The sequence below is a fragment of the Trachypithecus francoisi genome, unplaced genomic scaffold, assembly GCF_009764315.1.
Source record: "Trachypithecus francoisi isolate TF-2019V2 unplaced genomic scaffold, Tfra_2.0 Lachesis_group1, whole genome shotgun sequence".
NCBI classification, from domain to species: Eukaryota; Metazoa; Chordata; class Mammalia; order Primates; family Cercopithecidae; genus Trachypithecus; species Trachypithecus francoisi.
The window spans coordinates 134,530,274-134,674,452 of record NW_022681454.1 but is presented as its reverse complement, the minus strand read 5'-3'; positions in this window follow the sequence as shown (position 1 = coordinate 134,674,452).

Here is a 144,179-nt window from a genome sequence, read left to right as displayed (position 1 = left end):
GCGTGAGCAACACAGAAGATGGGTGATTCCTGCATTTACAACTGAGGTACCGGGTTCATCTAACTGGGGCTTGTTAGATGGTGTAGCCAACGGAGCAGGGCGGGGCATCGTCTTACCTAGGAAGCACAAGGGGTCAGGGAATTCCCTTTCCTAGCAAAGGGAAGCCATGACAGATGGTACCTGGAAAGAAGGGACACTCCCACCCTAATACTGTGCTTTTCCAACAGCCTTAGCAAACGGCACACCAGGCTATTATATTCTGAGCCTGGCTGGGAGGGTCCCACGCCTGCAGAGCCTCACTCACTGGTAGCACAGCAGTCTGAGATTGAACTGCAAGGCAGCAGCAAGGCAGGGGGAGGGGCATCTACCATTGATGAGGCTTGAGTAGGTAAACAAAGTGGCCAGGAAGCTCGAACTGGGCAGAACCCACCACAGCTCAAGGAGGCCTGCCTGCCTCTGTAGACTCCACCTCTTGGGGCAGGGCATAGCTGGACAAAAGGCAGCAGAAACTTCTGCAGACTTTAACGTCCCTGTCTGACAGCTTTGAATAGAGTAGTGCTTCTCCCAGCATGGAGCTTGAGATCTGAGAACGGACAGACTGCCTCCTCAAGTGGATCCTGGACCCAAGAGTAGCCTAACTGGGAGACACATCCAAGTAGGGGCCAACTGACACCTCATACAGCTGGGTGCCCCTCGAGATAAGACTTCCAGAGGAAGGATCAGACAGCAACATTTGCCATTCTGCAATATTTGCTGTTCTCCAACCTCTGCTGGTGATACCCAGGCAAACAGAGCCTGGAGTGGACCTCTAGCAAACTCCAACAGACCTGCAGCTGAGGGTCCTGACTGTTAGAAGGAAAACTAACAAACAGAAAGGACATCCATATCAAAACCCCATGTGTACATCACCATCATCAAAAACCAAAGGTAGATAAAACCACAAAGATGGGGAGAAACCAGAGCAGAAAAGCTGAAAATTCTAAAAATCAGAGTGCCTCTTCTCCCCTAAAGGAACATAGCTCCTTCCCAGCAATGGAACAAAGCTGGATGGAGAATGACTTTGATGAGTTGAGAGAAGAAGTCTTCAGACAATTGGTAATAACAGACTTCTCCGAGTTAAATGACGATGTTTGAACCCGTCGCAAAGAAGCTAAAAACCTTGAAATAAGATTAGATGAAAGGCTAACCAGAATAAACAGTGTAGAGAAGTCCTTAAATGACCTGATGGAGCTGAAAACCATGGATGAGAACTACGTGACGCATTCACAAGCTTCAGTAGATGATATGATCAAGTGGAAGAAAGGGTATCAGTGATTGAAGATCAAATGAATGAAATGAAGTGAGAAGACAAGTTTAGAGAAAAAAGAGTAAAAAGAAATGAACAAAGCCGCCAAGAAATATGGGACTATGTGAAAAGATCAAATCTATGTCTGATTGGTGTACCTGAAAGTGACGGGGAGAATGAAACCAAGTTGGGAAACACTCTTCAGAATATTATCCAGGAGAATTTCCCCAACCTAGCGAGGCAGGCCAACATTCAAATTCAGGAAATACAGAGAACGCCACAAAGATAGCCCTCAAGAAGAGCAGCTCCAAGACACGTAATTGCCAAATTCACTAAAGTTGTAATGAAGAAAAAATGTTAAGGGCAGCCAGAGAGAAAGATTGGCTTACCCACAAAGGGAAGCCCATCAGATTCACAGCGGATCTCTCAGCAGAAACTCTACAAGCCAGAAGAGAGTGGGGCCAATATTCAACATTCTTAAAGAAAATAATTTTCAACCCAGAATTTCATACCCAGCCAAACTAAGCTTCATAAGTGAAGGAGAAATAAAATCTTTTACAGACAAACAAATGCTGAGAGATTTTGTCACCACCAGGCCTGCCCTACAAGAGCTCCTGAAGGAAGCACTAAACATGGAAAGGAACAACCAGTACCAGCCATTGCAAAAACATGCCAAAATGTAAAGACCATCAATGCTAGGGAGAAACTGCATCAACTAATGAGCAAAATAACCAGCTAACATCATAATGACAGGATAAAATTCACACATAACAATATTAACCTTAAATGTAAATGAGATAAATGTTCCAATTAAAAGACACAGACTGGCAAATTGGATAAAGAGTCAAGACCCCTCAGAGTGCTGTATTCAGGAGACCCATATCATGTGCAGAGACACACATACGCTCAAAATAAGGGGATGAAGGAAGATCTACTAAGCAAATGGAAAACAATAAAAAGTAGGGACTGCAATCCTAGTCTCTTTAAACCAACAAAGATCAAAAGAGACAAAGAAGGCCATTACACAGTGGTAAAGAGATCAATTCAACAAGAAGAGCTAACTATCCTAAATATATATGCACCCAATACAGGAGCACCCAGATTCATAAAGCAAGTCCTTAGAGACCTACAAAGAGACTTAGACTCCCATACAATATTAATGGGAGAATTTAACACCCCTCTATCAACATTAGACAGATCAATGAGACAGAAAGTTAAAAAGGATATCCAGGAATTGAACTCCACTCTGCACCAAGCTGATCTAATAGACATCTACAGAACTCTCCACCCCAGATCAACAGAATATACACTCATCTAACCACCTCATCACACTTATTCCAAAGTTGATCACATAGTTGGAAGTAAAGCACTCTTCAACAAATGTAAAAGAAGAGAAATTATAACAAACTGCCTCTCAGACCATAGTGCAATCAAACTAGAACTCAGGATTAAGGAACTCACTCAAAACTGCTCAACCACATGGAAAATGAACAACCTGCTCCTGAATGACTACTGGATACATAATGAAATGAAGGCAGAAATAAAGATGTTCTTTGAAACCAATGAGAAAAAAGACACAGTATATCAGAACCTCTGGGACATATTTAAAGCACTGTGTAGAGGGAAATTTATAGCACTAAATGCCCACAAGAGAAAGCAGGAAAGATCTGAAAATTGACACCCTAACATCACACTAAAAGAACTAGAGAAGCAAGAGCAAATACATTTGAAAGCTAGCAGAAGGCAAGAAATAACTGAGATCAGACCAGAACTGAAGGAGACAGAGACAAAAAAAAAAACCTTCAAAAAATGAATGAATCCAGGAGACGGTTTTTTGAAAAGATCAACAAAATTGATAGACCACTAGCAAGACTAATAAAGAAGAAAAGAGAGAAGAATCATATAGATGCAATAAAAAATGATAGAGGCGATATCACCATCGATCCCACAGAAATACAAACTATCATCAGAGAATACCATAAACACGTCTGTGCAAATAAACTAGAAAACCTAGAGGAAGTGGATAAACTCCTGGACACATAGACCCTCCCAAGACTAAACCAGGAAGAAGTTGAATCCCTGAACTGACCAATAATAGGTTCTGAAATTGAGGCAATAATTAATAGCCTACCAACCAAAAAAAGTCCAGGACCAGACAGATTCACAGCCAAATTCTCCCAGAGGTACAAAGAGGAGCTGGTACCATTCCTTCTTAAACTATTCTGATCAATAGAAAAAGAGGGAATCCTCCCTAATTCATTTTATTAGGCCAATATCCTTGTGATACCACAGCCTGGCAGAGACACAACAAAAAAAGGAATTTTAGACCAATATCCCTGATGAACATCGATGCAAAAATCCTCAATAAAATACTGGCAAAGCGAATCCAGCAGCACATCAAAAAGCTTATCCACCATGATCAAGTTGGCTTCATCCCTGGGATTCAAGGCAGGTTCAACATATGCATATCAATAAATGTAATCCATCATATAAACAGAACCAAAGATAAAAATCATATGATTATCTCAATAGATGCAGAAAAGGCCTTCAACAAAATTCAACAGCCCTTCATGCTAAAAACTCTCAATAAACTAGGTATTGTTGGGATGTATCTCAAAATATTAAGAGCTATTTATGACAAACCCACAGCCAATATTATACTGAATGGGCAAAAACTGGAAGCATTCCCTTTGAAAATTGGCACAAGACAGGGATGCCCTCTCTCACCACTCCTGTTTAACACAATATTGGAAGTTCTGGCAAGGGCAATCAGGCAAGAGGAAGAAATAAAGGGTATTCAATTAGGAAAAGAGGAAGTCAAATTTTCTGTTTGCAGATGACATGATTGTATACTTGGAAAACCAATATTTTAAATTGTCTCAAGTATGTGTACTTTGCTAAATATCAGTAACTATAACTTAACATAAGTTCTTTGTGGCTTGGAGTTCCTAATAGTTTTTAAGAGTATAAGTTGGTTTGAGATGAAAAATTTGAGAAGAACTGGTATAAGAAAAAATTAAGAACTATCTAGCATCACAGTAGACTTGGCATAAAACATAATAAATAACTTTCATTCAACTTTTTATAGGAATCTTAATGCCCATTCAGAAATTGAGATTCCATTAATCTGAAGACTGTTGTAGTGTATCTGAAATGAGTTTTCTGATGAATTTTTGATTCATCATCCTATTGAAAGTCCCTTGATTTCCATTAGGACTGGAAGAAACTGTATTTGTCTTGAATACAGTGTTACAAATACTCATAAAGAGAGCCTGAGTAATATAGGAAGCCTGTGTAATATAAGGAGCCTTAGGATCTATTTGCATTTTTAATACTTCTAATCATTGGTGGTGCTTATAAGAATACACTATTTGAAATAATGTTTCTTGAGATATGAGTCACACAGCAAGAAATTTATAAGGTTAAAATATTAATAGACTTTAAAATGATAATAAACCCATTTTACCTTAATATAAAAATTATATTTTTATGAAAGCAACTCTACTTTCCCCAACAAAAAAAAAAACAAAAATTTACTTTTAGTAAGTGAAATGTCATTGTATTATGTTTTTGCAAATTTCTTTAAAGGCTGACTTGAGCAAAGAAAGCTGGATTCCCAGAGCTGTTTGTGCATTCAACCTATTGGACTATGTTGCTTTGATTGAGGTATGTAAAAGGAAATCTAGTCTAACACAGGTAATATGTCATTGAAAAACAGAGGAAGGCCGGGCGCAGTGGCTCACGCCTGTAATCCCGGTACTTTGGGAGGCCGAGACAAGCAGATCACGAGGTCGGGAGATCGAGACCATCCCGGCTAACACGGTGGCCACCACACCTGGCTAATTTTTGTATTTTTAATAGAGACAGGGTTTCACCATGTTGGTCAGGCTGGTCTCTAACTCCTGACCTCAGGTGAACCACCCGCTTTGGCCTCCCAAAGTGCTGGGATTACAGGCATGAGCCACTGCGCCTGGCCTCAACAAGACTTTCTAGACGTAGGACACAAATATCAATAATACTTCAATGGTTCTAAAATTAATCCAATACACAATGCAGTCTTTTTGCATACAGAATCATGATACAGAATCATATGCTGATTCAGAATCATGCAGATACTACATCATATGCTGTTACAGAACTATATGTATCAATAGTACGTAAGAATGATAAGTTATTAGTTGTAATTGTCTTTGAGGGATAGAATTATTATATATTTTGTGTGTTTTTTCTTATATCTGCTTGTAATGTTAACATATGGATTATTTGAATGATGATAATATTATTGTGGATATTAGTATATGTAATGAGGAGTCTGCTTCCGTATCTTGGTATCTTATTACTGACAGCCATTAAGGCATGCTCCCTTTTCCCCCTGTTCCCCACATCTGGATAGGCTGATAACAAAGCTTGGATGCTCCCTTCTTTGGCACAGGTGGGAGATTCAAACCTTTAAGCCTCTTCCTGCATATGAGCCTTCACCTTGGCCCCACACCTAACCACAATAAAAATTCACACCAGTCTCCCTCCCTTGCCATTTTAGATAGTGAGAGAACTGCCAAACTCTCCCCCAAAGACCCCAAATATGAAGTAATAAACTTTTTCATACTTACGATATGCATTTTGTCATCAGTTTTAACATCTAACCAAACTTTGAGTCGGGGGTTCATCTGACTTTGCAGGAGACAATGACAGCATGGAAAACACCCGCCTTTGAAAATGGTCATTGTAATTTCTCACAAGGCCACATGCCTTCATGTACAACCAAATATCCTCTTTCCCTTATGGTACCAAGGCATTTGTTGTCATCAACTGCTAAAGACTCCTGCTCAGGCCTCTGAAAACAGGTGTGTTAATGTCTCTATTATACTATCAGAACAATTTCTGGGAGATTTAGAGTCTATTCCTTATTTCATCTGAATTTGCAGGGGATTTGGAGTAGAATCTTCCTATTGTGGCATGGCTTTGTTCTATTTTCATGTGACACATCAACATTATTCCTTGATTCAAATTCTTGGGTTGTGATGCCATGCCAGGAAATTGACTAAACATTCAACACTTCAGTTTTAGAGCCTCAAAGTTAATCTCTTAATTTTATTTTTTAAAGTTGACACATAATAATTGGGCATAGTTGTGGAGTAGAGAGTTTCCAAACACACAATGCATAGTGATCAAATAAAGATAATTAGCGTATCCATCACCTCAAACATTTATCTTTCGTTTGTGTTGAAAACATTTAAAAGTCTCTCCTCTAGCTATTTGAAAATATATAATAAATTGTTGTTGACTATAATCACACTACAATGCTATAGAACAATATAACTTATTTCTCCTATCTAGTTGTAATTTTTCCTCCTTTAACAAATCCCTTCCCATTTCTCCACTTCCTTACCCTTTCCAGCTTCTAGTAACCACTATTCTATTATTATATTCTATGAGATCATTTTTTTTAGTTTCCACATATGAGTGGAAATATGCAATATTTATTTTTCTTTTCCAGGGTTATTTCACTTAATGTCCTCCAGGCTCATCCATGTTGTCTCAAATAATTTTATTCTTTTTATAGTTGAATAGTATTCCATTGTGCATACATACCACATTTTCTTTATCCAGTCATCTACTGATGAACACATAGGTTGATTGAATCTCTTGTCTTTTGAGAAGGCTGCAATCAACGTGGGGTGTCAATACTTTTTGATATACTGATTTCCTTTCTTTGAGTATGTACTCTATAGTGAAATTGCTGAGTCATATGGTAATTAATTTTTAGTTTTTTGAGGAACCTCAATGCTGTTCTCCATGATGGTGGCACTAGTTTACATTCCCTATAACAATGTATAAGAGTTCCCTTTCCTTTATCTTCACTGGCAGGTTATTTTTGATTTTTTGATTATGGCCACTTTATCTGGGGTGAGGGAATATCTGATTGCGGTTTTGATTTACATTTCCTTCATTTTTCATGATGTTGAGGATTTTTTTCATACTCATAGGCTAATTGCATATTTTTTTGAGAAATGTATATTCAGATCAGTTACACATTTTTAAATTTGATATTTGTTAATTTTTTTTTTCTGTTAGGTTATTTGTGTTCCTTGTATGTTTTGGATATTACTCTCTTGTCAGATGAATAGTTTGAAAATGTTTTCTTCCATTCCTTAGGTTGTCCTTTCACTCCATTGATTGTTTCCTTTGCTGTGCAGAGATTTTTAGATTGATACAATTCCATTTTGTCAATTTTTGCTTTTGTTGCCTGTGCTTTTGAGGTCTCATTCATAAATTCTTTTCCCAGAACAATGTTCTGAAGCATTTCCCTTATATTTTCTTCTAGTAGTTTTACAGTTTCAGGTTTTACATTTAAGTTGCAAGGATTTTGAGTTGAATTTGTAATATGATGAGAGATAGGGGTCTAGTTTCATTCTTCTGCATATCCTTATTTAGTTTTTCCAGCATCACTTATTGAAGAGTCTATTCTTTCCTCAATGGACATTCTTTGTGCTTTTGTTGAAAATGAGCTGATTTTAAATAAATGGATTTATTTCTGATAGCTCTATTCTGTTCCATTGGTCTATGTGTCCATTTTCATGCCAGTACCATGTTGTTTTGGTTACTATACCTTTGTAGCATATTTCAAAATCTGTTAGTGTAATGACCTCAGTTTTGTTCCTTTTGCTCAGGATTGCTTTCAGTATTTGGGGTCTTTTGTGGTTTTATACATATTTTAGGATTTTAAAAATATTTTTGTGATGCGTGTCATTGATATTTTGGTAGAGTCTGCATTGAATCTGTAGATTACTTTGGATAGTATGGTCATTTACAAAATATAAATTCTTTTTGTCCATGAACCCAGGATATCTTTTAATTTTTTGCGTTTTCTTCAATTTCTTTCATCAATGTTCCACAGTTTTCCTTGTATATATCTTTCACCTCCTTGGTTAAATTTAATCCTATGTATTTTATTTTATTTTAGTTATTGTAGCTATTGTAAATGGAATTGATTTTCTGATTCTTTTTCAGCTAGTTCATTGTTGGAGAATATATTAATGCTACTAATTTTTATATGTTGATTTTATATTGTGCAAATTTACTGAATTTCTTTATTATTTCTACAAGGTTTTTGGTGGAATCTTCAGGTTTTGTCATATGTAAGATTATATCTTCTGCAGACAGGGATGTTTTCACTTTCTTGTTTCTAACACAGATGTCCTTTCTTACACTTGCCTAGTTGCACTGGCTAGGACTTAAAATACTTTGTTGAATATGAGTGGTGAAAGTAGTCATCTTTTTCTTTCATTTTGGGTGTGCACAGTAGTGTAATCCCTGTATGGCTTCTTTGGCTGCAAACAGGGTTAGTAATTAGGGAGTGAGGTGGTAGTTATTTGTGAAAGCTATAGTGAAGTTGTACGGGGGACTAAGAAGTCAGATGGGCCAGTCTTCACACCCAGTGGTGGCAGCAGTGGGCTGATGTGCCTGTCTTTTTGTTCCCGGGTGGTATACACTGGTACCTGTGTTGGCAGTTACCAGGGGCCAATTCTTGGGTCTCCAGGAGCCTTGCTTAGATGCCAGTAGTGGTAGTGGTGGGCTGAGTGGCTGAGTGGGTTCTCAGGTCCATGGCCAGCCGACACGGTGTGGTCAATGGCAGTAGTTGTGGTGGGACCACCTTCTGGGTCCAAAATGGTACAGGGTAGTGTTGGTAGAGCCTGTAGCCCCAGATAAGCTGCTCTCAGGCTCTTCTGCCACAGAGAATGTGGCAGGAATGCTATAATGCCACACAGAGGAGGAGAGGGTGCCCATTTTTATGTATAAGTTCAGATAAGGGGGCTATGCTGCCAGGAGGGTTGCAGATGGCACTCATCACCACAGACTGGTAGCCCTTCACTTTTGCAGCAGCAGGAGTCAACGTGCAGGAGGGTAGGAACGGTCCTATTATTTATGCAAGAGCTTGAGCCACAGATGCCTATCTGCTGGTGGGAGAGGAATTCACTCTTTGCTTGCAAAGCCAAGCACAGAGTTTGTTTCACTACTAGGGGCAAAGCCACTTCTCATAGCCACAGACAGAGAGCTCTCATGCTCTGGAAAGCATAAACTTTGGTTTCCTTTATCCTAAGGACTGCCTTTTGGTTTGCTGCACCACCCTGTGTGCTAAAGTACTGGGGATCTTGCGACACCTCTGGCTCCAGTCAGTGCTGTGTTGCTGCAGTTTGCTTAGCAGATGCTGGGGAATATCAGGGGGTGCTTCTGGGATGTGGAAATATGGGAGCTAATGTTTCCAGGGTCAAGTGCAATCCTGTGACAGCTGTGTTTCCAAAATGGTGCCCTCCTGCAGCCATTCAGTCTTATCAGGGAATTGAGTGACCCAACATGAGTTCCCTGTCTATTGCCACACCCTGTGGAGTCTTCACATCAGCACCCACCCTAGTGTCAGGGTTCATGTGGGTAGAGAAGTTCTTCCACAATTTGGAATATGGCAGTCTGGGTCAGAAATGTGGACGATTGAAGCTATTCCACTTAGATTTTCTCCACAGCTCTGAGTCCCTCTAGGCTCCTGGCTGATCTCATCTGGGCTGGCCATTTGCTTCCTTCACCTTCTGTGCCTCAGATGTTTCCTGTAAGTTCTCTGCCAGATTCTAGTGTTCTCTCTGAGATATTTTATTGGAGTATAATTGTTTATTTATCATTTTGGTTCTTTTTTCTGGAGTGAGTATCTGATGTCTCCAGTCAGCCATCTTGGTCCCTCTCTCCAATATGCTTTTTAAAATGTAAAATCGTGGTTCTCTAAGAAACATAAACACAAGTCAAATTTTTATTTAACTTGATTAATGAGGGAACTAGTAAGATGTTATTATTGATTGAGAGGAGCATTTAAATAGCCACACTTTTTGTGTAGTAATGAAATGCTAAAATGAACTTTATAAATAGAAACATAAAATTTGTCTAGTCACAGGTAATAATCAATTCCATTTACTGAATACAAAAATGTGTATTTTTAAGGACAGAAAGCTTTTCCATTATTATAAGCTTTCTACAACTTACAGTATTGTAATATAGGTCAAGGATAATGAAAAGCAGAGATAACTCTGATGGAGCGAGCTAGATGGGGGAATCAATCATAAATCCCAAAGGCACAATTTCAAATGTCAAAATCCCAAAAGTGAAAATCTTGAAAGATCAAAATCCCAACAATATAATTCTAGAAAAATAAATAAAACATAATGTATTAGTCAGGGTTCTCTAGAGGGACAGAAATAATAGGGTATATGTATATATTAAAGGGAGTTTATTAAGGAGAATTGACTCACAAGATCACATCCAGCACAGGAGAAAGATGAAGGCCAGAAGACTCAGCAAATCTAGCCCTTTCACGTTCTTCTGCCTGCTTTATCTTAGGTGCACTGGCGGCTGATTAGATGGTGCCCACCCAGATTGAGGGTGGGTCTGGTCTCTCCCAGTCCACTGACTTAAATGTTAATCTCCTTTAGTCCAGATGTCCATCCTTTGTCAATTTGCCACCCATATGCATCTCTTTAAACCATACTTAATTTCCATATAAAGATAATAACAAGGCAATAGCTCCATCCAACATGATGCCAGTATCCTGTCATTGTAATTTTGGGGATTTTGAACATTAATGATTTTGAACATTATGTCACTTTCTTTCTTTCTCATTCTGTTGCCCAGGCTGGAAAGCAGTTATGCGATCTCAGCTCACTGCAACCTCTGACTCCCAGATTCAAGTGATTCTCATGCCTCAGCCTCCCAAGTAGCTGGGATTACAGACACCTGCCACCACATTTGGCTAATTTTTGTATTTTTAGTAGAGACACGGTTTTGCCATGTTGGCCAGACTGGTCACAAACTGCTGACTTCAAGTGATCCCCTCACCTTGGCCTCCCAAAGGGCTGAAACTACAAGCATGAGCCACCATACCCGGCCTTCCATCTCTCTTTTCATAGACTAGGACATCCATCTTCTCCTGCTTTTGAACTTTGGTTCTTGAGACTTCAGGCTAGGACTGGTAGTTACACCACTGGCTCCCCGGGCTCTCAGGCCTTTAGACACAGACTGAATTACAGCACTGTTTTTAATAGTTCTTCAGCTTGTAGATGGCAAATGATGGAGCTTCTGAGCCTTCATAATGATGGAACTTCTCAGCCTTCATAATCATCTGAGCCAATCCCAGGATAATGTAAATTAATGTTTATATCAGTATATATAGCCTACTAATTCTGTTTCTCTGGAGAACCCTTGGTTCTGTTTCCCTGAAGAAACTTTGGTTTGTTTCTCTGGAGAATCATTGTAAAAACTTTAGCTGATTTTTAACTGAAATCAGGAGCCATTGTAGAATTTAGAGTAGAAGCATGACATGAATACATACACTTCAAAAGCAGAAATTAATAAATTAGAAAAATATTGGGAACATCTTCATACATATGAAAATCATCAACATGAATGTCAGGAGTGAGAGTTGCATTGAGCCAGATGTTTTAGTGATTTGGGGAATGAGCATACTTCAGTTACAGCAAGAAGCTGAAAAGAAAGTTACATTTTCTCAAGGTACTTGCTATACAGTACCTGGGATGTACACAGTAGGAGTAATGTCACAGGGCACAGGTACAGGAGCCAGATGGGCTTGAGATTGAATTTGATTACCAAATATGTGAAGATGCTTAAACTTTGTAAGCCTTGTTTCTTCTCTTCTGCAAAATGAGAGTAATATATTTACCTGATTTTTGTAAGAATGAGTGGGAATAGCAAGAATCAAGAATCTAGCATGGAATGTGACATATTATCAGTGTTAAATAATGGTAACCTGTAGCCGTGCTAAGGCAAGTAATTAACTGTATTACATTATTACTATTATCAAAAACATTACTGAGCACATTCTATACAGAGGCTGCAGAGATAAGTTGACTTATTCTTTAATTGTTTCCTTTTAAAATCAACATGTTTTCATGTCATTCCTTTGCTCAAAATTCTATAATACGTCTTGATTTCACTTAAAAGTTGAAGTTTTACAAAGCTGGTGTAAGTGATTTTTATGTGCAAATATATTAGGTTGGTGCTTGCTATCTTCAAATCAAGGCAAAACTGAGACTTCCACTTTGAGTCAAAATGAAGTAATATAGACCACATTTACCTGCTCCTTAAAACAGGAAACACAGAACAAACAAATTGGCAATGATTTTCAAGGTACTGAACATCAAATAGCAAAACCCCAATATTCTTTGAAAGAGGAGAACAACATGGTGTTTTGGGGGTTTTGGGAGGAGTCTTCCAATCAACCTAGTTTACTGCCTGGAGAGTGTTTCCAGACTCAGGGAGGAGAATACTGGTTGCAGCCTGGCAGACTCTGCCAGGAGGAAACAGAGCTGATAGTTCCGGAAGAATAAGGCCACTGGCATTCACAAGATAGTACAAGGGAGAAGAAAGAGAACCCCAAGATTTGCAGAGAGTTCCCCATGCTATATTCAGTTGAGTACTGATCAGCCAGAATGAAAGACACCTGAAGAAGAGAGCGAACCATTTTCACCAGCTGATTTTACACAGGTTGTTTCAGGGCTATCATACTGCTGTTTTCTACTAAAGGTCTTAGGAGGGTAGTGCCAAAATAAGATCTTAAAGAAGAAAAAAACAAATAGTGGTGTATTTAGAGAAACTGCTAAAACTGGAGATTCATGAAATGAGAATACTAATAAATGGTTTCCACAAGATGATGACTGGGGTCCAGAGAAAGCTGTTAATTCCAAGCAATATGACAAGGCATCAGGACCCCTCCCTACTTGGAGACCAATATTTTGTCGTGCCCAAAACACGTATTTTAGAGGAAGAAGGAATATGCCTGATTTCCTCTGGTGGAACAGGCTTTGATATAAAATGTCTAAAGCAGTGTTTCTCAAACGTGAATCTATTAAGTAACATTCATCTGAGAAATCTTGTTAAAATGCAAATATTTATCCTCAGTAGATTCGGGATGGGACCAAAGATTCTACCTTTCTAAGTTCCCATGTGGAGCCTCTGTTGCTGATATGTAGTTCACACTTCCACTAGCAAAGGTCTAAATTTTTCAAATGCTCTATGTGCTCTAAGTATATTAGGGGTCTTACAAATCAGTTAGTGAGGTTCACGTTTTCGTGGTATCTACGTATATACACTGTATCTATTATACTAATTAGTATGTATTCTCAAGGAAGGAAGTTCCCTAATGGAAACACTGTATGAAGGGTATCAGAGTAGTAAACCTTTTCCATAAAAATAAGTTATGTAGGTAGCTTTTTAAATTATCGTGATGCAACATATATATATAAACACATATATAATATATATTATATATATATATAGGCTTAATATTGGATATCCCTTGCCTTAGGTATGTAAATCAGTTTCATCTTGATTTACTGACAGAACTTCATAAGAAAAGAATCATAGTAAGATAATCAGCTGCTTACACTCTACTCAAAAATAGAAATGGTGTAATAGAAAAGTGAAAATTGTGAAAGTTAACCTTTTGACAATATAATGTCATTTATGTGCTTCTACATTGTATGCTAACTCAATTCTAAATAAAGCAATGGAAACTATAGATAAACATCAACCTCAACAATTTCTTCTATTGCACACCTTGACAATTGCCTACACAAAACTTTTCTGAAGGTGCTAAGACAATTTGAATCAATGTAGAAAAAAAGTATTTTTTAAAAAATCATCACGGATCAAAGTGTCCAGTAGGACACTGATCTTAGAAATCTACCAATATCAGTTGGTGTCCAAGCAATATGCTATGATACTGCCATTATCTTAGAAAACTGAAGGAAGCCAAGGAAGTGATGAAGTGTAGAATACTGTCATTTCTTCAAGGCACTCTTCAATAATAGAATGGGAGTTTTACAATCACTAAAACACAGAAAGGATGGAAACAGCTTATTGTTAAGGACGGCACTAAACCAGTAACAGGTGCTTTAAATCTTTCTGAGTCATTGGTACTCCTAGGATCCAGAAGGGTAAGGTATTGGAATTCTGTGACTTAAAAAAAAAAAAAAAAAAAAAAAAAAAACTATGCTATTTACAAGACTGGCCTGATTGAAGTAAAATTTATGTAGTTTATTTCATGATGGGATTTGTGGCATAGTGACGTACCTGTTGTCTGCATGTATTTGTATTCTGATTTGAGTTAAGCTCCTATTCCAGCAACTGTAGTAGGTACTAAAAGTGGTGACTTTTTCTCCCTATTCTGTCACTGCCTCCTACTTTGCACATCTCTGCCAGCTGTGCAATTTGCTGGGGATTTGGCATGGCCACTGGAGGTCATTATTCAGTACCACATCCTAGAAAGACCATTTTCCATTTATTTCCTATGGAATGAAATTAAAAGACCAGTGTTTTTTAAAATTTACTCAAGCAAATATTTGGTTTGCTTTAATTTCCAATGGGAAAAGGTCCCATTGACTTTGGAGGGCATTTTGTCTTTTTTAGTAGGTGCAGCTCATCTCACTGATAAGTAGAAAGAAAATGTGTCACATGGGAACCAAATTTCCCCATTTGATAGGGTTTGGCTATTCTGACTTTTTTTTTTTTTTTTTTGAGACGGAGTCTCGCTCTTTGCCCAGGTTGGAGTGCAGTGGCACGATCTCAGCTCACTGCAAGCTCTGCCTCCCAGGTTCACGCCATTCTCCTGCCTCAGCCTCCAGAGTAACTGGGACTACAGGCGCCCGCCACCATGCCCAGCTAATTTTTTGTGTTTTCAGTAGAGATGGGGTTTCACCGTGTTAGCCAGGATGGTCTCGATCTCCTGACCTGTTGATCCACTCGCCTCGGCCTCCCAAAGTGCTGTAATTACAGGAGAGCCACTATTCTGACTTTTTAAAGAAGCAAAAGAAAGAATTGTCTGTTGAGTTATTCAACTAAACTACTGCCTAATTTTCAGGTCATATGGGCAATATAACTTGAAGCACCATAAGAAGTAAAGTATATATATTGTGCATTCAGTGTCAGTAACAATCTATGGCAGACAATTATAAAAATATAATTTTAAGAAATTGATTTTGTTTATTACACTATGGGGGCAGTAAAAGCTTTTTAGCTTGAATTTTCCTTCCCCTCCCTTCCCCTCCCTTCCCCTCCCCTCCCCTCCCCTCCCCTTCCCTTCCCTTCCCTTCGCTTCCCTTCCCTTCCCTTCCCTTCCCTTCATCTACCTTTAGAGTTAACAGCACCACCCATAGCAACCAAGATGCCAGGATATTCCCTAGGTGAAGTTGATATTTGGATTTAATTGTATTATTTTAACGGTAGTATGTGGCCTTTCAGTAGTCAGCCTCTAAAATATGCCACTTATTAAGAAATTCCAGCCGGGCACGGTGACCCACGCCTATAATGCCAGCACTTTGGGAGGCCGAGGCGGGCAGATCACTTGAGGTCAGGAGTTCGAGACCAGCCTGGCCAATAGGGTGAAGCCCCATCTCTACTAAAAATACAAAGATTAGCTTGGCGTAGTGACAGGCATCTGTAATCCCAGCAACTCGGGAGGCTGAGGCAGGAGAAGCAGTTGAACCTGGGAGGCAGAGGTTGCAGTGAGCTGAGATCATGCCATTGCACTCCAGCCTGGGCAACAAGAGCGAAACTCCGTCTTAAAAAAAAGAAAGAAAGAAAGAAAGAAAGAAATTTCAAGCCCATCTTGTAATCTGGATGACTGGTAAATGTCTGTCTACATATTCTGTTGCCTCTTTTTTTTGTAATGTTACATTTTCTTCAATTCAATTGAGAAAATACTTATTGAGTGCCAAGAATTTTCACAGCATTTTGCAACGAATGATTGGTGATGCCAAAATAATGAAAGATGTTCTCTGCTAATTTATGGAGCAGATAATTATTTCCCCAAAACCCCAAAATTTATATGACAGATTCTGAAATGCACAGTAATTAATTGATTTATTTCTACATTTGCTAAATTTCTGCTGTATGAAAGACATTTTGAAAAGCAATGATTGTATTAGACGAAAAGACACAGGCCTTATCCTTAAAGGGCATATAATCAAAATTTAGACACACAAAGAAGCATGCAATTAGAGACTATAACAATTGCTATAAAGAACATGGGCACATATACAGTGTACCTCTAAGCCATATATATATATATGTATATCAAGATGATATGTATTGGGTCTACACATCTGTGGTACCATTTCCATAACAGACAAAAATATCAGATTATAACACTGCTAAGCCTGGACAGAACTCTTTCACCAGCAGTACTCCAAGCAATCACTACAGTTTGAGTGACATTGACAGAACAAAGCTATTATCTATTTTTACCTGTATCTATCTATATATCAATCTATCTAGATATGTATAATTCAATCATACAGTGAATAGATATTAAAGCATACCTATCTATTCTATTGCACACCTTGACAATTGTCTACACAAAACTTCTCTGAGGATACTAAGACAATTTGAATCAATGTGGAAAAAAGTAGTTTCTTTTAAATCATCTCAGATCACAAGTGTCCAGTAGGACACTGATCTTAGAAATCTACCAATATCAATTGGTATAATAAATATACATATTAATTAAACATGTATAGTACATATTTAAATATTAAATATGTATAATATATATCTAGATTAATTCATATGTATATTTAATGATAATTTAACTCTGGTTTTGTTAGCAATGGAACATCTTTACTATTTTTTATTCGTATTTTAAAGAAGTGTTTTATTTGTTCCTCTGCACAATCGTAGGGCTATATTTTTGCTCCTAGTCCCTGCCAAATCAATTACCAATTCTTTTTTTTTTTTTTTTTTTTGAGGCGGAGTCTCACTCTGTCGCCCAGACTGGAGTGCAGTGGCCAGATCTCAGCTCACTGCAAGCTCTGCCTCCCGAGTTTACGCCATTCTCCTGCCTCAGCCTCCCCAGTAGCTGGGACTACAGGCGCCCGCCACCTCGCCCGGCTAGTTTTTGTATTTTTAGTAGAGACGGGGTTTCACCGTGTTAGCCAGGATGGTCTTGATCTCCTGACCTCGTGATCCGCCCGTCTCGGCCTCCCAAAGTGCTGGGATTACAGGCTTGAGCCACCGCGCCCGGCCCAATTACCAATTCTTATGAATGCTTTTCTTTGTAATGCATTAGTTGCCATTCTGTCTGGGAAGTTCATGATTCCTCATCAATCTAGATCCTCTTATTTTCCCTACTTTATTTCTTTTTTTTTTTTTTTTTTTTTTTTGAGATGGAGTCTCCCTCTGTCACCCAGGCTGGAGTGCAGTGGCCGGATCTCAGCTCACTACAAGCTCCGCCTCCCGGGTTTATGCCATTCTCCTGCCTCAGCCTCCCGAGTAGCTGGGACTACGGGCGCCCACCACCTCGCCCAACTAGTTTTTTTGCATTTTTTAGTAGAGACGGGGTTTCACCATGTTAGCCAGGATGGTCTCGATCTCCTGACCTCGTGATCCGCCCGTCTCGGCCTCCCAAGTGCTGGGATTACAGGCTTGAGCCACCGCGCCCGGCCCAATTACCAATTCTTATGAATGCTTTTCTTTGTAATGCATTAGTTGCCATTCTGTCTGGGAAGTTCATGATTCCTCATCAATCTAGATCCTCTTATTTTCCCTACTTTATTTCTTTTTTTTTTTTTTTTTTTTTTGAGATGGAGTCTCCCTCTGTCACCCAGGCTGGAGTGCAGTGGCCGGATCTCAGCTCACTACAAGCTCCGCCTCCCGGGTTTATGCCATTCTCCTGCCTCAGCCTCCCGAGTAGCTGGGACTACGGGCGCCCACCACCTCGCCCAACTAGTTTTTTTGCATTTTTTAGTAGAGACGGGGTTTCACCATGTTAGCCAGGATGGTCTCGATCTCCTGACCTCGTGATCCGCCCGTCTCGGCCTCCCAAAGTGCTGGGATTACAGGCTTGAGCCACCGTGCCCGGCCCCTACTTTATTTCTATGGTGACCTTCAAATTTTACTCTTTGATTTAATTCCTTTAGTTCTATAATAAATGTGTATTCTACCTCATACATTACTTTCAAATTAAGAAACAAAAGTATCTTTCTATTCTCCATAAATTTTAATCTTAACTCGTTAATCTAGTTATTAAGGCCCACTCCAATCGCTATAATTTTAACTAACAGCACAACCAGCATGAATTGACTATAAAGTTTTCAAAGCACCTTCTTATTACAATCATGACGTCAATCTAGGTAACATGCATTACTTTTCTATGAAAGATAATGTCTTTCCCTAGGTAACTTTCCCTAGGTAATGATGACATCTCAAGATAAATTTACATCTTCTGTTTTCAAATGTAGATTTTATAAAACTAATGTAACATTTAATCAAAATATTAAGCGTGCTTTTATGGGAAATCTACTAAAATATTCCATTAAGTCAGGGGAAGATTATATTTCTATTCAGCGTAAATTTTCTGCAAAGGTTTTCATGTGTGTATGTGAACTGATTATTAAATAGCCTATAACTAAATGTCAGCTAAATGTAAACCACTGTGGCATAGCCCTTGCTAACCTCTTCAACTGCATCTCTCATCATTATTCTCCTCTTACTCAAGATATCAGCCATACTGAACTACTTTTTGGTTCTAAAAAAGCTTAGGTCCCTCATAAGTGTTTCTCATTTTTTCAACCACCCTCCACATATTTAGGTTTCAAAACTCCATTTGGGCCTCACTTTCATGGCAAATGTTGTCCCCAGTCTGAACTAAGAGGCCCTTTTGTTTCTGTTTACTTTGCCTGCTACACATATCTTTAACACACCTATTATTTTGCTATAGTTTAGTTGCCTTTTAACATCTTAGTTTAGTTTTGTTTTTTTTACAAACAGGGTCTCACTATGTTGCACAGGCTGGGGTGCAGTGGCTATTCACTGGCTGGATCAAGGTGCACTACTGTCTCAAACTCCTGGCTTCAAGCAATCTTCCCCCCTTCTTAGCTTGCTAAGTAGCTGTGACTATAGGCGTGTGCCACTGCACCTGGCTTTTTCTCAGTAGATTTTAACTTGAAAGCAGGAACTATGTAGCAATGACACAGTAGTTACTCAATAAAATATTGTGCAGTGAGTAGATGAACTGCCTCTGTATTGAACCTCTCGAACTTCATATTTTCAAATTGTGCTCTGCATTCAATCCTTTCGTGTTACTCATGCTTCCTTTGCTGACATTTAAAATGTCTCCTTTTCCCAGTTTAATGTATTAATTTCCCTTCTTCCTTTATCGCCAGTTCCTAACGTGTGTGACCTACACCTGTGCCACAGCTTCTACTCATTTCCGTTTTAATCCTCTGAAAATCTGGCTTTGAAAACCACCCGGCTGGTGAAATTATTCTCTTAATATCACCACCTGCCTACCCAAATTCAATAACCTTTTCTCAATTCATGTTTTATTAAATCTCTCAAATTCTTTAGAGTCTTTGATTGATAAGCCTGTTTATGATTCTTGTTCTTCAGCTCTTCCCTGCTGGTTTCTCTTTCTCTGCAGCTGGCACATTTCCTCATGATTCATAACTGTGGTTGATACTTGAACACTGGTCCTATGTCTCCTGCTCTTCTCCTTAAGTATTCACATGATATGGCCCATTTCTCTTCATGGTTTCAAGTACCAGTTCGCACATGACTCCCCGGCTTCTCACCTTTGCTTCAGTCCCATATGTGCAACTGCTAAACAGCAATACGAGTTTGTCACCCTGACATTATTTGAAACTTAATGTTTCCTAAGGAAATACTACATTCTCTGAAAGCAGTTACCCTTCTGAATATGCCCACTACTGCCAATATAACATCTTTAGTTTTAGTTTCTTATACTTGAAAACTTGGAAATGCATAAATTTCTGTTTTTTTTCTTTTGCCAATTAGATTCAATTATTCCTAGGGTTTTCTTATATTGATAATAAAATTGTTAATGTTTACTTCTTTAGCCCTTTAATAATTATTCAGTCACTTATCATTTTCTATTTATTATATTTAAATCATATATGATTTGAATAAAAATCTTGGCTCCTTGTCTAGCTGTATAGTCAAGGGGAGTTTTTTTAACTACTCTAAGCCTTGATTATCTCAACATGTCGAAATTGACTGTAATAGTATCTAGTCATATAAATAATAGTTTATAGAAATATTTTGATAATTAATACATATAAAATACTTAGCACAATTCCTAACAAGTAAAATCACTCAGCGAGCAGTAGACATGACTGTAATTCATTTTTTAAATGATACATTTTTTCACATTTTCATATCTTAAAAATCAGACTATGTTTTATAGTCAATAGTATGTCACAGACTATGTGACAGAGTTCATTTCCTCCTGATTGTAAAATAATTGATATATAATGGTGCATCTTTCAATTGATGTTTCTATAATTCATTGAAATAAGATAATATTATTATTAGTGTTATTATTGCACCAACAATGAGTACAATATTAAGTGGGTTTTATTACTTTCAACTTAAAAAAATAATATATTGCTGTATGCCTACATTTCCTAAATATCACTTTTATCCTTTTACTAGCTGGATAAAGTTTTATGTGGTCCTTTCTCCATGTCTTCAGTTTTTAATATTCTCTAGCACTTACATTTCCATTAAGTATTAGTAGGTTCATTGCTACCTACTATTGCTCCTAGTCTTCATTAACTTGTCCAAATTGGTCTCCTTACTCACAGCCCTCTGAAAATTCTTACGCCCATTTCCTCTTTCATTCATTTGATCCTGTGACTCCTCTCTATATGAGTCTTCTTTCCCTACCTATGTAAATATTACTCATCCTCATGGATCAGATTTAGTTTTAATAATTATTCTATTGAAATATTATTGTTAGTCTGAGAAAAGTTTCCAAAAAAGTTAAACTACTCCACATGTATGTTTTAACATTATGCATACACACAGCAGGGTTAAACAATTTCAAAATGTTTTTCTTGTCCCATTGATAGTGTGTGTATTTAATCTTTTTTTCACCTAGTGTTATAGCATTGTAAAGTCATGGGAAGGTTCCTGTCATGAATTTATCTGAAATAATTTTTCTTCCTCCTTGAATCAGAAGAAGGCAGTATCATTGCTTTCTTGCTGCAGTGATTATTCAGACATTTTGCCATTTTCCCAGACACTGTTGTGGTAGGTATCCCTTATCTTTAACATTTCTCTCTGAGGGTCATATAAGGAAGGACTCAAGCCAAGTATTCAGGAGACTATCAACCTCTGGTGCACAGCTAACATATCCAGATAGGACGAAAGGCTTGGCAGCGGGCAGAAAGCTGGCAGAAAGAACGGAGAGGACACCTGCTCCCTGAGTGATGTTTGTTCCCTAATGAGAACAGAAGAATGGCTATGCGTCTTAATTTTTACATTCTGAGTGTCCATGATAAGATGATAGTCAAGTTTCGGAAAGACAAAACTTGAATATTTTATCTTCAAATATATGTGCAATATATTTGTGAATGAAATAAATAATGCAAATATCAGGAATTAACTTAAAATTAAGCTATTTTTAGGATTTATTTTAAGAAAAAATATAGTTTTGTCTGATTGGTATAGACTATTAATTGATTTGGTTTAAAATACTACTGTCCCTCTGAAGATAGGATACAGAATAGATGAAACACTGTGAAAAGTTATTTTGAACAACCAGCCTGTAATTACACATGATAATTATTTATACACCTGATATTCAGTAATGCAAAATAATGAGAAATCAGAATGCCATTGCTTTAGATTGGTATCAACTGTATCATGTACCCTTAAAAAAGTCAGACTCGCTAAAAGCATATTTTTAAGTAAATATATGCACATTTCTTTATTCACTAAGCTTGCCTAGTCTTATTAATTCAAAATTATGTAAATTATTGTTAAATAATTTAATACCTTCATATTCGATTTATTTTCTTTATATTGCATCCACCCTGTCTTTGATGAGATATAGCTTACCTTGCTAAAACTGACAGAATTCGATCATTTAAATTAACTTCTCTTATTTTTATTTTCCCTCAATCAGAGAAATTCTTGAAAATGGCTTTAGGAATATATTGAAATTGTTCTTTAAAAATTCAGTTAGGTCTATCTGTTGTATACATGTATACAGGTTGCCAAAAGGAATCTGCTATAATGTAACTGAAAGTTGGCATGATTTGTCTGTTCTTCTTTTAACTCAATATTTCTGATTTTGTGCCTGCAATATAATTTTATAGATTAAAACATCAAAATTCTCATTTTAATTACTTAAAACAGATAAAAGTAACACACTCATTTTATTTTTAGAGAAAATGTATTTCCTTAAAAATAATTAGAATGCTGTATTTATTCTGAGTCTGATTCTAAAAATGAATCATAGCTATTAGCATGAACATTGAAGACAATTAAGAATAAACTATTTTGGAAAAGCCTCTGTAAAAGGATATGCTTTCTGCTATGCTCTATATACTCTGTTTCTTTGTTTTAATGATCCGTTTCAGTTCACATGTACATACTCCCTGAAGCTATAATTTATGATGAAGGGTGACTATAAGACCAATAAGCAGTTTGATTACGATGAGAGGAGAGTAAGAGGGAAGAGTACACGCATGGGCACTGAGCTCAGGGTTCCTAATGAGAAGGAGAGAGAAGGGATCAGACTCATCAACAAAAATGAGCACAATAAAAAGATTTGGTACAGTCCAAGATTCAGTTTCCTTTACTTCATGATTTTGCTGTGGGAAAACAGATATCCGGGCACAATAAAGCATGGGAAGTCGTATTTACTACTCTAATTGATTGAATTGTATTCCTTTCAAATGATATGCTGAAGTCCTAAACCCCAGAACCTGAGAATGTGTCCTTATTTGGAAAGTGTCATTGCAGATTTAACCAAGTTAAGATGAGGTCACTAAGGTGGGTTTTAATCCAATATGACTAATGTCCTTATACGAAGAGAAAATTTGAACCCAGAGACAGAAATACACAGGGAAAAGATAATATGAAGACACAGAGAAAAAATAGCCATGTGATTGGAGTGATACATCTATCTACAAGCTGATAAACTCTCAAGATCGCTGATAAACCACAAGCTAGAGGTAAGGAAGTATTCTTTTCAGTCACAGAGCAATTGTGGCCCTGCTGATACCTCAATTTTAGGCATTAGTCTTTAGAACTGTAAGGCATTAAATTTTTATTTTATTTTATTTTACTTTACTATTTTATTTTATTTTATTTTATTTTATTTTATTTTATTTTATTTTATTTTAAGACGAAGTCTCACTCTGTCGCCCGGGCTGGAGTGCAGTGGCGCGATCTCGGCTCACTGCAAGCCCCGCCTCCCGGGTTCACGCCATTCCCCTGCCTCAGCCTCCTGAGTAGCTGGGACTACAGGCACCTGCCACCACGCCAGGCTAATTTTTTTTTTTTTTTTGCATTTTTAGTAGAGACGGGGTTTCACAGTGTTAGCCAAGATGGCCTCGATCTCCTGACCTCGTGATCCGCCCGCCTCGGCTTCCCAAAGTGCTGGGATTACAGGCGTGAGCCAGCGCGCCCAGCCAAATTTTTGTTTTTAAAAACCACTCTGTTTTGGCACAGATCTAGCAAACTAATATTTTTTAGTTTCTAAATCATCACCTTCATGATGACTTGCATATTTTTCAGTTTTCACTGTGCTTTTTCCTCTTTGCCTCAGGACTTAACAGGTAACCATGCGTTCACTAGTTTTCAAAAAGCCCATTTCATTTGTATCACCATCAATTCAAAGGATAGGAATTTATATTACATAAATGTAAAGAAAAACATGTTAGGGTAAAAACAAAATTATTTCTAATGAAAATAAATTATTTTTATACAAATGTTTAGTTAAGATAGCTATGTATTAAAAACTAAAATACACTCAGCTTCCTCACTATCCTGGGTCTCTTCACAGGAAACTCTCTTTGCCTTGACCTACGGGAAGCATGGTGAGTGCCTGCAGGACTAAAGCACTTGAGACCAGATAGAGACAAAGAATGGGGATGTGGCTAGCAGTAGCCAGAATGTGAGTATGGCTGCTCTCCATTCTCACCAGAGGAGACACAAAATCAGAGAGGCTGTTGAGCAATGCTATGTTTCAGGAAGAATGTTCCATGGGTCGTATGGGCATGATTCCCTAGCTGGTGTTTCCACATAGCTCAGGTACATTTCTTGGGTCTCCTCCAGGCCTATCCAAGTTAAATGCTATGCCAACCTCAGAGCCCGCAGTAGACTTGCAGCAAACCTGGGTTTAGGGCTCCATCTAGTGCTGAAGAAAAGGCAGTAATCTCAAGCTAAGAAACTCTAGTCAATCAGCACAGGATGTCTAGACAGAATATAATAAAAAGACAGACACAAGCAAAGCCTATAGCAAAGACTGGCACAAATACTTTTTAAATTTTTAAATCCATAGACATTGATATATATATCCGTAAGCATCAAGAGTAATCAGGAAGCTATGACATCATCAAATGGACAAAACAGGATACCAATGACTGACCATAAAGAGGTGGAAATATGTGAACACTCAGACTAGGAATTCAAAATAGCGATTTAAAGGAAATTCAGTAAACTCCAAGAAAACACAGAAATAATTCAGAACTTTAAAAATTTAAGAAAGTAATTGAAATTAGTAAAAAATCAAATAGATATCAAATAGCTGAAAGGCACAATTAACAAACTGAAAAATGGAACAGAGAGCATCAGCAGCAGAATTGATCAAGCAGAAGAAAGAATCCATGAGTGCAAAGACAGCCTATATGAAAACACAGAAAAGGAAAAATAAAAAATAATAAAAATGAATTAAATCTTAAGCTATCTATGGGAAAACATCTAAAGAGAAAATGTACTAGTCATTGGTGTTCAAGAGTAAGTGAGGATGACAAAGGGGTAGAAAGTTTATTCAAAGAAATAACAAGTAGGAAACTTTCCAAATGTGGAGATAGGTCAAAGACCACCAATCAGATTCAACCCAAATAACCCTACTGCAAAGCATAAAACAATCAAACTCCCAAAAGTCACATACGATGAGTAGATCCTAATACTAGCAAAAGGAAATAATCAAATAACATAAAAGGAAGTTTGAATATGCTTGGAAGCAGACCTCTCAGCAGATACCTTAGAGAACAGGACGAAGTAAGATGATATTTTCAAAGTGCTGAACAAACAAACAAACAAAACAAACAAACAAAACCTAATCAAGAATACTGTATCCAGCAAAGCTAGTCCTCAAATATGAAGCAGAAGTAAAGACTTTCCCAGACAAACAAAGCTAGTGGAATTCATCACCACCCAACCTGTCTTACAAGAAATTCTAAAGGGAGTTCTTCAACCTGAAACAAATGGATGCTAACCTATAACACAAAAGCAGCTGAAAGTATTAAGATCACTGGTAAAAGTCAGTACACAGATAAATTCAGAATTTTTAAATATTATAATCATGACATGTAAACTATATATATAGTTTATATATGTGTATATCTATAGTATATATATTTTACTCATACACTATACATACACATATGAAGATAAGACAAAACTTAGAAATAATCACTATAATAATTTATTAAAAATAGATAACATAAAAATATATACATTCTGACATCCAAAATTCAAAATGAGGGAGAATGGAGTAAAAATGAATGCAGATTTTTTGCACTTTGGGAGGCTAAGGTGGGTGAATCACCTGAAGTCAGGAGTTTCAGACCAGCCTGGCCAACATGTTGAAACCCTGTCTTCACTAAAAATACAAAAATTAGCTGGGTGTGGTGGCGGCGCCTGTAATCCCAGCTACTTGGGAGGCTGAGGCAGGAGAATCACTTGAACCTGGGAGGTGGAGGTTGCAGTGAGCCAAGATCATGCCACTACACTCCAGCCTGGGCAACAGAGCGAGACTCTCGTCTTAAAAAAAAAAAAAATGCAGATTTTTTTCTTTGTTAATTGTTTTTGTTTAAAATAGTCTTTTTATAACATTAAGATATTTTTTGTAAGTCTCATGGCAACCATAAAGTAAAAACTTATAATAGATGGATTTAAAATAAAAAGCAAAAAATCAAAACGTACTACTAGAGAAAATAACTCTACCACCTTGAATGAAAATGGACTGAATTTTCCAGTTAAAAGGCATACAGTGGCTGAATGAATAAAAAAAGGCTCACCTATATGTTGCCTACAAGAGGGTCACTTTATCTTAAGAACTTGCATAGACTGAAAGTGAATGGATAGAAAAAGATACTCCATGCAAATGGAAGCTGAAAAAGAACAGCAGTAGTTATACATGTATTAGATATAGTAGACTCAAAGACTGTAGAAAAAAAAAAAAAAGACAAAGAAGGCCACTATATAAAAAAACACAAAACTAAGACAGTCTATCCTGAGATAAGTTTAAAGAGAAAACCTATTCACTAGGCTTAAATGTAGAAATATAACATGGAGAGAAATATGTGATTTTGGACAATTTTTATAAGCTGCAATTCATTATCTATAAAAAATTCCTATAACATAAGTATGTTGTGAGAATTAGATGATGAAAGTGAACACACTTAGCATGAGGTGATATACAGAATAATTACAGAATAAATGTAGTTACTTCTGTCATTAGTATTATATTTTTCACAACTATGGTGCATTAGGATTTTGAACTCAGTACTTCTAGGTTTTTGCTTAAAGAAAAGCTAAAAGAAAATTCATAAGTCTCTTCAATGATTATATTATAGAACAATTATTCAATGATTATATTATAGAACAATGATTATGCTTATGATGAAATGTCTCTCCCATTGAACCGAGTTTCTTTAAGTGAGTTTATGTGCACACCCACACACACATCCATCTTTATCTCCATATGCTTTAAAGTGGTTATTAAATCAATGTTAAATAAACGAAAGGGGAGATAAATGCACAAATGAATAGGGATTTGATAGGAACAGATTTTTTAAAATAGCCATAAAGCAAATATTATTGAGGTGTATTAGTTTTAGAGGACTGTTACAACAAAGTACCACAGATTGAGTGACTTAAGCAACAAAATTTATTTTCTCACAGTTCTGGAGGCTAAAAGTCTAAGATCAAGGTGAAGGTAGGTTTGGTTTCTTCTAAGGCTTCTCTCCTAAACTTGTAGATGGCTGCCTTGTCATTGTCCTCACATGGCCTTTTCTCTGTGTAGTGATCCCTGATGTCTCTCCACCTTCTTACAAGGACACCAGTCATTGTATTAAGACCCACCCATATTATCTCATATAACCTTAATTACTTCTTTAAAAGACCTCTATCCAAATACAGTCACTTTCTGAAGTACACTAGGGATTAGAATTTCAATGTATAAATTTGGGGGGTAGGACTGGGCACAATTCAGTCCATACATGAGGGAATTTGTAGAACAATTTATAGTTGATTATACTAACAACATTTTCTCTCTAATTTAGCCATGCTATTCTTCACTACTGCAGGTTAAAATAATGGACAATATTCTCTGGGCCTGTAAATTTTTAGTGAACAACTTAGGTGAAATTTACATAAAATTAGACATCTAACAAGCATGACTTTGAAGGAATGACATATCCAACAACATTTTCTGGAGAAGAGGGTCAGGAAAACTTTGGAGCATAGGTGTTAAACCTGAAATGTGAGTCTTAGATGGGACTGACATTTTAGAAGAACACTACCAGCTATTAAGGTATAGAAAATGGTACTGGGCATCTAAGAAAGGAGAGATTCCTCAGAAGATATTGAGGACACACCAGGGTTGGCTCTAATGATATAAGCTCCAGAAGAAGGAAGAGTTTGTACACTTAGCCCTTAGATCCATCAATTCAACCTGGCTCTCTCTACCTGCTGATATTATTTTTAGGTATAGGCTGAATATATGCAAAAAAGATATTCCAAAAAACTGTGATCCAAATAGTCTAGGAGTTTATTTCTCCCATAGTTGTTCAGGTAAGGACGACTAGAAAGTTCTGTTTTAATGTGTTCTTCCAGCTACTGAGGTTCTTCTTAATTATCTTTTTGACCCACCATCCCATAGTATTTACAAGTATTTAACAACCAGCTTTCCAAGTGTACTTCCAACATGATGTTGTTTTATTTTTCCTTTACATTAAGACAAAAAGTAAAACAATGAAAATGCATGTTAGACTTTCACTCATTGGTTAATATCATAAGTGATTCCTTTGCTAAATGAGACAGTATTAGAATGCTGGAAGGCTACTTATTCAATTTTTTTGTGCAATTTACCATAGAATGTCTATAGACATAACACACTATAATATTTAATCTGGATTATTAACATTTTCTTCATTATTATCTTAACTCTAGGGAATCAACAAAACAAGCCTTGATATGTAGCATTTGCTGATTTCTAATTTCTGTGATATAAAGTGTTCCAACCTGGTTGAATTCAGGCTACCAAAGTGACATCATTGAATGTAGAGTTGGGAAGACGGCATAATAGCATCCAATTTATTATCTATTTACAAAAGATAATAACATACCATGATATAGTTTTCCCTCCATATATAAATAATAAACATTAGAGCACTTTTGAGCATAAAAATTATGCATTATGTTATATGCAAGGAATATATAAATATACAAGTTAGTTCTCCAGGATTTCACACTCTAGCAAAGTATAATGGTAAGAGCTTGTACTTGATAGTAAAATGAGCACTGGTGTGAATAATGATTTTCTACTACTAGCTCTGTGACCTAATAGAATATAATTAATCCTTCTAAGCCATAATCAATTTCTACACCTGCAAAATGGGAACGAAGGTAGAAGTAATTGTAGTTAGGAACTAGCAATCTTCTTTGTGAAGCATTAAACACAATGTCTGGCATATAAGAAGTGTTATAAACCTTAAATTGTATAATTTTTGTTGGATATATGCATTATTCATATATAAGGCCATCTTGTATACCATGTAAAAGGTAAGGTTACATTAAATATCAGTAAGATCTCATTATAGCTGACAAAATTTCCCTATTTATTTTTACGATCATCCTATAATAAATGAAATTCTAATAGTTAATACCAGCCATATTGCTGCTGTATTTATTATTGTTGGATATATTGTTTCCAGAGGAAAAGAAATTTTACAGAATGAGTTAATAATAGTGGTGGATAACTGTTTTGTAATTGGTAGGTCCTCTATAATAACATAGAAACAAGGCTGATGAGGTGGCTGATGTATTAGGCTAACATATCAGTAACTTATATTCTAATCTTAACTTTACATTTTTTGTCTTATCTTAATGCACATTCATAAGTTATGAGCATTTCACTTTTTCCCTCTCATAAAACAATTTTTTTTCAGGGGTGTTATGAGTGTTGTGAAGGCTACCAAATGAATAAAAATCATTGCCATATGTCTTTAAGGTATCTCAAGGAATCGATGAAGCTTTTATCTTAGGGGTTAGAAATTGTAAGGCATACAGATAAAATAATATTTTTCTTGTATAGTTATCTCACAGTGATCCTTAAACAGAGCTCATTTAACTCTGAACAAAATTCTCATTACCAGTTTAAATATAGTGATGCTAACTTATTTGTGAACCCTGGTCAAGGCTACTAAACTCATTCTTATTGCTTGTTAAGAACTTACCTTATTCCTGTTACTTAGCATGATGACAAGCTATTTTAATCCACTCACATTTTAACTTAGCAGAGCATACAAGCAAAGCTAACTTGAATTCCAGAAAAAGATCCCAAGTACCTTATTAATGTATTTTTCTCTTAATTGTCCAAAAATAGTCAAGGAAATCAAAAGTAGGACCTTTTTACCTTGGAGGTATTTACTGTAGTTTCAGCACGTATTAGGCATCAATACAGAAAGATTCTTGGACAATACTTGATGAATTCTAGCCCCTCCCATTCTCCATGTTCATGGGAGCATGACCAGCAGACTAACACAGCAAGCAGATGATGCTCCTGATGAAAAGGGCAGACCCAGTTGAGCCTGGGCTACGCTGACACAGACTTTGTTGCTCTTCATTTGGCAAAGGAAAATCTGAGTTGAGACTTTTCTTTGAAATGGTTGTGTGGCCATAGAGATGAAAAAGAATTATGTTAACAAAAGTAAAGTAATTTTTGCTTTCTGAATCTTTTATAAAAATCTTCACATTTCATCAATTTGATTCAGGAAAAAATCATATATTGTGTGTGATTTCCATGCATTTCATCAAATGTTGCATGCTCTCTGGTGCCTGGAAAAAAATAAAGATTTTTCTCTCCACAATATTTTAAAAATAACTTTCCAGGTTTTATAATATGTAAGAACTCTATAATAATTACAAATCAAGTCACTGGATAAAGATGGCATTTGCTAACTTCTCATCCAAACCTACATATGCTGTTTCCAAGGAAGACACTTTGTTAATATACTCAGACTGCCCAAGTTTCTAAGAAGTCCAAATCTAAAAATACGTGGTTTCATTAGGGTCTTTAATAACTGGTGTGTTTGTGTGTGTTGTACGTGCATGCTAATTGTAACGCCTGTCATCTAATTTGTTTTTACCTCCATATTTGACAGGAGTGATTGAATTAGAACAAGGATGCCATGTAAGGATAAAATATATATCCCATATACTATTTAAGTTGTCTAGTTACAGGAAGCTGTTAATATTTATTTGTTTCTGAACAAGCTACTTTATTTTATTTAATAGCCTTTGCAATGACTCTACTCCTCTCTTTCTAATTTTGTGAAGTGGCACTGATGAAGAACAATTTGTACCTGGTACATACGGAGAGTTATCTGCCTAACACAGATGCCTGAATAGGAATGAAAGTGAATGAGAAAATAGAAGCAGTGAGAAAAATAAGATCTAATATTTCCAAACAGAAAAACTCAGAAATTATATATGAAAATATAAAAAGTAAAATACATGTGGCTAAATCTCACATGGCAAAAATGTATCAAAACAACTTAAGGACTCAAATTTATTTTCATTTTTACTTGAAAATACACAGGTATTGGAGTTATGTGGTTACAGGAGCCCAGAGTCTCTCCAAGTGACTTCAAGCTTTCCTTTAAAACAGAACCTAATATTTTGAGAAATCAAAATAAGGATAGTTCCTCATATTTATTAAAAAAATAACAAAAATTAAATTACATTGAAAATCATTATAGATAGCACTTATTGAAAGTTTAATATGTCCTAAACACTTTGCTAGAGATTTCAAATCTCTCCCTCATTTGATCCTTACTATCATTCTATCAGGTAGAAACCATGATTATCTCTATGTTACAGCTGAGAAAACTCTTTGAAAGGCAAATAATTTGTGCGGGGTCATTTTGGTGTGCAACAGTAAATATGTATCAGTTATCTATTGCAGCAAAGTTTAGTTACATACAACAGACTGGAGGATTTACTTGCTAGGTGACTGTCTCACAAGGCTTCCAGAATGGTGTTAATGCTGAGGGCTTGGTTTTTTCTCTTTCACAGGTCTCTCCATGAGGTGCCTGTCTTCTCTACTCACACTGTGGTGGTTTGGTCCCAGAAGCAATACCACAAGACACAGGAAGTGGAAGCCCTCACTTTTTAAGCCATGGCCTCAGAAAATGGCACAGAATCATTTTAGCCATATACTGCTGGTCAACCTGTCACAGAACTTGGATTTACGGGGAAGAACATAAACCCGACTATTCAATGGGAGGAATGGTGAAGCATTCGGAGCTCATATTTTTAAACTGCTGTGGTATGATGTCTTGCCACAAGTTATTCACATTCTCTTCACCTGTAAAATACATTTACCCTTTCTCGAAATCCTAAAACATCCTATCTCACTATGAAATTTGTCTTAGGTTCAAAGTCCAGGGTTTCATCACCTAAATCAGGTCCATGTGCAGGTGAAGCTCCTGGAACTTGGCTCCTATGGGACAGATCCTTGAGTATGGTTCTCCTAATCTACAGATCTGGGAACCAAAGAAAAAAGTTATCTTCTCCCCAACACACATGAAGGAGGAAAAAAAGCTGGTGTCGTGAGTTTAAATAAAAAAGGAGAAATATCTTGGTTTAAACATGCCAGAGGAAAAACTCTAAAAACATAGTGAATTTTAAAGTAATTTTCACTGAAAGCTTTCAAGTATAAGAGGAAGGAAGGAAAGAGTGGGAAAGCAGGGTGGAAACGGTTCTATTCACATCCCAAATGAGGCAGAGAGACTATGAGTTAGAATTTAACAGGGAACAGGCATAAGATAATTTCCATAAACACTCTCATGAAAAGGGAATAACAGGAAGTACACAGCAGTCACTGGTACATGTCCATTGTGAAATCCACTGGGTCCATTTTGATCACTTAGGCCTTTGATAATCAGACCTCACTTCTGCTCTCTGGGCATTATTCTCTGTGGTTCTTGTTTCCATGCTCACGGCTCATGGATCTGCCCTCTGTATCCTTGACAGCCAGTTTCCTGCCCAAAAAACCTTAGGTATCCCAAAGTCTTTTTTTTTTTTTTTTTTTTTTTTGCATAATAGTCTAAGCTGGAGCTAATTCGACCAAAATAATTATCTTAAAAATTGTGTGGGTTTTCCACGAATATACTTACGGTTCTCTTTTACACAAAAGTCACAACCATACATCGTAAAGGTAGGTCCTTCTCTATATAGGTTCCCTGTGAAGCTTCTGTGACATAACTTGCCTTAAGACTTTCAAAAACCCCACTGTTTAATTAAGGAGATTTGTAAGACATGCCTTCTTGATTCTTACAGTCCTTCCTGTTTGACTGAAAAGGACCACCTCAGTTCTTTCTTAGATATCAACAAAGAATCTTATAATCTCACCCAGAATTAGATTTTAGGCATTAGAGTATTAATTATTTTAAGAATTTTTCATCGTATGGAAAGATTTGGAAGAAGAAAGAGTGTTTTTTTTTTTTGTTTTTTTTTTTAACTGTAGTAACTTCTGGCTCCTTTAGACTTAACATTGAATTCCCTCACCTTGTACCCGCTCTCCTCTTGCATTTTATCATAGCTGGCAAGAAGCAGTTATGTGGGATTTTCAGTATTCTCCTAGATCATTAAATTCATTTCCTGTTTTTCACATTTACAGGAGACATATTGCCAACATTTCCACCACTGCGTAAGAGTCCTCTTTCCTCCTGTTCCCAATAACATTTCCCTCACTTCCTTTGAAACCCTCAGTAACAGCTTTCTCAAAGCTTTTTGGGCTTTTTCACTAATACTCTCTTCAAGGCCCTTCTGGTTTTCACCTGCTCCCCAGCCCCAAACCAATAATACATATTAATTTTTGTTATGGAATCGCTTATCTTTCAGGTAACAAAGTCTGTGTCAATTATCTATTGTGAGCCATCCTAAAACTTTGTGATTTAAAGCAATAACAACTTTTCATTTTGCTCAGAAATCTGCAATTTGCACAGGGCTTAGCAGTTTATCTCTGCTCTTGAATAGAATGAGTGTGAAAAATTTTGGAACCCTGTTTTAAGACCTCAAAAATGTCCAAACTAAAAATATGAAAAAAAAGAAGGCCATCTCCTTTAGAACAATGACATGATGCTTTTGAACAATACAGCATAGTGGTTAGTATATTATTAGAATTTTCCCATGAGAAATGATTTGCTCAAGGAGAATACCTTTTGAGAGATTTGTAAATAATTGACAACCACTTGTATCAAAAAGATTTAAAATAATTGATTTAACATTTAAATGAAGGGATATAGCTTTTGATGAATAGGGAATCAGATTCAAGACAAAAACCACACTGAGATAAATTCCAATATCTCCTTTTGGAACAGCATAAATTGTAGATTTCCTTTTGCTATTTTGTCTAATAATTACCTTCCCATTCACATAATTCAATATCCTTACGTCATCAACTCAATTTTTCCTCTATTTTCCCTTTCTATTAACTCACATGAAATTCTCTTTATTTGTTGCTTGGTTAGTTGGGTTTAACTAAGTCATCTTTGTTTATGATATTGCTTATATTCTTTTTATCTTTTTCTAGGACTTTGTTTATATTTCTCTATTATCAATCTTGTTATTGTTTTGCTTTTATTTTGTTTTCTATTGAATCTACTCTTTCATCTACAGAGTTACTCACGTTAAAAAGTGTATTGAACGAGTGAGGGAGACTAGCCATCCAGGTTCTAAAAAAATTAAAATGTGTTTCATTAGAAAAGCAGAGTGTTACACAACCCACGGCAATTACAGTGTTTACTTAGGTAGTCAGAACATTTATATTCAAGATCCAAATTATTCTTCTGAAGGTAACCAAAAAGTCTCAGAGGTGTTCGTTGTATGACCAAATGAATAGACTACGAAATTCCAATCTTACTCTAAAGGATAATCTCCCCATCCTAATTTCATTTGTGGCTTGCCATCAGAGAAGAAAAAAAAGCTGATGTTGTGAGTTTAAACATAAAAGAAGAAATATCTTGGTATAAACATGCTAGAGGAAAAGCTCTAAAAGCATACTGAATTTTAAAGAAAATTTCACTGAAAACTTTGAAGTATAAAAGGAAGGAAGGAGAGAATGGGAAAGCAGGGTGGAAAGGGTTTTATTCTCATCCCAAATGAGGCAGAGAGACTATGGGTTTGATTGTGGAGAAGAATTAAAAAATGAGAAATTATATCTTACCTTTTTACAAGCACACATACTTTCCCAAATTAGACATTTATGATTAAGTAGGACCTAAAAATTACAGCATTTTACTGTGCTGTAAAATGATCACAGAGGAATAAATTTCCAAAGGGAAGTCTAACTATAATTGCTTATGGAAATTTTACTAAGGAATTTTAGGAATTTTACTAAGGATTTCAAACACTGCAGAAGTGATTTACAAACATTCCTATTTCTGCTAATATTGTGATTGTTAAAATAATTTTAGAAGATAAATTTATTTAAAAATGAAGATAAATTTAAAAAATTTCTAAGCTTTATAGAAATGTTAACGTTAACTTACCAGTAAGTATTAAACCAGCTTCCAGAACAACAACAAAAAAAGATATTTTTCAGTAACTCATTCAGAATTACCTAAGAAATCTTTAATATTTCAAGATTTTCTTTAATATTTAGATGTGTTATAATCCTAACCTCACCACAAGTCTCAGACTTGTCCCTGAGACTCTATCAGACACAATATTGACCTGTATCAGTGGTATTGACCTCAAATGGAAATTATTTGAAAGGTCCATCACATTCTATCTTAGGCAAAAACAAAATGAGCAGCATCCAAAAATTTTTTTTAAAAAATAGACTTTATAAATATCACAGGCTTTCATTTACAAAAGAAAACTTCTCACCACTCCTAGTCTTTCCTTCTTTATATACACCGTCCCCACAAATACACTGAGCTCCATTGTTTTTCATTGTTGTTTTCGAGACGGAGTTCTGCTCTTGTTGCCCAGGCTGAAGTGCAGTGGCGCCATTTCGGCTCACCGCAACCTCTGCCTCCCGGGTTCAGGTGAATCTCCTGCCTCATCCTCCCGAGTAGCTGAGATTACAAGCATGTGCCACCACATCTGGCTAATTTTTGTATTTTTAGTAGAGACGGGGTTCTCTCCATGTTGGTCAGGCTGATCTCGAACTCCTGACCTCAGGTGATCCGCCTGCCTCGGCCTCCCAAAGTGCTGGGATTACAGGCTTGAGCCGCCGTGTCCAGCCCACTGAGCTTCACTGTAAATTTTCATTGGCATAAGAACAAAACAAAAAAGGAAATTTGATTTTTTGAGGAAAGGCCTATGAAGTGTTAATCACCTGTTACTTTACTAGGAATTAATTTGTAAACCATGCAGATACTTTAGCTTGCACTGGATTATGTAACTGTTCATTTTTATTTACTTTTAATTATCACTTTGGAAATATGCAACTAATTGCAAATTTAGAAAAGGTTTCAGTAAAGATATCAATGATACGAGTAATACTGAAACCATTTCTCTCTTTGCACACATCTGTAAGTCATTACCTAAGCTTTCTGAAATATAAAATTACATCTATGTAGCCAAATGGGCAATATTTATCTAAAACATTCATTTTCACCATTGATACATTATTTAACTGTATATATAATGTCTAGTATTACAGTGATGAACATCATGAGTACCCTTTAACAACCTCAGGAGGCAAAACATCCATGTTACAGCCAGTTAATAAAATGAGGGAAGACATGAAGCAAGTTTGCTTGGTGTTTCTGTCCTGCCTGTCTCTGCTGCAACTCGATACAATTACTTCTATGTCCATATCTATGAATTCCAAGATTATTACAATTAGAACTGATCATTGTACACGCAGGAACTAGAAGACAAGCAAATATGCATTCACAATAAACCAATTAAAATGCTTTGTCAAGACTGAAAATTAATCAGATAATATATGTCTCATATTTTGGTTCCTGAATATTTTTTGTTTTGTGTTTGATCAACTGTTTTAGCTTTGTGATATTCATTTCCTTTGAATCTTATAGTATCTCTCTCTCTCTTTTTTTTTTTATTTAGGACCAAAGTAATTACATGTTCTCTGTCCTTAAAATGTTTAAATATTTCCAAACTCTGTCTTTATCTACTTTGATCATTGACTCATGGGAACTCATCTTGAAACCTGTGTAATTCATATTTATGCACTAAGTGTTGCTTGGTGTTCCTGATCTGGATTTCAGTGGTGGCTGAACAAGAGAATCACCTGAGAAAATGAAAGTGTTGCTGTGTTCCATTCAAGATTAATTAAACAGCCCTGGCGAGGGGGCTTACACCTGTAATCCCCACACTTTGGGAGGCGGAGGTATGCAGATCACATGAGGCTAGGAGATCAAGACCAGCCTGGCCAACGTGGTGAGACCCCATCTCTATTAAAAACACACAAAAAAAGATGGTGTACATCTGTAATCCCAACTACACGGGAGGCTGAGGCACGAGAATCACTTAAACCCGCGATGTGGAACCTGCAGTGACCTGAGATCTTGCCACTGCATTTCAGCCTGGGTGACAGAGCAAGACTCTGTCTCAAAAACAAACAAACAAACAAACAAACAAACAAAAAAAGACCAATTAAATGAAATTTCTTTGCGTAAACACCGACATTACTATTTTCATATATATTTTAGATAGATTTAATGTGAAGCACATATTGAGAAACACTGTCCTCTATTAGTGCCCTCATACTCAAGTGTGCATAAAAATCACCTGTGGATTTAATCAGACTATAGATTCTGATTCAGTAAGTCTAGGGTGGAGCCTGAGATTCCAGATTTTTTAACAAGCTTCCATGTGATGTCAATAATACTGATCTAGCAACCACACTTTGAGTAGCAATAGTATAAATGAAAGTAATTACTTGATTATATGATTATAATTAACTTTAAAATAATTCTGAAAGAGATATTTCTTCCATAAATACCCGGTGGTGGTTTGGGGGCCATAATAAAATATTTCAGGAGACGCTTTACCTGTGGTCAACTGGCAATGCCATTTCTCTCCATAATTTGTTGTAAATTGTCATGTCGACTAATTCTCATTCACTTTTTTCCCCACCTTTCAAAATTTCAGTATATTTCTAAAACTGAAACATACAATATGGTTGATTTGATTACTTGATTTGATTAATCTCTAAGTATGAAGGCATTCATTTGTGCGAGGGTGTGTGTGTGTGTGATGGAGCTAGGTAGAACTTTATTTCATATTTGAGCTACGTTTGCATAGCCTTTTCATATCTCAGTAACAGCACCGAGAGAACATTATTGTTCTGTGACTTATGCTGGTAAACCGCAGATTAATCTATTTCATTTTCTTACATACCTCAGTCTTACCATGTACCTCAAATCTTTTCTGTTCTTTCAAGTATTAGAGATCTCTAAGATATCAAAGGATTTACGACATCTTAGAAATATCTGTAGCTGTGTGAATATGTGGTGACAACAATATAAACCATGGTTAAATACTAATTTTGGAAAAGTTAAGAGAATAACCTAAGCTTTATTAAGAGTTTAAATCTAGAGATTTGTTCCAGAAAAAAATAAAATCTTACAAGTCTGCCAGTCAATATTAGGATTATTAATAATTAAGATTTCTATAATTTAAGCTCCTGACCACTGTCACTTAATCTTATCCTTTTTTCTGCCATTATGTAAAATCCTGTGCCTTTCTGCTTATTGTTGATTAATTATTTTATCCTATTACTAATTCCTTGTTTCTCCTCCTCCCCACTTAGTGCCATCGAAATCATCTCTTTCATTCTCTTTGTCTGAATAAAAACAGCTAATGTTTATAGAATATTTACTCTGCATCTGTCAGATAATATCCCACCCTCCTTATAGGTGTCAATCCATTTAATTTTTGCAATGATCTTGAGAAGCAGGTATTATTCTTACTTTACCAATGAGGAAACTGAGTTACAAAGTAGTAAAGTAACTTTCTCAAGATGGTACTGCTTTTAAATGGCAAACTATGATTCAAACCTAGGCAGGCTCTTCACCTGTAAAGCAGTGGTAAGTATTGCAATTCCTCATGGTATTATCCTGAAGACTGCATTCTTACACATACAGCTCCCATGGTAGAATGTTCACTTCTTTTCTGTCTGTCCTTGTCAGAAGGCATTAAAAAATGAGGAGAGATGCCAGTTTGCTTAACAACAACTTAAACTTATATAATGTTTAATATATGTTAGGTTCCAGTCAAAACACTTTATATGTGTGAAAGATATATCTTCACGACAAGCCCTTTCAGATAAACATTATTTAAATTGGTACTGCAGGTGAGGAAACTGAGGCACTGACAGTTGAAGAGGCATCCCCAAGTTCACACAATCAGTCATCAGTAGAGTAATACATAAACCCCAGCTGGATCAGAGTTGGAGCTCTAAGTCACCACACTTTGATTACCCTGGGATAATGAGGATATACTCACCTTCTTGTCTTGCAAGTAAACCTGACTAACTCTTTCCAAAAAGAAAAAATTGCAAGCTCCTACAGTGCTGCTTAGTGATTTATAAATGTGCAATTTCGTCTTAGAATTTAGACATATTTCCCACAAGTAGGCCCCAAGGAATAATAAGATGCCTGTTTGCAAGCTCTATAGCATCTTTAAAATTCTGACCACATCCTGAGTTAGGAAATATAGATTTAAGGTAAATAAATTTTCTACAATCTTTGTCAGTCAACCTTGAGAATGACTGACTAAATAAATACGTTAAATTACCATTTTTATAAGCAATATAAAAAGCGACTGTTAACAGTTTGGAAAGGTCAGACAATCAGTGCCTGCACACACGGGTTTGATTTGGAACTAACATCACTTAAGTGTCACCACGCACCTCCACCAAAGCCATGCCACGGAGGAAATAGACATCTTTGTGGGCTGACAGATTGCTCTGATACTACCCACCCATGCCCTTAAACCATGTTCTTGTTTCTGGCTTTATTTCACACTTTTACAAAAAGTTCACTTTAACTGAGGCAAAGGCAGTTAACCAAAGACATTTCACTGTACTTCATTTATCTTCTTACACTTAAATTGGGTATAAATTACACCAGTGTTTAGCCATACTTCTAGGTGTAATGTAGTGAATTTAATTTTTTAATCAATTATTTTACCCAAAGAAAATCAGGTATTATTTCTCCAATATTTAAATAATCAATCTTCCTAGAGAAGTCTGTGAGTTGCTATAAAGTTTTTAAAAATTATATTTAGAAAAATATGAGAGATTTTCCTACACAGACAAATAAAAAGATTATATAATGCTTTATTTACTCATGAACTAAAACTACTATTGTTCAGGACATCATATTTACATTTGAAAGAAAACGTTTGAACAAATTATTTTAACTGTATATTTTGCATCTATAATGACATATAATCATATACATATTTAAAAACTCAGTTATCCATATTAGGCTTTCTCTTTTACTTTCATGAATTTCAGTATAAAGCTTAATTAAAGGAATAACAACCTTAATTGTAGACGGAAGAATTTTCTCTTCAGAGAAGTTATATTAATAAAAATTACAAACTTGATTAATCAAATGCTGATGTCTAAATATTACAAGTTTATTGGTGAAATATTTAGTGATTGATTAGTTTTTATAGCAAAGAGTTATGTTTCTTTAAATTTTAAAGAGCTTTTTGTCTCAGCATTTTTCTTTAAGGCTTACTGTATTTTGAGTCCTCTAACTTATCTTCACTCAGAAAAATAGGAACTACTGTTGAATATGATTTCACTAGCCATGCATTCTCTCATTTATTCATTCTTTACTCTCTATACACCTTACATTATGTTAGTCTATTTGGATTACTTAATATACCACAAAATTATATGTAATTGCATAAACCTATAAATCCAAGTATTCTAAGTCTTTGAAAATAAGTGAATCTTAGTTAATATTGAAATTCTTATTAAACTCTCATCATACATAAGCTCCATATTAACATGCTCTGTGCTGTAGCTGTTAAGGCCCATATTAGAGATTCTTATGTTTGCTCTTAGGCAATTGACTTTATTCCTCTAAACCATATCTATAAATAAGGGATAATAAGGACATCTCTTCCTGGATTATGGCTACTAAGTCTATTACAAATAATATGTGGAAAGGGCTTAGCATACATAGCAAGGGCCCAAGAAATATGAAATGTTATTATTAAAAAGTTCAGAGAAATAGCAGAGACTGTAAAATCATGACCTCTCATCTGTGTTTTGGGAAGAAATTACCTGGAGCCCTGAGGTGGTTGGAGGTGGGGGACTCAGTATTTGGCTAGTTTTTGTTGGTACTATCAATAATGGATTAAATAATCACAAGAGTAGCTTTAAATTATGTAAAATTGTTGTAGGGCTATCTACATTATGGCCTAGATATGTTTTTAATGGAGGACCATTTTGAAAAGAGAAGTTTACAGATGAAATCCAACTATTGTTCATTTAAATGTAATGTTCCCACTAAACTTAATTTTGATTATCGTAATTGGTTCTTTACAGACAATTCAGAGGAGGCAAAAACTAATCTGGGAGATTAATATAACAAAACTTAATTTTATATTGAATTTGAGTTATAATAATGTATTCTGGTACTATCATAAATTAATCATTTTTAATGTGAGAAGACACATAGCAGTTATTGGGGGTTGTCAGCATAAGGATGTGAATTTTATTATAATAATTTGGATGCTGCTATGGTTGGTACATGTTCCCTTGAGTTCATATGCTGGAAACTTAATCCCCAGGGAAACAGTGTTGAGAGGTGGTACCTTTGAGAGTTGATTAGGTTATGAGGACCTTGCCTTCATGAATGAATTATTGTGCTTAACAAGGGAATGGGTTATCTTATGTGAGAGTGGGTTTGTTATACAAGAGAATTAAGCCCCCCTTTCTGTCTCCCTCTCATCTTCTTTTTCCTTTCCATCTTCTGCCATCCATGTGATGACACAGCACGAAGACCCTCAACAAATGGGGGCCCCTCAGTCTTGGAATTCCCAGTCTTCAAAACCATAGGAAATAAATTTTTCCTATGGTTTAAATTATAAATTTATAAATTATAAATTACTCAGTCACAGGTATTCTGTTTTAGCAACACTAGACTAAGGCAGATACTGTATTTACTGTTGTTATGGACTGAATATTTGTGTCCCTCCAAAACTGATATATAGGAACCATAATCCGTAACGTGATGGTATTGGGAGGTGGAATCTTTGGAAGGTAATTAGGGTTAGATAAGCTCAGGAGGGTAGAGCAGCCATGAAGGGATTAGTGCTCTGATTTTAACAAAGGAAGAGGAGATCTTTCTCTCTACGCACCAAGGAAAGGCTACATAACAGCACAACCAGGAGGAAAGCCTTCACCACGAACATCACAATGTAGGCACCCCCATCTCAGACATTCAGCTTTCAGAAGTGTCAGAAATAATTTGTTGTTTAAGCCACCCCATCTATAATAATTTGCCACAGTAGCCCAAATAGACTAAGAAAATTGTAAAGGGCAAAAGAACATAGACTGATGTTATAGTTTTAAACACAAGTCATATCAGATCTTCACATGTTGTCTCTCAGTGAGGCTCTTATTTTTCCCAAAGGAGCTGGATCCTTAGAATGACTTCCTTTCCTTTTTTTTTTTTTTTTTTTGAGATGGAGTCCCATTCTGTCACCCAGACTGGAGTGCAGTGGCACAATCTTGGCTCACTGCAACCTCCGCCTCCTGAGTTCAAATGATTCTGCCACCTCAGCCTCTCCAGTAGCTGGTACTACAGGTGTGTGCTACCATGTCTGGTTGATTTTGGTATTTTTAGTAGAGACGGGGTTTTGCTGTGTTAGCCCGGTTAGTTTCAAACTCCTGATGTTCAGTGATCCACCTGCCTCGGCCTCCCAAAGTACTGGGATTACACATGTGAGCCACTGCACCCAGCAAGAACTACTTCCTTTTGATGCGTGTATACGTTTTAGAAATATACATTAACTAAAACTATGAATTACATGGATTTAAATCAGAATCACATATATGCTTTTATACACAGGAATCTGAAAATGATACCACTCATGGAGATAATATAATTTTTATTTGAGAAATACTAATGCTTACAATGTAAAAAAAAAATCACTCATATAATTTCAAAGTGCACAATGAATGTTCATGTTAGTCTTTATAACCCTCTAGCTAACAAATATTATTACTCTCATTTCATACAACACTAGACTCTAGAAAATAAGGCATTAAAAAACTGAGTAGTTGAGAGAGAAATAAATAGAATCTGGGTGGCAGTTAACGGAGAGAAATAAAGGAATTCTCATTATCTAGTCCAGTATATCAAATAAATAAAGTATGATTAATTTTTGTAATAAGATAATCATATATATTACCAGAATAGCTTTATTAATATCAACAAGTAAAATATTAAAATCCTCACAGAATCAAAACTCCCAGCCCTGTTGTTGTAGAACTAATAAATATGACAATTTTTCCCCCTGTGATGCTGCCTAAGATTGATATATACCAGTCTGACTCTTGATTTTCTCATAGCCATATTGGATGCATAACATAATCTGAAAAAGGCCTTATTACCTACAATGTACAATATTTTGCAGATTGTTATTTTTTATTTCTGCACTGAATATCTAAATTTTCCAACTACTTCCACATTAGGGAAGAACATTATAAATGTTATTTTTTAAAAATAACCTTTTGACTTTGAGTCATTTGTAGTAATGTTATGATGAGATCCTTTCAATTTAATAGATCCCTGGAGTTGTAGTAAATATGTTATTTAGTCTCAGTATACAATTAATAAAATGATATTTGAAATTTGGGGATGGATTTGTAAAAGATATGCAAAATTCTACTTCCATATGAACACTGTATCTAAACAAAACCATATGTTGCTGGCAGACCTTGGATAGTATTTAAAATCTGTTGGCTATCTATACACATTACATTGTAGCAGAGAACATTAAGCTCTTTTCCAAAATATTCAACTTCATTACTTTCATAAGTGGTATTTTATCAGTTTATACTAAGACAAAAATAAAGGGCAAAGAAAGTACAGAAGGATGACAGAATAAAAATGTTATTTTTAGCACATATGTTAATGAGAAGATAAACAAAATGAAGTTAAAGGGACCGAAGATGAAGATGTCTGAGCCCACCCTCAGTTATGGAGGTATAATTTGGCAAACACCTGCTTGTCCATGCTAGAGGCTAGATTTTCAGAGGCTGAAACCAAAGATAAAGTATCCTTTTCAAAGAAGCCCAGAACTGAAGGATTTGGAGTGAAAATTCATTTAGGAAAAACCTGTTATGAAATGCTAGGAGGAGCAAAAACCACAAACTCTAGCTATGGAATTTGAGGTAGAATCCAGCAAGGGTATGGATCCAGTAGTTTGAACTAAGCTAGAGAAACAGGAAAATTGGCAGTAAGTTTGGAACCAATGAGGTAGGTATAGGGAAATTGTCACAAACGGCCTTAGAAGATCCGTGATTCTCTCTTGAATGTTTCAAGTGGGAAGGAAGTATGAGAACTAGTTGAGGGAGAAAAAGCTAACAGAGCAGGTGGTGGTGTTGGCACACAGTAGTCTTCCTAGAGATGATCATTAGTTTCTGAAAAAATATAGGAAAAAAGATAATGAATAGACAGAGATAAGAAAAACCTTTTAAAACTGTGAACATATTTATACTAGGTGGAAAAATAGTAATGGTCAGAGGTGAGAATATGGTAAGCATATTACAACTAAGTCACTTTGAGCTGAAGGCCAACTAAGCCAACTGAATGCTTTTATACCTGTATTTCAGTGACTTATTACTGATGAATTGGATGTGGGTTTTGAGGGAAATCAAATGAAGGTAGAGTTTCTCCAATGTTTCTCGTCTAAGCAACTTAGTAAATAGTGATGACAATTACTAGAAAAGATTGTATTATTGGCACTCAGATCATGGTTTGGTAAACCCTGGAAGTCCCAGAAGTCCTTTACAAAGAAGTCTGTGAGATCACATCATTGCTCTTGACAAAATAATGGATAATCCACAGAAGAAAAAAAAAATTCCTTTGTAGTACTCCATAATTTAAGGAACTTCATGATCAGAATTTCAACAATCTAAATAAAATAGACACAGTCTTTAAAGTGACTAAGTACCAAAGCTGAGTTAAAGAAAAGTAGGTGCCCAAAATAGCTCTATCTCTGTTAGAGACATCAAATTCATAGTTAAAAACCTTCCCTTAAATAATAGGCTCCAGGCTCAGACGGCATCACTGTTCAATTCTAATATTTATAAAAGAATAGAAATCCTATACAAGTTCTCCAAAAAATAGAAAAAGCAAAAACACCTTCCAACTTGTAAGACCTTCTCTACTCTGATACCAAAATAAAAGGCAAAAAGATCTCATAAAAAATAAAGTAAAAAAACCCCAAAATACAAAGAAATATACTTCACAAATATGGACACGAAAAGTCTTAATTTGTATATAGCCTACATCTGTATAAAGTTTAGCCCAAGAATGAAAGGATAGTTTAACATTTGAAAATCAACCAATTTAATTTAACGTATTTCTAAATAGATTCCAAAATATGAAAATCATGATTTATTCAATAGATACAAAAAAGCATTTGACAAAATTCAACACTTTCATAAATTTCTCAACAAAATGTTGTGTTGGGTCCTTCCCGCAATAACGTTGGGCACCGGGGTTGCCCCTCCAAAGCCAAGGCTCGTTGTTCCCCACTTAGGACCTGAACATTCAGAATTATGGAGATTAACCATAGCTATGACTGGTATGAGAGTTTGGGCTGGAGAAAGTGTTATAAGTAAATCCACCTTGTCACCTCGAAAACTAAGACAACAGATTGATTTCCACACAGCCAAAAATATCACTGTGGCAGTTGTCAAAAGGTCAATTCAAAGATGGGAAGGTAAAGATTATGAGGACTTCTACCCTCCCATTGCTGTGTCCCCCCACCTCTCATACAACCTATTCCCCCCACCCCACATTCACAAAAAAGAATATCATCCCAAAATATATATACTATATATATGGAATCCAACAAAACTATATCACTTAAAAGTTATGTTAAACTACCATATATGTTATTAGTAGGAAAGATGCATATTAGTTCAAAATCCAAAGTAATTACCTGTGTTAATTGTTACTTGTATACTTGTATTGACTCATTCTTTAATCAATATCATCGTATTTTAATAGTCAGAGCCAGAGAAGGTATTTGGCTCCCTGTAGCCTTACATAGGCCTTGGGAATCTTCCCCTTCTATCCATGTTATTAACAATATTTTACACAAAATTTTTAAAAGAAGTAAATGATTTATTTTTACATTAATTGCAGTAATTATGGGCTTTATTGCTGTTACTGCTGCTACTGCTGGAGCATTACATCAATCTATTCAAACTGTTCATTTTGTGGATAAATGACAAAAAAATTCTACTAGGATGTGGAATTCTCAGTCAGGTGTTGATCAAAAATTGGCCAATGAAATTAATGATCTAAGACAAACTGTTACATGGATGGGAGATAGAATTATGAGGTTAGAACATAGATTACAAATACAATGTGATTGGAGTACTTCTGATTTTTGTATAACTCCATTTCAATATGAGTCTGTTCACAATTGGGAATCAGTAAAATGCCATTTACAAGGAAGTGAAGATAATTTAAGTTTAGACATAAGCAGGCCAAAAGAACAGATTTTTGAGACCTCTCAAGCACACTTAACTTCTTTACCCGGTGCTGAAGTTTTAGACTGTGTCTCTGAGGGATTATCTAATCTCAACTCCATTCAATGGGTAAAATCTTTGGGAGGATCCACTATCGTTAATTTTGTTCTGTGTTTAATTTGTGCTATTGGTTTATTGTTCATGTGTAAACTTCAAAAAAATATTCTTCAATCCAATCGTAATCAGTGCCAAGCTATGATTGCTATGGTTCATTTAAGTCAGAGAAAAGGGGGAGATGTAGGGAGACTCCCTGAAACTATTGCTATGGGATAAAAGATGAAATGCTCCTGATTATTGTAAATACAAAATTGGATGCAGGATTGTGTAAAGACAATGCCAGGTTGGACTGCCAGAATGAGCCAACAGCGCGTGATGTGCTTCCCCCTGCAGAGAGCCTATGAATGGACGTGTAGTCAGGGAGGTTTCACATCACCAAGATTCCTATACCCCAGAAAAGCAGATGTTCATAGCTCTGGGAATGGAATGTGACCCTCGTGGAGAACCTATAAATGGATGCATGGGGGCTGCCTGTCCATATGGATAAGATAGGGCTATAAATGCCTTCATCTTGCCGTGGCTCTTCTAGGCCTCTTTAGGTTTAAGGCATACTCCCTTCTGATAATTTCTGGTCTAACCGGTTGTCTAGCTTCACGTCCTGTTACTATGAATTGTTTCTCACCAGCTTTTGCTGCAACTGTTACTGTTGATTAATATCTTGCTAATCACAGGTTTTGCAGACTGTGTTTCTGTTTTAAGGCTCTGTTAGAAATTACTGATGTGCACACTATATTGCAAATTCTTACCTCTGCATACTGTACTTCTGCATACAGATGTTATGTTAAAGAATTACTTCATCCCCATGTGACCATCTCACCTCATAATCAAATGACCCTAAATCCCTCACTAACCTACCCCTGCCCTCACTAAACTTAATAATAAATGCTGGCATATCCAGTGCATTGTTGGCACCACAGGACCAGAAGGCAGTGACTTCTCTGGACCCAGCTTTCACTATCTTGTGTGTGTCTATTATTTCTCTACCTGCCAATCCTCGTAGGAACAAAGAGAGAGCCCTGTTGCGATGCGGACTACTGGCCAGATCCTGCAATAGATATTGAAGGGAACTTCAATTAAATAAAAGATATCTTTAAAAATTCCACAGATAACATCAAATTTAATGATGCAAAGTTGAATTTCTTCTCCCTAAGATCAGGAAAAAAGTAAGGAATACTTTTCTAATCACTTCTATTTGACACTGTAGTTGAAGTTGTACCCAGTGCAATAAGATATACAGATTGAAAAGATAATAAAACAGTTTATACACGCAGAAAATATAATCATCTATGTAGAGTAGAACCATTAACTTAGTTTTGTCCAAATAGCCTTTTCCCAAAATCCTTCGTCAAAAACAATCAGAGGCAGTTGTTGAATATTAAGGAGGTAGATAGCAGTTGATACAAATGATAGGCTAACCAAAAAACTTAAAGAGAAAAGGTATGGAATGAGATGTCTGCAAGAAACATTGAAAGATTATGGTATATTCCTGAGAATGTACAAAGCCACACACAAATACCAAGTGAGGTCTGCATGCTCAGGAAAGACCTGAGAAGGCACTAAGTTCTCACCTCTGGTTAATCTTGAGACTCTGTGCAAGAAAAAAATGAAAGTTAAGGCAGTGCTTTAAACTATCTGGACAAATGTTGAAGGCATGCTTCAGAACACTTACGGAGTCCCTTAGCAAAGATTGAGAGGCTATTGGTTCCAGGTATTTAAGGAAACCTCTGTCCAGTCATTAGCTGACCACTAAGAAAAGTAAACAGATATTTCACTGGTCAAATGTAATGAAGAATTCAGATTTCACAGAATTAGTTCAAAGAAGGCACTAACCAAACAATAACAACAAACAACAAACAACAAAAATGATATCCATGATGAGGGTAAAATGTCTGATTTCCAAAGTTTCCACACTATATTACTTCTTTTTTTTTTTTTTTTTTTTTTTTGAGGCGGAGTCTCGCTTCTGTCGCCCGGACTGGAGTGCAGTGGCCGGATCTCAGCTCACTGCAAGCTCCGCCTCCTGGGTTTATGCCATTCTCCTGCCTCAGCCTCCCTAGTAGCTGGGACTACAGGCGCCTGCCACCTCGCCCGGCTAGTTTTTGTATTTTTAGTAGAGACGGGGTTTCACCATGTTAGCCAGGATGGTCTCGATCTCCTGACCTCGTGATCCACCCGTCTCGGCCTCCCAAAGTGCTGGGATTACAGGCTTGAGCCACCGCGCCCGGCCTATATTACTTCAAATGTCAAGTTTTCAATAACATTTTGGAAGACCTGTGAAGAAACAATAATTCATGATCCATACATAAAAAACCAACCAACTGTCCCTGGAAAATACAGATGTTGTATTTATTAGAAAAAGACCTAACTCATTGATTTTTTTAAGAACTGAACATGTCTAAAAACTAAAGGAAAGTATTAGAATGATGTCTCACCAAAAAAAAGAAAGTCAATAAAGGGATAGAAATTTAAAAATGGAATCAAATAGATATTCTGAAGCTGAAAAGTGTAATAATTGAAATAAAACATTTACTGGAAAAGCCAGTAAACTTGAAACTACAGCAATTGAGATTATCCAGTTTTTGTGACCTTGGATTAGGCTATAGTTTCTTAGATATAAAAACTAAACCACAAACAATCAAAAAAATTGGTAAGTTGAACTTCATCAAAATTAGAAACTTTTGTGCATCAAAAGACACTATTAAAAAGTGAAGGAAACCCCACACTAAGGGAAGAAATATTTGCAAGTCATCTATCTGTTAAGGGTTTAGAATCCAAAATATATACAGAAATTTTACAACTTGATAATAAAAAGACAAATACCCCAACTAAAAATGGTCGAAAGGTTTGAATAGACATTTCTCCAAAGCATATATGCAGCTGGCTAATAAGCACATGACAATGTATTCAATATAATTAGTCACTAGGGAAATACAAACAACAACCACAACAATGAGATGCCTACTGCTTCATACTCACTAGGATAACTATAGTCAAAAAGACAGACAAAAACAAGTGTTGGCGGGGATGTAGAGAAATAGAACTCTTATGGACTAGTGGGAATATAAATGGTGCAGCAGTTTGATCAAAATAAATAAATAAACAAAACCACACACAACAGTTTCTCAAGAAGTTAAACAGAGTTGCCATGTGACCTAGCAATTCCACACTTAAATATAATACGAGGTAATTAAAAACCCAGATCTCCACAAAAAAGTTGTACACAAATGTTTACAACATTATTCATAATAGGTAAAAGGTGGAAACAACCCTAACATCTGTCAAATGATGAATGGATAACCAGCATAAGTATTTTTTCAATCAATTAGAGTGGAGCAGGTGGATATCTACATGCAAATGAATAAATAAGAGAACTGATCAACAGTTCTTGTCTCACGGCGTATACAAAAATTAAAGTGGATCATGAACATATCTGTAAAATCTAAAACTACAAACCTTTTAGAATAACGTATAAGATAAAAATCTTTATGGGCTTGTTTTAAGCAAAGATTTATTAGATAAAACAAAAAAAATGGAATATAAAATAAAAACTGATACTTTGAACTGATAAAAATTTCAAACTCTTCTCTTCAAAAGCCACTATTAGTAAATTGCAAAAAGCAAGTTACAGTATGGGAGAAAACATTTGTAAAACATGTTTCTAATAAAGGGCTTTCACATTTGCTAGGGAACTCTTATTATCAAGTATCTCTAAGATAATGAGCTCTTGTTTCTCATCACTGTTGGTACAAAGAACCATGCTTGTCTTTAGCATACAAGACATAAGTGGAAAGCACTAAAAATTCTGGGCCTAGACACATATCAAGGTATTTCCTATTGTAATAATGTTCATCCTGTTTCAAACCCTGAAATCCAAATTTACTACAGTGTCTCAATTGTCCCAGGACGGGAAAGACTGGATCCGTAATTTGAATTCTATTCCAGGAGGAGTCATGCAGCCTGGTTGATACAAGACAATCCGGATTTATGTCTGTTATCCTGATTAAAAGTAACTAATAGTATCTCTTTTATTTTACAATGTTATTGGTTTAGTATATAATTATATGGTCATGCTAACCTTAAGCCACATTCAAATTAATAGATAAACAGCTAATTCTTGAAAGAATTATTTGGGTAGACTAGTAGGGAAGAATGAGGGGATAAATAGCTGGGGCTACTTCTTTCTTTGTCAACACCCACATCAATACAGCTCTTTTTAAATTTTAAGAACCTAGGTTAAGGTTCCTAAACTGTTTGAAAGGTATGGTACAATTGGAAGTGCCCCAAGAAGTTGTGTCCAAATTACTCACTAAAAGCCATCCTTTTCCACCTTTCTGATCTTTACTATTCTACTTTTTAAAATGGGGTTGGTATCATCTTCCTTCAATATATCATTAGGATATCATAAAGAGCATATATGATAATATGTGAATGCAATATAAATTTCAATGTGAAATACATAATTGTTTTGGAAGAAGTCCCATTTTGCATTGAAAATCTCAACCTCCGTTTAGATTTTCTTGAGGACTATTTAGTAGACACATGTTGAATATCTGTCTCCTCTTTTAAATTGTTTCAGTCTCTGATGAAAGTGAACCTAGAAATCCATGTTTGTTTCAACCAACTGGACTGGACTGTGCACCTGACCCAGTCTAAGACTAAGAAATTCTTCCTCTCAAGAATTTGAATTGAGTTACACGATGTATTTTTCTGATGATGGCCCACAAATTACAGGATTATATAAAGTTGTGGTGGGAGTTGGTCCCAGTGCTGACTCTAAACCTTTGGGACACTGAAACTATGAGGAAACTATAACTAAGCACCTTATAGAAGGTCTCCTAGAGAGAATGGAAAAGAGCAAAGAGAGGGAGACAGAGAGAGTAAGTAGAGTCCAGCCACCTTAAGGCTGTTGCCCAGAGGAAAGAAAAGATAGTTACTGATCCATGACTTCTTCTGTTAGATTCTGCGGGCTATCCTTGCATTCTTAACATAAACCTCCCTTCACTTATGTCAGCTGGGATGGGTTTTGGTTCTTACCAACCAAATGTTCCTTAAGTCAACAAAAAAAGTTTACCCACTGTGTAAACCAGTCCTTGAGTCACCTCAAATTTTCTTTGATGAAAATATAGCATTAGACTTACGCTTTCACTTCAGTCTGACAATCACTACGTTCATACCCCTAGTCTCAGGTTTATTTTTTTCCACTTAAAGAAAATCAAGTCTTTGGAAATAAGATTATTTTTCTTTCAATATAAATCTGTAGTACCTTGTAAACTTAAATACTATCATTGATGTACAAATCTCTCAGAAAATTACATATGTATGTGCATTATATATGTAAAAGAGAAATAGACTATTTCTTAGAAATAAGGAAATATGAATCTGGTATGCTTTTTGCTAGTAGTACAACTTATTTCTCTCTTCCTAGTTTTCTCTTACTACAAAGTTTTATGCTTTAATGATTGCCCAGCTAATGTAGCACTTGCTGGGAAGTTGAGGTATTATCTGTGCAATTTAAATATTTATGAGTAAAAAGAAACTACAAGCTGAAGGGTGTTCCATTTATGAAAGCTTTAATGGATACAGTTTAGCCCAAACTGAAACCTGTTTGGGGAGCACAACTGCATTTGTTTAATGATATATGAAAATATTACTCTGTACTTGGCATAGCATCAGCAAGTAATTGGAAAGCAGAAAAAACCCGAACTGTAGTTGGTGAGACTTTTACTGCTGGAAGAAAAACTGCTATGATTATAGCAGAAGTCTACATTAGCTAAATAACCATGCTTCTGGGGCTTAAATGCAGGGAATATTATTGCACATATGTCATGACAATGCAGTCTCTGTCTTATTAAGTGTGGGTTTGGTCCCCCGTGGGCAGTGGTGAGCAAATATTGTATAGCATTGGCACTTGGCAGTGGCACCTGCAAAACACAGACGTCATTGGCAGATGTTGCACTTATTCTAATTCAGAACCATGTTGGCTTCTAATGAGACTTCTGAGAAACAGTGGGGTGGTGGATATTCACAGCTTCCAATTAGACATAGGAGAGCAGGGAAACAAGCATGTAGGGAGACTATTTGGGAGCCTTGACACTTGTTTCATTGGCATATATCCTACTCACTTCCCCTCCTTTTTTTTTTTTTTTCTGTTCTTTCTTTGAGAGACAAAGACAAACTCAGGCTGAGTGGGTCTCAGTGATTTGAGTGTGGATAATTTCAAGTCACAGCTGATTGACTTTTCTATTGTATGTTTGTGTGTGTGTGGAAAAGAGACTAAAGAGAGAATAAAGTAAGGATCCTACTGTGGTGGGCTAAGGGTGAGAAGTGTCTCCTGGGATTTCTGAGCAGTCTGAATGGAGCTCACCTCCATGAAAACTCTTTCTATTACCCAGGAGATGGCACACTTTTCTTTTTTTTTTTTTTTTTTTTTTTTTTTGAGGTGGAGTCTCACCGTGTTACACAGGCTGGAGTATGGTAGTGCAATCTCAGCTCACTGCAACCTCCACCTCCTGAGTTCAAGAAATTCTCCTGACTCAGCCTCCCAAGTAGCTGGGATTACAGCAGCACACCAACACACCCAGCTAATTTTTGTATTTTTAGTAGAGACAGGGTTTCACCAGGTTGGCCAGGCTAGTTTCGAACTCCTGACCTCAGGTGATCTGCCTGACTCGGCCCCTCAAAGTGCTGGGATTACAGGCATGAGCCACTGCACCTGGCTGGCACACTCTGAAGTACTTGAGACTACAAGAGTAGCAGCCATTCATCTTACCTAGTCAGATTCCGTTCTTCTGTAGCAAGTTGAAAAGCATGTAGCTCACTCTAAATTATGTATTCTGAAAACAGCCCAAAGTCTTCATTAAACAACTCTAAAGCTTCATCTTAATTATTCAGTTATTAGAAGTTTAATATGAAATATACAATGATTTGGTCAATTAAAGTATTTTTAGAAATCTATAGATTGTGATATATGTGTATACACATACACACATGCTGTAATTTTCTTTTTAAATTTAGTATTATATATTAAAGAGAAATTAAAATTATAAGTTATAAATGTACATACTTTTAAAATTCAGATAATCCTACAGAATTTTTAAAAAGCAGCAATATCCTTTTCCCCTTTCTTACAAAAATTCCTACCTAACCCTACTTACTCTTACCTCCAGATGCAACCATTTTAAACTTTCTTAGCTGTTTTGTTTGGAATTTACTTTCAGACAGTTACTTTTTGATTCTTTATGTCAGACATACTTCCTTTCTCTATGGCAGATGAGGATTTATCCTTTTATATGTGCCCTTGGCCCACCCACAATACCCATACCCCTCTCCAATTGCCAGCTGTGTGATAATTTTCAGTTTGATCAATGTTTGCCTTACTATGATTTCACAAATATTATCATAATATACTTCATGCCTAAGCTGTGTCAAATGTTATGATTATGTTTCCTATAAGCCTATTGATTTTCCAAAAGTTAATAATTGCTCCATTTTTCTCTTTGTTTTCTGTAATCAAATTATTCCCCAATCCTTCTTTATAAGTATAGATCTCCCTGTGATACATTCGAACATATCAGGTATCCTCTTTTGTTCTCTCTCTTCCTGCCTCTTTTCTTTTCTTTTCTTTCCTCTCCTTTCATTTTTCTTTTAATTGCCTTTCCTTTCTTAATCTTCATAATTTAATTTATGTATAAATAGATAAAACCCATGCAAAATTAAATAACATATTGTTCATGGATATTTAAATACACACTCACACACACTGATATGGTTTGGATGTTTGTCCCCTCCAAATCTCATGCTGAAGTGTGATTCCCAGTGTTGGAAGTGGGCCTAGCGGGAGGTGTTTGGGTTATGAGGGTGAATCCCTCATGCATGGCCTACGGCCCTTCCCATGGTAATGAGTAACCATGAGAGCTGTTTGTTAAAAAGAGTCTGGGACCTCCCTTTTTTTTCTCTTGCTCCTGTCCTTGCCATGTGATGCACCTGTTCTCTCTTTACCTTCTGGCATGATTGAAACTTCCTGAGGCCCTCACCAGAAGCAGACGCTGGTGCCATGCTTCTGGTACAGTCTGCAGAACCGTGAGCAACATAAACATCTTTTCAAAATAAATTATAGCGATACAGAGTGGACACACACACACACACACACACACATATACATTCATTCCTCAGAAACACCATTCGGGAGCCATGATACTTCTGAAGGCAAAGAAAAGAGCGTGGGCAGGGGAATACATTCTAAGTTGGGGAGGGGTAGGCATTTAAAGTTAATGATAATATTCCATTTATTAAACTTGGTAGCAGAGTGCTCTTTATACTTCACCACACTTTGTAACCACTAAATAATAAAAACTGTTCTAAAGAGCCAATGCTCTCTGCCCCTTCCACTGTTTTATCCTTCCCATAAGGTGACCCCTTTCTTTTTCAGGTGATTATTTTGGTAAATAATTTATGTCTCATGGTTATATGTTTAAATTGCTACTTAAAAATATTGTTACTCCTTGATAATGTTGTATCTTAAGCTTTATTATTGATCCTCTCCTCTGATGAGAATACAGAGTTTTTCTTTTCTAGACCACCCAGTTACAAGCATCCTTCCTAGCACCCCTTACTTCATTTATTTTTGGTATGTTTGCTTGTCTTAGTACTTATTAATTTAAGTAAAAACTCTACAACAATTGCATAAATTTTCACCTAAGATGTGCAGATACATGGAAAGATGTTTCCATTGCAACTTGCTTAAGAAGTCTTTGCTAAACCTATTAACCTTCTTCAATCTGGACTGATTTGCATCTAAGTCTACACTGAGTTGTTACCCTGGTATTTACCTTCACCACCACTCTGGGAATTCCTCTCATTTCTATTTATTGATCTCTTGATTCTATTTTCCTCTGTCTTACTCTCTCTTAGATTTAATTACTATTTTGAAAGAGCATATTCTGTAGTATCCTTCTCAACAAAGGCCCATGGTAGATGAATATATTACAAACGTGCTTCTGATTTTTAGATCGAGTGAATAAAATAATTCTAATTTGGCAATTAGGCTTTCATTTAGAATTTACCAATGCGTCGCTTCTTTCTTTTCCAGCTTCCAACCTGCCTCTGACAATTTTGAAGACATTCTGCTTCCTAATCATTTGTATATGTCCTGTTCTCTAATCATCTGAAATTTCATGGATTATTTTCCCTGTGATTAAGGTTCCAATGTTTCATAATAAAGTGCATTGATGTGGGTCTATTTTCATTTAGTTTCCTGACAGATGGATACATTTTCTTTAAAATATTTAACAATGATTTTCTCCATTCTTTTTTTTTTTTTTTTTTTCCCTGCTCTTTCAGGGAATTTCTGTTGTTTGGTTGTTAGAACTCTTGGTATAGCCACCTAATTGATTTTTTTCTTTTCTCTCTTTCTGATAGAGAATGTTGATCTCCATTATACGATCTTCCCTTCCTCCTTGAATTTATGGAATCTCCTGGTTTGTAGCTTCGTTCATGAACATCCAGCTACTTTCTAAACTTTTCAGCCCTCCTTATCATTAAATACTGCCATGGGACTAAGTTCTGGCTAATGGAAATGTGAGCAAAGGGTATGTAAAATCTCCCTTTACGCACAACACTGTCCCTAAAAGGAAGCTGCATTCTTCCATTGTTGCCCTTTGAAGATAGCTGGAATATATATGTGGTGGTGACTAACCAAAGGAAACTTCTAGGGGATGGAGTAGCAACAAAGCTTAAGGAATATGGTCCTCAGGTAATTTTGTTGATAATAGATAACAGATGCCCTACTATATTGTTGATCAGTTTGGACGTGTGTGTGTGGGGGGGGGGTGTATGTGTGTGTGTGTGTATGTATGTGACAGACAGAGACTGACAGAAACCTAACTCATTTAAGCCATTCTTTTATCTCTATTAAAACATCCAGCCAATAACCTGAGCATAATGCTCTATTTTTTTCTTTTTCTTACTGTGAGAGTTTCTCTAATTTATCTCACAAACTTTGTATTAATTTTCTCCTTTCCTTCCATTTCTTTTCTTATAGTTTAAATTTTCAAAGTCTCGCTCTGTCGCCCAGGCTGGAGTGCAGTGGCGCGATCTCGGCTCACTGCAAGCTCCGCCTCCCGGGTTTACGCCATTCTCCTGCCTCAGCCTCCCGAGTAGCTGGGACTACAGGCGCCCGCCACCTCGCCCGGCTAGTTTTTCGTATTTTTTAGTAGAGACGGGGTTTCACCATGTTAGTCAGGATGGTCTCGATCTCCTGACCTCGTGATCCGCCCTTCTCAGCCTCCCAAAGTGCTGGGATTACAGGCTTGAGCTACCGTGCCCGACCAACTCCCCCCACTTTTAAAAAATAGTATCCTGCTTTTTTTCTCCTTTTGGATTCAATATCTTCTCTTATCTGAGTATATTGTTTTTCTTGTTAAGTTTAACCTTTCAGCATAGTCTTTTCTTCCATATTCCAATGACTCTTTTGTTTGTTTTGTATTCCATCTTTCACACCTCTGACAATCTTTACAAAATTACCCTTACCTTAGTCTGGGAAATTAAAAAGTAGATTAATGTATTATACATTAATGTATTAATGCCTCACTGGATCTCATCAACTGCAAGCTTAACTGCAGAATGATGTGCCTGGGAAATTCAGATAGGATTTGTCCAGTCAGAATCTTCAAATCTTTTATCCTGGGCTGGTCAGATTCCCCAGAGAATAAAGTTCTGGTCTCTGGGATTCTAGAGATAGGAGCCCTAGAGATATGATAAACATATGAAAGAGTCCTGGGCATGGGCTGCTGTCTCAGGCACTACTGTGCTTACAGACACTAAATCTACCTGTTTGTAGTGTAATACTTCCTCGAATCCAGAGATCCTTTAACAGCTGGTCAGTCTTCTTCTAGAATGGTAGGGCAGGTGCTACTTGAGTGGAATCTGGAAACAACCTAGTTTATTCTTACACTAACTTTGTCCCCTTCATTGTACCTTCCTCTTCTCTCCGTAACCATTTTCTGAGGTATTGGTGCTATCAATATTTGAATCATTTAGGGAATCTGAATTGTTAACCTGATTAGTGCTTGGTTTTCCCCAAGTTATATAAAAGTTATATATAAATTATAAGTTATTCCTAAAGTTATAATTTAACTTTTTCGTGTCCCTTAAGGTCTTCATTATATTTGCTTTCCATTTTTTTTTTTTTTTTTTTGTGGGTGGAGGGGTGAAATTTCCTTTTTTATTTTAGTCAGTTCAAGTAGAGTTTCCTGTTTCTTACAGCAGAAAGTATCCTAATTCATTTGCTTGTTTGGTTTTGTTTTGTTTCCCCAAGTCTGTTTCTCTGAAGTCAGCATTTCTTTTTTCTTTCTTTCTTTTTTTTTTTAATTATACTTTAAGTTCTGGGATACATGTGCAGAACCTGCAGTTCTGTTACATAGATGTACATGTGCCATGGTGGTTTGCTGCACCTGTCAAACCACCACCTCTCTTAGGTATTTCTCCTAATGTTATCCCTCCCCTAGCCCCTGACCCCCCACAGGCCCTGGTGTGTGATATTCCCCTCCCTGTGTCCATGTGTTCTCATTGTTCAACTCTCACTTATGAGTGAGAACATGCGGTGTTTGGTTTTCTGATCTTGTGATAATTTGCTGAGAATGATGGTTTCCAGTTTCATCCATATCCCTGCAAAGGACATGAACTCACCCTTTTTTGTGGCTGCATAGTATTCCACGGTGTATATGTGCCATATTTTCTTAATTCAGTCTATCACTGATGGGCATTTGGGTTGGTTCCAAGGCTTTGCTATTGTGAATAGTGCTGCAGTAAACATATGTGCGCATGTGTATTTATCATAGAATGATTTATAATCCTTTGGGTACATGCCCAGTAATGGGATGACTGGGTCAAATATGGCATTTGTAGTTCTAGATCCTTGAGGAATCACCAAACTGTCTTCCACAATGGTTGAACTAATTTACACTCCCACCAACAGTATAAAAGTGCACCTATTTTTCCACAACTTCTCTAGCATCTGTTGTTTCCTGACTTTGTAATGATGGCCATTGTAACTGGTGTGAGATGGTATTTCATTGTGGTTTTGATTTGAATTTATCTAATGACCAGTGATGATGAGCATTTTTCATATGTCTGTTGGCTGCATAAATGTATTCTTTTGAGAAGTGTCTGTTCATATCCTTTGCCCATTTTTTGATGGGGTTGTTTTTTTCTTCTCTTGTATATTTAAGTTCTTCGTAGATTCAGGATATTAGCCATTTGTCAGACGGGTAGATTGCAAAAAATTCCTCCCATTCTGTTCACTCTGATGGTAGTTTTTTTTGCTGTGCAGAAGCTCTTTAATTAGATCCGATTTGTCAATTTTGGCTTTTGTTGCCATTGCTTTTGGTGTTTTAGACACAAAGTCTTTGCCATGCCTATGTCCTGAGTGGTATTGCCTACGTTTTCTTCTAGGATTTTTATGGTCCTAGGTCTTACGTTTAAGTCTTTGATCCATCTTGAGTTGATTTTTCTATAAGGTGTAAGGAAGGGGTCCAGTTTCAGTTTTCTGTATATGACTAGCCAGTTTTCCCAACACCATTCATTACATAGCAAATCTTTTCCCCATTGCTTGATTGTGTCAGGTTTGTGAAAGATCCGATGGTTGTAGATGTGTGGTGTTATTTCTGAGACCCCTGTTCTGTTCCATTGGTCTATGTATGTGTTTTGGTATCAGTACCATGATGTTTTGATTATTGTCACCTTGTTGTAAAATTTGAAGTCAGGTAGTGTGATGCCTCCAGCTTTGTTCTTCTTGCCCAGGATTGTCTTGGCTGTGTGGGCTCTTTTTTGGTTCCATATGAAGTTTAAAGTAGTTTTTTCCAATTATTGTCAGATTCACCAAGGTTGAAATGAAGGAAAAAATGTTAATGGCAGCCAGAGAGAAAGGTTGGGTTATCTGCAAAGAGAAGCCCATTAGACTAACAGTGGATCTCTCGGCAGAAACCCTAAAAGCAGAAGAGAGTGGGGGCCAAAATTCAACATTCTTAAAGTAAAGACTTTTCAACCCAGAATTTCATATCCAGCTAAACTACGTAAGTAAAGGAAAAATAAAATGCTTTCCAGACAAGTAAATGCTGAGAGATTTTGTAACCACCAGGCCTGCCTTACAAGAGCTCCTGATGGAAGCTCTAAACATGGATAGGAACAACTGGTACCAGCCACTGCAAAAACATGCCAAATTGTAAAGATCATGGATGCCATGAAGAAACTATATCAATTAATGGGTGAAATAACCAGCTAGCGTCATAATGACAGGATCAGATTCACACATAAAAATATTAACCTTAAATCTAAATGGGCTAAATGCCCCAATTAAAAGACACAGACTGGCAAATTGGATAAAGAAAGAGTCAAGACCCATCAGGTGCTGTAATCAGGAGACCCATTTCACTTGCAAAGACATGCATAGACTTAAAATAAAGGGATGGAGGAAGATCTACCAAGCAAATGGAAAGCAAAAAAAAAAAAAAAAAAAAAAAAAAGGAGGTCTTGCAATACTGGTTATGTGAAGAAGGTCAGTGGTAGCTTGATGAGGATAGCATTGAACCTATAAATTATTTTGGGCAGTAAGGTTTTTTTCACGATATTGATCCTTCCTATCCATGAGCATGGAGTGCTTTTCTATTTGTTTGTGTCCTCTCTTATTTCCTTGAGCAGTGGTTTGTACTTCTCCTTGAAGAGATCCTTCACATACCTTGTAAGTAGGATTCCTAGGTATTTTATTCACCCGGTAGTAACTGTGAATGGTAGCTCACTCATGATTTGGCTCTCTGTTTGTCTGTTATTGGTGTATAGGAATGCTTGTGATTTTTGCACATTGATTTTGTATGCTGAGGTTTTGCTGAATTTACTTATCAGCTTAAGGAGATTTGGGACTGAGACAGTGGGGTTGTCTCAGTATACAATCATGTCATCTGCAAAAAGAGAAAATTTGACTTTCTCTCTTCCTATATGAATACCCTTTATTGCTTTCTCTTGCTTGATTGCCCTTGCCAGAACTTCCAATACTATGCTGAACAGGAGTGATGAGAGAGGGCATCCTTATCTTGTGCCAGTTTTCAAAGGGAATACTTCCAGTTTTTGCCCATTCAGTATGAAATTGGCTGTGTGTTTATCATAAATAGCTCTTATTATGTTGAGATATATTCCGTCAATATCTAGTTTATTGAAAATTTTTAGCATGAAAGGCTGTTCAATTTTGTTGAAGGCCTTTTCTGCATCTATTGAAACAATCATGTGGTTTTCGTAATTGGTTCTGTTTATGTGATGGATTACATTTATTGTTTCACATATGTTGAACCAACCTTGCATCCCAGGGATGTAGCTGACTTGATCATGGTGGATAAGCTTTTTGCTGTGCTGCTGGATTCTGTTTGCCAGTATTTTATTGAGGATTTTCTCATGGATATTCATCAGGGACAGTGGCCTAAATATCTCTTTTTTTGTTCTGTCTCTGCCAGGCTTTGGTATCAGGATGATGGTGGCCTCATAAAATGAGTTAGGGAGGATTCCCTCTTTTTCTATTGATCAGAATAGTTTCAGAAGGAATGGTACCAGCTCCTCTTTGTACCTCTGGTAGAATTCGGCTATGAAACCGTCTGATCCTGAACTTTTTTTGGTTGATAGGCTATTAATTATTGCCTCAATTTCAGAATCTGTTTTTGGTCTATTCAGGGACTCAACTGCTTCCTGGTTTAGTCTTGGGAGGATGTATGTGTCCATGAATTTATCCATTTCTTCTAGATTTTCTAGTTTATTTGCATAGAGGTGTTTATAGTATTCTCTGATTGTAGTTTGTATTTCTGTGGGATCGCTGGTGATATCCCCTTTATCATTTTTTATTGCATTTATATGATTCTTCTCTCTTTTCTTCTTTATTAGTCTTGTTAGTGGTCTATCTATTTTGCTGATCTTTTCAAAAAACAAGTTCCTAGATTCACTGATTCTTTGAAGGATTTTTTGGGTCTCTATCTCCTTCAATTCTGCTTTGATAGTAATTATTTCTTGCCTTCTGTTAGCTTTTGAATTTGTTTGCTCTTGCTTCCCTAGTTCTTTTCATTGTGATGTTATGGTGTCAATTTTAGATTTCTCCTGCTTTCTCTTGTGGGCATTTAGTGCTATACATTTCTCTCTACACACTGCTTTAAATGTGTCCCAGAGGTTCTGATGTGTTGTGTCTTTGTTCTCATTGGTTTCAAATAACATCTTTGCTTCTGCCTTCATTTTGTTATGTACCCAGTAGTCACTCAGGAGCAGGTTGCTCAGTTTCCATGTAGTTGTGTGGTTTTGAGTGAGATTCTCAATCCTGAGTTCTAATTGGATTGCTCTGTGGTCTGAGAGACAGTTTGTCATGATTTCTGTTCTTTTACATTTGCTGAGGAATGTTTTACTTCCAATTATGTGGTCAATTTTAGAATAAGTGTGATGTGGTGCAAAGAAGAATGTATATTCTGTTGATTTGGGGAGGAGGGGTCTATAGATGTCTATTAGGCCAACTTGGTCCAGAGCTGAGTTTAAGTCCTGGATATCCTTGTGAATTTCCTGTCTCGTTGATCTAATATTGACAGTGGAGTGTTAAAGTCTCCTTTATTATTGTGTAGGAGTCTAAGTCTCTTTGTAGGTCTCTAAGAACCTGCTCTATGAATTTGGGTGCTGCTGTATTGGGTGCATACATATATTTAGGATAATTAACTGTTCTTATGAAATTGATCTCTTTACCATTATGTAATAGCCTTCTATGTCTTTTTTATCTTTGTTGGTTTAAAGTCTGTTTTATCAGAGACCAGGCTTGCAAGAGCTCCTTTTTTTTTTTTTTTTTGCTGTCCATTTGCTTGGTAGATCTTCCTCCATCCCTTTATTTTAAGGGATCCATTATGCATGTCCATCCATTATGCATGTCTTTGCAAGTGAAATGGGTCTCCTGATTACAGCACCTGATGGGTCTTGACTCTTTCTTTATCCAATTTGCCAGTCTGTGTCTTTTAATTGGGACATTTAGCCCATTTAGATCTAAGGTTAATATTTTTATGTGTGAATCTGATCCTGTCATTATGACATTAGCTGGTTATTTCACCTATTAATTGATATAGTTTCTTCATGGCATCTATGATCTTTACAATTTGGCATGTTTTTGCAGTGGCTGGTACCAGTTATTCCTATCCATGTTTAGAGCTTCCATCAGGAGCTCTTGTAACGCAGGCCTGGTGGTTACAAAATCTCTCAGCATTTACTTGTCTGGAAAGCATTTTATTTCTCCTTTACTTATGTAATTTAGCTGGATATGAAATTCTGGGTTGAAAAGTCTTTACTTTAAGAATGTTGAATTTTGGCCCCCACTCTCTTCTGGCTTTTAGGGTTTCTGCCGAGAGATCCACTGTTAGTCTAATGGGCTTCCCTTTGAAGGTAACCCAACCTTTCTCTCTGGCTGCCATTAACATTTTTTCCTTCATTTCAACCTTGGTGAATCTGACAATAATGTGTCTTGGGGTTGCTCTTCTCGAGGAGTATCTTTGTGGCGTTCTCTGTATTTCCTGAATTTGAATGTTGGCCTACCTTGCTCGGTTGGGGAAGTTCTCCTGGATAATATCCTGAAGAGTGTTTCCCAAGTTGGTTCCATTCTCCCTGTCACTTTCAGGCACACCAATCAAACCTAGATTTGGTTTTTTCACATAGTCCTATATTTCTTGGAGGCTTTGTTCGTTTCTTTTCACGCTTTTTTCTCTATTCTTGTCTTCTCACTTTATTTCATTATTTCAAGCTTCAATCACTGATATCCTTTCTTCTGCTTGATTGAATCGACTATTGAAGTTTCTGTATTCTTCTTGAAGTTTTGTTCTGTGGTTTTCAGCTCCTTCAGGTCATTTAAGTGCTTCTCTACACTGTTATTCTAGTTAGCCATTCGTCTAACCTGTTTTCAAGGTTTTTAGGTTCCTTGTGATCAGTTAGAACATGTTCCTTTAACTTGGAGAAGTTTGTTATTACTGACCTTCTGAAGCCTACTTCTGTCAACTTGTCAAACTCATTCTCCATCTAGTTTTGTTCCCTTGTTGGAGAGGAGTTTTGTTCCTTTGGAGAAGAGGTGATCTGGTTTTTGGAATTTTCAGCCTTTCTGCTGTGGTTTCTCCCCATATTTGTGTTTTATCTACCTTTGTCTTTTGATGTTGGTGACCTATTGATGGGGTTTTGGTGTGAATGTCCTTTTTGTTGATGTTGACGCTATTCCTTTCTGTTTGTTAGTTTTCCTTCTAACAGACAGGCCCCACAGCTGCAGGTCTGTTGGAATTTGCTGGAGGCCCTCTCCAGACCCTGTTTTCCTGGGTATCACCAGAGGAGGCTGCAGAACAGCAAATATTGCTGCCTGATCCTTTCTCTGAAAGCTTTGTTCCGGAGGGGCACCTGTTTTTATGAGGTGTCTATTGGCCCCTACTGGGAGTTGTCTCCCACTCAGGCTACAAGAGGGTAAGGAGCCCACTTGAGGAGGCAGTCTGTCCATTATCAGAGCTCGAACGTTGTGTTGGGAGAACCATTGCTCTCTTCAGAGCTGTCAGGCAGGGACGTTTAAGTCTGGAGAAGCTGTCTGCTGCCTTTTGTTCAGATATGCCCTGCCCTCAGAGGTGGAATCTAGAGAGGCAGTAGGCCTAGCTGAGCTGCAGTTTGAGCTTCCCTGCCACTTTGTTTACATTGTGAGCATAGAACCACCTACTCAAGCCTCAAAAATAGCAGACACCCCTCCCCCTGCCAAGCTCCTGTATCCTAGGTTGATCTCAGAGTGCTGTGCTAGCAGCGAGCAAGGCTCCGTGTGTGTGGGACCTGCCAAGCCAGGCATGGGAGGGGATCTCCTGGTCTTCCAGTTGTGAAGACCATGAGAAAAGTGCAGTGTTTGGGCAGAGAGTACTGCTTCTCCAGGTACAGTCACTCATGGCTTCCCTTGGCTAGGAAAGATAAATCCCCCAACTCTTTCCACTTCCCAGGTGAGGTGACACCCCGCCCTTCCTCGGCTCACCCTCGATGGACTGCACCCAGTGTCCAATGAGTCCCAATGAGATGAACCAAGAACCTCAGGTGGAAATCAGAAATCACCCGTCTTCTGTGTTGATCTCGCTGGTAGCTGCAGACTGGAGCTGTTCCTATTCAGCCATCTTGGAAGTGTCCTTTGCTTTCCATTTTTTAAACCTCTATGGCTCATCTAATCTTTCATACTCTATGTGTCCTGTGGTTTTCTGAGTGAAACAAAACACAACAAAACAAAACTTGACTATCATTTTGGTGGGCTGTGCTCAAGTTGCCATCTATACATGAAAGTCTTACCCACCTTTCTTGGTATTTTTGCTCTAATAAGTGGAGCTACGTAGTGTCTCTTGTCATACTTGTGTATTAGATGGCTGCTGTTATCCAAACAGAATGCCATGGGAGTTTCTGTTGCTGTATTTTTGTTCTCTCAACTCAGGCTGTGCTGGTCTCAGGAATTATATTTAAATGAGTCAGGTTTAGTTATTAAAGTTTTATTTAATTAAAAAGCATCCCGATTCCCATTTGATTTTCCCCCTAATTCATTTATATAGTAAAAGTTTCTGTCGTAATTTTTTTTTTTTTTGGAACACAAAACTTGTGAGTGATCTTATGTTTAATGTATAAGATTAAGTTTCACCTAATAATAATATTTGCTTAAAATTATAGTATCCAAAAGACTTAGGACTGGAACTCTAATTCTTTTATTTCAAATTACATTCTTTTTCAGCTTAATTCATTCACTTTTTATTATTCAACAAATAAGCCTTTATGTGTTTGCTATATGTCTGGCATTGAGTGATGAAAACAGACTGATAAAGTGGATCACACTATTGTCAATTTCCATGATCCTGTAGAAGTTATTCTCAGGGAGATGTGGGAAAATATATCAATAATTTTACAATGGGTTTATAAATGGGTTTTTAAAAAACATATATTAACAGGTAGAATTTGAACACATTCGTCTACTTTTTCTCCCTCCCCTAATGTCATTAAATTACTCTGATTATGTTGATGGTTGTTTTGGTTTTGTTTTAAATTAAGTGATTAGAAGGTCTGTCTCCAAGGATTAAATTTGAACTAAGAACTGAATGTGGTTTCTACAGATGGCCTGGGTAACCAGCAAGGCCGCTCTAGGCTTGAATGACAGGAATGCAGACATTTTAAGCTGAAGAGGAAGAATATTCCAGAAAGAGAGAACAACATTCTATGCAAAGGAGAATGCTTCTACAATGTGCTAATATATGAGTAAGAAACAGAAGGAGGATACATGTGTTCACAGCAGAGAGTGAAGGAGATAGAGAAAGAAATTGTGCAAGGTGAAACACAGGTACCAGATTAGGAAGACTCTAAAACCAGAATTAGGAGTTTATTATAAGTAAGATGCAAAGATTTAAAGCATAACGTAGAGATTGTATGTGATTAGAAGTTGCTGAAGTAAAGTACTTAAAGCGTAGTAAGGAGATATGATGTGGTTTCCATTTTTAGTAGAACATTCTATTTGCAGGGGAGAGAATTGGGTGAAGGGAAATTATATTTTCAGGATACATTTTGGAAGGAACATCACAGGATTTGCTAGTGGGCTGGATGTCGCAGTGAGGAAAAGAGAGGAGTGGAGAATGACATTTTGGTGTTGGCTTGAACAATTGGGTAGGTAGTGTTTGAATCTACTGAGATAAAGAAGACAGGATGCGGAACAGGTTTTGGAATAATAACAAGTATTTCATTTGGTCCTGTTAAATCTATAATGGACATTTGTCCCTCAAGGAAAAGGATAGACAGGCAGCTCTTTATTAGTCTGTGGACTTCAGTTATAAAGATATAGATTTGGAAGCATGTAGATATTATTTAAAACCATTGCTCTAGCTGGGCGCAGTGGCTCACGCCTGTAATCCCAGCACTTTGGGAGGCTGAGGTGGGCAGATCATGAGGTCAGGAGTTGGAGACCAGCCTGACCAACATGGTGAAACCTCGTCTTTACTAAAAATGAAAAAATTAGCTGGGCCTAGTGGCATGCGACTGTAATCCCAGCTACTCAGGATACTGAGGCAAGAGAATCGCTTGAACCCAGAAGGCAGAGGCTGCAGTGAGCTGAGATCACGCCACTGTGCTCCAGCCCGGGAAACAGAATGAGACTCCATCTCAAACAAACAAACAAACAAACAAAAACAAACAAAAAAACATTGCTCTACATGAAATTAATTATCTAGAAAAATAATTTGCTTGAAGAGACAGGAGCTTAGAACTGCACCGTAAGGCACTTACATGTCAAATGGAAGAAAATAGCAAAGAAGTTTATGGAAGAAAATCAAAAATGGAAGAGACAAAAGAAAAACAAAACAGGAAATTGGTAGAACCGAAGTCAAGAAAAAATAATGTTTCAACACATGTCAACTGTACTGAATGGTGTTGAAGGATCAAGAAAGTAAAGAGACAAGTTTTGCTAATTATCACATTTAGCAAATCTCTTGTGATAGTAGCAGCTTCCTCAAAGAGTGGAATTTGGGGTCATTTTGGAAAGATCTTAGGAAAAAAAATGAAAGTGATGAGGAAGTGAAGATGTGATTGTAGATTATTCTTTTAAGTGGTTTAACTGGGAAAGGGATCAGAGAAGTTCAGCAATAGATGGAATAAAAAGTGAGAATTTAGAATTTTATTTACTTTGTAATTGGAGATTTAATACATGACTCTATTACACTGTTAAAGAAGGGATGGATAAACTGACATTGTAGGAAAAGAGGAAGTCAAACTATTGCTATTTGCAGATGATATGATTGTATACCTAAAAATTCCTAAGGTTCCCCCAAGGACACTCAGATTTGAAAAATGAGTTCAATAAAGTCTTAGGTTACAAAATCAATGTACACAAATCAATAGCACAGCTATATACCAACAATAACCAAGCTGAGAATCAAATCAAGAACTCAATCCCTTTTACAGCAGCTGCAAAACCAAAACCAAAACCAAAGAAACCTAGGAATATACCTAACCGAGGAAGTGAAAGATCTCTACAAGAAGAACTACAAAATACTGCTGAAAGAGATAATAGATGACACAAACATATGGAAACACATCCGAGCTCATAGATTTGAAGAACGAATATAGTGAAAATGACCAGGCTGCCCAAAGCAATTTACAGATTCAATGAAATTCCCATAAAATACCAACATCAGTTTTTATAAAATTAGAAAAAAAATTCTAAAATTTATTAGGAAACAGAAAAGAGCCTGAGCAGCCAAAGAAATCATAAACAAAAGAAATAAACCTAGAGACATCACTTTACCAGACTTTAAGTTATACTACAAGGCTATAGTTTCCTAAACAGCATGGTACTGATATAAAACTAGGCATATAGACCAATGGAACAGAGTAGAGAATCCAGAAATAAAGTCAAGTCCATAGAGCCAGTTGATCTTCAACAAAGTTAACAAAAACACCCTGTTTAATAAATGATGCTGGGAAAACTGGCAAGTCACATGTAGAAGAATAAAACTGGATCCCTGTTTCTCACCATATGTAAAAATTGACTCAAGATGGATCAAGGACTTAAATATAAGACCTGAAACCATAAAATTTCCAGAAAACAATGGTGGAAAACGTTTCTAGATACCAGCCTAGGCAAAGAATTCATGAGTAAAACCCAAAAGCAAATGTGACAAAAATAAAAATAAATAAATGGGACCAAATTAAATTAAAGAGCTTCTGCATAGCAAAATAAATAATCAATAGACAGGCAACCCGCAGAATGGGAAAAAATATTTGCAAACTATGCATCTGACAAAAGACTAGTGTCCAGATATAAAAGGAACAAAAACAAATCGCCACACACACACAAAAATAATCCCATTAAAAAGTGGGGAATGGACATGAGCAGATATTTTTCAAAAGAAGATACACACATGGTCAACAAACATGCAAAAATGCTCACCATCACTAATCATCAGAAAGGCAAATTAAAACCACAGTGACATAGCACCTTATTCCTGCAAGAATGGCTATTATTAAAAAGTTAAAAAAATTGGTGTTGACATTGATGTAAGGAATAGGGAACACTTATACACTGCAGCTGGGAATGGTAATTGGTACAACCTCTATAGAAAACAGCATGGGGATTTCTTAAAGAGCTAAAAGTAGATCCACCATTTGATCCAGCAATCCCACTACTGGATACCTACCCAAAGGAAAATAAGTCAGTATATGAAAAAGATACTCACTTGCACAGGCATGTTTATAGCAACACAATTTACAATTGCAAATCTGTGGAACCAACCTAAGTGCCCATGGACTAAGTGGATAAAGAAAATGTGGTCTATATACAACATGGAATGCTACTCAGTCATTAAAAGGAATGACATAATGTGTTTTGCAGCAACGTAGATGGAGCTGTAGGACATTATTCTAAGTAAAGTAACATAGGAGTGGAAAAGTAAAAATCATATGCTCTCACTTGGAATTGGGAGCTAAGTTATGGGCATGCAAAATCATATAGATAGATATAACGGATTTTAGAAACTAAGAAGGAGGAAGCAAGGACCAGGGCCAGGGATAAAAACCTACACATTAGGTACAATGTACACTACTCAAGTGATTGGTGCACTAAAATCTCAGAATTCACCACTATATAATTTATCCATGTAACAAAAACAAAACAAAACAAAACAAAAAAACACTTGTACCCCAAAAGCTACTGAAATTTACAAATAAATAAAGAAATAAAATATTAAAAAATAAATTAAATAAACCTTGAAAAAAGGAGGTAGGCGTTAATCAATGGGCAAAATCCGTTAGAAGTAGGAGTGGATGGAATACAGAGCAGGAAAGGCTAACTTCTGGTAGGAACAACAAGATGTCCTGCAATTGTAATTAGAGGGAGGCAGAGTATATAAATGCAAATGAGCTGGAGATTTAATGGAAATAACTGAGCAAGTTACTGTTTTATTATTCGAATAACATCATTAAAATAAGAGCAAGGTTATTTGTTCAAATAATGGGGCGAGGAGCCTATTAGACTTACTGTCTCCAAACTGACACTTGGATTACATGATTTTTTTTTTTTTTTTGAGACGGAGTCTCGCTCTGTCACCCAGGCTGGAGTGCAATGGCCGGATCTCAGCTCACTGCAAGCTCCGCCTCCCGGGTTCACGCCATTCTCCTGCCTCAGCCTCCCAAGTAGCTGGGACTACAGGCGCCCGCCACCTCGCCTGGCTAGTTTTTTGTATTTTTTTAGTAGAGACGGGGTTTCACCATGTTAGCCAGGATGGTCTCGATGTCCTGACCTCGTGATCCGCCTGTCTCGGCCTCCCAAAGTGCTGGGATTACAGGCTTGAGCCACAGCTCCCGGCCGGATTACATGATTTTTTTAAAGCTGAATCATAATGCATTTCTCCATACAACTTTAGCATATGACTGCAATAAAAATATAGATTTATAATCCTTGAAATATGCATCACTAACCATTAACAACTTATCACTCAGATGTAAGTTCTAATATATTGCCTCAACCACTTAACTGTAAAGTTTTCATCTTGGGGCCAAAATATTAGCATACTGACAGTATATCCACACAGAGTGATGATCACTGGTAGAAATTTTTCAAATCATCATACTTTTTGTGTGCCATGTAAATCAACATTTGCTCACATTTCTGGCATATCCATAGTGTATAACCTTTTCCCACAGTGTGCATAGGCGAACAATGTGGCAATGATAGAGCTTAGTCCCCATTGCAGCCTATATTAATCATCATTATCAACTTGTATTTAATAAGCACTAAGTCCTATCAGGAGAAGCTTCGGTTCCTATATCCCCAAAACAATGAGTTATATAATTGTTTAATCCTATTTGAAAAAAAAAAAAATGCTCCATTTTCCCTATAGAGCTTCTGAGACGAGACATTCCATTAACAAGAAGAAAATAAATGATTAAGGGTGTAAGAAATAACTTCCATATATCCAATTTGTGGTTTAGTTGAATAGGATGCCGAAGCTATATAAAACAGCAGATCATACAGAGCTTTGAGATTTTGCTAAATATTGTTATGTGTTTCAATGAAAATATTCACTTACCCATTTTTCCTGATGACATTTTAAAAAATAAAGATGAAGCAAGACAATTCAAGTTGTCAGATTTTCTACTAGAGGGCCTTTTTAGTAGGAAGTATTTTATCATAATGAAAAGTACACTATTGTGCACAGTATGTTACTCAATGTTTTAAGGAGAAGGCTACTGTTTGGAAGAAAAAGGAGTCCATTAATCTATATGAGACTTAATCATTTATGTGATTAGTGAGTTAATAATAATAGTATAAATGACTTAAATTATTTTTTATATATCAACAGTATACTATCTTATACAGACTACCTGTAATGAAGTGAGGATATCAGATGTATAGCAGTATGATACAATCTAAACTTATGGAGATTCAGAAAATGCATAATAAAATGTATTTACATGAAAATTATCATATTTTAAGTTAAAGATGCTAGAGAGGAAAAAAATAATTAGATAAACTGAGGCCAGAGCTGGGTCCATACAAGAATGAAACACTCTTTCAGTGTGATTAAAGAAACCTGTGTCCAAATTCTCACCTTTGACTGATCATGTTTTATTTCACTTTCACTCCTAGTAATTCTGCACTGTATTTTCTCCTTATCTCACCAAGACCCAGCATCTTTATAGAAAATAAATGAGTACACAAGTAAAAATGCAAACACACACACAGAAATCAAATACAGAGTATTCTGAAATCCATTGACAAATGTACATATGTTTCCTGGATGTCCTTTAACCCTTTTTCAAAAACATCCATCATGAATAAGCTTACTGAAAGAATGTGCATGTCATCATTACTCTGGATCATGTTTTCCTCGACAATGAAATAACTGATACTGAACTTTTGATCTATGAGACACTTGGAGCTTTCGTAATTTGAATCAGATTACCCTGTTGAGTCATAGAGCACTGAGAGGTAGACACTTGGGCCAGAGTAGACTTGATTAGGAATGGGGGTGGCCGCAGCAATCATACAGGTATAGCGGTTGTCATGTTTTATTAAGGTTGGTCCATTTACCTGAAACTGAGCATTTTGAGAGCTGTCACTCACTACCTTACACCTTGCATATGCCTACCACAAATCTAGAGAACTAACAAAAATGCTTGTTGGTTTGGACTGTGTCTGCACAACACAATTTTCCCAAACTGGAGAGGTCATGTTTGAGATCAGAAAGACCCAGGAGAAGGAAACATCATAACAAATGAGATCATTACGTCCTTGAAATGTTCCTTTTCCCAGTACTATCTAATCTAATGATGGTACCAGTAACACCTTTTGTACTTCCATACACAGAGATTTATCCTTGCAGAGAGAACTGAAGCTTAAAATATAAACCCATAAATTCTTATAAAGGTTATTTAAAATCAAGTAAAGAAAATGTTACTTGAGGGTAGAAAAAACGAGGTAGTAAAGTGAGAGGACTTTTACTGCATATAAACTCCTATGTGTTTGGCTTCTCCTTAATTTTTCTTGCAAGAAGTGTGCTTTTGTAACTAAATATCTAACCAAGTCACTAAATACATAAATAAATAATACCAAGAAGCAATCGCTGGAACATCAGGTGAGTGAAGAAATCATAGAGGAAAAATGGCTTTAAGAATACTTATCGAAGCTGGGTATTGTGGCTCACGCCTATAATCCCAGCACTTTGGGAGGCTCAAGCGGGTGGATCACTTGAGGTCAGGAGTTCAAGACCATCCTGACCAAGTGGGATCCACCAAACCCCATCTCAACTAAAAATATAAAACAAGCCGGACGTGGTGGCGGATGCCTGTAACCCCAGCCACTCGGGGGGCGGAGGCACGAGAATCGCTTGAACCCAGGAAGCAGAGATTGCCGTGAGTGGAGATCTTGCCACTGCACTCCAGCCTGGGTGACAAAGCGAGACTTCTTTTCAAAACAAACAAACAAATAAACAAACGAACAAACAAAGAACACTGATGTAAAATAGTTATCTACGTCTTGTTTATTACCTATAAACCAACACCTTCGTATTTTCTCTCTCACACCTCTCTTAATACTTTCAGGTAGGTAAGGCTTTCTCCCCTTCTATAATTCTTCCTAGTTGTTTTTAGCGGAGGTGAAACCAACCCACCTTTCTACTCCAGGGAACATATGGAAATATGGTGTATGTGTTGAGAGGGACTTTTTTTGGTCATTGAATGACTATGGAACACCGCTGCTATTTAGTAGCAGGAATGTCAAATATCCTGCAATGTATGTGAGAGTCTTGCAAAATAAAGAACTGTTATGCCCTAAATGCCAATGCATGTCTGTTGAGAAACAGTGTGTGACTTTTTCTAATGTAGTTTTTATCCTTCAGTGATACATGATCTGCCTTAAAGATCCAAGATTACGATTCATATAAATATCCCTTTTTAGAAGTACCCCCAGAAATCTCTATTACATTGAAACCCAAGAGTATATTTCCCTGTGCATAAACTTGCATCTTTATTCCATGATTATTTTATACAGTTACAACCAAGTATAACTGTCAGACAATAAGAAATAAAAATACTAAGACAAGAATAAATTTATAAAACTCACAGGTATTTCCTCATACTTCCAAATTCTTGAACTTTGTGTTTCAGATAACACATTAGTTCTAAACCATTATTGGTTGGAACCTACCACCTCTATGGATAGTATTTTCACTTAGTGCTCACAACTCTATTTTATCTAATGGTAACTCTAGTTATGGCCATTTGGGAATATTCAAATTGCTCTGGGGCAATTTACCCATTCTAAGCCTTCTTCTGTGATTCTGAGAAAGTAACTTGGAAGAGAGAAAGAGGGAATGAGCGGGGGTGGGGGGGAGAGAGAGAGAGAGAGAGAAAGAGAGGGAGCAAGAGGGAGAGACAGGGAGGGACAGAGAGAGACAGACTTAGTTATTTTCATTACAATTTGCAATTTATTTTCTGAAACAGCAGGACCTCTGTTCTAACATTAAATATCACTTTAAACTTCCTTCTGATTGATTCAAAGAGTGAACTCTTCTTTTCTTTTTTTCTGGTCCAAATTTACTGATATTTGTTGTTAATCTATCATCATGCCTGGTTTTCTCTTTTGGTAAAATCATTACAACTGCAATTTGTTGTTTACTAAATTTATAACCACAACCCCTCCTCTGTATGGTAAATATATGAAATTAGTAAAGTGGTATCTTTCCAGTTACTCTCATTTTATTTCAGGATGGAACAGGCTATCTTCATGAAAATTAAGAAAAAGAAAAAAAGAAAAAACACAAGTTAAAAAATCTTTGTTTTGATTTCATTGTGCCAAATAACTGGCTAGACTACAGCTTTTATTTGTATTCTATTTGTATGGCTTTGCAGGAATTTAGTTTTAGTGTGCATCTGTGGTTGAAAGTACATTTGCTTTTATATTGCAGTCCTCTTAAATTGTGCTGAAAATTATTCTTTACTCAAAGCATCACAATATGTGCTCTCTGGTTCTTCCAAGGGGTAAACATATCATTGATTTTGGCAATAATTCCTATATATATATTAGTAAATTGAAATTTAATGACCCTCAGTTGAAAGTATATTTTGCAAGTAAAGAAAACTATAAAAAAATCAGGAACAAACTAATTTAAACTTTATCATGAAAAAAACCCCACAAGATGTAGATACCATAAATGTGACCATAATGAATCGAAGCAGTGCAGCTTTATAATTTTAATGGATCTGAAACTTGACTGATCAGAATTTACAAATTTATAATTTATCTTATACAGTTTTAGACTGATCTAAGGTGGTATCTTTTTCTATCTTAATTGTCTTGAAATTCCCCAGGAATTTACTTCTACCCAGTACCCTGAATCCAGAGGTAAGTATTTGGTAAATAATGGAATGGTGAATGAATGAATTATGGATCAGAAGAACAACTGAAGAATCAAAAAATCCTTGGGTAGCTAATATTCATCTAGAGAAAGATATTCACTTCATTATAGAGGCTTAAAAGGATGACTAGAATAAGTTAAAGGGTGTAAACTTTGTAAAAGTAAAATCCACTGGGTCAAGTTCAAAATTTATGCCTGTAAAAAAAAAAAAACTTTGGACAAAAACAGACACTTTAGAGCAATGCTGTTCAATGGATCTTTCCATTACTGCAAATATTCTATATTTACACTGCCCAGTATGGTAGCCTATGACTACATGTGGCTATTGAGTAATTAAAATGTGATTAATGTAATTGAAGAATTAAATTTTTAGTGTTATCTAAATCTAATTAATAGCCACATACATTGGACGGCATACCTCTAGAGAGTTCTTTTTAATGGGAGAGAGGTATGGAAGCAAGAATAATCCAACTAAAGTAACCAAGACTGGAAGTAAGTAGAAACAATCCTTCTATATTTCTTATAATTATTAGTCATTTATTTATTCAATGAATACATATACATAAATATTGCACATCATAGACAAACCACCGGCATTCGATTATTATTTATGCAAAGACTGAGAAATTATGCCACTCATGAACATTTTCTGAAAAACGTGCATAATGAATACTCCAGCTGGGAGACAAATCAGCCAAATATGCATAGTTATAAAAAGTTTGCTGCTACAAATGAAGCAAATAATACAGCTTTGTCCAAAGAATGCCTTTATATATAGTGATGAAATAATGCATATGCCAAATGAGCCTGCTTTATATTTATAGTCAAAAAGAATCAAGATTGTGTTTAAACTAGTAAAAAGTGGGGTTACATTTTAGATCTATTGTAAAAGGAAGAAATTTTATCCTCTGCAGTTGTTCCAGCATAAAAATCAGTTTGGGCATACTAAGGAAATTCTATTCTTACTGTTTTTTCTTTTTTTTTTTTCATTTTTTAAATAAAAACGTATCATGTTTTCAAAGTGCATTGTTATAATAAAATGCATTTAAAAAATTCTTAAAACATTGTGAATTTAGCAAGGCAGGCATTATTATCACTCATTTTTAGAAAGCAAAGAATGCTAAGGCTGAATGGGCTTAATCCAATACCACATAGTTAATAAGTGAGTAGAACCAGAACCTGAAGTGGGATTTTGGGAAATGAATGTGTGCAGTGCTCTTTCTACTCCAAATTCCTGCTCCTTTATTAATGACAATGATAATGAATACAGTAGTGAGAAAATGATGGTGTTGATGGTTATAGTTTATAATCTCCATAGTCTTCATAAAGAGATATACGTATTCCATAGTATTACCAAATTGGAGTGCCTTGTTGATTGATCGTACATTTCCATTGTCACATGTGGGTTTCTTTTTTTTTGAAATTGTAGTGTTCTTTTTAAATCGTATGCCATATTCAAATAAGTTTTTAAGGTATTGTGGTATTTTTCCTCTTCCCATGCTACTTCCCTCATATATTCTGATTTGCAATGTTCTCTTCTTTTCTACGTTATCACACTGATTTCTGACTGTGGTCTTAGTAGTCAAATAATGTTTTCTAAAAAAGCTTATATTAGTTTAGGTTTGCACAATTTATTAGAGGACTCAAAATATAAAAATCTATGTGAAATATTTTTATAATACACTCAAATTAGTGAGTTAAAAATTTAAATGTATTCTACTTTTCAAAATCAAATGCAATTTTAACAAATCTATTATTAATGGGAATTTTAAAAAATACCCAGAGCATATCATTTTCATGCTGGCTATTACACAGATAATTCTCTTTTTAAGGAAGGCTTTGTATCATGGCCATTTACTTTCAATAAGATTTAACATTGTTTTGCGTTGTATCTATTTGGATACAAGCTACTAATATTAATATCATTAGGAAATTGAATCGATATAATTAAGGAACAGAGACTAAGTATTTTGTTATTATACTTAATAATACAATCATTTTCCCCACAAGAGTTTCCTTAATTTTACTCTTTGAAAAAAATATTCTGAGTAGTTTTAAATAATGGTTCATTTTCCAAGAAATCTAATATAACCTAATTGCTTAAAAAGTATGTTTCCTGAGAATTTGTGAAAAAAACAGTGTTCTAATTATGTTTCATGTAGAGATTTATTGAGTGTTCATATAATTATCAAATAATGAGACTATTATGTTGGTATTTCCCATAGTAGAAATATTTACTTTGTTCAAAAATATTATCTTGAAAACACTTGCATAGAAGAACACTCTTTAAGGGGTTAGAAATCATTGAAACAATATTAATGAAATCAAAGAAACACAAAGCAGGTAAAAAAAATCATTAGGTAATAAAAGGCAGGCTTTCATTATGTTTAATATGTTTAAACAAATCATTCTCTGCCACCTACATTCAAAAAGGGAAATACAATTAAAAATGAACAAAGAAGTGGGGAGAAATTCTAGTTTCACCAAGTTGGCAAATTGAGCTACTTTTCACTTTCTCAGTTAAAAGAAAAAAAAAAGTATGTGTGTGTGTATGTGTGTTTGTGCACACCTACAAATATAAAATGGTAAATTTGTAACTGTTTATAAAATAAAAGAAGCACCAATTGCTTGAAATGAAGAGGGAAGCTGTGGGTAGAATAGGCAGTGGAGGAACCCATAGGAAGGGTGGCTCAGATGTTGACATTTGTGTATAGAGCTTAGAACTATACACAAGGACTGTAGGCTTGTCCGTGGTCTGGAAGGGTGAGCAATGGCATTGAAATCCTCACATTGATCCAGCACACTACAAGTAATACCATGTAGGGACTACAGAATAAAGAACTACCGAAGCACTTCTTACAGGTTCAGGACAGTGCCAGGGAAGTGTTTCTTCTCCATTCTAGGCTGAAGATATAAGCCACTGAAAACAAGCCTGAACTACAAGGTATGGTGGATTCAGAACTTAGAATATCTTGAGGGAATCCTAAGCCTAAAAAGTAGCACCATTAGGGAAACAGGACCAAGCCCAAGGTCTTCTGAGATGCCCTGTAGAAACAAATGTAAAATGTTGCTCAAGGACAATGCCTCATCTCAGGTCACCTGTGAATCCCACAGGAAAACAACATGAAACAACTAATTTTTCTCAGGTCCAGTATGCTTCCTTAGTTCCCAAACACATGTTTGCACTAAAATCAGCTGCTAATAAGACAAAGTTAAAAATTAAGAAAACAATGGGATCAATATACTCTCAAGAAAGTCAGTGGGAGACAAAATAGATAGAAGGATTGGCACTCAGTCACCCCAACAACTTGAATAATAGAATAACCTGACAGTGCCAAAAAACTAATAAAAAAAGCAAAGATATGAAAAAGAAATATAAGCTATATTGAAAATAAAACTCATTATGAAAAAGTAAAAAGATTTGGAAAAGTACCTAGTGGAATGTCTAGAAATAAGATATGTAGTCATTGAAATGAAGAAGTTAGTGTATACTTTGAATAACAGATTAGGAAAAAGTAGATCATAAAACAGCATGTACTAATATGCAAGAGTCTAATGATAGATAAATATTCCCAGAAAAAATTCATTCCTCATGAACCTGAACTCTAGCGCTAAGACCATATTTCCCTCAGACATTCCACCTTATATTTATAGGGATCCAGAGAGGACTCAAGCTCAGCAGATTATAATCTGATTCCCTCAATGTTCTCAACTTCATTACTCATTTTCAAGAGGGAGTCATTTTTTCTCCAAGAACCTGTTAGACAGAGATCAACACCTATCACCATGCACTGGGGATTAAAACCAGACTTCCCCAGCCTTCCTCTATTTAAGTGGCACAGATCAAATAGGAACCTTCTAATAAATCTGCCCCATCCTCCAAGATATTAGGAGTGTGTCTTGATATACAACTATTATGAGTCCATAATAATTAAAAGTAAAAAATACTTTCAAGAAGTGTGTCTTGCACTCTGGGACCATGACCACTCCTCCTAAGACCATTTACCCCATCACCAGGGTCCAAGAAGGAGAAATGCATTCATAATAACAGCTGACGTTCCCAGATATCCTCAACCTAGGAAGAACTGGGTTTCAACTTGCTTGAGACAGTCTCCATTTAAGCTTGTTGTCTCAGGAATTATGACGAGTGCCCTCTTTACTCCTAAAAGTATTTAAGAACAATTATCCTACCTAAACCCCATCAACGCATCCTTTAAGTTGGTTTCTGCCCCATAAGGGTTCAAAAGTCACCTCCAGGTAACATCTAACCTCCTGGACTTTATGCCGTCTAAGGATCAGTATATTCTCAATTTTCTCCTCTTCTTCAATCCCTCCTCAAATTGTGAAACCCATCCACTATGTCCTCTGAAATGTATGGACCATTATTGCCCCAATTCCTTATTATGTACTCCTCTGCTTCTCTGAAATCCCTGAAAGCCTGGTTCTCCTCTGAGAATACTGCTTTCACTGTAGCCTGATCATGTGGTGACTACATTTCTACTTGGTTGCCTACTAGAAATTTCAAATTAACACATTCAAAAGTGAATTCCCGACTTTATTCTTAAGTTCGCCCTTCAATAGTCTCTTCTAAGGCTTAGTTCAAATTCTGGAGTCATATTTACTGCTCAGTTGCTCCCTTATACTACATGTAAATCTGCCAACAAATCACGTTCACCCTACCTTCAAAACAAATTTGGAGTCTGAGTATTTCTCCCACTTCACTGCTGCTCCTCTTGTTCCAGCTATAATTTGTTTCTCAGATTTCTGCAATATCTAACCAGTCTTCTTCTTCTCCCTCTTACCCTTTTTAGGACATTCCCAACACAACAGCCAGAGTGATCCTGCTGTAAGTTATAACATGTCATTTCTCTGCCCCGAAACCTGAAATAGCCCCTCATTCACTTAAGTAATAGCCTACTTCCTTGCAAGGTCTCACGTAACTATTCCAGTTACTCTCTGACTTAACTTCCACTTTTTTTCCATTCCGATTGAACTTTAGCCACATCGACACATCTTTTCTAAATGGCTGTTGCCTCTGCTTGTAGTGCTCTGGCTTGGATATTCACACAGCTTCGTATCTGCCTTAATTGTCGACTATCACACACTTGATGGGGTTTACACTGATGACTATTGAAAAGTAGCACCTCAAGGATTTTCTCAGCCGCTCATCCTACATGACATTTTTTTTCTATTGCATTAATCACTTAATAATAGACTGAATAATGGCCTCTGAATACAACCAGGCCCTACTTCTTTAAATCTGTGAATGTTACTTTTTATGGCAAAAGGTACTTTGCACATGTAATTAAATAAAGGGTCTTGAGATGGGGAAATTATTCTGGTTTATCCGTGTATGCAGCGCCCCAAATGTAATCACATGTGGACTTATAACAGGGAGGCAGAAAGATATTTTAATAAAGAAAAGGAGAAGATGTGATGAGGAAAGAAACTGGTTGGAATGATGTGAGGAGGGTGTTATCAGTTAAGGAATGCAGCTGACCTCTATAAGCTAGAAAAGACAACGAGGCAGATTGTTCCCTAGAGTCTTGTGTCTCATGTCTGGCCTTCCAAACTATAAGAGAAGAAATCTTTATTCCTTTAAGCCACCAAATTTGTGGTAAATTGTTACAACAGCCATAGGAAATTATGAGTCAAACTAATGTATAATTGACTTATTTATTTTGTTTTTTAGTGTTGCTTCCTATTCTCTACTGAAATGTATGATCCAAGGGGCATTTTGTTCACTGGTATAGTCCTATTTATCAGAAAGTGCTTGGCACAAAGCAGCTGCTCCACAAATAATTGTTAAAGAAATTTGCTAAAATCCCAGTGCTTAAAACAATGAAACATCCTACTTCCTACTTCTTTTCTAGATAGAATGGTCAACCATATATTTCTAGAAAATCTTTTTTTTTTAAATTTAATTGTGCTTATTCTTTCAGCACTGAATCTATATTGAGCCTCCTTAAGTCTGGTTACTTTTGGTTCAAGCTAAAGATTTAAAATTTCAAGCACATTTAGGTTTATAATTTTGTGTCAATTATTTTAAATTCAAATAGCCTACATTTCTCTACATTGGTACTATCACTTTAATTTTCTGTTTCTTAATTATTTTAATAAAATACATATCTAAGAATGATATCTTACCAGGGAGCCAAGGCAACATACGCAAGGACGACTCCCGGGGTTGAAACCGGGTAGGAACACTTGAGCCTATCCAGCCACTGCCTGATCCTATTCATTAGGTTTTCCATTATGACCACAGGGCATTTAAGAAAACTTTAAAACTCTGTGTAAGATATTTTAAATTTCCTGCAACAAGATATTAATAACTAATTTAAATTTTTTCTCTAAGTATGATAATGCTGCTTAAAATGAACACTTGACTGTAAGAAAAGGGCATTATAAATAGAGCCCACATTTAAGAATATCACTGTACAAGGTTAATGAGGCTGAAATTCAAACACATATAACTAAAGACCAGCTACATTATTTTTGAAAATTATTATTTCTGTAGGGACTGTAATAAAATGTCTGCAACTGTGTGACAGAAAAAATACAGTAGACAGCCATGATTCTGAAGTTGTAGTCGAGATCTTCAGACAAGTTATTTTTGTAATTTCATTTTTTTCTGATGTTTTCATTTTGGATTTTTGAATGGAAATAAATTAAGTTATTTGGATTTGAGAAGCCAAGTGGTTTACATGAATTATTTTGTGTCTTTCTCATTCACTTCATCTTCTCTACTAATAAAACAAAACTTAGTATTTTTGTTTTTACTTTCCCACACTTTCTTCTTGTGATTCTTGGCTTGAATGTCCTTTCTTTGAATTTGCTACTAAACATCTCAATCTAAATCATTTCATATAATGTCTCATTTCTCTCATTCTTTTCATATCATTGCCTATTTTTAAAAAACAATACTGCATTTAATAAGGGAAATACTTAAGTTTAAATAGTCTCTATGGTTCTTAACACTACAACATAAACTATAACACTACAAATTGTTGGTTTCCATTTTACAGCAGAAATAACATACTTTGAAAATGTGTAGTACTGATTTCAATGCTAGCTGCACTTCTCATTAGTTATCTGGTCTTAAAAAAGCAATTTCAATATAATATCTTCTTTATCAAGTGTTTTTCCCACACAAATCATTAGTTTCCATGAGTGCTATGGTTCGAATGTTTATATTCCCTCAAAATGCACATGCTGAAATTCTAATCCCCAAGATGATGGTATTAAGAGGTGGTGCCTTTGGGAGGTCATAATGGCATGTGGATGAAGCCCTATGATTGGGATTACTGCCCTTAAAAGAGGCACAAAAGTGACACCCATCCTTTCTACCATGTGAAGTTACAGTGGAAAAATTGGCCCTCACCATACACCGACACTGCCAGTACCTTGATCTTAGACTTTCCAACCCGCAGAACTATGAGGAATAAATTTCTGTTGTATATAAGTCACTCAGCATATGGATTTTATTATAGCAGCCTGCATGAACTAAGACAATGAGTTCTACCTGTTCTGTTAAATTAGTACCATAGTACTGTACCCCCAGGATACAGACAGTCTCATATTTGTGCATAGGTAGTTGGTTTGGGAAATAATGACCAGGGGCACAGAGAAGATGAGAAAGCCCATGCTGAGGTTCTTTGTTGAGTTGCTAACTACTGTGGACAACTGAGGCTCAGTCATACCAAGAGATTTTAAGAAACAACAAACCACGTACTTCTGAATTGTCTATTTAAGGGAGCAAAATGTGGAATATCTATTCATTAGCTTATAGGCACCTTTAGTCTAGAGTCACCTCATGGCATAAAGATGACTTCCCCACATTTTCAGATTAAACATGCATAAATGAGAGATATCTGGAATCACTGAGGTTTAAGTGTTTGTTAGGTTGCACCATCTTGAACTTGGTAGCCATAAATATGGGTGAAGTTAATTTGGGTCCAGCAAATATTAGGTGAGGCACAAGAGGTGTCTGTTACAACAGGGGGTGTCTAGAAACTAGTACAGATTTGAGCTTCTAATATCACCTAATGCATTTTTATGGTGAATGAATGAAAAGTAGAAGCCGATAATACCTAAACTATGGAGTTATTGTGAGGTTAATTGAAAATGTAAGTAGCAAACTAAAATATACTAGAAAATGCTGTACATATTTTTTGAGTTTGAATACTTAAAAGAGCAAAGTTTTCTTTTTTGTAACTGGATTTTAAAAAGATCTTAAGCCATATTCTGTTGCATTACAGAAAAACCTACTCTAGTCAATTTGAATAAGTTCAAAGGAGTCTACGTACCATTATGAAATCAGTTGAGGTGCAGGGTGGGTAGATATGAGGTCATTCTCTCTTATGAGAATCCATAGAGTCTGCTGCTCTGAAGATGTAGAGGACACGTTTTCAATCTGATATCTATAGGGGTTCCCATGCTTCAAAATCCTTGCTGTTTCCATAGTTCACTCTCATCTTATCCTTAAACTTCTTAACTGCTTCTTTCTTTCAACTAAGGTCTAACACTTTATTAGAAAAACTGGAAAATTTGTTTTGTTTTCTCCAAAACATTCTGACTCCCAGAGGATGTGGAGAGATCACCTCCCACTTCCATCCACTTTCAGCATCCCAGGCAGTTACCCCTGCACAGCTTTATTCTATCTCTGCAAACCCCTAGAGTCTAGCTTCCCTTACTTTTTCACTAACCTTTCTTCATCCCTGCTTAGATACAGTACCATTACTATTATCGGTTTGGGAAAGGAAGGACTGGAGGGCAGGTGGGTGTGACTAGCTCTACAAGTAAAACTTTTTGGAGAAATTTATTACTGTAATGCCTAGGCTGAGAGATAAGATCAACACAGTTGGAGAAATTCCACAAAGCCCAGAGTAGGAAAATTCATCAGTTACTGCACTAACGTTTTATTCCATTATACCTTATTATGTATTATTACCTGTATTCTAATACTGAACAAGAAGTATGACAAGCATAAGATTCAGTCAGACTATTTAATGAACAACTGAAAGGTTTTCTTGTGACATATCACACCTGTTCACAAGTATTATATTTTGAAGCAGAGGAGTTTAATGTAATATGATTAGGATAGAAACAATTTATAGCTTCACTATTTTCTGTCAATATATACACATTGATAACCATTCTCAATAATCTATTTGCTATTATATAGGTAAAAGTATAGGTTAATAGGAGGCATTCATAACATTTTTGGTAGTTTGCTGCAATTAGTGTAATTTATAAATTAGTTGCTTGTACAACAAATTAATATTTTTTCATTACAATAGATTAGACCAACATAAATCTTGTTACCTCTTTCTTTTACATGATTTTACATTCTTTAGCTAAAAATGCCAGAAAAAAAATTCATAATGAAGTCTTAAGAGTACTGCTTGGAGGTGATTAGAGTTATTTTTGTTCTATTCATGGTTTTCTTTATTTTCTAACATTGCAGTCATACATCTGTTAATGATGGGAATATGTTTTGAGTAATGCATCCTTAGGCTATTTCGTCGTTGCCCAGATGTCATAGCATGTACTTACACAAAACTAGGTGATATGGACTACTATACACCTAGGCTACATGGATAGCCTGTTGCTCCTTGGCCACAAACCTGCACAGGTAGGCAATTATACTACAGGCAATTGTAGCAAAATGATAGGCAACTATAACACAATCATAAGTACTTGGGTATCTAAAGGTAGAAGAGGTTAATAAAAATAGGATATAAAAGATTAAACATGGTACTCTTGTATAGGGCATTTACCATTAATGGAGAAGGCATTGGAAGACGCTCTGCATGATTAAATGAGTGAGTAGTGAGTGAATGCGAAAGCCTAGGACATTACTGTACACCATTGTAGACTTTATAAATTTTGTACACTTAGGTTACACTAAATTTATAAAAAAAATTTTCTTTCTTCAATAATAAATTAACCTTAGCTTACTGAAACTTTTTACTTTATGCAGTTTTAAAGGTTTTTTTAAAACTTTTTGACTGTTTTGTAATAACTCTTAGCTTTAAACAGAAATACATTTCAGAGCAGCATAAAAATATTCTTTTTATATTCTTTTTCTATAAACATTTTTCTATCTTTAAATTTTTAATGTTTTTATGTGACTGGCAGTTCAGTAGGTTTGTTTATACGGCATCACCACAAGCACATGAATAAGGCATCGCACTACATCATTTGGCTGTAGGAATTTTTTAGGTCCATTATAATTTTATGGGACCACTATAGTATATTGAGTTCATTGCTAACCAAAATGCTGTTATGTAGTACGGGACTGTAGTTTCTTTTTTTGCACTGAATACATTACTTTACTAATTTAAAAAATATTATTTAAAATGCTTAGCATTTGACCCAGCAATCCAATTACTAGGTATATACCCAAAGGAGTAGACATTATTCTATTATAAAAATACATGCACGTGTGTGTTCATTGCAGTACTATTCATAATAGCAAAGAAATGGAATCAACCCAAATGCCCATCAATTATAGACTGGATAAAGAAAATATAGTACATATACACCATGGAATACTATGCAGCCATAAAAAGGAATGAGATCATGTCCTTTGTAGGGACATGGATGGAGCTGGAAGCCATTATCCTCAGCAAACTAATACAGGGACAGAAAACCAAATGCCGTATGTCCTCACTTATAAGTGGGAGCTGAATAATGAGAACACATGGACAGAGGAAGGGGAACAACACACACACTGGGGCCTGTCAGAGGAGGAGGGAAGAAAGAGCATCAGGATAAATAGCTAATGCATGTGGGGCTTGATACCTAAGTGTTGCAGCAACCCACCATGGCACACGTTTACCTATGTAACCATACTGCATGTTCTGCACATGTATCCCATAACTTAAAATAAAATCAGACTAAAAGAAAATAAAAAATAAAATCTTATACTGGTATTTCTTGTAAATTTACTTCTGGCCTTTTACGTTTTTCTCTTTGTATCTGGCTTCTTTATATTCCCATTCCCCAGTTACCACAATTCTAAGTAGATGTATAATCCACCTGCATTCTCTGCAGTCTGCAGCCACATTGCCCTCTCATGGCTTATGTTTTTAAAGAGAATGTCTGTGCTCATAACATTAAATATGCTGATGAGTCCTGGTACTCAGCAGGTTGACAATCCTCTGCCAACATCTATTGGCAGGCACCATCCTCTCCATCCTCTCAAATGGCTCTACTCACCTCCCCATGCCGACTGAAACTGTCATTTTCACGAAACCCCATTGTTGCAAATTAGCTGTTGCTGGCAAAAGTTCACAGGCTGTTTCCAGGCATTAATTTATGATCTGTGCATCTATTTTCTCCATTCAGACCAGCATAGTCAGAAACTCTACTGAGTTTGAACCCTTTCTTACCTAGACAACTTGATGGCAAAAACACATCTATGTTGTTGTTGTTGTTTTTAACAATTTCTATATCTTAAAGGCATAATCACAATAAATAGTAAGTGTATCTTGGTTTCTTCCCAAGAGTATTCATTTCATTTATTGCATTGATTGAGTTTCATGAACAGAAAGGGAGTACTTTGTAGCTAGGTTTACCTCCACTGTAATACTAAACAGTAGAGGATAGCATTGATAAGGCAAAGGGTGGAGATGAGATCAAGATGCCAACATCTCTTCTATATCACTTATTATTCTGTTAATTATTTAGTGGCCTGAAAAAGAAAATTAACTAATGGAGTGGAAGAAAACGAATCTAATTGTGGTAACTCTCACAAACTTTTTATTAACTCTTTAGGAAATGACTTTAAATATTACTACTTGCTTGTTACAACATTTTTTTAGGCAAGAAGGAAAAAAGGAGAAAAAGGGAGAAAAATGGGGGGGGCGGGTACTATGAATTAAAGATTAAAAGATTGATCAGATTATTTGAAGAGAAACATTATTATATTCCACATGCTGAAACATAAGTTTAAGACGATCTTTATTTATCATACTATACAAAAATGAGATACCATGCAAGCTTTCCCCTCTTACATTCACAGTTCCTCCCAGAATCCCTACAGGCACACCACAGATGTTCAGTAAACACTCTGTTGATGAGAACTCTGGGAAGACATAGCTATTCGATGAACAGAATTCAGAATTTATCATTCGAAATTATCAACTCAAAAATTCTTTTTTTCCTCATACATATTCTGCTTATGTATCAAAAATTATAAGAAACCCAGATTTCTCAGAACATCTGACGTCACAATGGCTTATAATGTTAAAAGAAGTGGAGTCTCAGCCTATACGTAGTATCTCCTTCTCTTTTATTCATACACATGTTCACACTTGCAATTCTAAGAAAAAATGAATTTTTAAACTTGCTTATTTATTAAACTGATGTGCATTAAATCAGGTAACGTTCATAACGTATTCTGGATATAAACATGAACAGGTGAGATGGGCCCCTGCCCTCACAGAGCTTATGTTCTGGTGAGGAGCTTTAACATGACCTTGGTGCTGGGATAGGAAGGAAAGCTGTCACATTGAAAGTGATGGTATAAATTCAAACCCACCAAATGATTGAATACTGCTTCATCTTTGATCAGTAGGGATTGATGCTAGTTAATACATGAGCCATTACACTTTGTGTGCTAAGTAAGAACATATAGTCTCCATTAATAAAATATTTTAATAAAGGTAAGAATATTGTATATTCATGTTGGTGAATGCTATGAAAATAATGAAATGATTAATTTAAAAGCAAGATCATTCTGTAATCTTATTTACTGTGCATCATATATATTCAAACAAATGTTTTAAATAAACATCCTGTCCAGCATGTAGTTACTTTGTAAGAGTTATCATTTCCCTAACATTCTTCAGCAAATTTCTTCTAATACAGAAGTGTGCCTTCTGGCTTTGCATAATAATCACAGAGAACAAAAATATTATTCCTTAGGCATATGTTATGTGATGAGAAACAGCCTCTTATATTCCCAAGTTAGGAGAAAAATACTCACCTTTTTGCAGGTGTAAGTTAGCACTGCCAATTTTAAATGAAGCCTGTTTGAAGGCTGGGTTATACATAAACCATTAGTATAATGGCGCAATTAACACCACTCCCAGGATAGATGAATAAATTGCTGATGCAAGACTTTGTAAATGCTCTCACTAAGTACAAAGTAATACGATACATATTATATAAATCTATCTGTATGATTATATGAGTAAGTATACACACACACACACAAACCCGACAAACACCATTAGGTAGAGTTTTGCTAATTCTCATATAGTGATAAATGGACAAGTAGAAAAAAATTCTCTATACTTATTTATTTAAATGATTAAAGTAGCCTATCTTTTGACACGGAGTTTATACTTTGGCTTAATATGTCTTCCCCAATCATAACTTAGGGCTTTTATTTTTTTCTCAATGATTTGAGAAAATAATAAAGGCCAGTTGACATTGTGAAGTATGGCACCAGTGGTTCTTATAGGGTGATGGTCTTGTTTATGGGAGGAGCAGAAACCACATCTATCAGAAGATGTATGGATGAGACAACAGACTGTAATTCCCAAATCTTCCTTTGGAATTCTGCCTCTATTTACAAAGGAGGCATCTGGAAGTAGAAAATGAATGCCTATTTTCTCTAGCATAAAATTTCAAGGGAATCTTCTGATAGTAGGAAGAACAAAGCCAGCATTTTTACTTCTTTTAACAGGCCTTTGTATATGATGGACTATTATATAGATGAGTGATAAATTAGAAAATGAGGGACTGAACAGTCTACTGGACGTCAACCTGGAGCTGTGAAGTGGCTTTATCTACATAAAAGAAGAAAAACAACACTTTCAAAGACTAGTAAAAACAATTAAAGGCTTTCTTTATGTAGAGATTATTAGTAGAGAGAAAATAATCAATAACAGTATTAGAAGTGAGCTCACTGAATGTTAAAGGAAACAAATATTGCAGATGCTTTCTGAATGCACAATATCAAGGCAAGTTTAACCTAAGTGAAATAATGGACTCCCTGGTGACTAGGATTTGAGGTCTGAGAGCCATTATAATGCACACATGAAAATATATGTGAATTTATTCTTACCACAAGCTAGTAAAATTATATATTCTCTTTACATATCTGTATGAATTATATGAGGAACAAAAATCATATTGTAAACTGAAAGAATTATTTTTGGAAATTATGTACTCCTGTGTACAAAATATTTGTATTTATGATTTTTTTCCCTTGGAGATTTTGTTTTGTGTTCTTAGTATACTTTTATTGCTTTTGTTTTATTGTCTTGGTATATTTTCATTGTTGGTGACAAGAGTGTTGCGCATCTTCAAAATCTTTTGGAAGGGAAGAAGTTTTTGTTGGATATATGTCCCTAGCTGTTTTGGCATGCATAAGGAAAATTATTTGATTATGCTGATAAAATGAAACAGAACTAAATCCCTGACCCAGTTGGTAAGAGAAGAGAGATGAGAATACTAATGAAAAGAGTCAGAGAATGGAAATGTACTCAAGAGGAGGCCCTGGGCTCAGCTCTTAAGAGGACTAAGGAGAAAGCTGACAATGAACAAGGGCTCGCTTTTGTCAGCATCTGTTATTGGTCATTCTACCTCTTTCAACCTGACATGCTTTTCTCTCCTCATCTGTGTCATCAGAGAGATTCTGCTCGACTCTACCAACCTCTCTTTCATTTAGTATGGCTACCTTCATTTTTCTTTAGGGATAATCCCAGTCTATGTGGCTTACATGGGCTGAACTCACCACTCAGTTCCAGAGATTGAACAGTAGATCTACCTTTGATTGATTACAGTCATAAGGATTAGTTTAGGAATGGGTCAATCAATCACCCAAAAAATAAAAGTTGGTTCTAAAACTTTTCTTGGAACCATCTGGTGCAAGCCTCATTCTGCTGATGTCCTTAATCTTGTAGCACATAAGCCTGGAACTTTGAGAATCATATAGGAGAGTCCTTCAGAACAAAACCCATGAAGAATCAGAGCCAGGTTATAATATATGTAAGAAGGACAAATTCCTGGTGATATTGTTTGAACATCATAATCCAGCTGTTCTTGAGGTTATTCCTGGAATATTTCAGTATTGTAAGCCATTCATTTCCCTGTTTCAAGATAAGCTGAGTTGTATTTATTTTACTTGTAACCCAAGAATAATGTTAATATGCCATAGAAGTGATACAAGTAATACAAAGTTAAATACAAAGTTAAAATGATAGAAATGCATCCCTACATAAGCAAAAAAGTGAAGTAAAACAAAGAAAAACTATTGAAGGCACAGGAAGGTGAAAAAACTTAGGCAGAGAAGTCAACCTTTGGATAAAGGAGAAATTGCTCAATTTTGCAGTTGCTAGCTGGAGGGTTTTTAGACTCTGCCATATGTGCTGACTAAATCTCTAATAAAAGCCTGCAATCTTTCTCATTTTGGACAATCACAACTGCTGGAAAGTAAGGGAAAACTCCCAGAAAAATGGGAGTTACACATAGTCCTAAGTTCTATGGATAAAGTATGCTCCAATCCCTGGCTGGCTCCTAAACCATGCATTTTGTGTGAAAATTTTTAAACATCCAAGCCAAGAATAAAGCATTGAACTGAGATTTGAACTGCCATCAAAGGATAGTTTGCAATTTAATACCAGCCTAGTTAATTGATGACTAAAACAACAAAAATCAGTCCTGTCCAGGGAAATATAATAGAATCCATAACCTTCACAAAGTAATATTCACAATATTTAGAAGACAAAACAGAATTATTTAAAAATTTTTAAAAAGCAGAAAAGCAAGACTCATTCTTTAAAAAAGATATGTAGTGGTAATCAATGTCAACATACAACAGTTTTTAATTAGCACAGAAAGAATTTAAAATATCTCATGATTTGAAGAAAAATATTCTTGTATGAATAAAAGAATAAGAATGCTCAGCAGAGAAATATAAACTATAAAAAAGAGACCAAAGAAATTGTAATGAGGAAATAAGAGTATGATTCCATCACAAAAAAAGAATATAAGCAAATTGGGTAGAAAATCAAGTGTCTCTTATATAGACTAGGAAGCATTGCTTCTTCCCGCAACAGTGGGGCTATCTCAGCTCACTGCAAAATCCGCCTCCCGGGTTCACGGCATTCTCTTGCCTCAGCCTCCTGAGTAGCTGGGGCTACAGGCGCCCGCCACCACGCCTGGCTTATTTTTTGTATTTTTAGTAGAGACGGGGTTTCACCGTGTTAGCCAGGATGGTCTCGATCTCCTGACCTCATGATCCGCCAGCCTCGGCCTTCCAGAGTGCTGGGATTACAGGCGTGAGCCACTGCGCCTGGCCCATATTTGTAATATTCTTAATTTAATGCATAGTTAATTCAGTATAATAAACATAATTCAGTATAATTAAACATGTTTAAATGCACTTCTAAATTATTTATTATTAAGGAGAAACTTTACAAATAAATAAAAGTAAAATACACTTACTTCAGAACCTATCATTTTAACTTTTGGCTTTTTTTTTTTTTTTAACCTTTTAAGCTAATTTAAATTTATTTTGGTACAAAGTAGTAGAATATACAATAGTAATTATTTTCAGGTGAAGTCAGAGAAACTAATTTAAAATTGTCCAAAAATATGGAGGGACATAAATGGTGATGTGATTTCTCAGTCATATAGTACAGACAGCACTTTTACAACATTGCAGAAAAAAAAATAAATTTTAGTAGTTTCATGAGACAAGCAATGTACCTTGGTTATAAAACATGTAGACATTAGAATCATGCAGACAGCTGTATTATTTATTAGCTGACTGAATTTGGGCACATTTCTTAGCTTTTTGGAATCTCATATAGCTCGTCTGAAAATGAAGGTAATGATACCTGTCTCCAGTAGTGCTAATAATCCAGCTAATCAAAACGAACAAGCAATCCTCTATTTTTCAGTATTTTTCCAATTTCTATAGTGTAACTTCTTGGACCATGACCCATTTCAAGCTAAAAACACGGCATCTCTAAAAAAGGAGATGGGAAGAGACATATCCAATCAGTTCTCTTAAGTGGGGTCAAGCTGGCTTCAGGGCACTACCACATCCCTCAAAAGAGTGTCATGAGAATTAAATGATGTAATAGAGTTGAAGTGCTCAGCACAGTGACTGACATAAAACAAGTCTTCAACCAAAGGGGACTTAATGATGATTGACTGACAAAGAGTTTGCACAACACTGCACAGAGTACCATGAGATGTAGAGGACAGAATTTATATCTCTTTCAAATAACTTATGGCTGTATTAAACACATTCAAGAGGAACATTAGAAGATGTGTCCTCATTGTGATTATAATTATGACCCACTTTACTTCCAGTTATTGCATTAAATATGGTTACCCTTTTGAAAGAGTTGGATGAGAATCACACTGTGAAGAGTGAAGCAAAACTCATGCCAATAATAGCATTTAGTCCAAGTTCCCAATTCTTCTCTAGGCACAAGAGATTAATTTTTCATTGTTCCTTAGTTCTTACGAGACTTTCTTTGACAATTTGGTCATAAATCAAACATTTTCATATGGAAGTAGCTGGTTTGTCTGCTACATTTACCTTATAGAGTTGATTATCCTAATTGTTACCTTGCTATTCTGACCCATGGCTATCGATTAGGCTAAACAATTTGTTAGTTTTCCCAGGTCTTTTCCAGTTTTGGCACTGAAAGTCACATGTCCTGGGAACCCTCTCAGTCCTAGGTGAACTGGGACAGTTGGTCACCCTAGTATAGATAGATCTTCAATTCTTCATTGCGTAGGTGGTTAATAAATGAAAATAGTGCCCTCAAAAACAGAATAATCAGGTTTGTTCTTATGTAGTGTGCTTATTGAGTAAGGAAAATCATCAAAATTAAAAATAAGCTACACTTCCAAATGATCTGTGTCATGATTGAACCGAAGCACGATCTTCTGCGGGGACTTGATGAAAATTCCCAGCTGCTGAGGGACACAGTGGGAAACAGGATTTTATAACGTTGCCAGTCAAAATGGTTCTCCCATCCTAGAATTAAATATATACCATTCCATAAGAACCAGCATTATGTTTACTTTATTATTCCTTCATTATGTTGAATATTTAGTATTCTTGCTAATGAGGGTTTTGGTAATTACCCTTACCAGTTTCTTTTCTCCTTCTTTAATGTTAACTATCTTCTCAAGGTACTTATGGCCACATTAACTGATACTAAACCCCAGTGTATGTTATCATCTCTCATGATACAGTGTAAACAATAGTTTAAGGTTGCCTTATTGGCAAATGATAAAAAAAAAAAACAAACTATTCTTTAAATTAGAAACCACTTCAAAAATAAAATAAGGCAAGAATATTTTCTTCATCCCAGTATACCTAGCCAGCCACTTCCCTTGTCAATGTCATTGATAAATTGTTTTATCTTTTGTGAGAGAAATTAAGTCTATCTTCATTTTCCATTAATTACTGAGGTATACTGCAACAGTATTTCCAGTTTCAACATGGGGATTTTCAAACATACCACTTTTTGTCTAGGTTTCACAATTATTAGAAAGATATAGTGCCATTTGTTTTGCTCATAATATAAATCAGACTTTCTGACATTTCCTTTCATCTTTATATATCTGGTTTTCTTTTCATCTTCTTACTAAGAGCAACTTGTAAATATTCTGGTTCCCTTTCCTTCTACAACACATTCTTGGCTAATTCCCCAGGGATTCCCTCGAGGTGCCTCCACTTTGGAATGATTTACAATATTAGTCTTTCTTCTTTGCCAATGACTTCAGTATGCTGCCACACCTCCATCTAGTATGGGAAGTAGAGAGCTGTTCTGTTCAAGAATGCTGAGCAAAGGAACAGTCAAAATACCCATTCCACTGAAGGAAAAAAAAAAAAAAAGTAAAATTTATTAGTCTACTGAAAAAAACACAAGCTGCTAGAGATTTTCAAAATTCCAGCCATACTGTTGAAATGGCATTTCTTTGATTATGTATGAATCATCACTTTTGTAGAGGAAAAAGGAGACATACATTGAGTATCACACTTTCTCTGAGATGATCTAATAGCTCAGTAATTCCTGCAGCCTGTCAGTTCCTGCATTAGAAGTCTTCAGTTATACACAATGGATCATTTATCTCAGCCTTCAGATTGGGTGATTGTCAACAGGACCCTTGAGGTTTTCTGAGGTACCCCTGTGTAAATGAGAAACCTTTAGGTATTAAGGAAATCATCTTAATCATTAGAAGGGAAGCAAAGATTGGAAACTGACCCTTAGGAATGGCTAATGCAATAGATCTTTTGACTCTATAAATCTATGCTCATAGGCAGGCTGGCTGGCAGAACTCTCAAGAGAATGGCAGTAAACTTTTATTTCCTCATGACAAGGAATTACTGAAAAAGCATTGAAGCATGCAGCAGAAATTTTAAAATATTTTTTGTGACCAAGGGAAGCCATCTGTCTATTATAAAACCAAATAGTTAAAATATTTGAATTATGTATACATACATGTGTACATGCACACACACACGCTATATTAATATATAGATGATAGTAGCCAAGGGTGATTGTGTGATTCAGTATTTTTATGTTTTAAAAATTCAGTTGCATGAATTTTTAAATTCAATGACAGAGCCAAAAATTATTAAAATAGAAATAAGAGAATTAGCTCACAGAACGGGTCCAGAACTCCAAATATAAGCATGAGGTAAAAAGTATAATTCCACCATTATAAAAGTATATAAGATTTACATTATAACTCTAAAAGTACAGTAAGTTCTCACTTAACATCATTGATAGGTTCTTAAGTACTGCAATCTGAAGTGAAACAATGTATGATGAAACCAATTTTACTGTAGGCTAATTGATATAAACAAAGTTAAGTTCCTATGGCATATATCTGGTCAAGAAAAATCATCAAACTTTTAAATAAAGACCAAAACACTTTTAATATTAAACACTGAAATAAATGTGAGCTATACATACACTTAAGAAAGGTTGATAGAAACAAGCAAGCTAATTATTCACCCAATTATCCCAGTTGTGGGTCTCTGGTGGCATCTTTGTTATGTGGGAGGAAATCAGTGTAAAAACAAAATGAGTTTATGCTCTAAATAATGGTTTTGAAAAATCATAACTAAACACGATTACACACACACTTATATAACCATTTGTAAAATTAAAAAGGTACTGTGTACTGATGTACAACATACGATGTTTTCTACCTCATGCTTGACTATCTTTCTGATTTTCTAACAGGATATATTATATTCCATGTTATGGCTAAAACACAAATTTTTAATTTAATTGCTATCAGTGACAATTTAAATCATGTATATTTTTATGTTAAGAATTGGCCTATATTTAAAGTAAAGCGTATTTCAGATTTTGATACTGCCAAATCATTAGGTTGATCCAAAAGTAATTGCATTTTTTTTTTTTTTTTTTTTGATATGGTGTCTCACTCTATCACCTAGGCTGGAATGAAGTGGCGGGATCTCAGCTCACTGAAACCTCCACCACCCAGGTTCAAGCCATCCTGCCTCAACCTCCCGAGTAGCTGGGATTACAAGTGCCTGCCACCATGACCAGCTAATTTTTGTAGTGTTAGTAGAGATGGGGTTTCACTATGTTGATCACGCTGGTCTGAAACTCCTGACCTCAGGTGATCTGCCCACCTTGACCTCCCAAAGTGCTGGCATTACAGGTGTGAGCCACCATGTCCAGCCCAATAATTGCTATTTTTTTCCACTAAAAGTAGACAAAACTGCAATTACTTTTGCATCAATCCAATACTCTCCAAAGAGGTTGCATGACTTCAGAAATGTATTAAACGGCTGACTTCTACATATCCTCCTAATCACTTTGCATTATGGATTCTTTTTCACTTTTGCTAATCTGATACATGTTAAATATATCAAACATAATTATTTATACTTCTCATATTATTATAAATGCTGGGGATCTTTATGTGTTTACTTAATATTTTGATTTTTCTGAGTTATCTAAGTTTACACTTTCAAAATTGTTTTAAACTATTTATTTAAAAATGAAACCCTGACTACATGATTTTCGACATAAAATTTGACTGGGCATATATAGTGCTGCTGTTCCTTTACTACTGAAAATGGAGGAGAAAAAATTGACATTAGTTCGTTAGACTAGCATTCATTTCTTAAAAAAAAAAAAAAAAAAAAACATTTATTGGGCATGAAATCTTTCCTTAAGAAGGTATTGGGTCCCAAGTATACAAACACAAAGCACTCTAAACTGGAACTAGCTAAGCCACTCTTGAAGAATTGCATCTTCAAATTAATTAAAGAAAAGTAACTATTTAATTCCCTGAATTGCATCATAGAACCTGAAGAGAAGCACAGGTTTCACCGTCTATTGGTGTTCTGTGGAGTTCGTTTGCAACAGGCAGATGCTGGGGCTGCCCTCTGCCTTCATATTACTGCCTTCCAGCTTTCTCCTGTTTGTGTCACACACTGCCTCTTCTTTTGTCCTCCAACCTTCCCCTTATCATCAGATTACTGGGCCCTTTGGAAAACTCTAAGTGTATATTAATGCATTCTTCACCACCCTACTATCCATTTATACTTCTCCATTGCCCTTTGTATTCTAATAACTCACATTCTAAGGATTACCTTTCTGCTGAGGTCTATCATGGTTCTGTCACTCAATTCTCTACCAAGAAATATCTTTAAATATTCCAGACATGTTGATCATCTTACCTATTTATCTTCACCAATCAAGTCACACTGACTATTTTCCTATCCAAAAATGTAGGCAATTCATATTTTCATTAACAAAAAACCCCAGTTAATATACATTTTATTTCCTTATAACCAAGTATCTCTTCATATATTTCATCTCTTCATATATTGCACAGAAAGTAAATTATAACATTTCTAAGATCTCCCAAGTAGGTCTAATTGTGCTCTATATTCCCCTTTCCCAATTTCTCTACAGTAACTTTTAACAATATAACATTGATTAAAAAAAAGAAACTGTAGAAGATTGGATATACACTAGAATTTTGAAATTTGAATATATTTGTGTGTACAACAGAATTTGAGAGGGAAAATACAGAAATTTTTATATTTCTGCTATTGCCATAAGATTATGTTTAGAAGTTTAAACATTTTTTCAATATATGAGTAATATCCAGGTAACACTGATTTTTAAAAGTTGTAAAGCAAAAAGATAATCTAAAATAGCCTACAACTTAATCTTACATAACTCTGGGTCCTCGTGTTCATGTTGTGGCAGTGATTTCCACTCCACAGGAAAAAGAGTGCTTACTATCATGCTGGTCTCGAACTCCCGACCTCAGGTGATCTACCCGCCTTGACCTGCCAAAGCGCTGGGATTACAGGTGTGAGCCACCACGCCCAGCCCAATAATTGCTATTTGTCAGTGTGACTTGCTAGCAATAAGTGCTTACTACTTTAAATCTTCCAGACATGTTGGTCATCTTACCTATTTATCTTTACCAATCAAGTCACACTGATTATTTTCCTATTCAAAAATGTAGAGTAAGTAGAATATTGTTCCTGATGATAAAATAGGCTCATAAAATCACCTGGTGTGACTCTTTCATTGTTACACAGATGAAACAAAGAAAGCCATGTTACCAAAACACCAAGGGCTCAGTCTAGGTACTGCTGCTCACCACCCAATAATGGACACAATGAATGTTGCCCGAGAAGAGGCTTTAGTAGGGCAGATGAGAAGATGAGAGATCAGTCTCAAAACCATCTCTTCAGCCAACTAAAATTAGTTTATATAGCAAGAAAGAAATATAATAATGTATGGCAAGACAGGAATTGGAGAGAGATAAAGAAGATGGGTGTAGCAGGTGGTCGGTTAGGCAATCATGAAGGGTGAGGGATTGGTCTAATATCTCATTGTCTAGACACAGTGATCTGGTAAATTCAGTTCCTTGATACTATCTGGAAAGCCTGTTGGTTGGTTTCCTGAGAAAGGAACTCAGACAAGACAAAAGTAACTTATTCAAGTTTTAAGACTAGGGCAGTCAATTTCTATGCTTATTACCAAGAAACCATAAATGTCAATGGGGCAATTGGGCCAGTTTCAGCCAGAGTATCTGGGGAAGGTTTGGTAAACAAGTGGAAGGTAAAAGGCTATGATGGGGGTACGTGTTTATTTAAGTCCTTTAAGAAGCAGACACTAAGGTGGGGTTAGAGGTTGAATAAAAGAAAGGATTTGTTGGAGAAAACACCGGTGAAGAAAAAAATGGGAGAGAGCCAGAGGAGGAGCTGGAAGAAACAGTCAGAACTATCAGATGGCAGTAACGGTCCGACAGCTGTGAAGAAGATTATGAAGGAAGGAAAGTTAGATAAGTAGATTATTTTACGGAAGAAGAATTTTAAACAGTTTTGGTCAAGTTGATGGCAAGTACTAGGGCCAAAGTTGTTTATCAGAGTGTTCTATAACTCCTAAAAATGGATCTGCCTTATCATCCTTGCCACTTTCAGCCCTTTGCCTAAGACTAGCCTATGGGAAGCATGGCCTCTGTGTGAATTGATGGTGGATTCAAAGTACAGTATCTGGGGTCCTGTGTTAATTATGCTCTCCTCAACAGGAGATCTGAGTGGTGGTGCATCTTCATGGTTGCTGGGAGGTGCCTCTCATTTTTATTGTATGTTGGAAAAGTATGAATCAAACAAGTCAAAGACAAAGTAGCTAAAGTCAAAGCCTAGTTGGAAGATTAGAGTTACATGAAATAATCCAATAATAAAGAAAGAGAAGTTAGGAACTCCAAGACTGAACATACAACAGGCATATGGACATACGGGGCAGCATGTGGTTACCACTCTGGACGTAAGAGTAAAGGAGACATTTACAATGATCTCAGTTAAAGTTTATATGGGTGAACTTGCTTTTCTTTCAGAAGGTGGAATTAAATAAATAGAAGTAAGTAGTATTGTCACTATTGGGAGACTTTTAATGATTCCATTCCAAATGCAATCCAGACTGAAATAACCTAATGAAGAATGATCCTATCTAAATATCTAAATATTTTTATTTTGCCATTTAGTGAAATTGAGTTCTTTTCTCATTTATTTGGCTGTGATTTTGGAGTAGTCAAAAGTGATGGGACTGGCAGTAGAGCAGAAAAAGGAAGCAGCGGCCCAACATCGGTTCTAGGTGTAAGTGGTAGTAAAATGGAGCTACAGTCAAATCTTGAATGATTCTTCATAGTAATAAAAAAAAGGTTCTTTTTATTCTTAACATGCTAATCAAGCACTCTTTTCCTGTGGAGCGGAAGTCACTGCCACAACATGAACACTAGGACGCAGAGTTATGTTCACAAGTTTAATTATTTTAAAAGACACCAAAACATCTGTGCTCTGCCATTTTACATTATATTAATTTAAGATGACAGCTTCTTCAACGAGACAATTTTTTTCTTCTGTTTTACTTGCATACTGCGCACCCATGGTAATTATTGTAGACATTATTTCACATGGGGTGGTCCACAGTTATTTAACACCTTATATCGGCGCATTGGGATTTCTGGATAAGAACTCATTAAATAGGTGAACAGAAGAGAACTGTGTCTGTAATAGTGGCAAAGAGCCATGGCTTACTCCTCCCAGGTGTTCAGAGAAGTTGCTAGAACCTAATCCATCTTCAGAGGATAACTAACACAGGTTCAACGGAGGAAAACACTGACATGAAAGAATGCTATTTCAAATCATCATTAAAAATAAGATGAATTTCCTTATTCAGATGAAATTTGTTTAAATAAATCTTCCCAAGGTTACTAAACAACATTCCTGGAGTGCTTACAATTTTGGGCTGATCCAGCTTCCTGGAGAGTCCAGTAAATGTTTTGAAAGATATCATTTAAAACATGTCATTTTATTATATTTCAGAATGTAATAGCAATGAAGGTACTCATAAACTGCATTAGAACTGGCATTCATCTGGAGAAATTCGAGGGCCTTTTATGTCTAGGGAATGATATTTTTTGAACAAGAAATATTTTCACTCACATGTTTCCCTTTACTGGGATCTTTTATACATCTCAAGTTGTATGACTTCTTGTTGTCAATATCTGTGATGTTTTGAATCAATTTTTGTTTGAAGATCAGGAAAACAAAGTTTAATTCATAATGATTGATTTTCTGAAGTTTCTTTTAAAGATGTTTCTCTGAAAAATAAGGCTTTTACCATGACAGAGGTTAATTTGTATGAAAGGTGGTGATAGCCATGAAAAAAAGTAAAAATTGTCTGATCAGAATATAGTCTGAAATAGTCTAAAAAATGAAATTTTGCAATTGTTTAGATTTGTATATCATGTAAACATATTTTAAATAATAAACCTTATTAAAATAAGTTTTAGAAAATCAAGTCAAGTTGCATATAAGGTTCAGCTACTGGGAACCTTAACTGTAAGGTTTACAGTGGTCTCAGTTAAAGTTTATATGGGTGAACCTGCTTTTCTTTCAGCAAGTAGAATTCAATAAATAGAAGTAAGTAGTATTGTCACTATTGGGAGACTTTTAATGGTTCCATTCTAAATGCAATGCAGACTGAAGTAACCTAATGAAGAATGATCCTATCTAAATATCTAAATATTTTTATTTTGCCATTTAGTGAAATTGAGTTCTTTTCTCATTTATTTGGCTGTGATTTTGGAGTAGTCAAAAGTGATGGGACTGGCAGTAGAGCAGAAAAGGGAAGCAGCGGCCCAACGTCAGTTCTAGGTGTAAGTGGTAGTAAAATGGAGCTACAGTCAAATCTAACTATAAGTACTGGCAATGCCATAGCAGAACATGCACAGAGACAAGGCATTGCATAAGATGAGGGGATAAAAGTACTTTGGTTTTGAGGAATATAGTTTTATTATTTGCTTACACTGAAGATATAAAGTAACATGTTATTGAAATTCTACTGTGAGCAGACATTTATTTTTAAATCTTGTAAATGAATCAAACATTAGGAAAAAAATGTTCTGCCTGGAAAAATGCCTAATACTGAGGCTCAGATGTGTATTTTCTGCCACTTCATTTTTTGACAATGCAGTACTTGAAATAGGGATGTGTGCTATTGTCAAGGGACATGTATCCTTGTCAGCCTCTTTTTTTGTCTTTTTTTAGTCTTTGCTGTGCCATGCTTGGCTACCAAAATGAAAACTGTAAAGAATTAGCTATTATTTGCCAAACCCCATGTGTTTTCCAAGTATTTAAAAATAAAACATTCCCAATTTTTATGACTCACCATTGTCAGCATTTATTAACTATATTTTGAGACATATTTTTACAAATGAAGAATACAAAAAACCCATGAATTTTATGAATAAAACTTCTGATTCACCCCCTTTTTAAAGCGCAACACTTGAAAAAGAAAAATAATATTTGTCTTAGAGAACTCTGCTCTTTCTTTTGGAAAAAAAGCATCAACATTTCTGTTGCTAATTTTATTTTAAAACCGTATAGCATCCTATTATCGTTTTTAAATTCCTGGTTGAAGAGGTGCTGTGGGTTGAATTGTCATTGGCTAATAACATACATTTTGAAATCAAAGTAAGCTAAAGGGTATTCCTCAGATATGTTCTGCTTTAGAACCTACAGAAGCAGTAATCCTTGCTAAAGATTACTGAAAACTCTGGGGATCAATAAGATGAAGGTTAAGGAAAATAATCATTGTATTTTGGGGTAAAAAGGCACAATATTTCTCTTATACTTTGTCATATATTAATTTAATAGACATTTGGTGAACTCTCACTAGGTTTCAGACACTGTGTAGGCACATATTTTCTTGTAATGAAATTAAGATAATAAGACTGTATCTTGATTGGTAAATTTATAGATGATTGATATAATACATATGTAATAAATCATAAAAATTAATTTTTGATTGTAGCATTAAAGTAATTTTTTCTATATATGTTCAAAAATTGAATTGTTTTCATTGTAAGTTTACTGCTTGATTTCTTAAGAATTAAGAATAACATTTTCTTTCCACTGAGCATAAAAAAGGGGAATAAAGAATAACATTTGTTATTTATCATTTTCTTGAAGTTATATTCCATTTTGAGTATTATCATGTAGTCTCTACCAGTCATTACTGGCATACTACTACTTTTACAAAATAATAATAGAAAAAATAGAACCAAGTTAGATGACTGATGTTACTGGATTTCAAGACACACTATAAAGCTACAGTAATCCAGACAGTGTGATATTGATGAAAGAATAGAAACAGAAAAAAATTGGCAATGGAACATAATAGAGCCCAGAACTAGATACATATATAGTCAGCTGATCTTTGACAAAGGAGTTTGGACAATTCAATGGAGAAAAGATAGTCTTTTAATAAATGCTGTGGGAACATCTGGACGTCTACATGCAAAAAGTCAATCTGGACACAGATCTTACAACCCTCTACAAACAAATAAACTCAAACTGGAACTAAAATATAAATGCAAAACACAGAGACATAGAACCTATAGAATATAACATAGAAGAAAATCTAGATGATCTTGAAATTGGTGATGACATTTCAGTTGCAACACCAAAGGCATGATCCATTTTAAAAATGATAAGATGGACCTCGTTAAAATTTAAAATTTTTGCTGTGAAAAAGACACTGTGAAGACAAGCCACAGACTGGCTATTTGCAAAAGACATATCCAATAAAAGACTTGAAACACACAAAGTATACAAAGAATTTTCAAACCTCAACAACAGGAAAACAAACAATCCAATTTTTAAAAATGTGCCAATATGCTGAAATCCCATCTCTACTAAAAATACAGTACTTAACCTACGAGGGAGACTGAGACAGGAGAATTGCTTAAACTCCAGAGGCTGAGGTTGCAGTGAGCCGAGATCGCACCACTGCATTCCAGCCTGGGTGATACAGTGAGACTCCGTCTCAAAAAAAAAAAAAAAAAAAAAAAAAGTACCAAAGACCTTAACCAACATCTCACCACATACAGGTGGCAAATAAGCATGTGAAAAGATGCTCCAAATATATGTCATTAGGGAAATACAAATTAAACAACAATGATATACCACTACACACCTATTAAAATAGCCAGAATCTGGAACACTGATGACACCAAATGTTGGTGACAATGTGGAGCAACTGGAAGTCTTATTCACTACTGGTGGGAGTGTAAAACAATACAGCCACTTTAGAAGACAGTTAGGAAGTTTCTTACAAAACTAAACATAGCTTTAACATACAATCCAGCAATCATGTTCCTGGGTATTTACCTAAAGGGACTGAAAACATGTCTACACAAAAATCTGCACATACATATTCATAGAATTATTATCTATAATTACAAAATGGTGGAAGCAGCCAAGATGTCCTTCAGTAGATGAATAGATAAATAATCTGTGGTACATACAGACAATGGAATATCACTTAGATCTTAAACAAACAAACAAACAAACAAAAGAACTATCAAGCCGTGAAAAAACATGGAGGAAACTTAAATGCATATTACTTAGTGAAAGAAACCAATCTGAAAAGGCTACATACTGTATGATTCCAATATATGTTATTCTGGAAAAGGCAAAACCTTAGAGTTATTGAAAAGATCAGTGGTTTCCACAAACTAGGAGGGAAGGGAAGGGTGTAGAGGAAGAGCACAAGGGATATTGAGGGCGTGTCATCGTGCATTTATTCAAACCCATAGAATGTACAACATCCAGAGGAATCTTAATATAAACTATGGAATCTGATGATAATGTTGTGTTAATGAGAGTTAATCAATTATAATAAATGTACTACTTTGGTGGGAGACTTTGATAATGGTGAAGGCTATACATGTGTGAGGGCAGGAGATTTAGGGGAAATCTCTGTACCTTCTATTGAATTTTGCTCTGAACTAAAACTGCTCAAAAAGTATAGTCTATTAGAAAAAGTAAAGACCCTGTGACAAATTTGTCATGAAATTCTTATCAGGATGACTTTAAAAAAATCTATTTTTTCATACAGTTAAAATCATATTTGCTCTGAAAATCGACCCAGGATAATATATTTAAAAGAACAGTTTCCACTTGGGTTACATGAATGAATATATGAACAGAATGTCATTGCATCTTCCTGGTTTTTTAAATAGCACATGAGCCAGTTATCAGAAGTAGGTGTCACACACAAAAAAAAAAAAGGAGTTTTAAATGTATTACTTTCTCTGACCAGAATGCAATCTCCCGTCATAGATGTTTAAAATTCTAATGTGCACAATATTCATTGTTACTATTCCTCCCAACATGGTTAGCTGTTATGTAATGGGATGAATTATGTTGTTATAAAAGAAATATGAAGCCTTTATTTCCATTCTCCATTCAATTTCATTCTCTGCAGCTTTGAGGTTGCACTGCTTTTTTGTTTATTTTGTTGTTTAAATATAATCAATGTAGGGATTATTTTTAGAGTAAGTTAACTTAATAGTTTGCTACCACTCCTCTTGGTGTTACCTCAGATCTTTTTATTGGCCTTTATCTCACATTTTCCTCTTTAGGTAATCTAATATTCTACTTGTCTTTTGCTGAGCTGTGGACTATGTTATTGACACTAAATCTACATGTCCCTTGCAGATGTGTCTTAATTTTTCTTCATTGGCATACATTCAATTGCCTTATAAGACCTTTAGTTAGATATCTCAAATACTTTTTAATTTCCATCTGTGCAAAAGTAAACCCATTACTCTACCCATTACTAAACGTCTTTTCTTTTTTTTTTTCCCCCAACATTTCTCATTTTGATTTGCAGCTCAATCACAATCTCTGATCAAGAAGTCAAACTATTGAAAATCATTTAGCTTAGTAGGGGTGTCAGCTCATAAATTAGTTGTCATAACTAATAAAACCCTCAGCCTTAATGGCTTAATTCAATACAATTTATTTCTCACTCCTACTGCAGTCAAAAGTAGGTATTTCTTGCCAGTAGCTCTCCTGCAAGAATCGACTCAGAAATGCAGATTCCTTCCATCTCATGCCCTACTTTAATATTTGACTCTCAAAGTCACTGCGAAGTTCATCTCCGTCTAGTAGTCAAAAGAGGCAAAATGAATAAAGCCTGTTGGAGGCTTTTATGCACCAAGTACAAAGTCTTGTATCTTTTTTGCCACAATCTTATTGACCAGATCTTTATGTATGGCTATACATAACTGCATGGCAGTTTAAAACTTTAGGCTGTTTGTCCAGAAAGAAAAAAGAAATGTGTTTTGGTTAATACATACAAGTATGTACTCCATTAGCATAGATTCTTCTTCAAAAATCTCACCAGCCCATTTCCAAATGTCTTTATCATGTTTTTATCTATGTTTGTGTCTCTCTTTCTTTCCCCTCCCCATCTCTCTTTCTTTCCTGAACAATTTCAGAGGACTTGTAATTGATCTATAAGATGGAATCATCGTAGTGCCAACATTCCAAGTTAATTTTAAGGAATAAAGATGATTTATGTAGTATTTCTGGCCTATAATAGTGTTTAATAATTGTCATTATTGTCATTGTCATCATTATCTTCCTACATTTGATTACCAAGTGTGGACCAAGAGATGCTTAAAGATAATGTGCATTTTTCTTCATCTTTGTATCAACAATGCCCATTTTATAAGATTTAAAGACTCTTTTGAGAGTGGGCACAACAAAATGACAGAATAAAAGACAGAGCTCTTGTTACACCTTCAAACAAGACAACACAGTCATGCATAGCCATGTAGGGGCTTGCACCTGGGGGCTGGGTAACAACAAACTGGAGCTATAGGGAGCAGCTTATGTGCAGCAAGTGGGATGGGGTTAGCTAGGTTTTAAATGCTCCCTGGGGATAAGCTAATTTGAATAATTTTATAGTCTCTTGGAAACATGAGTTCGCTTTAATTTTCTAGTACCTGACCTGGGGTGATTATAGCAGATGCATGGCAGCCCTGAGAATGAGAGTTTGATAAAATTGGGATGTGGACTTGATCATCTGCTCAAAATGAAGGTGGTGGACTTCTAGCAAAGGCTCTAAAACTGGGGAAAGACAATATTTTAAAAACACAAACAATATATCAGTACCTTACAGAATACTTGATAAACATAGGTACATATTCTATTTTGTTAAATAGAAATAAATTAATATCCTGGGAATAATATCCAACATTATTTCTCGTGTCTTATGCTTAATAGTAAAGTTTGACTTTGGCTATTCTAACATCAATGAGGAATTTGAATAGTTATTGCAAAGCCTTTTGTTAAAAATCTATTAGGAGATACATACATAGTGCCTTGATGTGTTTAATTACCAGCAAACTGTAAAAACTTCAGGAGATTTTAAAATAATGAATTTTTAGACCTGACCATAAATTGACTCTTGTTTATTATTACATTGGGCAATGTTTCCAGATTCTCACAGCCATAATTTGATGGGAAAAACATCATGTGAAAAGCTATCCTTCTGATTAGCAGCATGCATTTTATGTACTGCCTATTCAAAAATATTCCTACTAAGCCTCAATTTATCACATATTTTTATTAACATTGGAAACATAGCCACTTTCTGGTTTCAACATCTGTGAAACATAATGGACATTCAAGAAGAAAACTAAGAGTTATTTTTCTTTGGTGAATCATGCATCCTAGTTTTGACTATTTTTCATTCTTAATCATTGGGATGCCTCACACAATTCCATCTGCAATAGAGTTGGCATGGTGCTCTCCTTGGAATCGATATGTATTCCTATTATGTCTTCTTCATCTTTATAGGAGAGAAGAGAAAACCATTTTCATCTCTTCTAATGCCAGACACCTGCTCCAATTATCTAGTTTGGTTCATACAATTCAGTCATTTCCAGGGTTATTATAAACTTACATGGGGAACAATTCTGGCAAAAGACACATTTTCATTTGAAGTGCTTGCTTCTGGTTTCACCTCTGTATCATTCACTCTCCCATTGCTGCCAGGCTTTTCTTTTGATTTCCATCCATTTTTTCCTGTTAATTTTCACTACTGAGCTACCTACTATGATGTTATAAAGAAATTATTTAAGCTCCCTAGCATATGGTATATTAATATTCCCTGTTTGCGTAAATGATGAGATGGAACTGAAGGGATTTTTGTGTTAGACTTTGTCCAGGAAAACCTTGATTCTACTGAGAAATTTACAAATAATTATGACAGCTGAATTAACAATAATTTTACCTGTACCATTATGGTGTTTTTATGTAAACGCCTTATACATACATCATTTTATTTTACCTTTACAAAATCTTGTGAGCAAAGCGTGTCAGTTATCGTTATTCCCATTTCATAGATCAGGACTCAGACTGAGAGAAGTTAAAAGAGCAGCTGAAAGATCATAGTACTCTTTCTATTAATTATCATCACAAAATCATGCATAACTCTTCAGTGTTTTAATAAGAAATCTTAAATAACTGTGAAGAATAATTTTTTAAAAATAGTGTAATAGATTTTTATAAACATAAGCAGAATTAGTCTGGAATAATCACAATTCAAGTAGATTCTTAAGATTTCTTACCCATTTCCCCTAAGACACCAAAATTCTATTTTTGAGATATTTGCCTAATATCTTTGATTTATAGTAAATAAACCTAAGTACTTCAATTTATAATAAAAATTACAAAATGCAATTCTAGGCATGAGTTCCCAGTCTAGTAAGTGCTAATCTTTTATGCTTCTTTGAGACTTTTCAGAACATAGGCTATAAAGAAATGAAAACATAATAGTTTTTATAATAACTCATATCAGCTGTCAATGAACATAATGGCTCATACATTTTTACTTCTTCATTATTTATGATGCTATAATTTATTTATATAATTGCTATAATAGTCTATTTGAACAAACTTGTCATCCAAATAAATATAGTTTCCTCTAAATAAATATAAAGCCACAAATTTCTAAATGTATCATTTAATAGGATGCCTAGAATTATAGAGCTAATATCAGAAGTACATAATTATTTTGGTGAAGACTCAAAAGAGAACAACATAGCCAATTTGCAAATTAATTTTCTTGGTCATGTTTTCCACAGAACATAATATTTTTAAGAAAATCTAAGTAGTAAAATGTGTGTGGAAAAATTAGCATTGTTCATTGTGCAAATGTATTCCACCAACATGTATTGAGAGCCTTCCATACGACAGTCCTTGCTTAGGCCCTCAGTGCTCTACTAAGCAACGGCTTGAATAAACAAAGTTATAGGCAGTAATGAATCAATATTTGTACTGGTAACTTCCAAAGTAAAGCTAGTGCTCTTTAGAAGTTTATGAAACAGTTTATCCCAAACATTGTTTTCTTCAGTGAACCGAAAGCACTATCAAAAGTTCATGCAAACATTGCTGTTTAGAATCCTCGTGGTTGCTATGATCTTCACTGAAAGCTTTGTCCCCTTCACTAAATACAAAATTTCAGCACAGGATAATTTTCCTTCCTTATGGCCTACTGCTTTAGTGTGGAAAATTATTTCATATTTTGGAAAAATATCCCTTGTCCAACTTATTACATTTATTTCAGTCTCTGATAAAATATAGAAGACAAATAAAATTCCCAAAGTTTCTAAAGAGCTTATCTTTTCTTCTTTGGGGAAGCTCTATTTGTTTGCTAAGTTGGCCATAACAAAGTACCACAGACTGGGTGACTTAAGCAACATAAATTAATGTTTTTCACACGTATGGAAACTAGAATCCTTTATCAAGGTGTTGGGTTGGTTTCTTCTGAAACATGTGTCTTTTTGGCTTGTAGAATGCCACCTTCCTCCTGTGTCTTCACATCAACTTAGCTTTGTGCATATCTCTGTCCAAATGTTTTCTTATAAGGACACCAGTCATATTGGATTAGGGTCCACCCTAATGATCTCATTTTAACTTTTGCCTCTTTATAGACCCTATATCCAAATACAATCATATTCTGAGGCATTGAGAATTAATACTTTAGTATGTGAACTTTTAGGGAATATACAATTCAACCCATAAAAGATTCACATCATAAAAAGAATACCCATCAATCAATATACATACCAGAATCACAGAGGGAATTTCTCCAAACAGCATCTTGTCTTCTCCAAACGTTAAAAACTCATTTACTTTTGAGTACTACACTTGGAACCCTTAAACATCATCATCATGAAATTCCATTTATTACGGCGATCTTGTTGTAAATTGATTGTATATTTATACAGAATTTTTTGGTGGATATGTATCTATTCTGCATTGCACATTATACAAGCCAACAGAGTTCTCAAGTACATTGAGAAAGGAAAGATCTGGATATTTAGAAAAGTCTGTGTCTCTCTAGATCTGAATGCTTTTACCATTTTTGTCCCTGGTTACCTCTCATTTCCTTAGCACAATAAAAATAACAGATACTTTGAACTCTCTGAATACTTAAAAATGTATGTATGTGTGTGTTCCCGTTTTGCCTAAGATTTTCCTTCTAAGATATTTAGGTTGTCTACTTTTCACTCTCATTGGTTTCAGCATAATGACAGAGCTAGACTGAACCACTTCTTTCAAAAGAGTAACATTTTTCTGCATGACTATATTTAGGCATTCACAATTTTCCGAATGATTCCTCTAATCTTAAAGTAGTTCATGAAGTACTCTTCTTGCTCAAGTATTTCCCTGTCATACTTCATTCTTCTTAATGTGTTTATGGAGAAACACACAATTTCTGCACACTAGCAATTATTCATGCACCCAATATTTCTCCTGATCAGTTTAAGAATGGAAATATTTATATATTCTTATCTTTTGAAATAAGTAAGAACATTCCCTTGATCTTTTCTTTCCCCTACCAGAGTTTAACCTGTTGGAATAGTTATTTCAAGTCCTGTATTTTTGATTCTAAATTTCTAAAAATTTACTCCAAACAGTAAAAAAGATGTTCAAACTATTTAATTATTCACTTTATTAAGCAAAACATAATTAAACAAAGATGAGGACAACAAACCCTCAAGCATACAAAGAGTGGCATTGTTTTTTATGTTTGTTTGCTGTTTGGTTTGTATTTTACACCATAATATTCTTATACTAGTAAACTGAAGCAGATATAAATGTATCAGACAGGCACCAAATCTGGACTTCACCTAGCTTATTTTCTGATACATTCCCAACACATGTAAAATTAGTAGGAGTGAAATCCAAATTATTACTTCCTCAAATCACCTATAGTGCTTAGTGAATACCACTCTAACAACTTTAAATTTCCACCTTATATTTTTTTTATCAGACAGATAAATTCTCATCAATTATTTGGCCATGAAAAACATTCTGCATTGTAAACATTCCTCACAGGTCACACTGTGTTTCCTGCATTCTTGCCTCTTTCAGCAGAGATCTAAGGCCTAAAGGAAAGCTCCTAAGGAAGAAATACTTACAGATTTCTCATTCTACATCCACCAGTTGCCATTTTCATATTTCCAGGGGCATTACTTACTTTTGGATGGATCCCTGGCATTTTTGAGTTTTCATAATAATTGTTCTCATTTTCATAATTGTTATTAAGTTTTCATTTGAGAATTAAGAAATTGTTTATCAGCTCCTCCAGTTAGATCATTTCAGCCACGCACTACATTTACATCAAATTTCTCAAGTTACAGGGTTACTTTATTGAACTTTCTGATATGGAGATGAAGTCTTTAGAAATACAATCTTGAAAGATGAGAACAGATTCCATCGTTTCCCTTATGAGATGCTGTAGTAAAAAATCTTCACTGTTTAGGGCAATAAAACCAAGGCAATGAAATTTGTACAACAATTTAAATTTGGCAACAACTGCAGTTTTGTCAGTATTTTTCATCACAGTTGAAGAATATTCATCTTAGTTTATTGAAGTTCCCCAGAGACGATAGTGAAGAGCCCAGATATGAGAAAATGTCTTCTGACTGTTTTTAGCCAGATAATTGAAGCAGTTGTGGGAGAGGTGGAAGTATGGTCAATATTATTAATGAATAATTATTGTTCTCTGCTGTTTTAGACATTCAGTGTCAAAAACCTTATAGACAGTAACAATAGCAAGACCCTAATATCTTCATAGTAAACTATGCATTCTTAATCTCACTCTCATGAAGAAAACAAGCTGATGACATGAGAAGGAACATACTTCAGCTTTCACACATAATGGCTTGCTGGTCAAGGTTGAAAGACAGTATTTCAAGGATAGTATTAACTTACTAGCATGGCTCAGTGCACTGTTCAATTTTCAATTCATTGTCAAATGAAATTGGTATAGTGTCAAAAAACCACAAAACCCTAACACAACAATTTCTCCCTGGAGAAACATACTGTAACCATTACAACACACTTTTAAGGTTTATTGATTTGGAGATAGAAAGCACAGCTAGATAGGAGAGATGACAGAAATGAAGTGCATTTCTCAGACAGGCATAATAAACATGTTCCCAAGTCAGGGATCATATAAATATTGAAAACACAGCATCGGTAATTGTCATCTATTCTGCTTTCACAGCTGTATTTGAGCCAGATTATAAGTACCCAAAAGACATAGGTATTTCTTCTCAAGATGCTGGTACAAATATAATATTGGCTTAATATCTGAAAAGAAAACTAGGATGATAATTTCAAAAAGATTAGAGACTGCACATGTAGATAAATCACAGCAGAGCTTCAGGACTGTATGCAATATCATATCCACAGCAGAATTCAGGAAGTTGAGTAGAAAATTTCCCATTAAAAAAATCTCTATGTTATATCTTCCCTTAGTATAGGACCTCTATAATGCATTTCTGCATCAAGGTGCCTACTGAATTGACTTTTCCCTTGTTAGGACTGTCAATATAATTATGCTTATTTACATACTAAATTAGCATCAATAGAGGTAATAGAGATTTCTAGATATTATTAATATTCTAATAAGGCATATTATAATTATTTTCATTCACTTTGAATAGTGTTACTTCAAAGTTATTTGATCAAACTTGAATCTTGTATTAACACTGGCAAATGAAGCAGTGACTTAAAAGCTGTATTAACAGATGCATAAGCACTTTCTAATTTAAGAATACCCATAGTACATTTTTCATTAGATTTTAATATCTTCAATGTTATTTCTTCTAGAATGTCTACACAGAATATGTGTATATTCTGATAATAATACAATGAATCTGCTTCATTATGTTACATATTTCGAAGTTCAAATAAAAATAGTATTACATAAATCTCAGATATGAGAAAAGACCACGTCTACTAAATTAGGGTAAATGTTCTTTGAAAGTTTTCAACACACATTTGAATTTTCTGAATACAGTCAAGTTTTTTTAGTGTCATAGTAAATATTAGGAATCCTAGCTCCTGTAAGGATTTTAAACAATTCTGTAACCCTAGCACATTAATAACCACCACATTGGAGACTTTTCAGCCTAATTTATGAAAAACTAGATGATGCCCAACATTGCCTCTATTATTTATGTTTTTCTAAAAAATACAGCTATTGTATGAAAGCAAAAAACTGGAAAAACCAATCAAATAATAGAGAAACTATTATATATGTAATTACACATAGCATTTAAATGTAAAATGGTTAGATTTGCAAAGAAAACTTAGTGTAATAGGCGAGTATAAGAAAAATAATGAACATGAAAATTAATAATTTTATTTGCTGCAAAGATTAGTTCAAAATATATAATCGTAAACCCCTCATTAACAGCAGCAAATATAGCCATAAAATAATTGGAATAAATAAACAGAAAAGTATGGGTTGTATATGAAGAAAAAACTATCAAATATTAAATATAATAAAAAGAAAGAAATTAAATGTTTAGCATATTATAGAACAGAAAGTTTGAACATTTGCCATGTAAGTCCTTAAAAAATAATGTAATTCCAATCTGAAACATGATTTTTTCTTTTATTTTACAAATTTGGAAAAGTGATTTTATATTCCTCTAAAAGAAATTAAATACATAAAAATAAAATGAAGGAGCCATAATCCCACAATGCATTGTAAAGATACAATAATAAATGAATAATTTATGATGCAGGATTAATACCATTAATACCTATGATTAAGTAGGCATCAAAATTAATTGGGAAATGAAAAATTATGTTTTTTAGTGGTGCTGACACTCTTGGTTAGCTATTTTAAAACTTGTTTTACTAAGGAATTTGGAAAAAAAACTAAAGACAATTAAATAGCATTTCTGTATGTTACTGTCAAATAATTATAATATATACAGAAATTATAAAATACAATAACATTTCTGTGTGTTACTGTAAAATAATTGTAATATGTAAACAATTATAAAATACATCTAACTCGGGCAACAAAAATACATAAAATACTTAAGAATAAAACTAGTACAATTATGTAAAATCTAGAAGATAAAAGTAGTAACACTTTATCGAAGTCCCTAAAAGATCTAAGAGACAGAGACATGTCAAAACCCTGGATAAAAAGACCAAAAATTCTAAAGATGCCAATTTACCTAAATAAATAAATATATTCAATGTACTTCTGAACAATGGGAATTTGTGTATAGCTAATTATATTTGAAAGAAAAAATGAAAATAAATATCTTATATATTTGTTCAAAAGATAAGCAATGAGTGAAACATATTTTCCAAGATTCAAAGATTATTGTAAGAGAGAGAAATGTATAAAAAGATGGCTAAATAGAAACTTCCTGTGGGTATCTCCCTGTGGGAACACCAAATTAAATACCTGTCCACACAAAAGAACACTTTCATAAGAAGTAAAAATCAGGTGAGTGATCACAGAATCTTGTTTTAACATAATACCAAGGAAAAAGGCATTGAAAAGGGTAGGAAAGAGAGTCTCGCATTGCCTACACCAGCCCTCTCCCATCTCCCCCAGCAGCATCCTGCAGAGAGAGAATCTGTGTGGTTGGGGGAGAGAGCCACATGAGTGAGACATTTTGCTTTGGAACTCGGTACTGCTCTGTCATAGTGAAACACAGCAGGGCAGAATTCTGCTGGTGCCACAGAGGAAGCATCTAGACCAGCCCTGGGCCAGAAGGGAATGCCGTGCTCCAGTGGGAGAAAAGGCAGTTTCATCACTGACTGACTAAAGTGGCCTGAGGCCCAGAATAAATTTGAGAGGCAGTCAGGCCATACGATTACAGTTATTGGGCAAGCCCTGGTCCCAGCTGTGCTGGTCTCAGAGGCAGCAGACTTGGGTTGTGCATGACCCATTGCAACCCAGCCGTGGCAACCAAGGAGTGCTTATCTCATCCCTCCCCCTACTCCAGACAGTACAGCTCAGGAGGAGACTCTTCACTTGGAGAAGGGAAGAGTACAGAAACATTGTCATGCAACTCGGTTTCCAGCTCAGCTACAGTAAAATAAAACAATAAGCGGATTTCTAAAGCCCGTAATTTCAGGTCTGAGCTCCTGAATGACATTTTTAGAGGCACCCTGGGCCAGAAGGGAATCTGCTATCCTGAAGGGAAGGATCCATTTCTGGCTGGATTTACCATCTACTGACAAAAGAGCCCCTGATCCTTGAATAAACAACAGCAGTAGCCAGGTAGGAGTCATCATGGGCCTTGGACAAGACCCAGTACTGTGCTGCCCTTGGGGATGACCCAGCACACTCCCAGCTGTGGTGGCCACAGAAGTGCTTGCATCATCCCTCCCCCAACTCCAGGCAGCCTAACATGAAGAGAAATTCCTTTTGATTAGGGGAGAGAGAGGGAACAGAGTGAGAGACTTGCTTAGTAATTCCCCTAGTAACCCAGAGAATTCTTTCTTTTTTTTCTTCTTTTTAAAATTTTACTTTAAGTTCTGGGATACATGTGCTGAACGTGCAGGTTTGTTACATAGGTGTACATGTGCCATGGTGATTTGCTGCACCTATCAACTCATCATCTAGGTTTTAAACACGGCATGCCTTAGGTATTCATCCTAATGCTCTCCCTTCCCTTTCCCCCAACTCCCTGACAGGCCCTGATGTGTAATGTTCCCCTCCCTGTGTCCATGTGTTCTTGTTGTTCAACTCCCACGTATGACTGAGAATATGCGATGTTTGGTTTTCTCTTCCTGTGTTAGTTTGCTGAGGATGATGGTTTCCAAAAAACATAGAAGGCTTCACGAATTTGCTTTCTTTTTTTTTATTATTTTTTATTATTTATTCATTTATTTATTTTTATTATACTTTCAGTTCTAGGGTACATGTGTACAACCTGCAGGTTTGTTACCTATGTATACATGTGCCATGTTGGTGTGTTGCACACATTAACTCATCATTTACATTAGGTATTTCTCCTAATGCTACCCCTCCCCCCACCCCATGACAGGCCCCATTGTGCGACGTTTCCCACCCTGTGTCCAAATGTTCTCATTGTTCAATTCCCACCTATAAGTAGGAACATGCAGTGTTTGGTTTTCTGTCTTATCATACTCAAGCCTGCCGCTCCCTCTAGGAGTCTATAGAGGGGGCAGCATTGCTGAGCTTAGGGATCCCCCTAGTGCTGATATGGATGAAGTGACCACGGGCTTAGATCACAGCACTCAATCCCTTCTAAATACGTGGAAAGCCTTCTCAAGGACCAGTACAAACAAGCCCAGACTCTGAAGGTCAAAATAAATACCTATCTCTTCAATGCCTAGACATTGACAAATGTCCACAAGCATGAAGAACATGAAAGGAAACATGACATCTCCAAATGATCTAAATAAAAGCACCACTGACCAATCTTAGAGTTTTGGAGATATGTGACCTTTCAGACAGAGAATTCAAAATGCTGTCTATAGGAAGGTCAACAAACTTGAAGATAACACAGAGAATTTAGAATTCTATCAGAGAAACACAATAAAAAGACTGGAATAATAATTTTTAAAAATCAAGCAGAAATTCTGGAACTAAAAAATTCAATTGACAAACTGAAAAATACACCAGTCTCCTAAAAGCAGAACTGATTAAACATAAGGAATAATTAACAAACTTGAAGACAGACTATATGAAAATACACAGACAGAGAAGAAAAAAATAAAGACGCACATCTATAACATCTAGAAAAAAAGCCTCAAAGGGGAAAATCTAAGAGTTATTGGCCTTATAGTGGTTGGAGAGAGAGAGTGAGAGAGATTAAAGTAGAAAGTTTATTCAAAGAAATAATAACAGAGAACTTTCCAAGCCAAGAGAGAGATATGAATATTTGTGTCCTGTAAGTTTATAGAACATCAGGCAGGTTCAACCAAGATAAAACTTCCTCGAGCCATAAAATAATACAACTCTCAAAGGTCAAGGATAAAGAATGGACATTGAAAGCTTTAAAAGAAAATAAGCAAATGCCATATAGAAGAGCTCCTATACGTCTGGTAGTCGTGTTACCAGTGCAAACTTTACAGGTGAAGAGAAAGTGGGATGACATATTAAAAGTGCAGGGGAAATAAAATCCAATCTAGAACATTATGTCCAGCAAAATCATCCTTAAAACATGAGGGAGAAATAGGCTTTCGCCAACAAATATAAGCTGAGGGATTTCAACACCAGACCTGTCTTATAAGAAATGCTAGGCCGGGCGCGGTGGCTCAAGCCTGTAATCCCAGCACTTTGGGAGGCCGAGACGGGCGGATCACGAGGTCAGGAGATCGAGACCATCCTGGCTAACACGGTGAAACCCCGTCTCTACTAAAAAATACAAAAAACTAGCTGGGCGAAGTGGCGGGCGCCTGTAGTCCCAGCTACACGGGAGGCTGAGGCAGGAGAATGGCGTAAACCTGGGAGGCGGAGCTTGCAGTGAGCTGAGATCCGGCCACTGCACTCCAGCCTGGGCGACAGAGCGAGACTCCGTCTCAAAAAAAAAAAAAAAAAAAAAAAAAAAAAGAAATGCTAAAGGGAGTTCTTCAATCAGAAAGAAAATGATGCTAATTAACAAAAAGAAATCATCTGAATATAGAAATCTCCCTGGTAGTAGTAAGTATACAAAAAAGACAGACTGTCCTTACACTGTAATTGTGGTGTGTAAACCACTTATATCGTTATTTAAAAAATAAATAAATAAAATACAAACCTATCAAAAATAATAATTACAACCTTTTAAGATGTAGAGAGTATAAAAAGATACAAATAGAAAAAATCATGTCAAAAGGAAGGGTAAATGGAATTAAAGAGTGGACTTTTTTTTTAGTGTTCTCTTTGCTTCTTTGCTTGTTTTCCTTTCTTTGTAATCAGAGTTAAATTATCATCTGTTTGAAGTAATTTGTTATAATATATTTTTTGCAAGCCTCATGGTAACCACAAAACAAAAACCTGTAACAGATACACAATATACAAAAAGGAAGAAATTAAAACATACTGTTACAGAAAATCACTTTTATAAAAAGGAAGACAGGAAGGAAGCAAGGAAAGAAGGAAGCAACAAAAGAAGGAAGGAAGACAAAGAGAAACAATGAAAAAAACCAGGAAACAAATAACAAAATGGCACTAATAAAATTTCCCTATCAATAATGGCTTTAAATGCAAATGGACTAAATTCTCAAACCAGAAGATGTAAAGTGACTAAATGAATTAAAAAACAAGACTCACCTATATGCGGTTTACAATAAATTTATTTCATCATTATAAGTGAAAACAGAGACTAAAAGTAGAAGGATAGAAAAAGATGCTTTATGAAACTAGAAACCAAAAAAGAGCAGGCATAGCTATACTTGTATCAAATAAAATAGATTTCAAGATAAAAACTGTAAAAGGAGACAAGGTCATTAGTAATAATAAAGCAATCAATTCAGTAAGAGGGTATAATAATTATACCCTCTCACTGAGTAAATATATATGCACCCAACACGGTAGCACTAAAATATATAAAGGAAATATGATTAGAGCTAAAGAGAGAAATAGACCCCAATATAATCATAGCTAGGATCTTCAGTACCTCACTTTCTGCATTGGATAGATCATCCAGACAGAAAATCAACAACAAAAAATCTGACTTTATCTGTAATATGGACCAAATGAACCTCATAAATATTTACACAGCATTTTATCCAATGGCAGCAGAATACACATTCTTCTCAGGACATGGAACATTCTTAATTACAGACCACGTTAGGTCACAAAATATGTCTTAAATAATTCAGATAATTAAAATTATACCAAGTATCTTTTCTAACCACAATGGAGCAAAACTAAAAAGTGAATAACAAGAAAAGCTTTGGAAACTACACAAACACATGGAAATTAAACAATATGCACTTCGGGAGGCTGAAGTTGGCAGATCACTTGAGCTCAGGAGTTTGAGACCAGCCTGGGCCACATGGCAAAACCCCATCTCTACAAGAAGTACAAAAATTAGTTGGTGTGGCACATGCCTGTAGTCCCAGCTACTTGGGAGGCTGAGGCAGGAAAATCACTTGAGCCTGGGAGGCAGGGGTTGCTTTGAGCTGAGATCGTGCCATTACAATCCAGCTTGGATGATGGGGGTGAAACCCTGTTCTCTATACCATCAAAAAAAAAAAAAAAAAGAAAGAAAGAAAAGAAAAGAAAAAAAGAGAGCGAAGAGGAAGAAAACTAAAGATTTTCTGAAAGGAGTGAAAATGGAAACACAACATATCAAGCCTATGGGGTACAGTAAAAATACTGTTAAGAGGGAATTTTATAGCCCTAAGTGCCTATATCAATAAAGGAGAAAAAGGTCAAATAAACAACCCAATAATACATCTCAATGAACTGGAAAAGCAAGAGCAAACCAACCAAAAAATAGAAGAATAAAAAGTAATAATAAAGATCAGGGCAGAAATAATTGTGATTGAGGCTTAAAAATTCAAAATGTAAATGAAATAAAAAGTTGACTTAAAAAAAAAAAAACAAAAAAACAAAATGAACAATTAGCTAGATGAAAATAGACCACTCAGATCAATAAAATCTGAGATGAAAAAAGTCATTACAATTGACACCTCAGAATTTCAAAGGATTATTAGAGACTATTATAATCAACATTTTGCAAATAAGTTGGAAAACTTAGAAAAAAGGGAAAAACTTGACACATACAACCTACCAAGATTGTAATGAGACAGAAGCAGTAACAAAATGTCTCCCATCAAAGAAAAACCTAGGAACTTTACTGCTGAATTCTATGAAACATTTAAGGAAGAACTAATACTAATCCTACTCAAACTATTCCAAAAACACAGGAGGAGATAATACATCCAAACTCATTCTGAGGTCAGTATTACCTTGATACCAAAACTAGTAGAAGACACAACTTAAAAGAAAACAGGGCAATATCTGTGATGAAAGTACACGCAAAAATCCTCAACAAAATACTAGCAAACCAAATTTAACAACACACTAAAAAGATCATTTATGACCGTCAAGTGGGATTCATTTCAGGAACACAAGGAGGGTTCAACACACATACATCAATAGATGGGATACATCATATCAACAAAATGAAAGACAAAAACTATATGATCATTTCAATTGGTGCCAAAAAGTATTCGATAAAATTCAATATCTCTTCATGACAAAAATGCTCAAAAGACTGGATGTAGAAGAAACATACCTCAACAGAATAAAAGCCAAATATGACCAACCCACAGCTGAATGGGAAAAATTGGAAAACCTTTCCTCTAAGATCTGGAACAAGAAGAAGGAGCCCACTTTGATTGCTTTTATTCAACTAACTGCTGGAAGTCCTAGCCAGAGCAATTTGACAAGAGAGTAGAATAAAGTGCATCCAAGTTGGAAGGGAAGAAATCAAATTATGCTTGTTTGCAGGCAATATGTTCTCATATTTATAAAAACCTTAAGTTTCCACAAAAAAACCATTGAACTGATAAGCAAATTCCGTAAGATTGCAGGTTACAAAATCAACATACAAAAATCAGTAGCATTTTTATATGCCAATAGTAAACAGTCTAAAAAGGGAACCAAGAAAATAATCTCATTTACAATGGCTACAAATAAAATTAATACCTAGGAATAAATTTAACCAAAGTGAATCTGAAAGATCTCTACCATAAAAACTATAAAACAGTGATGAAAAATTTGAAGATGACACACCAAAAAAATTAAAAGACATTCCACTGGAATTCCAGGTATTCCATATTCTGGGTTGGGAGAATCAACATTGTTAAGATGTCAATATTACCCAATGCAATCTACACACTGATTGCAATCCCTATCAAAATACTGGTGACATTCTTGCTAGAAATATGAAAAATAATCCTAAAATTTATATGGAACCACAAAGTCCCAGAATAGTTAAAGCCATACTGTGCAAAAGGAACCAAACTGGAAGCATGACATAACTTTATCATAAATTATACTACAAAACTGTAGTAACCAAAACAGTATGCTACTGGCCTTAACACAGACACATAGACCAATGGAACAGAATAGAGAACCCAGAAATAAATTCATGCATTGCAGAGGTGTCTAATCTTTCAGCTTCCCCAGGCCACATTGGAAGAATTGTCTTGGGCCGCACACATGAAATACACTAACATTAATGATAGCTGATTAGCTAAAAAAAGAAATCTCATAATGTTTTAAGAAAGTTTATGAATTTGTGTTGGGCTGCTTTCAAAGCTGTTCTGGGCCACGTGTAGCTCGCAGGCCACAGGTTGGACAAGACTGATTTGTAATCAGTTCATTTTCAGCAAAGCTGCCAAGAATATACACTGAGAAAAGAACAATCTCTTCAGTAAATGGTGCTGGGAACACTGGATATCCCTATGCAGAAGAATGAAACTAGACTCCTATCTCTCCCTGTGTATGAAAACCAAATAAAAATTGATTAAAAATTTAAGACTTGAAACCATAAAATTACCAGTAGAAAATTTTGGGGAAACAATCCAGGACATTGATCTGGGCAAATATTGCCTGAGTAAGACCCCCAAAAGCACAGGCAACCAAAGCAAAAATGGACAAATGAGCTCACATTATTTGGAAACGCTTCTGTATGGCAAAGGAAGCAATTAACAAAGTGAGGTGACAACCTCCAGAATGGGAGAAAATATTTGCAAATTGCTTATCTGACAAGGGATTAATAACTAGAATATATAAGGCAAACAAACAGCTAAATAGGAAAAAAGCAAATAATTTAAAAATGAATAAAAGATCTAAATAGACATTTATCAAAAGAAGATATACAAATAGCCAAGAGGTATACAAAAAAATTCTCAACATCACTAATCATCATAGGAACAGAAATCAAAACTACATTTAAGTCTCTAATCCATCTTGAATTAATCTTCGTATAAGGAGTAAGGAAAGGATCCAGTTTCAGCTTTCTACTTACGGCTAGCCAATTTTCCCAGCATCATTTATTAAATAGGGAATCCTTTCCCCATTTCTTGTTTCTCTCAGGTTTGTCAAAGATCAGATGGCTGTAGATGTGTGGTATTATTTCTGAGGACTCTGTTCTGTTCCATTGGTCTATATCTCTGTTTTGGTACCAGTACCATGCTGTTTTGGTTACTGTAGCCTTGTAGTATAGTTTGAAGTCAGGTAGCGTGATGCCTCCAGCTTTGTCCTAGGTAGTACCATTCAGGACATAGGCATGGGCAAGGACTTCATATCTAAAACACCAAAAGCAATGGCAGCAAAAGCCAAAATTGACAAATGGGATCTAATTAAACTAAAGAGCTTCTGCACAGCAAAAGAAACTACCATCAGAGTGAACAGGCAACCTACAGAATGGGAGAAAATTTTTGCAACCTACTCATCTGACAAAGGGCTAATATCCAGAATCTACAAAGAACTCAAACAAATATACAAGAAAAAAACAAACAACCCCATCAAAAAGTGGGCAAAGGATATGAACAGACATTTCTCAAAAGAAGACATTCATACAGCCAACAGACACATGAAAAAATGCTCATCATCACTCACCATCAGAGAAATGCAAATCAAAACCACAATGAGATACCATCTCACACCAGTTAGAATGGCAATCATTAAAAAGTCAGGAAACAACAGGTGTTGGAGAGGATGTGGAGAAATAGGAACACTTTTACACTGTTGGTGGGATTGTAAACTAGTTCAACCATTATGGAAAACAGTATGGCAATTCCTCAAGGATCTAGAACTAGATGTACCATATGACCCAGCCATCCCACTACTGGGTATATACCCAAAGGATTATAAATCATGCTGCTATAAAGACACATGCACATGTATGTTTATTGCGGCACTATTCACAATAGCAAAGACTTGGAATCAACCCAAATGTCCATCTGTGACAGACTGGATTAAGAAAATGTGGCACATATACACCATGGAGTACTATGCAGCCATAAAAAAGGATGAGTTTGTGTCCTTTGTAGGGACATGGATGCAGCTGGAAACCATCATTCTTAGCAAACTATCACAAGAACAGAAAACCAAACACCGCATGTTCTCACTCATAGGTGGGAACTGAACAATGAGATCACTTGGACTCGGGAAGGGGAACATCACACACTGGGGCCTATCATGGGGAGGGGGGAGGGGGGAGGGATTGCATTGGGAGTTATACCTGATATAAATGATGAATTGATGGGTGCTGACGAGTTGATGGGTGCAGCACACCAACATGGCACAAGTATACATATGTAACAAACCTGCACATTATGCACATGTACCCTGGAACTTAAAGTATAATTAAAAAAAAATTTTAAAAAAAACTACAAAGAGATATCTCATTTCAACTGAGATGGCTTTTGTCAAAAAGACAGATAATAATGAATGCCAGCAAGGATATGGAGACAGACTCCTACATTGTTGGTAGAAATGTACATTAGTACAACCACCATGGAAAATAGTATGGATATTCCTCAAGAAACTTAAAATAGAACTAACATATTATCCATTAATCCCATCACTGGGTATATATCCAAAATAAAGGAAACAATGTCAAAGAGATATCTGCACTCTTATGTTTATTGCAGCGCTGTTAACAATAGCCAAGATATTTGAAAGCAACATAAGTGTTCATCAATAGATAAAAAAATGTGGTACGTATATACAATTATTCAGCCTTAAAAAAAATGAAACCTTGTCTTTTGCAACAGCATGGATGATACTGAAGGACATTATTTTAAGTTAAATAAGCCAGAGACAGAAAGACAAATATTTTGTGTTCTCCCTTATATGTGGGAGTTATATATATATATATATATATACATATATACACGTATATATATATATACGTATATATATACACATATATATACGTATATATATATATACACACACACATATATATCTTGGAGACAGAGAGTAGAGTGATGGTTACCAGAGTCTGGGGAAGTATAATAGGGAGGGGTAAGGATAAGGAGTACAATGGGTACTCTTGTACTAATGGGTGCAAAATAGAGTTAAATAGAATGAATATCAAGTATTCAGCAGCACAATAGGGTAACTGTAATTAACAGTAATTTATTGTATATTTTAAAATAACTAAAAGAGTAGAACTGGAATATTTCTAACGCAAAGAAATGATAAAAGCTGGAGGTGATGGATACTCCAGTTACCCTGATTTGATCATTACACAATCTATGCCAGCATCATACATATGCCCAATAAGTATATACAACTATCATGTACTCAGAATTAAATTTAAAAATTAAATAGAGATTTTTGTGAAATTATATATAGGAATTTAAAGCACAAATAATTGTAATAAACAAAGGAACCTAGGATAAAATCCTACAAATCAACTTCTCTATGTCTGATATTTTACTTAATGCTAACGGTAGAACTACAAGCCAGGCGCAGTGGCTCATGCCTGTAATCTCAGCACTTTGGGAAGCCGAGGCAGCTGGATCACCTGAGGTTGGGAGTTTGAGACCAGCCTGACCAACATGGAGAAACCCCATCTCTACTAAAAACACAAAAAATTAGCCAGGTGTGCTGGCGCATGCCTGTAATCCCAGCTACTCGGGAGGCTGAGGCAGGAGAATCACTTGAACCCAGGAGGTAGAGGTTGCAGTGAGTCCAAACTGTGCCATTGCACTACATCAAAACTCCGTCTCAAAAAAAAAAAGTATAATTGCAAACCAGTAGGAAAACTGTAAGTTATTCAATTAATGTCCTATTAGTTATTCAAGCTGTTTAGAATATTCCAGATGGATTCACAATTACCTTCAATTCATTTAGAATTATCTGTATGGTTTAATATACATAAATGTATATAGACATTAAAGGATATATCCAAACATATTCAATCAAAGAAATATAATTTAGAAAGAGAGTTTTGTGTGAAGTCTTTTTATGTAAATACAGAATGCAAAAATTTCAGAAAAGATAATTCATGTGGCTACATCAATAATTCTCTATGTGCTATGATATTCAATGTTGAAAAGTCTTCTACATATCAATTAACATTTTTAAAAAACATAAACAGCTTACTCTCAGAGTAAAACATGAAATAGGCCACTACATTTGTTAAAGTATAACCTAACATAATTATTCAGGGAAATTTGAATAAAGCAACATTGAGATGCCAATTATTTCTCACCCAGATATTAACAAATTAATCATAAGAAGTAAACATGCTTCTGCATTGCTAATGATATTATAAATTGTTATAACATTTTATAATACCAGTCACCGTTTTAGTGAATAATTTAGCAGTATCTAGTAAACTTAATTACATATATTCAAATATGTTGACCTAGCAATTCCATTTCTAAACATCTATCCTATAAAATTTATGTTCTATGGAAATATACATTAAAAATTTAATTATTGAGAAATGTAAAAATAATTATTAAAAAGTATGTTTCCATCATCAGTATGGAGTTAAATAAATTATGGCTCATCTGTACAATTTCAGAAAGCCAAAAAACAAGGTAGATTTCTGTATATTGACACAGACTAAGTTTCAAAGTATTTTTTGTAAGTAAGAAAACTAGTGACAGAACAATCTATAAGACATATGTTTATTTATGGTAAATAAACAAAAAGCAGAACTCTGTATGTCTATTATTTCATAACATGTTAGAAAACAATAAACATTAAAATTTTGTGATTGCCTATGAAAATAGCAGTATTTCAGAAACATTAAGGATAGTGGTACTGGAAAATCGAACATTTAACTCACTATAGTTACCTATTTTTTAAGATAGAATGCATTTACGTATTTCATACAATTTTTATAAATCAAAGATAGTCAAAAGTTTGATGAAAAACTGACAAAACTGTGAAAATCTACAATAAACTACATATATGCCATAAAAAGAGAAGTTTCTAAATTTTAGAAAAAAATTAGACATAACAAAACAACAAAAGGACATATTGATAGCTAAAACAAAATTAAAGTAATAATTTTCTATATCAGATAGTAAAGAAAAAAAAATGAAAAGCAAACAGTAAATATACCTAGGCTGAATGCATTATAAAACGGTAGCATTATTTAAAATGAAGAATTTGTACACAGGAATAATAAAATATTAGGAATCCAACTGGTAAGAACACAAGAGTAAGGAGATCATATGATAATTGTTAGTGGCAATAACAGACAATAATTGCAACAATTACAGTTGATCAAATGAAAAACAAAAGCAAATTTAAAGAATGGAATATATTTCAGAGAGAGAGAGAGAGAGGAAGGCCTGGGCTCATTCACTCTCCCACAAATATCACCTGGAAAATCTGTGTCAAATAAACAAGCTGAATTTATTCATATTGTTGCCTGGCAGGGGAAAGAAATACTGAGAACAGAGTTTCAAATAACATATCATAAAGGAGAGTTTACAAAGCTTTTGTTTGTTTTTGTATTTCATTGTTTTTCATAAGGATAAGAAATGGTTGAAACTTGAGGGATTTGGGGGGATGAATTTTGGAAGGAGGGTCAGTACCTAAGTAGTATTTGGGTGAAACAGGTCAGGCTGAAGTTACTTTCAATTTCCTGGGCTTTTCAAGCCAGGAAAGGATGATGCTGCCAGACAGAATACATGTGCTGAGATCTCTCTGGATTGGTGGGAGGTACTGTAGCAGACACTCTTGAAAGTCCACCCTAACAGTTAGGTCCACTTGAGTTAATAGGATGCTTGCACAGCCCCTCACACCCTCAAAGCTTCCCACATTAAGCATTTTCCTTTGTCTTTTCTAGCTGAGGACTTTCTAGCTCACCAAGACAAAACTCACCCAATGGATGATAGGAACGCCAGCCTCCAGCCTCCAGAGGCACAATTTGAAGCCGTTTTCCACACAAGTTACTCAGTGCCTCACGATATAGCTGAGACATATCAGAGCATATCCCAAGATATGTCCCGACCCGCAGGACAGTCGAATGGGCCCTGGAAGGGGGAGTGGGAATGGAGGAGACAAGAAAACACGAGAAATAGAGACAAGACAAATAGCCTGATCAAGTCTCGTTTATTGAATGCAGGGTCATGCCTTATATAGGCTGGCAGAGGAAGAGGTTGGGCCAGGGCGGTGACGGGGGGCGGTCTTCTCAAATTACAATTTGAGATATGCGCCCTAGGCTGCATATCTTCCTGGGCGGGAAAATGTTTGCGCGCGCGCGGGAAAGGTTGGCACGCGCCGGAAAAGCTTTGCGGGAAGGGTCCACAATAAAGAACCCGGAAATGTGCCGTCTTGTCTCCGCTTTGCGGAGATCAAGCAACAGAGGTCGGCTAATTCCGGGCCTCATGGCTCCGGACAAAGATATGTTTATTTAAATATGAACATAGCCTCCTGACCTTTCCAGGTTTTTATCCTACCTTGTATAATTTCACAGTATCTATGTTTATTCTGTTAAATGTATATGGTTATTTTTTCCACCCTATTTTACCAAGGTAAGTTACTTCACTCTGGATCTCAATTTTTGTATTTTTAAAATATACACAAATATAATACATATAGCAGAGTATAATTGTAAGGATTAAATTCATTGAGGTAAACTGCTTAGATGTGTCTAATAGTAAAAATAACAATAATAATAGTCATTTTTGTTATATCATTATTATAATGTTTATGGTTTTTATTACTCAAGTTGCGTGCATATATCCTGCCTCTAAGGGAATAATTCTCTACTTTTTCAACCAAAAATAACTTTCAGCCTTTCCTCACCATTTAGCACTTCAATACTTTGCTCAAAATGTTCTTTTAAAAAATTCCTTTAAATGAGATGCTTAATCCCAAACTAATTTTGATTTTCTCAATACATTTTTTAAAATGTAATATACAGAACAAAAATCTCCTAGTGCATAATAAATGTATACCTTGATCAATTCCCTCAAAATACACATAACTGAACCCAGATCAAGAAACAATACAGCTAATACCTCAGGACCCTCCTTGTGTCATCTTCTGTAACAACCTCCTTCAAGGGTAACCACTCTTCCAGATTTCCTAAAGAAAGATTGATTTTGTCTATTTTAAGCTTTTATGTTAATTAAACCACGGCTATCTAAGTCATTTCTTTGTATCTGGCTTCTCTCATTCGATATTGTATCGGGGAGATTTATACACATCATTAGGGCTTTCTGAAGCTATTGTTATACCACAAATGGGTTAGCAGCTTCTTGATAATTAGGATTGAGACATTTACTTGGATCCCTTCATATACTTGATATACACCATACCTTGACAGATGCTCAGAAAATACTTTTGGAATAAATATTTTAACTCCTTGCTTCTCATAATTCCTCTCAAAGATTTTTCAAAACCTTCCTGTATCACTACACTTATCTATTCTTCATTGTTTCCTTCTGTAAACTACCATTGCCTACCTTCCCCAGATCTTCTTACTTCAAATATTTTTATGTGATGATGCATATTTTAAACAGACATTTATAAAGGAAGAAATGAATAAATATTCAAAACTCCTACTAAATGGTGACAAAGGACATAATTACTGGTATCATGTTCTTCTTCAGTTCTCTATTAATTGTATTTTCACCGTAGATATTGTTACAAAATTTACACAGATTAACACTGAGGTATCATTAAATCACCTTTTGTGTTGTCTGTCTTTCCCATTACTGGAACAAATATGTAGATCATGTTCTTTCTTATCTGTACCATTCATCTTCTTTAATGATTTCTAGCTGGTCGACTAAGGGATACAGGGAAATTGGTATCTGAACAAAAAAAAGGCTATTCCTTATAGATAATGTTACTTTCCTTTTTAGGATCACTTTTAAAAAGTTCACTCTGATTTTGGTTTATGAACTTGATATATTTTTAAATACATTTTAAATCTGTTGCTTCTTAAAATACTTTTAAAATGTCCCTATTGAACATAAAAAGGAAAATCAGAGAGAGTCAATGATGGGGGAAATACAAGTACAGCAAACAGACTACAGTTTTGTTTTTTTTTTTAAGATGAAAATGAAAACCATGTGGCTGAGGGACAATTATGTCTTTTCATTTCTTTTTGCTCAAAGAAAATATAAAGATGTTTGAAGTAAATGAATGACATTTTAGTTTACTGTGAACCTGACAAATGCACTACGCACAAGTCTGTTAAAACACAGATGAAGTTAGTTTAAAGCGACAGAGGGGAAAAGCACCATTAAGATTTCATAACTCTGCTACCAAACTCACATTCCAAACACCTGGTGAACTTGCATATTTGAGGAAAGGTAGAGAGAACTTCTAAAAAGGAAAGTGAAAAACCTGATTATGCACAGGTGTAGCAACTGTTCTATAAAAAATGTGATTTTTAAAGTGCATAAAGTTCTTAGAGATTAGGTCTCCATTATTTAAATCATCTGGAATATCCTAGAAGCTCAAAAAGTTACTCAGGTAGTTGAGGGAAAAAAATTCTCTGAGTTGATCTTTACTGATTCTTTTAGTGCTACCTTGAAAACACCATGCATCTTGAGCATTAGGATCACAAAGTAGAAAATGTTTTTCCTTTTGCTGTAAAATCTAGACAAGAAAATTTTCTTAAGGAGAATATTATATACATAATAGCTTCTTATCAATAAACCATATCAACTGCACACATCAATGATTATTTTATTAGTGAGAAAAGAATCAATGTTTTTTATTTTGTTCATTTTGTTTTGCTGATACCTAGATATATTCTACAATAATTCACAATGTTAGCATTAGTTTCCTTCTGAGAATTATCCGTAAGAGCAAAGCTTTTTCACATTTACATTGGACCTGAAAGTCAAGATAATTATTTTTCATTTCTACTGTAGTTACACTTTTTATCTGTATGAGGGTACCTGATACCTGTGTTCCTTGAGAAGGCTTTGAAATGCACATAGATTTGAACTTCAGGTAGCTGGAGTTCTTCTTAACAATTTATCTTCTCTTGAAATCAATTTTTCAAAAACAAGGAAAATAATTCTCTTTAAATATTGACTGCTTGTTTAAATGTCAAATATAGTAAACTTTCTGTCAAGACCTTAGTGGTCAGATGCTTGCCAAAATTTACTCTGGTTCCAATTTATTCATTTTCTGTATTTTTCTGTTTCTTATTTGTACTGTCTTTATGTTTTTGAAACACTTAGGAAAGGATTTTTCTAGACAGAGAAAGCAACTGAAAAAAAAATCACCACTAAACAGTTTGAATACATATTTGAAGATTCTAATAAGAATACAAAAGGCAGATATAACTGATTTGTTTTTGAAAATTTCTCTATAGCATAGAGATTATTTTTAAGTGGGAGTCATTACCCCTGAACTAATTCATTTAAAAATGTCAATGAGTGGTACAATAAATGTGTGTTTGGCAGCTTACTCTTGGTGACTGTGTCTCTCACACTCCAAAGAAAGTCACAGACCATCTGATTTTGAAAAGGAGGGACGTTCTCATGCAACACTGGGTTAAGCCTATGATTCTGCATTGTGATTTTCTACAATGAAGCAGTGAAATTATAGTTTTGATTTTATTATAAGAATAAGAAAATAATCACTGATTAAACACTTGAACTTAGAGCTCAAATCTGTCATTAAGATTCATTCAATTTCACAATGATGTGTGTGTGTATGTGTGTTGCTATGAATTACAATAATGTCTCATATATAATATTCCTCGGTTACTCTAATTTAAGTAACGGGTTCTCTCATTTAAATTAATAAGTACATTGTTGAATGCATCTGCATACATGGGGACAGTCATGAAGACAGCCTAGCTGTTTTTCTGCTTTTTCAAGATGATCAGATCTTTGTTAAGATTTGTGTAGCCTGGGTTGTCTGGGTGTGGTTGATTATGGAAGTGAAGATTGGAATAATCTTGAATGTATTAGCAGAAATCCAACAGGCACCAAATAGAACTATTCACCCTTATAAAATAATTATCTTATTTTTGCTATTATTGTATTTGCTTTATCAGGTTGTAAGGTTGTTACAGTTAGATGTGTTCCAACCAAATAGCTTTGTGAATGTTTTTGTTACTTACTATAAAGTCTCAGGATACACATTTTTTTTTTCAAGTTGGCATGCAAAATACCTATCTCACAAACATTTTGTGAGGATTTAATACAAACAACTTATCTTTTAATAGCTTCTTGTCCTGTTTTATTATAGCTTTTAAAAAATCTCTGGAGTCATTCTGAGAACAAATTTTACACCAATAAATCATGCTGGAAGAAGAGGGTTATCATGTATGTATTTTGTATCCTCATAATGCCAAGCATATTTTTTGTGTTATAGATATTTAATAAGCATTTATACAGGTAAATAATAGAACAAAAATTGCCTGATATCTTGTATTAGTTAATTATTTTATCGCTATAAAGAACTACTTCAGACTGGGTAATTTATAAAACAGAGAGGTTTAGTTGGCTCACGATTCCACAGGCTGCATAGGAAGCATGGCTGGGGAGGCTTTAGGAAACTTACAATCATGACAGAAGGCCGGCATGTTAAGGGAAAGCAGGCACATTTCACATGGCCTAAGAAGGAGGAAAAGAGAGAGGAGTGAGGTGCTATACACTGTTAAACAACCAGATCTTGAGAGTACTCACTATCATAAGAACAGCAAGAGGGAAATCCACCCCCATGATCCAATCACCTCCCACTAGGCCCCTCCTTCAACACTGGGGATTATAATTCAACACGAGATTTGGGTGAGGACACAAATCCAAACCATATCATATCTACTAGATTCTAGTGCTACAATTGGACGTTTTATATTATCTAAAGAAGAGTTCATATTGCCATGAATCTAGTCATAGTATTATGATCCAAGGAAATAATTGCTAATATTCTTTAAAAATCTACTTTTTATTAAAAGAACTAAACAACCACTGTGTCACCATTGATAAATTGCTCTTTTCAGAATACATGTTTGAAAAGTAACTAAAACTTATTATTTAGTTTAAAGATTCAAACACTTATATTTGCAAAAGTTATATTTGCTGAATTCATATAGATAAAATCTATCTAGAAGTCTATTGAACAATATGGCAGCCATGAATATTTGTTGAATATAAGTTTTATCAATTATTTAAAATATTTTCACATATTGTTGGTACTCAAATCATATTATTTTGAAAATTCTAGCAGCAATATATACGTGGTTGTGATAAATTATGTTAAGTGTGAGCTTTCCTTGAATGTGTTAATGGAGAAGTGGGACATTTGTAAACAGAGTTCTAATGGTTAAATTGTTAGAAAACAGTTAAAAAATTACTCTTAGTGTAATATGAATAGAACTGCTGGTGCTCTAATGTTCTAGATATACACATACATAGGAAATAGAACATAGAAAACATTTCAAAGTCTCTAAGTGGATTATGCCTTAGCCATAGACACGTCAGGTACCTCACTGAGAACTGGTGATATTTGCAAAGTCCCTTCTTTGTTGTTGAGCCCTGAATTTCAGGTGTTGTCTGTCTAGTAGCATGCAATTATTAAAAAATAAATAAAGTACAACAGCAACAATAACAACTCTATTTAGCTTCTTTTGCCTCTTATTAAGTGCTTTATTCTTGCTTTTATGTTCTTCTCCTCCACATACACAGCATTTGGCCAATGCCTAGAGAGATATTTGCATGCAGAAAGTTAGACTCACTTCTCTTTGATTTTTTTTTTCCCCAGGGATACTGATCCCTCAAGTTCTTTCCTTCCTGGATGAGATTGTTGTTTTCCAATGCCCTCACTTAAAAAAAAAAAAGCTAGCTTTCATAGCTATTCTCAACTGGAGGTTTAGTTTGATAAAAGCTAATCTAAATTGCCTGCAGCAATCAACTGGAGATATTATTTTTTAAACGTTAAATATACAGATTTTGTATATAAGGGCAGAGCAGCTAAAAATGGACTTCCTAGTCACATTTTGATACATTAAGCCCAATAGAAAGTTAAGAGCAGTCATCATAGCTATTGTTCTAGACTCTAGAAAAAAATGCTTTAATTTTATCTTTTGTTACTCAAGTTTTCTTATACGGTGAACTTTTTTTTTTTTTTTTTTTTTTTTTTTTTTTTTTTTTTTTGAGGCGGAGTCTCGCTCTGTCGCCCGGACTGGAGTGCAGTGGCCAGATCTCAGCTCACTGCAAGCTCCGCCTCCCGGTTTACGCCATTCTCCTGCCTCAGCCTCCCGAGTAGCTGGACTACAGGCGCCCGCCATCTCGCCCGGCTAGTTTTTGTATTTTTAGTAGAGACGGGGTTTCACCGTGTTAGCCAGGATGGTCTCGATCTCCTGACCTCGCGATCCGCCCGTCTCGGCCTCCCAAAGTGCTGGGATTACAGGCTTGAGCCACCGCGCCCGGCCACGGTGAACTTTTTAAGTTTTTAACACTCCAGATATTTTAGGAAAGGTCCTGATACTTGAAGAAAAAATCTACCTTTTACTTCTGCTATGGACTGAGTTGTAGAACTCCAAAATTTATATGTGAAGCCTAATACAGTTTGGATATTTGTCCCTACCCAAATCTCATGTTGAATTATAATCTCCAGTGCTGGAGGTGAGGCCTGGTGGTAGGTGTCTGGATGACAAAGGCAGATCCTTCATTGCTGGGTGCCATCTTTCTGACAGTGAGTGCTCACAAGGTCTAGTCATTTAAAAGTGTGGAGCACTTCCCATTACCCCAGGGACTCTCTTGCTCCTGCTCCTTTGATGTAAGATACCTGCTTCTCCTTCAACTTCTGGCATGATGGTAAGCTTCCTGAGAGTTCCCCAGAAGCTGAGCGCATGCTAGCACCATGCTTCCTGTAAAGTCTGCAGAATTATGATCCAATTAAACCTCTTTGGTTTATAAATTACCCAGTCTCAGATATTTCTTTATGGCAACTCAAGAATGGCCTAACACAAAGCCCTGACCTCCAATATGATGGTATTTGTTGATGAAGCCTGGGGGAAGTTTAGGGTTAGCTGAAGTTATGAGGGTAGGGCCCTCATGGAGAAAGTCATGGCTTTATTTGAAGAGAAAGAGAGAAATCTGCTCTGTCACGTGAGCCAAAAGGTAGGACTCTGAAAGCCAGGAATCGAGCCTTCACTGGGAAGACCCCAGTAGGACAGCACCTTAATCTTGGACTACCCGGGCTTCAGAATAGTGAGAATAAACATCTGTTGTGTAAGCCATCCCGTATACAGTGCTTCAGTTTTACTCTCTTGAGATCATGTTCCTTCAGTAGACTTTTATAGTCACTCTTATTCTTGTAAGTTGAAATTCCTTATAAAGGAACACACTCATACCAATGTTCTGGAACCCAGGACATCATTCATTACCTTCAATTTTATAAAAACATCCATTTTTTTCTTTAAATAGCTAGCTTTTTATATTGATATTTTATACAAAGTCTTTGGAATCAGCCTCTAATTTTAATAATGTTTCTGTGGGAAAGAGGTTGTTTACAATGATTTGTTTTATAAAGAAGGTTTTTGAAGAAATATTGAAGTTAAATTAGGCTTTAAATATGTTTTGATCTATGAAAGTAATTTCAATCATATATTCCTATACAAAAATATATTATGTACAAAATATATAACAGAAACCAGATAGATACATTATATCTTATATAAACATACATGTATATAAACATAATACTCACATATATCATATATATGTGTATTATATACACAAAAACAAAAAAATTATAGTGTACCAGCAATTCTACCCATATTGCATATTCACCCCTCTCAAAATTGCTTCATATTTTTTTCTAGAAACCTGTTAAAATCTTATTCCATAGAAGTCAGAGTGATACACAAACACTCCTGACAAGAGCCAGCCTCCATTGTTAAACACTGTTTTCCAGATCTATGCACATGTTGCTGCAGTGCTAGAGTGAGGTAATGTATCTGTTAAGCATTTAGATGAAATTTTACTAATCCCTATATACTCAGATCAACCTACCCTCTCAATCTAGCTTTTTCTGAGCCCATAAGTAGATGTGATCATGGCTTCCTTTATAGCTTTCTTAAGACCCTTATCCAAGATTCCCTTGTTTTAGATGTGTAACCATCTTATTTGGCTACTTGATTATAATTCCCAGAGCACTAATTCCTAAGATAGCCACATTTCTGATGCATTCATCTTTTCATTTCCTATAGTAAGTAGCACAATGGTTTGCACATCATAGGTGCACCATACGAAATGAAACTCTGATTTTGTTTTGGAAGTAAGCTAGAGAGTAATAAAACATTAATTTCAATAAAAAATTAGTAGGAACATATGACCTATTCTACTTGTTTATCTTATCCTTCTCATTGGGCAGTTTAATGGCAAAAAATTATGATCATACAACAAAATATAACTGAATTTATTACTAAAAACAAATTATTTCAGACAATGGTGGTATAAACTTTAAACTTGCAAACTAAAATAACTGAAAGCCACTGGTAAGCAACATTATTTTGTTTTATGGCACACAGCATTGCATTGTATAAAATATCACAAACTCCTACATATTCACCTGACAACTGGGTTATGGTCACTGTGGGGACTATAATTTCAGATTCACAATATACATTTAACTGCTCAACATTTATACTGCTCTGAGGTAAGGTTTTGAACATAATTATCTTATATTTTTTGTTTCATTTAATGAAAATGGTTACGCTTTAAAAGCAAACTATGATCTACACAGATGAGGATACATTTTTCCTGTGTATATTTTGGCCATTTGTTTTATAATGAATCTGGGCAGAATCCTCACTAATTGAATGAAGGTGTTCTGAGACCATAGCTGACTTCCTGTTTCCTACTGATTTGCAATCATCAAGAAAGTGACTTAGCTGCTCTTAGAAAACATACTGTCATTAAAAGTAATGATGACGTTGGCCACTTTTAAAATAAAATAAGAAAATATATTTGAGATTTTTTAAAATAGATAATTGTTAGAGAATTATGAACCCAGAGCCAGATTCAGACACAAAAAATTGGTGGTAGAGTTTATTTAAGGATAAATATCCATTATTTATCATTTTCCTGCCTCCTGCCTCCTGTCCCTCATCTCTCTGACTCCATACTCTTCTCATATACTTATTTCTCATCTGAGATAAGAATGGTTAATTATGTTTTAAAACATTATTTTTGAAGGAACAACTTTATTTGCATAAAGGTCAACATTTTTAAACTAAATTTATTCATTAAAATAAGTAAGAGATGGATAGCTTCTATCTATATGCTAAATTTGAGCAATTCTCAGAGTGAATCTGCATGTATTGAAGTCTACTACCTAAGTGTCTTTGAAATTCAGCATTCAACTTTTGTTTGTTTAGCAATTAGTACGGGTAAGGCATGGTGCGAGACCTCACAAATATAGTATTGAGTCAAGCAGACTAAAGTTTGCCCTCATATGGTTTATAATCTGAGATCAGGGTAAGGGGAATAAAGTAATCAAATAACCAAAATTAACTAAGGGATCACAAACACACACACATAAAGTTTATGTGTGTATGTATTTGTATGTGATGACCAATGAGGGTGACATAGGATCATATAAGCAGAGGGCCTTACCTAATCTGTTGTGACAGGGAAGGTATCTATGAGTGTGTCATCTAAAGTTGTAGAATTAGATGCTCACTTGTTAGCAGTGGAAGTTATTCAAGTTACTGGTGGTACATCCATATGGGTCTGCAGCAACCTCAATTCTTGCCTCCTTAGAAGAAAGAATTTGACTGAGGGGCATAAGGCAGAAAAAGATATGGAGGCAAGTTTTAGAGCAGGAGTGGAAATGTATTAAAAGGTTTTAGAGCAAGAATGGAAAGAAAGTAAAGTACACTTGGAAGAAGACCAAGTGGGCATCTTGGAGGTCAAGTGCCCCGTTTGGCCTTGGACTTGGGGTTTTATTTGCTGACCTGCTTTTGACCTCTTGCATCCCTTCTCCCTGATTCTTCCCTTGGGGTGGGTTGTTTGCATTTACAATGGCCTGCTAATGCTTGGGAGGGGAGCATGCGCAGTGTGTTTACTGGAGGTGTATACATGCTCACCTGAGGCGTTCTTCCCTTTCCCAGTGGAATGCCCCTGAAAGGTCATATGCCAGTAAAAATACACCATTTAGCCTCTTAGTGCACATGTGTGAGCCCACTCACCTACCCCCTGAGATCACCAGTTTCAGGTTTTTTCTGTCTAATGGGAGACTGCGTTTCTCTGGTGTTGGCTACAACCAATTACTATTTAGAAAGGCAGTGTAACAACTTCCTGAACATCACCTGATGGTCACCTGACTTTCTTTGTGGGCTCTGGGGACCTTCTCCTGCCCTGCTCATGTCTGCCTGGCTACCCACTATAACACACTAATATTGAACCATACGGTCAGTTTTAATCATAGAACACTGAAATTAAGTTAACAAGAAATACAAAGAAATAAGAAGGACACAAATTGTCAATAAAGTGAGAAGAGAAACTAAAGTCAAAGTAATATAAAGAATATTCTCAAAATCATTACTAGAAGCTCTTAAGTGGTATTATTATAATAAATGATGCAATACACTTACTTTAACATTCTGATTTTTTTTGTTTCATTTTATTTTCTTTTTTTGTTGCTGTTTAAATACATTAAGCTTTGATTAGTCGACCTGATCTTCATTCATAACTTGCTGGAAAAAAATACTTTGAAATACTCAGAGACTAGACAGATCCCCTTGAGAAATGCATATCACTTGAAAGCCTTCTTTATTGGACAGGCAGAAAACAGTACTAAAGATTTTACAGTATTGTTTAAATGTAAAATGTAAGAGTATGGTCTAGTCTGATATTTTCTAGAGTGTACACCAAAACAGGTTACACATTGTAGAATAATCAAATAAATTTGTGAAGTTATACTGATGTTATAACCCATGTAAAAATCACCCTGGCCAGGTGCAGTGGCTCATGCCTATAATCCCAGCACTTTGGGAGGCCAAGGTGGGCAGATCACCTGAGGTCAGGAGTTCCAGACCAGCCTGGCCAACATGGTGAAACCCCATCTCTACTAAAAATACAAAAATTAGCCTGTAATCCCAGCTAGTCAGGAGAGTGAGGCAGAAGAATCTCTTGAACCCAGGAGGCGGAGGTTGTAAGGATCCAAGATCGCACCACTGCACTCCATCCTGGGCAATAGAACAAGTCTCTGTCTCAAAAAATAATAGTAATAACAATAATAATAATAATAAATAATTAAAAAATAAAAACCACCCTATTTGGTATTCACAATAAACAAATACTTATTGAAGTATCTAAACATATTAAACTCACTGGGAATTTCTGCAGTAAAGACATATTTTTAATTTTTTTATTTAAAACACAGATTGACAACTAACGTAACAGTTGTCAAATACAATAAGTAGTTGTATTTGTTCCTTAATAAATATTTAAATTCAGCATAATTATTTAATTTGCTGTAACATAATTTTAACATGTTGACCTATTTAATCACACTTGTTGACAGTTGAGAATTACATTGTTCTAGGAAGTTAAATAATTTCCCAGAATATGCATATTTAAGGATAATGACTATTAGAAACAAGATACCTTCACTCCCATATTTATATTCTGTCCCTTGTATCATTTTAATACATATTATTACTATATTCTCCCTTGATATATTTAGATATTAATTTTTAGTAGAAAATTCATTTACATTTGAGTTGAAGTAATAAACCTATATCAACATACAATCATAACACATATCAATGAAATAATTGCTATTCTTTTATATAAATAAGTTTGTATGTCACCACTACATGTAAGTACACATGAGCTGATCAGTTAGATGTCTGATTCCTCATTTCATCTATTGAAGAAAAAGGAAAGTAAAATTAATCATTCTTTTCTCATTAAGGCAACATGACAAGCTCTGAAATGTTGATAATGGACTTTCATTGAATTACTGTCATTCTGGCCTTCTGAAAGCTTTTAGGACCCTGCAAACACATGTTGCAGTGCTACTGGTTCCCAAGGTGGTCATAAATGTGCATGCTATAAAAGAACCATCAGCCACATTCAGAAACATTTATTTTAGTATAACCCCTTAATAACAATACAAGGAACCTGTATAGAATTTCATTTTAGTGACCACTTCTTACTGTCACAACTGGGCAGGAACATTCAAAGGAACAAAGGGGCAGAAATAATCAAAACAATGAACCTGAATATTCTACCAAGTAGGTTTTCAAACTAGTGATATATCTCATTAATATGGGCCCACATAAAAAAATCAATGAAATTGATTGAAATAATTGCATGCCATACCTTCATAAAAAGAGATCTGCTGTGTTGTCATGGAATGGGGAAAAGCTAGGAAGAATGTATTGAGCCGATGGAGAAAACTGCAACTGTTTTCTCATTTTTGGTGTTGGAAAATAGTTTACCAAAAATCAAAAACAAAAGCACACAAAAGAAAACTTCACATAAGCCTCACTTAAGAGCAGCAGCAAAATTAACAGTGACCTAAATATGGCTGTGGCCCCAGGTTTCTCATTTTCTACCATATTAGTGTTTCTTTGGACTAATGCTTTTACCACCATCCCCTGGGCTCCGTGGAACCACCGTCATCCTAATCCTGCAAATAAGCACATAATGGTCTCTGACATCAAGTCAATAACCAATGGACTTCTCATACCACAACAAGACTGATATCAAAAAACATGTTTATTTAGAAAATTGTAAATAATAGTAATGTATATATTTTTATTAAAATTACTATGACCTTCTTAATTTTCTTTTTTCTCCTCTTCATTTCATCTGCATCTTCTGTCAGATTAAAATTTTTGTCATATTACTTTCTGAATTAAAATTACTACTGACTCCAGACCAGGATCAGCTGGGAATCTGAAGAAGTTCCTTAATTTTGGGACACGATAAGTGAGATACCCACAGTGGTCCACATTCCTGTCCACAAACTGCTACAGTCCTAGTCATAAGAGAGCTTCTTGACAATTGCGGCCTCTAAGAGTAACATAGAGAGCTGCCTGGAGACCGTGCAACGGAATCGATCCAGAGAAAGAGCTCATGCTGGTGGTTTCTACAAACACCTTACTCCCAAGCGGCTGCAGCATGGTGCCATTTTGAGAACCCAGCCTCCACAGGACTGTGCCCTGTCGTGCAGATCAATAGCCTCTGCATCTCAACATCCCTGGAGCTTCTCTAACGTTCCTTTCCCACAGCTGCTGCCACCAGAGCCACTGCAGGAACCATGAGCATTGACGTTGCACCCCTCAGCAGAGGGGCAGCCCTGCATACTCAAATGCCTTGAGGACAAATGCAACTACCTGCAGCTGCTGCCACAGTGGGCTGCTGTGGGACTGAGGTGGAAGTGAAGCTCACGCCCCTGGCTGCCTGTATATGGCTGCTCCCATTGAAAGCAACCCGATCCTCCACTGTAGCAGGGTCACAATGCAATCACAGCAGCCCTCATAGGAGCATTACTCAGATGGTCTGGGGATCACCTTGCCCCTGCTTACCACAACTACCGATGGTATACATCACTGGGAGGCCAGAGGGTAGGTCTGACTAGCTCGGTGACACCCTCAACCCATTACCTGAGCACTCAGTCCAGGGCCCTGAGGATTGCCCAACCCAATAAACCACTGTTGGCACCTGAGCACTTCTTGTGAGGTCTGAGGTCAGGCCCACTAAACATGCTGCTACCACCACAAGTGGCACCCATCCATGCCACCTTTGGGTCTGGGGACTGGCCTACCAATCCCATTGTAGCCAACATCAACACAAATACAAAATCTTGGATCCCAGAAGGTTGTCCCAGCACTGCTATTGCTATCACCCATGCCACACCCACTGCCCGGGGGCTCAAGAACCTGCCCACCTACCTGGCCCATTGCTGCCATTCCCAGTACATGAAAAAGCCACCTGGATGCCCAAGAACCAGCCACGCTTTCCCCACTAATACCAGAGCCAGCATCTGCCACAGCTACTCCTATTAAGGCCCAAAGCCTGGCCCACCTGGCATCCCAGTCCTCAGCAAAACTTCAAACACTTTCACTCACAACTGCACCCTAGGAAATCGAGGAAAGCACAAACACTACTAGTACTGTTTATAGCCAAAGAAATCATATAGAAGCTACACTACTGCACACACCCAGAATCAAAGCCAGAGGCCTACCCAACCAACACATACATAGATCTTAGGAAAAAAATTCCTCCCTGTAAAGGCAAATTCAAAAAATTCCCCCATATTTCCAAAGAAGAACTACTACCAATTCTTCACAAGCTATTCTAAAAAAATTGAAGAGGAGGGAATTCTTTCTAACTCATGTTACTAGGCAAGCAGTACCCTGATACAAAAACCAAACAAAGGCACAACAAAAAATAAAACTACAGGCCAATATCTCTAATAAATATACATGCAAAAATTTTCAATGAAATACTAGTGAACCAAATTCAACAGCACATTAAAAAATATGTGATCAAATATAGTTTATCCCATAAACGCAAGAATGATTCAACATATGCAAATCAATAAATGTGATACATCATGTGAACAGAATGAGTGACAAAAATCAAATTATCATCTCAATAGACACAGAAAAAGCAATTGATAAAGTTCAACAACTCATCATGATAAAAACAACAACCTACTTACAGAAAGAACGTATCTCATCGTAATAAAGTTTCATGTGACAAAGCCATATACTGAACAGGAAAAAGATGAAAGTCTCCCCTAAGAACTGGAACAGGACAAAAATGCTTACTTTTACCGCTCCTATTTAACATGATACTGGAAGTCCTAGCCACAGCAATCAAACGAAGGAAAGAAATAAAAGGCATCGAATTTGGAAAATAAGAAATCAAATTGTACTTCTTTGCTGATGATAAGATAATACATGTAGAAAAACCTAAAGACTCTGCCAAAAATCCCTTATATATGATTAATAAATGCAGTAAGGCTACAGGATGAAATATCAACATGTAAAAATTGGTAGCATTTCTATACACCAATAACAAAATAGCTGGGAAGGAAATCAAGAAGGCAATTCCATTTGCCATAGCTCTAAAAAAAAAAAAAAATTGGAAATAAGTTTAACCAAAGAGGTGAAAGTTTTCCTCTACAAGGAAAGCTAGAAAACTCTGATGAAAGAAATTGAAGGGGACACAAACAAATGGAAGGACATACTGTGATCATGGATCACATGATTTAATAGCATTGAAATGACCATACTACCAAAAACAACAGACAGATTCAATCCGATTCCTATCAAAATATCAATGTCATTTTTCATAGAAATAGAAAAATAATCTTACATTTTCGTGGAACTACTAAAGAACTTGCATAGCCAAAGAAGTCCTGAGCAATAAGAACAAAGCTAAAGGCATCACACTACTTGAACTTATTTTAAAATCTATTAAAAGGTCATAGTAAAAAACAAAACAAAATACAAACAAATAACCCAGCATGGTATAAATATAAAAACAAACACACAGAACAATGGAAACAATAACAGAATAGAGAATCCAGAGATAAATCCACATATTTACAGCCAACTGATTTCTACAAATGTACCAAAAATACACATTGGGGAAAAATGCCCTCTTGAATAAATGGCACTGGGAAAATTGAATATCCATATGTGGAAAAATGAAACTGAACCCATATCACCACATACAAAAATCAAATCAAGATGGATTAAAGACTGAAACATAAGACCCAAAGCTATAAAATTACTACAAAGAAACATAAGGAAAATGCTTCTGGATATCAGTCTAGGCAAAGAGTTTATTGCTAAGATGTCAAAAACACAAACAACAAAAATAAAAATAGAGAAATAAGACTAAATTAAACTAAAAATCTCCTGCACAGCAAAGGAAATAATTAAGAGTGAAGAGTAAAATTACCTGTTGAATAGGAGAAAATATTTGAAAACTATTCATCAAACAGGGAATTCATATACAGAATATAAAAGGAACAATTCAAAAGTAGGAGGAAAAAAACCACAAATAATCTCATTAAAAAGTGGGCAAAGGATATGAATAGATATTTTTTAAGAGAAGATATACCAATGGTTAATAAGTATATGAAAAATGCTCAGCATCACAAGTCATCAGAGAAATGCAAATCAGAACCACAATGGGGTACCATATTAATCCCATTAGAACAGCTATTATTAAAAAGACAACAAACAAAAGATGCTGGTAGTATGAATAGAAAAGAGAACTCTTATACACTGTTGGTGGGAATCTAAATTAGTATAGCTAATTTGAAAAAACAATATGGAGATTTTTCAAAACACTAAAAATAGAACTATTGTGCAATCCAGCAATCTAACTACTGACTATTTATCCAAAGGAAAAGAAATCAGTATATCAAAGGGATACCTGCATTTTCCTATATACACAGTGGAATACTATTTGGCCATAAAAATAATATAATTGTGTCATTTGCAGCAACATGGATGGAACTGGAGGTCATGTGAAGTGAAATAAGTCAGACACCGAAAGATGAATTTTGCATGTTCTCACTCACATGTGGGAGCTAAAAACGTTGATCTCATAGAGGCAGAGAGTAGAATAATAGCTATTATTGGCTGGGAAGGGTATGTGGATGGGAGAGGGGATGAAGAGAGGTGGTCAATAGGTACAAACATACAGTAATTTAGAAGGCATAAGTTCTAATGTTTGATAGCAGAGTGAGAAGACTAGAGTTTGCAACAATGTCTTGTATATTTTAAAGTAGTTAGAAGAGGGAACTTGAAATGTTTCCAATATAGAAATAATAAATACCAAAGGTGATGGGCACCCCAAATACCCTGACTTGATAATTACACATTCTATGGAAGTAAGAAATTATAGCATATACCCCATAAATATGTAATATCTTGTGTATCAAGTAAACATTACCACGGACTCCTAGTTACTTTTGACACCAGACTCAAATTCTGCTTTGTTTTCAAGTCTCTTTATATCCATTCTGTGTGTTGTCAGTTTGTACCTTGCTTTGCTCCCTGACACATCCACTTGTATTGGTCAAATGATCCATCTCACATTCTTTGCCCAAATTTGTACTCACTGCCCTTTGTTTCCTATGTTTATTTTATGCAGTTCCATTCATTTAAGGAGAAAAGAGTTTCTTCCCTCTTTACTCATTTAATCTTTCTATGTATTCCTCCAAATTTTGCATCACTGAAAGTGCCTCTGATCTTTCTGACATTTATTCATCTTAACTTCTCCAATATTCTACAGCATTTTCACCCATCTCTATAAATCACTCTTTAAGAATATGCTGTTAACTTGGCTAATTATTTCATGCACATTGTTTTTAACCTCTTCAAGCCTAATTTACATACTTTTTAAGACTGATATGTTTTACATACCCTTTATTTTTGCAAACTTCCATTATATCTAGCACAATGATGACAAAATGATGTGTGCACAAAAATCCTTGTTGATTGATTGATTGAAATAATTTCATACTATCTTTTGTTGCTGTTGTCATTAGCTGACAGGATCAAGTTTTAGAGATCCAGTTAAATGCCTGTCTATCAACCTGCCTAGAGCTGATCCAGATGGAAGCCATCATCCTAAGAATCAGACAACTCATTAACTCTAAAGAGACTGCCATGTATTAAAAATTCTCTTTATGGATTGTGATGAATTGCATTGTTTGATTTATTCTTTTGTATTCAAACTATATTTATGGTGTATCTAGAAATAAAATTACCTTTAAGATATATTTAAAATTTTTCACTCACTTTCCTAGAGTTGTCATCTTAATTTACTATTAAAAAATTGGTTTTTTAAAATCACATGACTTTAGCCAAAATTAAGGAAACTAAATAATAATTAGCTTATTGAGACAACTACATTTCTTATTACAATAAATAGCCAGGTAACAAGTTAGCTTAACTGGAATTGTAGCTGTATTCTATTTTCTAAATAGTTTTATTTCTTTACACATGACTTTAAATTTTATATATATGTAATATATATAATAGAGTGGATAACTATGAGCTTAAAATTAAAGAAATATTATAAAATCAGCCCATATCTTTTTTTGAAAATGCTCTTAATATATCTTTTGGAATAAATGCATAAAGTTAATACATCTAAATTTTTGTTATAAAATTTTTCATATGTTTATATTTTAAGGCAAAATAAAGCCTAATGAAGATTTACTTTTCATCTGACTTTGAACTTATTGTTTTGATTGCTTGTGTTCTTAATTCTCAAAGATTTGCCTTCTCAGTGATTTAACCTTTATTGATTCTTTTAATCCTCAGTTGGTTTATTTTTACTTTGGAAATAGTTCTCCTTTTTTTTTTCTCTTTTTTTTCCTATAGACATATTTATTTCTCTGTGAAGGCAAAGGTAGTTGATTTCCCATAGCTTGCAGATTGTTTCTTTTTCCCACCCTTTATATTTTTCTTGTCCCCTGAGTCTCCTCCACCCACACTCCACACTCCACACTTGCTCTGCATTTGCCTCAGTAGACTTCAGAAAATTGTGTATGTCCAACACATGCATGCGCACACACACACACACACACACAGATACACACACTCAGTTATTGGGTATGAAACACCCTTTTTGTTTTACAGTGGTTCTCAATTATTACAACTATTACAATATTTTATTTTTTAA